Source organism: Tasmannia lanceolata, unplaced genomic scaffold (genome assembly GCF_043159265.1).
Source record: "Tasmannia lanceolata isolate RefF3 unplaced genomic scaffold, GAP_Taslan_0.1 ptg000019l, whole genome shotgun sequence".
Classification (NCBI taxonomy): Eukaryota; Viridiplantae; Streptophyta; class Magnoliopsida; order Canellales; family Winteraceae; genus Tasmannia; species Tasmannia lanceolata.
Window position 1 is genome coordinate 20,435,324 of NW_027518696.1, and position 144,179 is coordinate 20,579,502.

At 38.7% G+C, this 144,179-nt stretch overlaps 3 protein-coding genes and 1 long non-coding RNA gene across 6 annotated transcripts in view; 3 read left to right on the top strand and 1 right to left on the bottom strand.

The window, feature by feature from the left end:
* Positions 1–11,693: 11,693 nt before the first annotated feature.
* On the top strand, positions 11,694–67,837 carry LOC143853386 (crossover junction endonuclease MUS81-like). 3 transcript variants are annotated; one of them, XM_077363138.1, is made up of 15 exons: positions 11,694–11,994; positions 12,217–12,305; positions 17,423–17,501; positions 17,647–17,733; positions 17,820–17,945; positions 19,620–19,785; positions 24,831–25,038; positions 25,173–25,285; positions 25,422–25,579; positions 31,414–31,471; positions 37,796–37,954; positions 47,476–47,555; positions 66,534–66,771; positions 66,983–67,069; positions 67,469–67,837. In XM_077363138.1, exons 1-15 carry the CDS (start codon positions 11,804–11,806, stop codon positions 67,565–67,567), a joined length of 1,938 nt encoding a protein of 645 aa, XP_077219253.1. In that variant the 5' UTR covers positions 11,694–11,803; the 3' UTR covers positions 67,568–67,837. The 3 variants fall into 3 exon arrangements, with proteins under 3 accessions (XP_077219253.1, XP_077219254.1, XP_077219255.1); XM_077363139.1 differs by having other exon boundaries at positions 67,473–67,837; XM_077363140.1 differs by lacking the exons at positions 11,694–11,994; positions 12,217–12,305 and adding an exon at positions 17,286–17,322.
* A 4,808-nt stretch (positions 67,838–72,645) lies between these two features.
* LOC143853503 (PHD-finger and DNA binding domain-containing protein) lies at positions 72,646–108,829 on the top strand. The gene is made up of 9 exons (XM_077363294.1): positions 72,646–74,503; positions 74,591–75,205; positions 77,302–78,601; positions 78,726–79,020; positions 79,130–79,254; positions 79,725–80,182; positions 87,632–87,660; positions 106,095–106,751; positions 106,997–108,829. The coding sequence occupies exons 1-9, from the start codon at positions 72,816–72,818 to the stop codon at positions 107,947–107,949; spliced, it is 6,120 nt and encodes a 2,039-aa protein (XP_077219409.1). The 5' UTR covers positions 72,646–72,815; the 3' UTR covers positions 107,950–108,829.
* Positions 108,830–125,209: 16,380 nt separating this feature from the next.
* LOC143852914 (uncharacterized) lies at positions 125,210–126,456 on the top strand. The gene is made up of 2 exons (XR_013236892.1): positions 125,210–125,463; positions 126,165–126,456. It is a non-coding gene; the product is annotated as an uncharacterized LOC143852914 (long non-coding RNA).
* A 4,258-nt stretch (positions 126,457–130,714) lies between these two features.
* LOC143852758 (acyl carrier protein 2, mitochondrial-like) overlaps positions 130,715–144,179 on the bottom strand; it is a 15,264-nt gene continuing 1,799 nt past the window's right edge. Inside the window, exon 2 of the mRNA XM_077362348.1 lies at positions 130,715–131,279. Coding sequence (XP_077218463.1) covers positions 131,103–131,279 — 177 coding nt within the window. The 3' untranslated portion in view covers positions 130,715–131,102. The remainder of the gene's footprint in view (positions 131,280–144,179) is intronic.

Consider the following 144,179-nt stretch of genomic DNA (forward strand, 5'->3'; position numbering starts at 1 on the left):
TTGAAATATAAACTCCTATTTTTCGTCTTCTCAAACTTATCTCTTATATTTGATTTAGTTATTTCTATCTACACTAATATCATACACTACAAGATACTATATTAAGGTTTGGAGATCTTTCGAGATCTCAAAATAAATTTCAAGTGGACCCACACCATATGCACGTGTAAGCCCAAGAGTTTCCATGGGTTAATCATTCACCTTACCTTCTTGTTTTGATGCTAGCAAACCAAATTGATTAGCATTTATGGACTAATCTGTTACTTTGAGGTGTTGTGTTGTATACAGGATTTTCATGTCATAATCGCCATTACACAACTCTTCACAACACATGGCTTGTGGATCAATGATCAAAGGAACCAAGAGCTTGCACCTACATTGGAGTCATCCTCATTTGAAGATCCTCAAGTAAAGAAGCTCAATATGAAGATCCCACAAGGTCCTAAGCAAGTGTCAAGAAGGAGCTTGGAGCTGAACATGCCATTGGTGACACTTCAAGCACCTCACAACATGCAGTGAAGATTGGAGGATGTCATAAGAGCCAAGACAAGGTCAAGATGTTCACCCAAGCCGAAGAAGTCCAAGAAAGTGCAAAGGAGCCAAGACATTCCAAGAAGACTCAAGGTTCTTATTTTTTAGAATGCATTTGGAATCCTCTTTATTTTATGTTTAAATGCACTTTCAAAAGGTTTTCAAATGGTTTTCATACTTAACTTTTTACATCTTTGAAAGCCATACATACACCCTAAAATGTGGTTGAAAACTTAGGACTTAAGCCCAAAAGCCCCTGATTTTTAAAGTTAAAGTGGAATTTTTACCAGGGTCGGTCGACCGCGCTAGGCCGGGCCACCGCGGGATGGAACGTGGAAATCCAGGCCATCTCAAATTTTATTGGGCCGGTCGAACGGGTCAAGCCGGGCGACCGCAGATATGTATCTGTTTCAAACAGAACAATCCTTCATGGGTTTGGGCGGGCGACCGCTGTGGGTCGGTCGACCGGCATAGGTTTTATGAGCCAAATTTTTGTGCAAACAGTTAGCCCTCGTCGGGCGACCTCCATGTGGCCGGTCGACCGCGACAGTAAGAAATTTGAAAATAGAATAGGGCGTCCGATAGGGGCGGGCTACCGCCGTAGCCTAGTCGACCGCCGCAGTCGAGCAAACTAGCCGTTGGGGTATTTTCTACTTGACTTTTTCAAGCCAAATATTTACAGTTTTACGCCAAACGGTCATATTTTCAAATACACTATATATACATCATTAAAACCTATCTCCATAAGCTTTTGAACATTTGTGAAAGATCAAATCACATTTCTCTTTGAGCTTAAACATTTTATTTCAAAAGCTAAAAACCTCCCATTTCTACATGTTATCAAGAGGCACTCCATAGGGCTTTTATTTGTTTATTTCTTGGAGCGAATGTGAGCTTACAAAGTTGTAATCCGCCTATTAAGAAGCATTGGGAGTTTTTCATTTTATTTGCTCTTCATGTGAGGGTCTTCTCTTCGGCCCGGAAAGAATTGTGAAGAAGAGGGTCTTCTCTTCGGCCTGTGAACAAAGGTGAAGACGAGGGTCTCCTCTTCGACCCAAGAAAGGTGAAGAAGGCTTCATGCGACAGGCTTCGCTTTGGCCCTTGAGAATGGAAAAGCTTGAAATCTCACCATAGTGGATTACCCAAGGAGCCAAACTTGGAAGAGTGGAGTAGGTCAAGTCGTGATCGAACCACTATAAATCTTGGTGTCATCATCCTGGTGTGCATTCTCTCTCTCTCTCTCTTCCTTTCATTCTCTTGCACGTGTGGTGATTGGTAATCTCCAACCTTACTTATGTTTATGCTTTAATTGAACAAGGGTTAGTAAATGCACGTGTTTAAGTTATAAAGCCTAATCGCATTGTGATATCTATTTGAACAAGGGTTACCTAAATGTGCATGATTAGAATGTCTAAACCTTAGCTTCTATTGATAAATCTATTTGAACAAGGGTTAGATTAATTAGTGCTTAATTAAATAGATTAATTTTTTATTTTCCTTAATTAAGCCTAAAATTTCTACTTGACCAATTCACCCCCCCTCTTGGATTGTCACACCTGTATTTCATTTGGTATCAAAGCTCAAGCTGTTAAGCTCAGGCTCTTAAAGAGATTTTTAAATCTTAAAAATCTACAAGAGAAAAGATCTGTGACAATCCATATGGATTTTGAGAAAGGCGGATCCACCCTAATTCCTCCATTCTTTGATGGAACGAATTATGGGGCTAGGAAAGCACAAATGCAAGCTTATCTCAAATCCATAGATAATGACATTTTAGATGTCATTAAAGAGAAAATTTCTTTTTCAAGAAAATGCACTGAAGGTGATATGAAATTATTTTCCTTGAACTCAAAGGCTATGATTTTACTGTGTTGTGGTTTAACTCCAAACATTTTTAACAATATTTCAAATTGCATCAATGCAAAAGATATTTGGACTTAATTAGAAAATATTTTTGAGAAAAACATTTGTCTCTCTTCAAATGATAAACCTTCTTGTCAAAAGGAGACTTTACAAAAATCTTTTGCAAATGAAGTTTCTTTCAAACATTTAATTTCTGATTTGAAAATTCAAATTGAAAATTTGAAATTGAAAATAAATGAAAGTTTGAAAAGAAATAAAAAATTAAGTCAATTGAGCATATTTTTAATAAATAAAAATGTTGACTTATTTCAAAGATGCAATGCCTTTGAGAAAGAAATTAAAAGTCTTGAAATCACAAACATTGAACTTGTTGAAAAATATAAACATGTTTGTGAAAATGAAGAACAAATGAATGAAGAACTCTCTATTAAGAATCAAAGACTTCAAGAAGAAAAAGATAAACACACTTCTATGTCTTGTGATTCTAATTGCTCATCGTCTACCAATCATAATTATTGTGGTAGAGTTGAGCATCACAACTCTGAGTATAAGCTTTGAATTGTGAAATCTAACAAGTTTGTTTGGATAAGAAAAGGTACACTCCCACAAACAAACTTGGATGGAACCAAAGGGATTTGGGTTCCAAAAGAGTCCCTCTGATCTAATTTGTGAATGAGTTAGTTTAGGGGCTATATTAAACTGTTATATCATTCACATTCATGCTAGATACTTTAAATTCATTGAATATATTTTGTATCTAGTTTTCTTGAGCTTAATGATATATCCTTTTATCCATGAATATAGATCTCATATGTGTGATGCTTTTAACTTGCGATGTATCTATATTTATTTGAGCTTAAATGATCACATCTTTTTATTTTTATAATCTAAGTATAATTCAATGATATATTTTATCCTAGATTATAGTTTCGTGCTTATTGAATATCTTTTTAAAAAGCTTATCTAAGTGCAAATCACATCACTTGTGCACTTAGCATCCACATAGTAAATCCACAATAGAAAATTCAATGTGAAAACCATATGTGTGCTTCCATGAAAATTAACCATTATTTTTTTTCTTTAGTTCAAATTGATCCTTCAAGTTCATTTCTTTCATTCTTGAACTCTATTTAGGACAATTTTGGCATTTACTAAATCTTTGTATATTCAACGTAGGAAGAATATCATTTCTAGCAAAATTGAGTATTAAAAGCCATGTCTAAGAAAATCCACTCAAATCCTTTCTTAGACATCTCTTGCCCTAGGTGAGTAAGTATATTTATTACTATGCACCTAGTTGTCATTTAAACCCCTTCTTATGTGCTTAATGATTATCATTAAATGCATAAGAAATCTTGATGGGTTAAATTGATGTATTCCAAAATTGCTTAAAATAAATATCCTCTCATGACTAAGATAAAACTATCTAGTCATAGTAGTTAATTTTGGAATGCATGTGTCCAAGGTGGTTATCACTTGATATTCTTTTGCATTCCTTGGATTATTCTCTATAGTCCTGCATGAATATTTTTGTTTGTGTAGAGAATTGAAAATGTGTCTAGATTCAATGTATGAAACTCAATTGAGTAAAATTGAAAATGTCTTAGGGATGTAGTACCATTATTGGGCAGTTTCTCATTGTTATGGCTATCATGTAACACATTGTGTTGGGAACACTTGTTTCCCACACATCTTGGCTTTCCATGGGCCTTGTGCACTTTGTGCTTAAATGCCATATTTTTATATGGTGGTTTGTGGATATAGGTATAGATGTTTGGACCATGATTCGTGTGTCCAAACCAAGGTTTAAAATTTCGGTTTCGATACCGGTTTCGGACCTTGAAATTTTGAAATTTCTGTGAAATATTAAATTAATATTTAAAAAATAGATTTTTTGTGTCAAATTCGGAAAAATCGAAATTTTGGCCGAAATAAATGACCATTTCGGTTTTATGTGGTTTCGGTGTCGGTCTCCGAAATTTTGGATTTCGGTCGAAATTTAAAACCATGGTCCAAACATGGTAGACTATCCATGAAAGCTCTCACTTGTATGAGCCATGGATGTCTTTCTTAGACATTGGATTCTATTAATCCCTCTTATAATGTCCAAGTTCTATAAATTTAAGCTTAATTGATAATCTATATAATCTATAGTTATTTCCCCTTGTATGCTATTAGGTACATGATAAAGATGGTAAACTTAAATTTAAAAGCTACTCAATTGGTACTCTTAGTCCTCTTACCTAGTAAGTTGGAGAGTGTACACTCATATTTAATTAAAACATTTAATTACTTTGGCTTTTAGCCGGCATCTTAACCATAAAAAGCCATATGTACCTTGTGTGTTATATATACATATATATATTATTTACACATATTTATGGGGAGCATGGTTTGCTAGGTTGTCACCTCTTTTGGTATCATATGACTACCTATAATAATCTTGCTTTAGTGGCCCAAGGGTGGTTTGAAAATCATTCAATGTTAAATCCCTTAGTGTTTATGTGGTTGGACAGCCCTTTGGATTCATACATTGTATGAGTCACTTACAAAGGGGGAGTTATACGTGCTCAATATCTGTCCATCCACCTTATCATATGATGTGTGATGTGCATCACATATGATAAGTACACTCATGTGAAACCACATTGCTCCATGTGTTTTGTAGTTGGGTCTTGTCCTATTCTTTAAATTTGAGATCATCTCTCATCTTTTGACAAGATCCCTTTGCCTGTGCTTCAGTGCCATATCATTTTTGGCCTTATACTTATCTTGGATAGACTTATATGTTTCTATCTCTGCCAATGATAAGTATCTTGTTCTAGAGTTTCAAAAATCTCTAGAACCCTTCTTCATTGGACAATGCTTGAGATGATCATCTCATTTTCTATGAAGTAATCTCTTATCATGTATTTTTAAATGAAAATATGATATCATGATAAATTCCAATGGTTGTGCTTTTACATTCTTATCTCTAGCCATTGTGTATTGTCAGGCCTTGCATTATAAGAATTATCAAAGGCCAATGACAATTTCTTGGAAGAGGGATGATTTAAAAATATTTTTGAGTTTGTCATGTCCCATCATCTCTTCCAAGATTCTAGCTTCGGAAGACCCCACTCAGATCATATGTCCTTCGCAGCTTGTTTATGGTACTTGTCTCCTTCCATCGTGCCATATGTAATAAGATGGTAGATGTACTCAATTTTTCTCTGTCCATCTCTACATTCTTCCACAGTGAAGGATGAACAGAGACTAAGGAAATTGAAGACTCTGTCTAAAGGCTAGCATGTGCACTTCATGATCAACCTCTCAAGGATGACCTTTTGATGAAGGAGAAGAGTTAAAACAAGTACCCACTCTCATCCGGAATGATTTGTCAAAAGATGCTCCCTTACATGGAAGAAAGGGTCAAGCATTGATCTAAACTCTTCTAAACATTCATCAGTAAAAGAGAGCCGCATAGAAGAAAAGAAGTTCAGTTTTACTTTTTTCGAGAGATTTCCAAATACCACTTTTATCATTTCTTGAAGTGATAAAAGAAATGTGGTATTAATCTTCCATTTTGATCATGTATATTGAGCTTTATAGTTCCTATATATGTATACATGATCTTTTGATTGCTATGGATATGTCCCTCATTGATTTCATTCTCTTATCCATGTGTTTATTAGACCATCTTCTTAAACTCATATCCTCAGTCTAATAATTATCCATTCATATTCAAAGTGCGATTGGTTTATGAATGGAGCAATCTGAATGGTTAAAGGTGATTAATTAAATCACGGGTTCTATGTGCCTTGATCTATTACATTTAAATTAGATGCACATAGTCAAAGGGAGCTTTCACGTTGATTATGTGTAAATCTCTATAAGCAAGAAACAAGTAATATCAAAAAGTTATATTATAGCTCAGAGCATATCAATGCTCTGTAAGAGACTTGTCTGCTTATTGTCAAGAGATTCCCTACATGATGCAACCTGTGAACTTGAAAGGTTAAGTCATAGATTTGAGCATATCCTTGCTCAGATAGATACTTATCTACTTCAAGTGTTGCAAATGAAGCCCAAGTATTAAAATCATTCACCTGCTTAACCATTTTGTCTGTCATGCACTTTCACATTAGTTTCACCTAGGGCCAATGACAAATAAATAGGGGGAGAGCCAAATGGTTACATACTCATGTTTATATAGACCATTGTGATGTGCTCACATGGTTTATTACCCCCTTAGTTGTGCTTAACTTGCATATCTTTTGAAGAAAAAAAATTTACTTATCATGCATGTTACTTTGTTTTATATTTTGATAAGCATTCTATGAGCTTCATTGTCAAATCATATACACTTTGAATAACTCTTATGAGTTATTCTTCATCTTGACACCCCACTTGCACTGTCACTTGCATATCCCTACCTTTTTGTTGTTGCCAAAAAGGGGGAGAATTTTGGGAATTGATTAGGTAGTCTATTTGTATATGCACCATATGCTTTATATTATCATTTGATACTTGTGCATATAGTGAGGGGAACATTGCTTAATTGTTTATAGTGTTTAAATGCTTATTCATATATTTGTTTAATATCTCCTGCCTCCCTAATCAATTTGTTTGCCATCATAAAAAATGGGGAGAATGTAAGCCCAAAGGTTTCCATGGGTTAATCATCACCTTACCTTCTTGTTTTGATGCTAGCAAACCAAAAGTGATTAGCATTTATGGATTGATGTGTTGCTTTGAGGTGTTGTGTGGTATACAAGATTTTCATGTCATAATCGCCATTATACAACTCTTCACAGCACATGGCTTGTGGATCAAGGATCAAAGGAACCAAGAGCTTGCACCTGCAATGAAGTCATCCTCATTTGAAGATGCTCAAGTAAAGAAGCTCATCATGAAAATCCCACAAGTTCCTAAGCAAGTGTCAAGAAGGAGCTTTGAGTTGAACATGCCATTGGTGACACCTCATTCACCCCACAACAATGCAATGAAGATTGGAGGATGTCACAAGAGCCAAGACAATGTCAAGATGTTCACCCAGGCCGAAGAAGTCCAAGAAAGTGCAAAGGAGCCAAGACATTCCAAGAAGACTCGAGGTTCTTATTTTTTAAAATGTATTTGGAGTCCTCTTTATTTTATGTTTAAATGCACTTTCAAAAGGTTTTCAAATGGTTTTCATACTTAACTTTTTACATCTTTGAAAGCCATACACACACCCTAAAATGTGTTTGAAAACCTAGGACTTAAGCCCAAAAGCCCCTGCTCTTTAAAGTTAAAATGGAAGTTTTACCAGGGCCGGTCGACCAGGCTAGGCCGGGCCACCGCGGGATGGAACTTAGAAATCCAGGCCATCTCGAATTTTATTGGGCCGGTCGACCGGGTCAAGCCGGGCGACCGCAGATATGTGTCTATTTCAAACAGAACAATCATTCATGAGTTTGGCGGGCGACCATCGTGGGTCGGTCGACCGGGATAGGTTTTATGAGCCAAAATTTTGAGCAAACAGTTAGCCCTCGCCGGGCGACCGCCATGTGGCCGGTCGACCGCGACAGTAAGAAATTTGAAAATAGAATAGGGCGCCCGATAGGGGCGGGCGACCGCCGCAGTCGAGCAAACTAGCCGTTGGGGTGTTTTCTGCTTGACTTTTTCAAGCCAAATATTTACAGTTTTACCCCAAACGGTCATATTTTCAAATACACTATATATACATCATTAAAACCTATCTCCACAAGCTTTTGAACATTTGAGAAAGATCAAATCCCATTTCTCTTTGAGCTTAAACATTTTATTTTAAAAGCTAAAAATCTCTTTGATCTTCCATTTCTACATGTTATCAAGAAGCACTCCATAGAGCTTTTATTTGTTTATTTCTTGGAGTGAATGTGAGCTTACAAAGTTGTAATCCGCCTATTAAGAGGCATTGAGTGATTTTCATTTTATTTGTTCTTCATGTGAGGGTCTTCTCTTCGGCCCGGAAAGAATTGTAAAGAAGAGGGTCTTCTCTTCGGCCCGTGAACAAAGGTGAAGACGAGGGTCTCCTCTTCAGCCCAAGAAAGGTGAAGAAGGCTTCGTGCGACAGGCTTCGCTTTGGCCCTTGAGAATGAAAAAGCTTATTGTAAGAGCTTCGAGATTAGGCCTGAAATCTCACCATAGTGATTACCCAAGGAGCCAAACTTGGAAGAGTGGAGTAGGTCAAGTCATGACCTAACCACTATAAATCTTGGTGTTCTCATTGTGGTGTGCATTGTCTCTCTCTCTCTTCCTTTTCTTCTCTTGCACGTGTGGTGATTGGTAATCTCTAACCTTACTTATATTTATGCTTTAATTGAATAAGGGTTAGTAAATGCACGTGTGTTAAAAGTTATAAACCCTAATCGCATTGTGATATCTATTTGAACAAGGGTTAGCTAAATGTGCATGATTAGAATGTCGAAACCTTAGCTTCTATTAATAAATCTATTTGAACAAGGGTTAGATTAATTAGTGCTTAATTAAATAGCCTAATTTTTTATTTCCCTTAATTAAGCCTAAAATTTCTAATTGACCAATTCACCCCCTCTTGGATTGTCACACCTGTATTTCAGCATGTTTTCCCATACAAGGGAAAACGTGGGTTTCTTCCCATAATTTAAATTTTTTTTGCTTTTTCACGTTTTAAGTGATTTTTTCCGCGGAAATTATTTTTTCAACGAGACTTATATTCTTCTCTTATTTAGGGAATTTAGTTATAACTTTCAATAGTCATAGATTCTAAGATCAATGGATCAAAGCAAATCAAAGGGAAAAGAGTGATTAAGATCTAAGATCAAGGGTTGATCAACGATGGATCATTGATCCCCACCCTCGAAGATAGATCTACTGATCCAATAGCCTAAATCTTAGGGTTTTGAAAGAAAAAGTTAATCACAGTCATTACACAAGTCGATAGAGTAAAAAGAGGTAGGGGCAGACTGAAAACCACTTGGGTAGAAACGCTGAGGAAAGACTTGATGGGTAGGAACGTAACAGATAACATGACCTTGGATAGGGGAGAATGGAAAAAAAATGATCCCTGTAGACGATTAAACTTAGTCAATTTGAGCTGGGTAGACTTTTTCACCTTCTTCATGAAAAATTTCTAAATGATTCCTTGGCCGATCCCAACTAGTTTGGGACAAAGGCTTAGTTGAGTTGAGGAATTGTTTTGGATTTCTTCTTTTCTTTTCTGCACTCGTACTTGGCCATTTTTTTAAAAGTACGTGCCCAAATAGTTCAATGATCCAAACCATTCATTTTTATTTGTTGAATATGCAATGTGGTAAACAAATTTTAAAAACAACAAGAAGAATAAGAACAAGAGGAAGAAACAGTAAAATCGTAGAAATGTAAAACAAGGGAAGAATAAGAAGAAAAAATAAATAAAATAGGACAAAAGAAGACGGAAATGAATCCAAATAAGCGAGTAAGAAGGAAATTATCAAAAGCTTATTGGTTTCTGCATTGGAACGAGCAGGAGAGAGGGAGATAGAAAAAGAGAAAAAGGGAGAGTATAGCTAGAGACAAAGAAAAGTAAGAAAGAAAATAAAGGGAAATGATGAAAAGGAGAGAATAAATAAGTTATTGTCACAAGAGACGAGCAACCACATCCTCCGATTTAACTTAATCAGGGAAAATCACCAAAAAGTGTTATTACTTTTGTTGTACACATGTCACACGTTGTTTGTTAGGTATTGAGTTAGTTACATGCTCAATTCTAGTATCATTATTTTTTCAAAATAAAAAATGGTTTCGAAGAGTAGTTCTATATTTTTCCTAGTATGACAAATCTCCAGTCTCCTTTGGTAAGTAAAAAAAATGCGTACGTAGTTGGAAGTTTCAGAATATTTTTGTGTTTAAGGCCATGTTAGCAATCATGAAAAATTATTCCACGAAATATTCTTGGGCCCAATTGTGTGAGAGGAGCGGATAAGAATGGGAAAAGGACAGATTTTTTTTTTTCATGGTTTTAGGAGCGTGAAAGCTCCTAAAATCAAGTTTCTCCCTCTCCAGTCTATCTCTCACAACTAGCCCCACAAATATTACATGGCATAATTTTTTCAAGTTTGCCAAACATGGCCTAAGTGATACAATTTTCTTTCCTTCAATGTTATTATCCAATCTACAAGGGTTTGCTTGGCTGTACATAAAAAGCACAAGAAAAGAAAAGTAGATTCCCAATTCTTTACTTTCATTTCCTTCGGGGTCCATTTGGTTGTATCAAATATTGAAACAATCAAAGTAAAATAACATGTTTTCTTTTTCTCAGTATTGTTTGGTTCCCACTTACTATTCACGTTATAGTGCTAGAGGAATGTAAATTTTTCAGACGCAAGCAAAATGACTTAGGTTTTAGAGGAAAGTCAAACAGTTAAAAAATTGCTTACGATTGAAAATTTTACAAATGACAGGATTATAATGTGAATAGTAAAAGACAACCAAACAAGAAAATATTTGATTTTTCACTAATGATATTGGCACTACCATGTTTTTATAATTGCATTTACTCATCTCGTCTTTTACTATATATACTGATATGAAAGGTTCTAACTGTTCCCCAAAAAGCTGTCCGCACCCAGTTAAAAAAGAAAAGACAAGTTGAGTTTGTGCAATTCATTAAACATTCTTGATTTTCCTATAAAAAATACGATTTTTAGTAGGGGTGCAACTCGGGTCGGGCAGGTCATGTTTTTCAAACCCGAGGACTATCTCAGGTCGGGTTGGGTCTAAAAAAATTAGAAGAAAACCCGAGATTCGTAAACCCGGCCCTACCCAGGATAGTTTCTCGGGTTGGGTTAGGTTTTCATTTTTTAGCATAAAATGGTGACTAATTTTAAATATTTTAGAAAAAAAACAAATCTTCACACCAAATATCTCTAAATTCATGTCATCAAGTGTATAAATTTAAGGAGGTCACTATATTTTCACATAACAGATATGATTACTTCAATGAAAACAATTGTATCAATATATTGGAAAATACATTTTTATGTTATTCAAGAGAATATGTAAGAAAGTCACACTATACTCATATGAGTCCGGTCAGATTTCGAGTTTTGGTTTGGATTTCTTTAAACCCGGCCCTACCTAAGATTGAGTCGGATTTTCCAATTTAAAACCCAACCCTACCCAAAGACCCATGATTTCTAAACCCGATAGATGTTATTTTCGGGCCCGACCCAAGTTGCAGCCCTAATTTTTAGTATACGGGGACTACATACTTTTGTAGTCCGAGGACTACAGTAACCAGCATTTAATTTCGAAACCATAGAATCCGATATGAGAAAAGGCGCGCGATTTTGCTATTAAAAAGAAACGAAACAAAACCCTAGAATGCTTCTTCATCAAACTAAACCCTAGAAATTTCTGCTCCTTGAATCTTTTATTCCTTTTGCCAATGGATAATCAGAGACCTGTCCAGTGTCCAGAAAACGAAGATCTCGCCTCATTTATCTGGAAAAAGCGGCAAGAAATGGCCGACAAGAACGGAATTTCGGACCAAGTTGATTCGACGATTTACAGAGCTTATTCTAATGTATGCAGCTCCAAAAATCCTATCAAAACCCTAAAGGAACTCTCTCAAGTCAAGTATGCTTTATTTTGAAAACATTTGTATACTATTTTCTTTTTATTTATCTACAGTTTGTTTGAATTATAATTTCTTTGTTGGAGTTTTCTATTCTTTGTTAGTGTGTAAACGTCTGTATATTCTTTTCCTATTGTTTTTGTATATTTTGATTGAAATATCATTACATTGTTGGAGATTTATATTCTTTGTTTTATGTTGTAATTTGGTTTGAATTTTGTTAGAGGTGTGGGTAAATGGACTCTGAGGCTTATGCAAGGGTTCTTCCCCAAGGATCCGGACACTACAACATCCGAAGTGCCAATGCAAAAGGGTATTTCACTTACTTTTTTCATTTCATATGTATAGTCTCGTCATGATGTTACGAACCCAAATCAGTTTGTAACGTGATTGATCTTTCTTGGAGGTAAGATCAGCCTCTTGATCCACTTCGAGGGAAGGGTTAGTCCTCCTTTGTGTGCGAGGACACAATTTACAAGATAAATTTCTTCATTCATTTGAAAAAGACTACTTACATGTTATTTATAGAAAACCCACTTTACCACTTCCTCTCTCCCAAGCCAATCTAGATAGCCCTTATCTCTAAGACTCCTATCCATACCAAACAACCAGATAGAAAATTCCTCCAAATCTAAACTAATTTATTCTACTCTAAGTGGGGACCCATCTAGGTGTTAAGGATAAGAACAACTTCCTAACTACATCAATTTCCATATGACGCTGGGATTCTGTTTGAGCCATCTCTAGAGCCAAGTGTTTTGGCCATCTACTTGGATGACCTAGCTTTTAGGAAACCTTATGAGTTGTTTGTAACAGATATCATCTATCCGAGATCTCAACTGTTGTAATCTTCATCCTTGTACTTATCACATTTACTTTATATATTTACATCCTCACATGCAAATAGCATTGAGGAATTCAGCCAATTCAGTCTTTACATGGTATCTGACTTTTAGGTTACTTCAAATCATTCGATCTAGTCATCTTCTCCATTGTTTGGCATGGCATCCTCCCCATCCAACACTTCTTCTTCTTCACCCTCCAACACTTCAACTCCTGCACGTGCCGTCCAAGATGCATCCACACTCACCCTTCCTGCCTTGCCTTCATTATCTCATGTCAATCATGCGATCTCATTAAAGCTTGATCGCACAAACTACCCCCCTTTGGCGTTCGCAGTTCATCCCAATCCTTCGAGCCCATGACCTTCTTGGTTTTATTAACGGCAAAACGCCGTGCCTGCCAACATATTTACCACGAGAAACCCCAGATGCACATCTCGTTCTCAACCCCGACTTCAAGACATGGCATTGTCTTGATCAACTCATACTGAGCTGGCTCATTTTGTCTCTGACGGAAGCCCCTCTCGCTCAGGTAGTCATCTTACATCCTCCATGGCCGTTTGGACAGCCTTAGAAAGGATGTTTGCTTCTGCGTCTCGGGCTTGGTTGATGCAACTTCGTCTCCAGTTGCAGTCATTGAAGAAGGGAAATCTTTCTGTTGCAGATTTCCTCCAGAAAGCAAAGACACTCGCCGACGCCCTTGCATCGGCCGCGGTCATCGTTTCTGATACCGACCTTGTCTTATGGTCGGTTTGGGACCCGCATATGATAACTTTGTTACCACCGTGACGAATCGTTCTGACGATATTTCACTGGATGATCTCAATGGCCTACTATATGGCCATGAAGTTCGCCTTGAACTCCAAGCACTCTCCATTGCAGGCGCTACACTTCCTAAGGCTAACGTAACTTCCAAGTTGCCATCCTCCTTTACTCCAAACCGTCGCAACAATCGGAATACCAACCCTCGCAATGGTCGAGGTGGCGGTCATGTTTGTTGTCAGAATACTCAGTACCAGTTTCAACCTCGACAAGGTTCCCCTCCTCCGCTACCACCGCCCAACAGTCATGGCCGTACGTTGCCAACTTTGTGGACGCTTCGATCATGCCGCCATCACTTGCTACAAGTATACAAATACTTCTTCTAGTGACTATGCCCATCCACCGTATTCTGCCATGTACGCAAGTCAGCCGGCATACTTTGATCTCGGGTGGTGTCTTGACTCGGGTTCTACAAATCATCTAATGCCGGACCTTGCGCATTTGCAATCCGTATCTGAGTATTAGGTTAGTGATCAGATTCGAGTGGGTAACGGCCAAGGTTTGCACATTCACCATATTGGGTCCCCCATTATTCCTTCTTCCTCTCATAATTTTCACCTACGTAATATTTTGCATGTTCCTCATATCACTCGTAATTTGCTTTCCGTACATCATTTTTGTACTGATAATGCCGTTTCAATTGAATTTACCCCTGTGGATTGCTCGGTTAAGGACCTTCGAATGGGGATCGTTCTGCTCCGCTCACCGATTAGTGGAGGACTCTACTCTCTTCCAGTTCATGTTTCGTTGTCTAATAAAGTGGCGGATCGTTGTGCGTTAGTTGGCGAACGGGTTCCTGCTTCCTGCTGGCATCCATGTTTTGGCCACCCATCCTCCCGCATGGTTCGTAGTCTCTGCACCTCTTGCCAACTCGGAAAAAGCCATCGTCTTCTCTTAAGGTCTACGGGCCATCGATCTACTTCTCCCCTCGAGTTAATTTATTCTGATGTTTGGGGCCCTGCCCCGGTTGACTCTATTAATGGCTTTCGTTATTATGTCCATTTCATTGATGATTTTAGTAAGTTTACTTGGATTTATCCAGTTATTAAAAAATCTGATGTGTATGCACCATTCATTCAATTTAAATATCATGTTGAAAACATATTTAATTGCAAAATTAAATTTCTATAGACTGGTGGTGGAGGCGAATTTCGTCGTCTCACCTCATTTTTATGTATATCCGGCATTGGACACCGTTTTTCCTGTCCACATACACACGAGGAAAATGGATCATCCGAGCGTAAACATTGTCACATAGTTGAAATAGGCCTCACACTTCTTGCTCATTCATTTGTCCCACTACACTATTGGGATGACGCTTTCCGCACAACAGTTTATCTAATTAATCGGCTACCTACATCCACTCGTAGCCATCTAGAAATTCTTTTCTCGTGCCCGCGGGACTATCGCTTCTTAAAGGTTTTTGGTTGTACTTGCTATCCCTACCTTCGTCCCTATAACCAACACAAAGTACTTTTTCGATCTGTCAAATGTGTCTTCCTCGGTTATAGTCTTAATCATCATGGTTATAGATGTGTCCACATACCATCAGGTCGTGTTTATGTTGCTCGCAATGTTGTCTTTGATGAAAGTGACTTTCCCTTTGCATCACTTGCCCCTTCCAATCCTGTTCGGCCTCCTCCCTCTCCTCCTGTGCAGATATCGGCGCCATGGCCTCTCGGATCTCCTGTGGTACTACCTCCTCAGCAGTCACTCTCTTTGAGCGTACCTTCTAATTTAGGAACGCCACTTCCTCCTGCTTCTCCTACTGATCCACCCCTATATCTTGCGGTGGGTCCTGACCCAATTCTTTCTACCGACCCACCCACTAGTGCCAACTTCCATCCTATGGTCACCAGCTCCAAAGCTGGGATACGAAAGTCCAAAGCCTTACTAGCTACTAGCTACCCTTTGACTCTGCTTGCAAAATCTAATTCTATCTAGGAACCGACCAGCTTCGCTCAAGCGTCAAAAGTTCCAGAGTGGCGCTTTGCACTGGCAGATGAATTCAATGCCCTGCTACGGAACGGCACATGGACCCTCGTTCCACCACACCCTCACCAAAACATTGTTGGATCCAAATGGGTTTACAAGGTTAAAAGACGAGCTGATGGCACTATTGACAGGTTTAAGCCCCGCCTTGTGCCCAAGGGCTTTACACAAGAGGCTGGGTTAGACTATGGTGAAACTTTCAGCCCTGTGGTCAAGCCTACTACAATACGTATTATCTTCTCTCTTGCGTTCTCCGTTGGTTGGCCGCTCCAACAATTGGATGTGCACAACGCCTTTCAACATGGCACGCACTCAGAAGAAGTTTATGTGTCCCAAACCCCAGGTTTTGTTGATCCTCGTGCACCTTTGCATGTGTGTCTCCTTCAAAAAGCTATTTATGGCCTTAAGCAAGCCCTCCGTGCATGGTACACACGACTCAATAATTTTTTATTTGGCTTAGGCTTTCATGGCTCACGGTCAGATTCGTCCCTCTTTATGTATCGTCATAACAACATCATTATTCTTCTACTGGTTTATGTTGATGACATTATCCTTACGGGTAATAGTAGTGGAGCCCTCAATCGCCTTCTTACTCGGCTTAGTCGTGAATTTTCTATCAAGAACCTTGGTAAACCACGGTACTTTCTTGGCATTGAGGTCCAGGATGTCTGTGGTGGCATTCTATTATCCCAGAGCAAATACATTGCAGACATTCTCTCTCGAACAAAGATGGATGGTGCAAAGCCTTGCATCACACCAATGGCTTCCTCACCAGTACTCTCCAAATTCTCTGGCACTCCACTGAAGGATCCTGCTGATTATCGTAGTACTGTTGGTGCTCTCCAATATTTATCACTTACTCGACCAGACATTTCGTTTGCTGTGAACAACGTGTGCCAATTCCTTCATCGTCCTACGACGAAGCATTGGTCTGCGGTCAAATGAATCCTCAGGTACTTAAAGGCCACGATCACCTCTGGCCTCTTTCTACGGCATTCCGCTTCTATGGCTATAAGTGCCTTCTTTGACGCTGATTGGGCCAGTTGCCCAGATGACTGCAAATAAACTAGTGGCTATTGTGTCTTCCTTGGTCCAAATTTAATCTCATGGAGTTCACGGAAGCAGCCTACAGTAGCTCGCTCTAGTACTGAAAGTGAGTATAAAGGACTGGCCAATGCAGCCGCTGAAGTCACATGGCTTCATTTCCTCGCACTAAGCATGTGGAAGTTGATTATCACTTTGTACATGACAAGGTCGGACGCAAAGAACTGGATGTGCATTTTATTCCAAGCATGGATCAGATTGCAGATATTCTTACGAAGCCCCTGAGCTCATCTTGATTTCACTTATTGCGTTCCAAGCTCACGGTCTGTTCACGACCGTTTCACTTGCGGGGGAGTGTTAAGGATAAGAACAACTTCCTAACTACACCAAGTTCCATATGACACTGGGATTCCATTTGAGCTATCTCTTGAGCCACGTGTTTTGGCCATCTACTTGGATGACCTAGTTTCTAGGAAACCTTATGAGTTGTTTGTAACAGATATCATCTATCCGAGATCTCAAATGTTGTAATCTTTATCCTTGTAATACTTGTCACATTTACTTTATATATTTACATCCTCACATGCAAACAGCACTGAGGACTTTCAGCCAATTCAGTCTTTACCCTAGGTACGTAACACATGACAAAGGAAAATGCTGTAATTATGTCAATTTCATCTTCTTTCCTTTTCTTTATTTTCCTGAATCTGTATATTTTTTAATTTATCAGGGAAGGGGAAGAAAGGATCCAAACGCTATGTTCCTCAAAAGAATTCTGTGTCATATGCACTATTGATTACTCTTTATAGGTATTCACTACATTTGTTTTTTTTTTGTTTTCCTTTTTTTTTTCACTCTTGTTGAAAATTCCTTCAGTTAAATACATTTGTTTCATCTTCTTTTGTTATATGTCATCTTTCTGTGCTAGATGAGTTGTAAATTGTGAGTTTTCAGGGGGACTTCAAATGAGGCAAGTTTTATGCGAAAACAGGAGCTTATTGATGCAGCTGAAGCAAGTGGGCTTGCACGGGTGCCAATTGCGTAAGTTATTTCATATTATCTGAGCAGTGCCACCTAGAAGAGGAGGGGTGAGATATGGTGTCTAAGCTAACATCTAATCTTAACAGGCCAGAAAAGGGGAAAGGAATACCTGGGCAGTTCATGAGTTCTGGTAGGGAGTGGTACAGTGGATGGAGCTGCATGAAGACATTGGTAGCAAAAGGTTTAATTTTGAAATCAAGCTGCCCGGCAAAGTACGACAATGTTTATAGACACATTTTATTATGTTGTTGGATACTGGCTTGTCCCTTTTGTTGTGGCTAACTTTATCACGTAGTTGCGTATGCTTTTTTTTTAATCAGTAGTTGCGTATGTACTGCTTAAATTGAAATGTTCATAACTTCATATTGGTTTACTTGATGGTTTATGCCCCACTTTTATAACATCATGAGACCTTGTAGAACTTATTCCGATATTCATACTTTTTCACCTCATCTCAGTGTCACTATGCAATTTTCCTACCTTGGAGCGCTATATAAAAGAATATAAATATCACATGACTTATTGACTTATTCTGAGTTCTTGAATTTTCTTAAAAAGCAATACTTTATTAAATGGAATTTTCTTCATCCGAGTATAACATCTTTATGTTCATTGTGCTGTGGTGCGAAGTTTGTGCACTTTGTGGTTTATTGTGGTATATGTTTTGGTAAATATTTAAGCCATGATTTTCTCCTATTGGTCATTGGTAATGTTCTCTAGAGGTTGCATTGACATTGGTATATGCCTCGTAGTTGAGAATGTAAGGTTTTACATCCAATTAAAGGGCATGGCTTTATGTTTGGCCCTTTGAGAATGTAAAGTTTTACATCCAATTAAAGGGCATGGCTTTATGTTTGGCCCTTGCTAGGCATGATTCCCATACGGTGGTTTCTTGTTCTTCCGTGCAACGAGAGAATCAACAGGAATGAATGACAATAACTAGTGGTAGCGAAATAATCTAACAGACCTAACTTTATTAGAATAAGATTTAATGCTTATATCCAATGGAAGAGTAGAGGACTTGAAGAGGGCATGGTTGACAGTGGCCTAGATGTTGCCATTGATTTCATGACTGGCTAGCACATTGTAGATCAACCGTGAATTGAATGATTGATCACGCTATGTTGATTACTTCACATACAACTCCTGGTGGATGTTTTCCATTTTTTTTTTCATGTGATTAACATGCCATGCCAAGATCATGCATATACAAGATCATCATTAGTAGTATGAGAAACTTGTTGTACAGACATGGGTTATCATGGGAGTGTGTTGCTATTGTCAAACTAGCATGTTATGATTTTCTATAGTGGTAAATTTCTTCAAGCATTGCCTTTATGGAGATGAGATTCATGCAAGCATTTCACGGGGCATTTTGTGGAGTAGAGGCCATAGGCCATATTAACACCACGTTTTCAATAAAGTAATAACAAAAAGCATGGGGGCTTCTATAGGAGTCTGCATATCAGTATTGTAGTGTTTCTCAGCATATCAGTAATATGCTTTGGATGAAAAATGAATATATTTTAACATATATACATGCATTCACTTCTTTTTTGGATTCCATTAAACTAGTGGTATTCTGAAGTTAGCTGTTACTTCTATATTGTAAATGACAAGTTTATGGAAATGAAAAAAGAATGGCTGAGGTAGCCAAAAACAAGGAGAAACACAGGGAGAAAGTGACTAAACAAAGGGCAAGAAATATTTAATTCACGAAAGGTGCCTTGAAATTCCTATCTAATCCATCCACTATTTTACTTGCTTCACTCGTAATTATTTAATACCATATCCCATCCACTTGTAATGCCTTCGAATATATTTATATAATCCCGAACAAGGTTTTGATATATGTACATAGTGATTTTATTACTTTGTTTTGGCAGGTATATGCTAACTCAAGAAGGGCAAGAAGTTGCTCGTGAATCCCTCTTGAGGTCTGGTTTAGTTGATTCTGTAGATCATTTGACAACACAGGATACATCCCCAAGTTGTGTAGTGCCTCGAAATGCATCAAAACCAATTGCTACTCCTACTGACATAGTCGAGAGGGTAACATCTTTCTCACAGTCATTTAGTATGTATTGATGTAATGCTTTTTGATGTAGCATGTTCTCTTTTTTACTGTGTCTATGAATGTATATGAACAATTGCACACGCACATATATAATGGGAACTAATATTTCGACCACTTGCACCTGCTTCTTTTGTCATTTTTTCTAAAATGACAAATAAAGTAGGGCCCACCTGTTCAAAGATCTAAAACATTCAATTGGTGGGCCCCACCAAAGAGTTGTGTTGAGAGAGAGAAAGTTGTAAGGGGTGTGTACGGTTTGTGAGATGAGAGAGAATGAGGGAGAGTGAAAAAGTAGTGAGGATGTATACGGTTTGTGGGAGAGAGAGAGAGAGAAAGTGAGAGGGAGAGATGTATCGTCTGTACCGGTTGTAGCTTCACATCCCGGTAAAAAGAGGTGAATTTCTCTTGGGAGGGGGTGAATTTATCACCGCATTAAGTTTATTTATAAACTTTTGATGACCAATCCTAGTCTAACCCAAACTTCCTAATTCTTCTGAAACTAAAACGCAAAAGCAAAACACTCCTACTAAGACTAGGACTTTTAATGGACAATAGGAAATTTAAAAATTTTCAACAAAAGAAATAAAAAAGAAACTCTAATAAATCAAATACTCTTAAGCACTATGATCAACGTGGGTCGTTGATCTGTACGACGTTTGAATCACTTGGTCTTTTGATGATCGACCTTCAGATGGAACTCCTACGATAATCTTGTGATTGATTGATGATAGAGATCGCTTGATTGTTGATCTGAGGGCCCCGGGCAACCCGATCAAGGTTCTGACGATCTTGATCGTTGATGTTTGGGATCTAGTGAGATGCACCTGCATCACATTGCTTCCGTTGTATATTGTCTCATTGCGGAAGCTTTTGACATAGAGCAATGCCTGATCTGGAGTGATGCCGTACATCGCCCTTGCCTCTTTTGTTTTTTTATCCTGGTTTGTCAATGTAAGTAAGTTTTCTGAGATCAATGAGGTCCAACCACATTTACCTTCAACAAAAGGGGTTGTGAGGGGATATCTTGGGACTGGATCAAGGAAGCAGGAATCGTATGGCAAAAGTGGGAATCACGATTCCCCAATACGCAATTTCGAATCGTGAATAGTGACGCTTCCCCAAAAAGTGGGAATCATGTTTCTGAGTCGGGGAAACACGCTTCCCCAAAATGGGAACACGCTTCCCCGTCGCTTCCCATCATTTTAATTTTATGGGAATCACAAATATGGGAAACACGCTTCTCCATCGCCCCCCTTCGCGCTTCCCCGCTGCTTCCCCAACTCTTCCCGCTTCCCACCATCCCAGGAGCCTCCTTTTCCCGCTTCCAGCTTCCAACTTCCCGCTTTCGCTTCCCGCTCTAGCAATCTTGGACTGGAAATCTTGGACTGGATTCAAGTGCAGGGAGTCTTAGAAATTGTTCTTGGGGTATTAGTCACATCCCTTCCATTGATGCTACCTCTACTTTGGTTCGCATGAACTGCAAATTTGCTTACCATGCAACAAAAGAATTGTCTTGTAAAGATTGTTTTAGTTTGTGCGATGATTGCAGTGCTTGGTGTCCTAGATTTGTTTCACTATAAAAACAAAGCAATCTCTCTTTGAGGGTGGATAGGGTGGAAGAAGGCAAACTGAATGCAATGACATTAAGAGAAACAAAATTGTTTGCATCAGTTGAGAAGACTACCCTTATATCAAAAGAGTGTTTCTTGGTTTCTTTTACTTGTGTTTGAACTGTTCTAGATAAGGCATTTGTTCAATGTCATTTTTTTCTTGATTATAGACCTTTTGACTTTCTCTATTTTTTTGCTCTATATATCCAGTTTCAGGGCAAACTTTCCCAAGAAACAACATTAGGCAGAAAGGAGAACAAAATCGCTGAAATTGGAACACATAAATCATAAAAGCCCTTGCATGCATTCAGAACACTAGGTTTTCTCCTTCAAATTTCCCTAAGAAACAACAACGGGTGTAAAAGAGAACAAAGGGGCTGAAATTGGAACACATAAATCATAAGAACCCTTGCATTCATTCAAAACACTAAGGGGCCGTTTGGATATGCGGATTTTAGAATCCGGGATTTCTTCAAAATTGTAGCTAAGAGACAATAGAAGAAGCGGACCAGCCGTCGTTTTTGACTTCTCGTCCTTCTTTCCGACAGCAAGAGAGTAGCAGATCCTCCCATATTTTCAGGTTTTAGAAATCTTAGGATGCAGGAGAGATTTTTAAAACCTGATTTTCTCACTTAAAATTCAAGAAACGCTGCTAGGACAGCATACCAGCAGCTTGATCATGACACTCTTTTACACTGTTTTCAAACTAAAACCTGGATTCTAAAATCCGCGTATCCAAACGGCCCGTAATTTTTCTCCTTCAAATATCTCTTAGAAACAAACAACAGATGTAAAAGAGAACAAACTCAACTCAACTCAACAAAGCCTTTGTCCCAAACTAGTTGGGGTCGGCTAAATGAATCCTTTAGAAAAATTTCATGAAGAAGGTGAAATTAATCTACCCGGCTCTAGTTGGGTTCTTCTACGTGGATCATTTTCTTCCATTCTATCCTATCCAAGGTCATATTCTTTGTTATGTTCCTAGCAAGGTTTTAAATTTCAACCGAAATTTCGGGTTTCGGTCAGACCGAAACTGAAATTGGGTAAAGTCGAAACGTTACGAAATTTCGATCGGAATTTCGTTTCCCCCGAAATTTAAGGAATATCTCCAAAAAAATCAGCCTTTTATTTATTATTTAATATTATCCCGAAATTTCAGCTGAAATTACTGAAATTTCGGGAATTTTGTCGAAATTTGTTACCGGATAAAATTTTACTTATTTAATTTCGATCAATTTCGCCGAAATTTCGGAAATTTCGGTTTCGGTGAGGACCTAAACGCATTCCGAAACCGAAATTTAAAACCTTGGTTCCTAGCTATCTAGTCTTTCCTCAATGTTTCTATCCAAGTTGTTTTCGGTCTGCCCCTACCTCTTTTTACTCCATCATTTTGGCACGAGTCGCCTCTTCTCACCGGAGCATCAAAAGGCCTACGTTGGATATGTCCAAACCATCTTAAGCGGTGCTCTCTCATCTTCTCCTCAATTGATGCCCCCCCTCCCCCCCCCCCCACACCACCACCACCTTTTTATGAATGTTTTCACTTTTAATTCTATCTAACCTTGTGTGGCCGCACATCCATCTAAGCATTCGCATCTCCGCTACACTCATCTTATGCACATGTTGCTTCTTGGTGTCCCAACATTCTGAGCCGTACAACATGACTGGCCTCACAACTGTCTTCTAAAACTTTCCCTTCAATTTTGTAGGGATTTTACGGTCGCACAGAACTCCTGAGGCAAGCTTCTACTTCAACCAACTTGCTCTTATTCTATGGTTAACATCCTCTTCAATCCCTCCTTCCTTATGTAGAATTGAGCTAAGATAGCGAAAGATATCCCTCTTAGGTACCTCCTGTCCAGTCATATTTACTACATCCTCGTCCCGCCTCCTTACATTACTAAAGTTGCACTCCATATACTCTGTCTTAGTCCTACTCACTCTAAAACCTTTGGATTCCAAAGTAGTTCTCCATAACTCTAACTTAGCATTCTCTCCTGCTTTGGTTTCGTCGATTAAAAGAGAACGAAGGGGCTGAAATTGGAACACATAATTCTTAAGAACCCTTGCAGGCATTCAAAACCCAAATATTTCTCTTTCAAATTGCCCCACGAAACAATAGTAGGTGGAAAAGAGAACAAAGGGGCGGAAATTGGAACACATAAATCATAAAAACCCTGCGTGCATTCAAAATACTAAGATATCTCCTTCGTATTTTCTTAAGAAACATATTTTCAAAATAAAATAAAATAATAATATCCTTAAGAAACAACACTGGGCAGAAAAGAGAACTAAGGGGCCAAAATTGGAACACATAAATCATAAGAGCCCTTGCATGCATTCAAAACCCTAAGATTTCTCTTTCAAATTTGCCAAAGAAAAAACAATAGGTAGAAAAGAGAACAAGGGTTGGAACACATAAATCATAAGAACCCTTGCATGAATTCAAAACCCTAAGATTTCTCCTTCAAATATCCCCAAGAAACAACAATAGGTGGAAAAGAAAACTAAGGGGCTGAAATTGGAAGGGTCAGCCTTGTCTCCAATGCTTGGGTGGATGAAGAAGAAGGGAACAGCCCTCTCTCTCGAATGCATAACCAAGAGAGAACCATTCCTAAGAGTCGCAACGGGGACACCCCACTACCATAGCCCATATCTTACCCGACTTCAAAGAGGGGACATTAACGCAGCACGTACTGTAGGTTAGAAGCACCATATACATATACTAGTAATAATAATGACGATACTGATACCAGAATTCTTTTTGATAAAAAGGCTGTCTCATCATGATTCAATGATCTTATGCCATTGATCAACGCCTTGATAAGAAAGACTCCGCTTATTTTTTTGTTTTTTCACAAATCCTAAAATGACTCTTTTTTTAATCAGGTGTTAATCATGGCTTAGGATCATCTGATCGTGCTAAGACTGGAGGCAATGGGTCGAACTATTGGTGACTCAGATAGTCAAAGCCGATCACCACAACATCCATGTAATTCTCCCTCTTTATATCACCATATTCTCTATGTATGTTCTTTCTTATATAATTTTTATTGCTCAATGGTTTCAACTTACCAACAAAAAAGACACCATCATATTATTTTTTTAGTGAATTAGATAGATAGATAACTCCTCGAAGCAGATACACAAATTTCTTCAATGAAGTGTTTTTTCATGAGATTTTGGTGAGTGCGCAAGGTTTGTATAGGCAATATGTGTGAACATTCAAAATAGTCAAACACTAATAGACATGACACAAATGCCTTTTTAGCGTAGTATACAGAGAAATGGAATTATTATAATGGAAACATTTGCAGGTTGAAGTTTATTTGGTCTTTTTGGTCACTGTAGGATTGCGTTTAGCAACTTGTTTGGGTTTTTCCCTCTGACTTGTCTTTTACTTTCTCTAGTTTACAGGTATGGGGCATTTCGAGGAACAAATTCATCTTCCTTTTGTGAAAGTTTTCGAAGGTTCCCAGAATAAGGAGTCTTGTTCCGTTTCGTTTGACATTTCTGCTCATCTCCAAAAAGATCCAGCTGATTCATCGCAGTCAAATACCATGCAATTTCATGGACATCGTTCTGGGATATCGAACTCCTTCACCCCCATTGATATCGGTACCTTTTCTTGACACTTGTAATGAAAGCAGCTAACATGATCCATACAAGATGTTACTAGCAATAGAATATTTTAAATCTGCCGACTTTTTTTCTGAAACCTCACAAATAATGTGTGGCATATTTGATTACAGAAGAGGATGATATGGCAGAGCTTACTTCTGGTGGTTCACAACGTGGTCTATATCTTCCATGTTCTGCTGAATCAACGTTGGGCTCTTGTAGATTGAGGGCTTGCACATCATCTGTATGTTTGCATTGGATAGATAGGACAAATCTATGGTTCTTTTTAGCATTATAAGGGATAAGAATTGACTAATACTGATAGCAACATGTTGTACATGTTCATTATTGTTATGCTCATTTTCTGTCCTACTTTTTAGGATTTTCCCGTGCGCAAGTCACTGGGTGCCGATCGTCCGGAAGGCGTCATCAATTGTTTAGCGATGCCACCTCGTGGGCCTGGGGAGAAATTTGAAGATGCCTATGATGTCATCTTGATATTGGATGACCGGGAGCAATTTGCGAAGAATAGTCGCGGGTATCTTCTTATCGGCTTTGCTATTAGCTTGCGTTAAAATTTCAATTAATGGTGATCTACGTGGGTTTGTTTGCAATTCAGATTACATTTTTCTAATTAATTCTTCCCTTTTATTGCTATTTATGCCCGCCTTCTTATTGGGCTTTTCCATGAGCTTGCATTGGAATTTCAATTAATGGTGATCGCAGTGTGTTTGTGTGCAACTCAGTTCCCATTCTTTTTATTTATTCCCCACCCTTTTATTGTTATTTATTGCCATGTGTTTTTCATTGTCTGGTAATGAAAATATATATTGATTCATGGATGCTTAATGCAACTCTGGGTTTTTTTTCTTTTTCTTTTTTGTGAAGTCCAATTGTCAAAGTTGTTGGCTAATTTTGGGTGTCTGTTATTTTTCTGCACGTTTGTTCTAGCATTTCCCAAAGGTTTATCGTAAAATTCATCATTTGCATATGTTTCCTTACGTTTCTGTGATTTTACAAGATTTCCACCGAAGCCCAAATGTTTCCGTTTCCGTGCCAACCGAAACTAAAAACCAAAGCCGAAATTTAAAACCTTGGTGTAGGGATCAATATGTAAGTAATGTGAATTTTCACTTGATACATTTTGTTAACAAATTTGGAATCCTCTAATCGAAAATGTTTGAACTCCTTTTCAGCGATCCACTTGTGAACGCACGTGACATCCATGGCTTGGATAGAGGGGTTTGCTTGTGGGTTGTCCAATCACCTCTTTTAAAAGGCATTGTGTGCCCCATTGAATTTGAGGACGTATACAAAACCCAGCATGTGTTTATGGCTTCACATTAAGGTGGAGCAGAACTAAACAAATCAAATAGATAAGAAACAATGGAAAAATAGGCTTCCAGCATGTATGCATTTTGAGTCGTTTAGTCGAAGGGAATTTCGAGAAATTGCAAGCAGAGAGAAATACTTGGGTAGACTTTCTACTACTGGGTTTCTGATAAAATAAGGTCATAAATTGAATTTTTACTGATTGGTGCTTAAGGTGCATATTTTGGAAAAAAAGCAGGGAAACCAAGTTTTTCTTTTTCTTTGCTTATGGTTCTTTGTAAAACCATGATCTTACTCTAGGTGGCAGAATTCTTAGGACATTTTCATGACACAACCTTTGATTATTTTGGGGTAACATTCTTTGAGAATTAGAAAAATGGTTTTTTCAAATGTTTATTCCCTGCTTTATGCTATGACATATTTGTTATGCCGTGTTAGAGGAGTTCCACTAGTGTACTGGTTTGTGATTCCCTCTTCCTACGTGCTGTAATTTAATAATGATTTTAATTGGAAGAATGACCCACTTTTGTTTCCTTATATGCAAATTTATTTTATCAAGTTACTGTTCATGTGTATGGGATCATAAGAGAATTGGATATTTTCTATAAGAGTTACAGTGTTTAGGGTATTGTTATAATGTATAGGGGCAAATGGTTGTAAAATTATTCTCATTACATTGTAGTAGTCATATTTCCTTGAATTATCTGTATATTTAACTTTTTCCATCAGTGTAGTTAGTTGCATTTATGCATGGTCCCCTCCAAATTCATGGTTTTCAACATCGATTTTGGTATGTATGTCAGTCACGACAAAAACCGAAACATGTCGTTATTGGTCATAACCATGCATCGGACAACTAGAAACTCCTTGTGATGATTGTGATGATTGTGATGATAGAGTCAGAGGAAGAACCGGCCTTGAAACTGTGAGGCCATGCTTCAGCATGGTGAGATCAGCTGACTGTTTTCAGACAATGAAGGTTAAATTCAAAAATTTAGGATGGGAAGAAGAAGCTGCGGAAAAATTTCCTTACTTTTAATTACTCACAAGCTAATGTATCAATGAATGCAAAACCCGAAGCAAGGCAGCAGGTCTGATAGTGATTATACATAGGAATTCGATCAGCTGATTTCCTGGAATGACTTTTCGTCGGCAAAGAGAAGCAAGACATAGACACTATATTGGAGGCCTTGGGCAGTCCCTACAAAATGTGTTGAATTTACACACCGCAACGAGTACACGCAAAGGATTACAGTGGGAATTGGTGGCAGAAAAATAGCAAAGTAGGATTGGAAATAGAGCTGGATATACTTAGGAGATGAGATTCAGGCCGATGAATAGAAGTGGACAAAATCAGGGGGCAATAGCTAATACTTGTGTGGCTTTAGCTAGGCAGCAAAGGGTCAGCAATAGAACACCTGCAAACGGAAAAAACAGATCTGCCTATTGCCAAAATCAAAATGGAAGAGAATGGAGTCAATTTTTGAAAGAGATTGCTGAAGAGGTTGAATCCAACCTGGGCGCTGAACCTGAATATGATGATTATGGTGAGGCTGTATTACATGATCATGAGGGGATATCTCTTGTAATGTGAGAAAGTCCTATAGCCCCCAAGTACGATGGTAAGAAATATTGGTCGCGTCAAATTATTTTTCATACAACTTGCACGATGGTGGATCCCCAACTAGTTTGGAACAAAGGCTTTGTTGAGTTGACTTGGGTTTTGCACGATGGGTGGATGCGTGTCCAAGCTCACCATTGACTGTTGTAGCTTTCAGAACATGATTTCTCAAGAGGTTGTGACCAAGCTGAACTTGACACTAGAAAAGCATCCACAGCCATCCAAGTTCTTGTCATTGCAAAAGAGAAATTAGGTGTCTGTTACTAAACGTATCTTAGTAAAAACTTTCTATATGTAATAGGTATTTTGATCGGATATGGTGTGATGTGGTGACTATAGATGTGTGTCATGTTTTATTGGATAGGCCATAGCAGCATGATTGTAGGGTGATGTGTGATGGTTGCAAGAACACCTATGCCTTCAAGAACGACAATAACAAAATAATTTTGGCACAATCAAAACAAGAGATTACACCTAAACCTAAGCAAGCTTCTCTTTACGGCTAAGATTATAGAGGCGACAAAGGAAACTAGAGGCGTATATGCTTTGGTGGGTAAGGAGTTAACGGTATAGGAAAATATGTCAGAAGAGGTGCAACCAATCCTTGAGGAATTCAAGGATACATACCTATGAAGTTGCCTTTAGGGCTACTTCCTTTGAAAGATATGCAACATCATATCTGTTGGAGATTAGTTATTTTATGCATATTTGTCATATTTTCACTTGTTTTTATTTCTATGTATATTTGTCATATTTTCCCTTGTCAAGGTTATCTTTGTAATTTCTTTCTCATTTAGGTTTAGTTGAGTTAAGAAAAGGGAGGTTCTCCAGGGTAATGCTCACCTTTTCTCTCTATCTCCATCTTACGATCTCTCTCTCTCTCCTCTCTTTTTTCTTGTATTTTCTTCTTCTAGCTGTTGGGACCTGGGTAGAACTCACCCCTAAAAGGTAGCCATTAAAGGGAGGGTGCCCAAGTCCTTTTAAGCCCATCCACATCTCGTCACTTTTCTGATGTGGGAACTTGCTTTTGCGTGGAATCCCCAACACTATTGATTCACAGAGTATCAGAGCATTGACGCACGTTGTAGATCCAGATTCATGCCCAGATCTGATCCATGATTGGCTGATCAATAGGGATTGAAGAAGGAAATCCCAAGCATTGTTGCAAGGGGAGTTCCGTCTTCTCCCACTCTATATGACCAAGGTTTTGGTTTCAGCCTCCATGGAGACGCAAATGTTTTTGGTTTCGGTAGAAATCCTGTAAAATCACGTAAGCATATCGAAACTCATGCAAACGATAAAATTTGAAGATGAAAATTCAGGAAATGCTAGAGTAAACGCAAATACGCACACTTAGGAACGATCACATAAGCAAGACAACCATCCATTATTGTTTATAAACATTGAACACCTAGTGACATGCATTGTCACACTTGTCTATATACCAAATTTCACATGTAATTAATATAAATATTTATACATGTTAAAGTATAAAAGATAAATAACGCCTTTCTCCAACAGCTTAAGCTTTTGGAGAAGTTGACAAGTTAACATGGTATCAGAGCCAAAGGTCTCGAGTTCAAACCTCCCAGATAGCAAAAATCCACATGTGATGGTCGGCCCAAAGTGGGACCACATGTGTCACTTGTTTGCCAAATGGGCCACACGTGTGGGGGAGTGTTAAAGTATAAAAGATAAACAATGCCTTTCTCCAGCAGCTTAAGCTTTTGGAGAAGTTGGCAAGTTAACAATACATAATACACTCGCCACATTTCGCATGGAATTAATATAAATATAATGTGCTGATGTATTTGACCCTTTTTATTAGTTGGGACACCCTCTTTGTCTTGTTGACACCGGCTAAGGTAGGTAGCCAATAGCCTTTCTAGAAATTGTGAAAACCCCCACATTATTAACACAACTACTATCCATTTCTCTGTCAGTCGCCCAAATCTAACCTTTCCCTTATCTATCTCTTCCTCGGCTCTCACACCCAAACATGGCTCACCCAAATCCAACACTTGCAAGGTCTCTCTCCACCTCTCTCTAAGATGAGATTAGTACGGAGTGAAACGAATGAAATGCTAGCGGCTCTATCAATCGGAGGCAGCCATAGCATCCTCTATCATAAGCTGTGCGGCTCATCAAACCCCATCTGGAATCTTCTGCTCTCTAAATGGCATAGAGATTTTCTGTGTTGAGTTGCCTTTTTAGGATCTAGGGATTTATGGGATTTGATCAAGTGCATCTGTGTGGGTTTTGAAATTTTCTTTCTTTTAGAAATCCCGACTTCAAAATGACTAAAATTCGATGTCCATGAGGTGTTTTTATTGTTCTTTATTCTCTCACCATCTATCGTCAGACGACTCGGAGCCATAGCCATCACCATCTGTTGCAGGGAAGAAAATCAGCAACATCAAACCCACCAATCCAATTCCCATTTCATGTCATTGCTGCTGATGCATCCAAACATGAGATTTGGAATTAAGATTCTGTTTACATGGTTAATTGGAATAGGAATGGCATCTCATGTCGATTCCAATTCTTGATCCTGGCAATCCAAACACACCCTTTTGGGTAGAACATTTGTATATCTTGCTGTATTTTTAGGCTTTGAATTATCTTCTCTACTTGCAATTGTGTCAGAAGATCTTTGTCTCTTATGTGGTCTTAAATCTATGTTTAAAACTCGAACATGGACAAGAAATGACCATAAGGTAAATTTGATAAGAACTGGTCCTAACGTAAAGCTGAGTTGACTCAGACGAGTCAATGATTGCATGAGAACTTTCCATTGACTCTGACGAGTCAAAGAAGTTTTTTATTGGCAAGGTAGGGCTAAAATCTAGTTGTCTATGTGAGTAAATCGTTGACTTGATGTTTTTAAAAGTTGGTTTTAATTGCAAATGGGTAACATGTTCATGAAAGCCATCGGTAGATCACATTTTCTGACAAGAGATTGGGATGATGATTCAAGCACCAGCTATTGGTAGACACATCTGCACCTTCCTCGTGAAACTTTGGTCTTCTTTGTGCTTTTGTCTTTGACTCTTTGTTATCTTGGCTCTTTTCATTTTTACCCTTTGTAAGTAAGTTATTTAGGTGTAATTGGTGTAATTTTATTAATTTCCTAGGTAAATAATAGGTTTTGACGGGTTGATGGCGTAATTTTATTAATTTCCTTATAAATTATAGGTTTGACGGGTTGATTTTATCTCATGCCTTTCTCTGTTTGGTTCATCTTCCTGCTCTTATAAATGCATATTCTCACATGGGAACTTCCTCTCTTACAGGCTTGTCTTCTCTAGCTTCTTTAAGTCTTCTGCTTTTATATAACAAAGATAGTCTTGACATCCTAATCTTAACGACCTATGCAAGTGAACATGTGACTTTGATGAACTTTGCCTTGTGTTTTGCAGGTCACGCTCTAGAAAAGTTATTGATAGTATATGCACCCAGTTCAAAATTGAAGTAGAGGTCAGTTTTTTGAGAAGTTTGTCAATAATTCTCCCCAAGAATCATTTATTGTCCCTATGAGGTTGAGTTTTGGTCTTGCTTTCTTGGTTAGTTCACTAGTTATCATCTGGAACCACTATTTAGCAAATGCCCTCAAATTAGAAATCATATAAAGGTTTGGCAAGTCAATTCAACTGAATGGATGTACAAGTTATCCTTCGAAAAAAAAACTCAATACATTATTCAAGAACAAGAAAAAAATAAAGGGAAGTGATATATCCGCCCCTTTTGATTACTTGAGACACCCAGCAGCAGTGTATCAATGACTGCAGAGGGGCTGGTGTACTTCATGTCAGAAGGATTCAATGGGCCTGATTGCCACGTACACTGCTGCTGGGTGTCCCAAGTAATCAGAAGGGGCGGATATATCACTTCCCAAAATAAATTACATAGATATAGGGTTTCTGTGAGCAAGAAGGTTTAAATTCGTATGTCCTTGTGAAAGAGGACTCACCTTTACATTTTGATTTGTTAGATAATGTATTATATGGGTTACGACTTGGGTAGAAATAGTGAGGAAAGACTTGAAGGCTAGGAACATAACAGAGAACGTGACCTTGGATAGGATAAAATGGAAGAAAATGACCCATGTAGACGAACCCAACTAGTGTCAGGATTAGACCTAGTCAATTTGAGCCGGGTATATCCTTTCGCCTTCTTCAAGAAAATTTTCTGAAGGATTCATTAGCCGACCTCAACTAGTTTGGGACAAAGGCTTAGTTGAATTGAGTTGAGTTGTATTGTGAACCATTCATGAACATCACAATAAATATGATTACTACATTTAGAGCGTCCACGCAAATATTGAGTTGTGAAGCAGTTACAAAATTGGAGTCAGACCATGAAATATGGATATACGAATCAGTGAGGACTACTCCCCCTCCGAACTTCTCGCCCTCTGTTCTGCTGGTTGATTTTTGGGCTCCCCTAATGTTGGATACTTGATGGTAAATTTTGATTGAAGCAGCAAGCTCTCTAATGGAAACATTGCCGTGATCCCCTCAGTAGAGGGTGTGGGGTGGGTTTCTCCGAATCTAATTCTTAGGTTACCAATTCATTTGCAGGCCCTTGTGGGAAGCTTAGCTCCATGCGACAATTTTCTCATTCATAGCGGGTCCATATTATTGGGTGACCTAAACCATTCAAAAGTTGGGCCCCAAAGTAGATACGATGTTCCCCAAATCTTCTCCATTTAAACCTCCACAGATAAAAGGGCTAGAATCATCGTAGGAGATGATTTTGGGGGCACAGACTATCTACGCCGGGGCCCAACTTTTGAATGGTTTAGATCACTCAATAATGTGCCCCCCACTAGCTTTTCTCTACACACATGTATGTGAATTCACCATATAAAAACTCAAATTTATATATGTGTGTGTAAGCAATATACATTGAGATAAAATTACAAAAATACCCCTACATGAGTTTATTCTAACACAGAATCCCCTTATACCAAATGAGATACCGCCATCCTATCCTTGCCTCTACCAGTCCAACAACCAAATTGGCGAGCATCCTTGTATGCTCAAAAGGAGTAATTGTACGTCCTAGCAATGGATTTAAGTGTCAATTTTGGTATGTGTTTCGGTCATCATGGGAACAAAAACATTTCAGTTTTGGTTGGAAATTTTGGTGGAAATACTATAAAATTGTGGAAACATATAGAAACCTATGTAAATAATGGAAATTTAAGATGAAACTTCAGAAAATGCTAGAATAAGTGCAGGTACACTCTTAGAATAATATGGCGCATTATCAAAATATGATAGTGCTAAATAAATATACAGTTTACTCTATAAAAAGGGACTGATTGATATTTCTTTTCATTTCACCACATTTTGATAATGACACCACTTCATTTTACAGCCTTTGATGGTCAGTTGAAAAAAGAGTAAAATGCAGAGAGTTGTTATTATCAAAATAGGGTAGTGCTGATATTAGGCCCTTCTATAAAGCCTTTTTTTAATGGTACTTTAAAAAAAAAAAGCCTGAGAGATAGGAATTACGGTTTAGGTTTTCTTTCCTCTCCCATTTACCAACCAAGCGAGGATGAATTTATGATCAAAGAAGAAGAAAAGGTTACCTTGCTAGTTTTTTGCAACGGTTATAGAAGCTTGATGGCGAGCTTTGGAATGTGGAGCGAAATGATGACGCTCGCAATAGTAGGAGATCCTATGAATAGCAAATATGCAAAGAAAAACGATTAATGCAAGGCAATGACCTATAGGCATAATTTGTGTTTCTACTGTTTCGGTGGAAATATGTATGTTTCGACAGACATACAGTGCTCAAATGGATCCATTTAGAGTTTCGTGTTGGTGCACATGGAAACTTGAATCCGTGGTCATGTCTTCTATGAATATCTTCAACACCCCCCCAACCCCAACCCCCTCTTGGATTTATGGATACTGGCAGTTATTCAATTGTTTTTTCCTAAAACTTCACTTAGGTTTTCAAGTAGTTCGTTAGATAATTTCTTTACTCTTATGATATTGATAGACATGACATAATTTTGTTTGTCATGTCGATATGTTATTAGTTTTGCCTATTATCTTATTTTCTGTAACGACTCGGATTTTTGGATAACTCTAAACCTGGACCGTTAACAAAAGACGATATTTTTTTTCTTTTAACAAATTTGAAAACTCAATTAAAAGTTTACTAAAGAGTCTAACCAGAGGATTTGACATAATTACCAAAAACAGAAACAAACTAAGAATAAAATGGATAGCTGCTAAGGCCACACCAATTACTCTATCCTTGCTCTTGCACACCCCTTTTTATTCTAGCTTTCCTCATTAGCATGTCATCCAATATTGTGAAACCTGTAGCAAAACTTGTGTGGGATTTTTTTTAGGGGTTAGTTCAACGAACTAAGTAGACTCATGCGGTACCTAAACAAATACAATTAAACAACTATTGAATTTAAAGCACAGAAATCAATTCAATAGTGAACATGTGATAACAGTTATTTCAAATTAAAACATGGATTATTAATAAAGGAACATGCCATAATATCCATTAACGCGAATCAATTGATCTCATAAAACATTCGAAATTTTACATTTAAGAGGCTTATGTTTATTATTAATTTAATGCATGAGACGACTCCCCAAGGCAATCCAGCTCCCCATAGCTTGTTACCTTGCCTCCAATATGTTTTACTACCCTCGTCTACATGTAGTGGGCATGAATGACTTTTTACGAAGTGCTTAATGGCCATTCCATTTCTTGACATCATGGTCTAAGAGAATGCATTTACTGCTAAGGGGGTGCGCTAAAATCTAAGGCCGGCGCAAAATTTCATTATTCTTTAACAACTCACACCTCCGCCCAATCCACCAAATTATTTGCACAATGCCTTTGTTTCTTACCAATTTTTCTGGCGTATCATCCATTTCTTTTTTTCCAATATCTTAAAGTTATCATTTAGCAATTTTCTTGCTTCCTATAATTTCTTTTTACTTTAACAAGGCATCATAAAATTCCATCATTTGTATACTACTAACATAGCATCAAAAATTTCAACATTTGTATACTACTAATCGTAGCAAAAACGTGGAAGTGACTTGCATATTAATAAGAAACAAATATTTTCACAGCATCGCTATCATGAATAGTTATATGCTTACTAAGAATTTTTATTATATGAAATTAAACCAATCATTGCTCAAGAATATAAATTTAGGGTACCGTCACCTACGTCAGTGATTTATGATGTGAAAAGGTAAGGAATCATCTAGGTCTGGATATGGTTCTCTACTGAATCTGTAACACAATGATAGATAAGTTCTCAAGTCATATTTTAAACGACACACCCCCCTAACTGAGGCTTGTGTGAGATCATATCTTTTTAGGATTCTTACTAATCTTTGTTTATAATTATGTGTGGGTGATATCAATAGTTTATGGGCTTTTTTCTTGAAGAGAGTCATCAATAACTCTTTAATCATTGTTTTTGAGGGCTGATTTTCACAAAGTTTATTCTTGTGGGCTGTTTTTCTAGGAAACATTTATCTAAGATACATATATAGAATGCCTACGTGAGTATTTTCTTGGGAAAAACAAAGTTTGTGATGGTATTCATCATATACTTACAAATCTGAAATTTTTCAAGGGAATATACAACTTGATTATAGTCTAAACATGCTGATTCTTACAAAAATCAGCCACTTAGGGCCTTTGATTTCACATGTATGGGCTGATTTCTAATGAAATATGATATTACAGATTAGCTTCATCATTCGAATGAATTTAATAGAAGAAAACAAATTTCTTTTACCATAGAAATCATCAGGAAATCTTGTTTTTAAAAGAAAAACAATATTCGTAACGTATATCATATTCTTGATTTAATTCAAAAGAAAATAACTACTCTTATGATCTATTCGAAAATCAAAGGCATGCCCTAGAACTTCATGAAAAACAAGAATATTATATGTATCTATTTTATTTGTTTTTAAAAAAAAAACCCGAATTCATTATTTATTTAGAAAAGCCCAAACTTACTATTTATAGTAAATTCGATGCCTACTATTTATAGTAAACATATTATAAATAGTAAATCTGAAAATTTACTATAAATAGTATTGTGAAAATTACTATAAATAGTAAATCCAAAAATCATATATTTAATTAATCTCGAAAATTTCCACTTTACCTATACGGAAAATCATGAATTTCGTATGTTAAACATACATGTTAACGAATATATTTAATATACTTAGATTTATGGAAAATTTGTATGTATGCCTTAGATTTAATGGAAATCGTGAAGATTATTATCACAAACCCTATGTTGTTAAATTTGTATAGATTAAAAGCCCTAAACATGAATAGATTACTCTTTAAAAGAAAAGAAGAACGATTTGGGTACTTGTATAAGATTTCGAACAACGAAACCTTTCTCTTCTACTTCTACTTCTTCTTTCTCTTTTTTTTCTTTTTCGTTTCTTTCTTCCTTTCATTCTCTCAGACAATTTTGAGTTCTTATTTGTGCGAAGGGAGAAAACGTGAGATATATGTATTTAAGTATTTGTTTCCTTCTATATTTCTACCTTCTTTTATTTGTTTAAATCTCTTTCCTGGCTTGCGTGTTCCAATTGGTTGATAAAAGAAAGTTTTAATGTGGTAGGGGTTCTTCTAAAAGAAGGAATACTAATCTAAATCAATTTGGCGTTTTCAAGTAATTTAGTGGCCCCACCTTTCTCATGGGAGATTGCGCCCAACCCAACTTGGGTTTATGCGCATGTTTTCCCACGGAAGGGGAAACGTTAATTCCCTAAGAACTTGCTAGAAAGACTCTTAAAATGGAAATCCCGTAATAAACCCATATCCCTACAGTAAATGGGTCATAACTTCCTCAGATCTTGTCCAAATCGCGAAATCTTCCCGTTGGATTGGTAATCGGAAAACCCATCTAATGAGACAAAATCAAGTCAAACGGACAAGATTTGAGCCCTCAAAATTAAGTTACAATTAAAACGACAAAAATAAGAGTAAAAATAGAATAATATTTCCTGCTACTTTTTCTCATGGTCATATCGCATCTCCTATTGTTCGAAATCTCTTAGATTTTTTGTCAATTAAAGCTATATAAAAAATAAATTAAACACAGATGAAATACGGGCCATTAATTTCCATCTCACCCGCTAATTAGATAATTAAGGCATGATCGACGCTCGGATGATACAATCTTGCTTCCATTTGAGCGTTATCGAAGATCCAAGGGGCCCAATGGTTGATCCGACGGTCCGAAAGACTCCGATTTCAATTCTAACTCATGTGACCATCGATCAAGAGGGATCTATAGACAAGATTTGTTAACAATTAAACACTTAACGGACCCTCGTAGGGTCGGTCTTTACATTTTCTTTCTCATTTTTATAAGACAGCCTCTCAGTAGAACTTCTGCATCTATTCTTTTAATTTGTCTACAACTTTTGGTTGCTCATGTTTCTCAATTATTTTATGGATGTTTCTTTTAGGAACAAATTAAATTGTGCTCCTGAAAATTAAAATAACGGCACGTTCTTTTCAAGCATTTAAGCTCCTTGGTATCTGAGTTGAATCCCTGAGTTTTATTGATTCTGTTCAACAGTTTTGAGGGGTACAATTTAATTATTATTTGGATCTCTTTTATTTTTTCTGGAAATTAATTTTTCAGTCATTGTTATCTCAAATTATACACTGAAAATGTCCAGCTGTGTAAGTTTCTTTTTTGTTTTTTTAGTTGATGTCCAGTTTGTAATTGGTAACAATTTCACATCTTCCATTTTGCCCCAGGTGAGGCGCTTACCTGTTGGAGATGGGATCTGGATAGCTCGGCATAAACATCTCGATCGTGAATATGTACTTGATTTTATTGTTGAAAGGAAGCAAATTGATGATTTCTGTGACTCAATCAAGGATAACCGTTATAGAGATCAGAAACTGAGGCTCTTGGTATTTCCCCCTTTACAAAAATGGTTTTGTAATATTTAAAAATTTTACTATGTGATGATCACCTTTTCTGAAACTTTTTGAAACATGAAAATTGAGAATTCTTTGATTAAATTGGTTTGCAAATTCTTTGAATAGCTAATACTCGTTCAACTGTAAAAATCCATGTAGTGATGGCTGGATAGCTCCCAATGTCTTCATCAGAGCTCTTTTGCTATAGTGATGAGGATAAAGTTGTTGCAATAGACTAGCTGATATTATGATTTTGCTCAAACGTAAGGTAGTGTGTCTTGTGTGTGGAATCAAGCTTTCTGAGGCTCACCAGAGAGGGCTGTAGAAGTTGTTCCTTGGCGTTTTACATCTAAATTTGAGGAGATAGGATACTCTTAATTCGTCTTCACTCAGTCGCATCACATTTTTCTATAGAGTAGACAACTGTAAGGGGACAAGGATGAATGAGGTGGAACATTCCAGATGCATGGTCTGAAATTGATGTGTCATTTCTGGAGAAAATAGAGGGAAGGAGAGGGAGGGGAGGGAGGGTAAGGGGACAATTACTTGTGCAAGAGGAAGATAGAGTGGCCAAACAAAATTATTATTGATTTTGGCATTTAGTTAATAGTGTTGCTGAAGTCAGAGTGGTGTCAAGTTGAATTTTTCAAGTTTGAACACTTCAGGATCAGCCCTGTGTGGTCACCATATAAAAACTTTCGGCCGATAACGAAACCGAAATCGATGAAACCAGAAATTGTAGTTTATTTCGTTCGAAATTTCGGTCAAAATTTCGTTTTTCCCGAAATTTCGTCTGAAATTTTAGGGATTTCACCCCAAAAATTGGATTTTTTATAATTATTTAATCTTATCCCGAAATTTCAGCTGAAATTACCGAAATTTCGATCTAAATAAAGTAAGAGAAAAAATTGGCTTCGAATAGATTTTGACGGATTTCGTTCTAAATTTCGAAATTTTGTTTGAAATTTCGGTTTCAGCGAGGACCGAAACACATTCCGAAACCGAAATTTGAAACCTTGCTAACAGGATGCGATTGTGATTGTCAATCTCTCCAATCACTTGCGACGATTGTGTTCAGTTATTTTCATCATGAGGTCAGTGTTAGTGAAGGTGACAACAGGCGCAGTGAGGGACCGAACGCAATGACTAAACCTATATGGGCACGTCCGTCCGGAGTATGCAAACAAACCTCTCCCTGCGAGCTTGAGGTGAGGGTGAAAGAAGTTCTATCCATCTTAAGAAGCGAGGCAACCGGAGGGAGGAAATTGATTCCGGTGCAGTAGATATACATTGCCAGATCCAGTTTCTCCATGTCTGGTTGAATCCATACAGACTGAGCACTTTCTCCAGGAAGCCCCATTCTAGCCCTATATAAGTAAGTCATACACAATTGTAACCAAAACCTCCTAAAGGAGCCTTACCTCCCAGTTCGGCAGAGGGAATTCGTCCTTTGGGCAGGCCTTGTTGAGGTTTCGGTAGTCGACGCAGATCTTTCTCTTGCCATTTTTCTTTTTTACTATAATTGTACATTGATGGCGGATTTTGTGATTGCATTACTTCAAACCGAGAACACAATTGCCCAAAAATTCTTGTGCCTTGGAATTATCTAGTTCGTTGGAAGGGCCAATCGTTTACAAATTGTGCGAGGATCGGAGCTGATAAACTCCCATCCGTCATGCTAATCATTGTATTGACGGAGTTGAATCTTTTCAAGCTGGGAAGTATGATGGGGACTACCCTAAGGCTCATCTTCGTGTGACTTGTTATGATAAATTTTATGCTTGGATAGATTTAACATCAAAACTCTGTAAAGACTAACGGCGAAGTAAAACCCTAAAGGCAAATTAACTAACTTTTCGAACACTTGCTTGAATTTGGGACTGGTTGTGCTATTTTATGTGAAGATTAACCCATCAAGCTCCAAAAGTTCTCCGAAATAAACTGCGAACCCCCGGGTGGGTATTTTAATAAAAAAGTGAGGTTTTTGTTTAGGGTTTTAGAACTAGCTATTTCTCTTTATTTTTGTTTTTTGGCAGGTAAGCTTGGATTGAACCTCCAACCTCTAGATGGAATAGTTAAGACTTGACTATTGAGCTAAAGGCTCGATCCTGTTCTCTTTCTTTTCTTATACATATGTAGCCTTATGGCACTTTTCTTGTTCTGTTTCTTTTCTTTCATATGTAGCCTTATGGCACTTTTCTCGGTCTTGATTCGCTTTTCTTGATCTTGATTTCCTATTTCCTTTGTTTCTCTTGATTTTCATGAATTCACATCAGAAGGAGAAGATAAAGGAGAGAAATATGAGTGTAGGGATAGAAAACTGACCTAATATGAAGCATCACACTTCGAAAGGCATAACTTCCACACGAGAGAGAGAGAGAGAGAGAGAGAGAGAGAGAGAGAGAGAGAGACTTTAAATCTTTTTTCATTCCATCGCATAGCTTCAAAGAAAAGTGCCCTAAGGCTACATATAAATAAGAACAGAAATTTTTGTAAACAAAAAGCTCACTTTTTCTAAAACCCTAAACAAAAAGCTCACTTTTGGGCTAAAACACCCTCTAATAGCTTAATGACTTAATTTTTTTTCTAATGCATGTGTGGAGCCTATTTAAAATACTCATAACTCAAAGAACTTAAGTGATTTTGATAGGAAAAGACCGTAGTACCCCTCCTATAACTTAAAGGACCTAAAAGAGACTTAAAAATTAGAATATGGGCCCAAGGATTGTCCCCATCATAGTCCCTGCTTGAAAAGTTTCGACCACGTTGAATATAATGAATGGCATGATGGATGGGAGTCATCGGCTCTGATCCTCATATAATTTGCAAACGGTTGGCCCTTCCTGCGAAGTAAGTATTTCCAACGCACAAGAAGCTTTGGGCAATTGTGTTGTCGGTTTGAAGTAATGTGATCACAAGGTTCGCCTTCGATAGACTCCTTGTATTGGGACAAATTATGCAGAAAAATCCTAGCTCTTTTGTTTTCTTAGATCTGTAGGTTCTCACTCGTGCGCTCCCAATTAAGTAGTAAAGGTTTGGTAGGGATCCAAATACTACGACCGGTGATTTTATTGTTGCGATCTGAAGCTTCTGCTGACTATGTCGAACCATACGCATCCTCCAGGCGTGTTGAATGTCACTTGTTGCAATTTTAATCATCAGTGTTTGTGAGCTAGCTTTTGACGGGACCAGCTCTGAAGGATGACTGCCGCTTTCTGAATCCGTAAGTAATGTAAGCGACCAGATATTGTCAGAATTGTCGTTGGATGAAGAGTGCTCCCCTTGCCTGCTTCTTGACGTCGAATGCTTTCCTCACTATCAATCCTCACACACGAGCCTTGATCTAGATCTCTAAAACAACTTGTCTCTTATATACTTGCTTGGCCAGGTACATTAGCCAAGTTTTCTTGATCTTCAAGCAAGTAGATAATTTTATCGCATGACCTTTGGCTTTCTTCTCTCGACATTCTAGCTCGTAGTATTTTGCATTCCTAAAAAATCTTCAAGCGAACTTTTCCAAAAGCGAACTTCAAAGCGACATTCTAGCTCCTAGTATCACACCAACAAATAGCAATTGGTTTTCCCATTTTGGGTCGTTTCTTCTTCAATGTCAGCCAACACTCCAAAGCATGCCCGACCAAAGTTGTTGTGGTAATGTAAATCATTTAATCATTGCCAAGATTATGCGCGCTTCTACCAAATCAAGACATTCTCATTCATTAACTCCATAGAATCTTGGTATCTCTCTAATTTCCGGATCCATGAGTTGGGATCTTCTCGTTATATTCATGTTATCCTAAGTAGCCATTCGAACCTAGTGTCACGGACCTTTGGTTTGGGAGCGAAGTCCGTGCGACACTTGCGTTGTCTCACAACAAGCAAGTAAGCCTGTCAAGGTTGTGGGGTTAGACCTACAAAACAAGCAGAATAAGAAAAGCTCAGTTTTCAAGCGGGCACAAAGTAATGGGGCACACGAGTAGGCAAATGTTAATCTTTATTGTTGTTTCTTGAACAAGTTACAATAGGACCATGACAAAGGGACTGCAACTCCTAAGGGGCCCCGATCAGCCGTTGACTAGAATGGAATCCCTGCTAGGATATGCACCAACAATGCACCACTCGATGGCCAAGCAAGCACTCAAGGTAAAGAGCTTTAGCAACCTGCTCACTTAGCCAAGAGTGCCCACCAAAGGTACTCTTAGCGACTACTTCACAAGCTGCAACGAGATGAGGAGGGTTTGGGTTTTAATACCGACTACGTCCCTACTAAAACATATACATTGGCATGGCTATTACTTATTACATTGATAGACCAAGTCACGGACCATGCGAACAGTGCTAGACGAAATGGCCCCATGACATTCCCCCACCCAATTACGTCGACACCCTCGTCGACATTGCATCCATGTAGGCGCGTGCTTGATCTTCCGTTAGGAGTAGCTTTTCCTTGGGTTCCCAGCTGGCTTCTGATTTTGGTAGACCTTTCCACTTATCGAGGTACTCCATTGTTGGCCTTCGAGAACTCTCCCGCGGCACTATGCGTTCAGCCATGATACTCTCAACTTCATGTGTGAAGGAAGTTGCATGCGGTTCCTCGCGAACTGATGTGTTCCTGCTGCTATCTTCGTTATCGGCTCGATATGACTCCAAGCAACTTGCATGGAAGACAGGATGGATCTTCATCCAGGAAGGGAGTTGGACCCGAAAGGATACTTTTCCAACTCTTTCAAGGATAGGTAGGGGACCCTCATATTTGCGACTAGCCTTTGTGTACTTTGCGTGTGAATTTGAGTTGGCTTGGGTTGAGCTTGGGCAACACTAAGTCTCCAACTTTGAAGTTCTCTGGCCTTCTATTTTGATTTGTCCACTTCTTCATCTTTCTAGATGCTTTCTCCAAGTAAGCTCTAGCAATATCTGCATTTGTGTGCCACTCTTTGGTCATATAATAGGCAGGGGGACTGCTCCCTATATAGCCGGGGGAATAAAATAGAGATTGCCTCTCGGAGCCGCTTCAATGGGATCTTTTCTCCTAGTCGGAGGAGAAATTACCAAACGTCTATCGCGATGGAATGAGGCATAGAAGGTTGTCGACCGGTAGTCAGCTCGAATGGGCTCTAGTTAGATGCAAAACTCAATTGTAGCAAAACTGGGCCACATCGAGCAAATGGACTCAATTCCTTTGATTGGCAGAAACAAAGTGTCTCAGATACTCTTCAAGAAGGGCATTGATTCTTTTTGTCTGTCCATCGGCTTGAGGGTATAGACTGGTAGAGAAGTTCAGTTTCGTCCTCAGCAACTTAAAAACTTCAGTCCATAAGCGGCCTATAAACCTCGAGTCTCTATCACTGACAATGTTTTGAGGCACTCCCCAATACTTCACAACATGACTGAAGAAATATGACCGAGAAACATGACTCGTTCTTGAGCAAAGGAACACTTCTCCAGTTTCAGATAGATCCGGTTGCTTCGGAGTACATCAAGAACTTTTTTCAAGTGTTCAACATGTTCTTCAAAGGTGTTGTACACCACAATGTCATCAAGATACACTACCAAAAACTTGTCAAGAAAGTCATGGAACAGCCAGTTCATCAAGGTGCAAAAAGTTGCAGGGGCATTTGTAAGGAAGAACGGCATCACCAGGAATTCAAAGGCGCCATATCTTGTCACACAGGTTGTTTTAGGCTCGTCACCCTCAGCGATCCGTAATAATAGCCATACCGTAGGGTCTAGCTTAGAAAACTACCTTTGCTCCTCCCAATTGATCGAACAGATTTGCAATCAGGGGGATGGGATATTTGTTCTTAGTAGTTACCTTGTTGAGAGTTCGGGAGTCGATGCATAGCCTGAGACTATCGTCGTGCTTCTTCTGAAATAGCACAGGGGCACCATAGGGTCCTTTTGAGGGTCGAAGAAATCCTGCTTCCAGAAGTTCGTCCAGTCGCCTCTTGAGTTCTGTTAGCTCGGGAGGAGCCATTCTATAAGGGGCAAGGGCTGGTGTATGCTACTAGGTTCCAACTCAATCTTGTGGTCCACTGCCCTCCTCGGCGGCAATGTTTTGGTAAGTTTCTTGGGCATGACATCTGCATATTCATCCAAGACTTGTTGAATGCTGCTCAGGATGGGACTCCCCCCCACCAATGTCTCTCCCATATTCAAGGTTACCAAGAAAGTGACTGACCCTCTCTTAAGGCCCCTCTTTAGCTGAAGGGCTGATAAGTGCTCAATGCCTTGCTTCTCATGTCTAGTCGCGGAAACCATGCAAGGGGCCTTCTCTCCAAACATGCACTAAGAATTGACGTAGAGCATTGGGGCCGCCTAGGCCTAATTTAGGAATTCTATTCCCAATATAAAATGAAAGTCATCCAATGGTGCTGCTATGAGATTGGTCATTCCGGACCATGCCCCAATCTTGATAGGTACGTCCTTCGCCGAACCAGGGATGTGACGTGCTGCAGAGTCTACCACCTTCCACTTCCTGCTATCTTTCTCAAGCTTTAACTCCAAATGTCTTGCCGCCCTTTCAGAGACAAAGTTGTGAGTGGCACCTGTGTCGTTACCGAGGGTCCTCATGACTAGATTCACTTGCCCAGTGAGATTCTCAGCCTGCGCCTTTAAACTCTCTATTGTGCCTCTGCTCATTTCACCGATGCTTTCAGCCATCTCGGCGTAGTTGAGCTGTTATTGCTCTACCTCTGTTAACCTTTCTTCGATTCTTGTAAGTCGCTCCTTAGTGGAGGGTACTGGTGTCGATTCTTCGACAGGGTCAGGTTCTACATGAACTCGACTTGACTCTGCAGGAAGTGGCTGGGTACTGCGTCCCCCAGTTTCCCCCATCACGTTGGTGGCTTGCTTCTGCTGCAAACAGGAGCTGCGGCTCTGTTACCAATTGTCACGGACCTTTGGTTTGGGAGCGAAGTCCGTGCGGCACCTGCGTTGTCTCACAACAAGCAAGTAAGCCTAGCAAGGTTGTGGGGTCAAACCTACAAAACAAGCAGAATAAGATAAGCTAAGTTTGCAAGCAGACACAAAGTAATGGGGCACACGAGTAGGTAAATGTTAATCTTTATTGTTGATTCCTGAACAAGTTACAATAGGACTATGCCAAAGGGACTACAACTCCTAAGGGGCCCCTATCACCGTCGACTAGAATGGAATCCCTGCTAGGATATGCACTAGCAATGCACCACTCGATGGCCAAGCAAGCTCTCAGGGTAAAGAGCTTTAGCAACCTACTCACTTAGCCAAGAGTGCCCACCAAAGGTGCTCTTAGCGACTACTTCACAAGACGCAACAAGACGAGGTGGGTTCGGGTTTTAATATTGACTACGACCCTACTACAACATATACATTGGCATGACTATTACATGTTACATCGATAAACCAAGTCACGGGCCATAGGCCATGCGAACAGTGCTGGACGAAATGGCCCCGTGACACTAGGCTCCGATACCATATTGTTTCCTCAGGTCACTTTCTTCAGAATTAAAATTACCTATTCATTCTAGCTCGTCCTATTTTGCATTCTTAAAAAGTCTTTGGACTAAATGTTTCCAAAAATAGATCCCTCCTTTCACGCCAACAAATGGCATGCAGTCATCCTTCAGAGTTGGTTCTGTCAAAAGCTACCTCACATACACTATCTGATGGTTAAAAGGGCAATAAACGATATTAAACACGCCCGGAAGAGGCGTATGGTTCGGCATAGTCAATAGAAGCTTCAGATCGCAACTACAAATTCACCGATCATAGTATTTGGATAAGGTATATGCAAAGTTAACAGTCCTAATGATTGGTTTGTTAGGTAATTTTCCAATTGTAGTATATAGATCCCTACCAAACTTTACTACTTAATTGGAGGCGCATGAGCGAGGATCTAGAGATCTAAGGAAACAAAACAACTAGGGTCTTTACTCTAAATTGCCGTGGTACAAGGAGTCTATCGAAGGCAAACCTTGTGATCACATTACTTCAAACCGTCAACACAATTGCCCAAAGCTTCTTGTGCATTGGAAATACTTAGTCCTGTAGAAAATACGAGAAATACTTCTCAACACGGATCGAACACGATGTGCAACAAAATACCAAAAGAGCGATGCAAAGAAACACAATCATACAAGAAACACAAGATTTTACGTGGTTCGGCACTGCCTACGTCCACGGGGGAAGATTTTCACTATTTCGGTCTAGGGTTACAAAGTCTCTTCTTCTTGGCCAAGAAAACACAAAAGAATAAAAACCTCATCGCCAACCCTAACATGTGGCCTATATATCAACGCCACTACATGGGGAAATTTACTGAAATACCCTTAAGAGAAAATACAAAACTTAAATTTAGCTTCCGGCGCGCTGCCCGTGTGTGCGTCGTGCACATTAGTTCGTCAGGGTCCTGTATAAATGCCAGAATACAAGACATCTACACAACAAGTCCACTGGAAGGGCCAACCGTTTTATGATTATTCCAGGATGCGAACCGAGAAACTCTCACCTATCATGCCAATCATTATGTTCAACGTGGTCGAATCTTTTCAAGCGGAGGAGTTTGATGGGGACCATCCTTGGGCCCATATTCTAATTTTAAGTTTCTTTTAGGTGTTTTCAAGTCCTTAAAGTTATAGGAGGGGTACTACTGTCTTTTCCCATCAAAATCACTTAAGTTCTTTGAGTTATTACGTTTTGGAAGGGAAGTGACCCCATTTATGGAGATTCGCACATTGGTTTGACGAGATTTAGGAGCGCGTGGCGAGTTCATCCATTTCCTATCAACATGTTAGGAGTGCGGCAAATAGTGAGGCGGATAGGCTAGCTAGAGCCAGAGTAGCCAAGGACACCCTGGAGATGTTTGACTCTCTTCCTCCTTGAGGGCTTTCGATTTTTGTACACCTTTTCTTTTATTTCCTTTTTTCTTGTAGTGACCATCTCATCTCAGTCGTCACGGTGTTTTATCCCCTTTTGCTTAATTCAATTTTCATCATTAAAAAAAAAACACTTTCAACTACTAGCAAAACATCTCAAGTTCTTTTACTAGATAAAGATAATGCTCAATTACGATCTGTCTGATCCCCAGGCCACCATAGTTATTCCATGTAAGATTCTTGGTTGTAGTTTTGCTAGGGTATTTTGTAACATTTTATAAGACTTCGCTGACAGTTATGATTATACACAAGTTCGCCAAACTCTTCCAGCAATTGAAAAAGATCCTGAACATATTGATACATTAGTTCATAGTAACATATTGATACATTAGTTCATAGTCATGCAAAAAAGGAAACTTCTTGTTAAAGCCTCTAGATTCAATTATAGGCTCTCTTATCATGGAAAAGAACTGGGTGCTTGGGACTTTTCAAAAGTAACACGGTTTTAGTTTGGTGAAGGGAATTCGTGATTTCATTCTATTTACTTTATATTTTCCTTTTCTATTCTTTGCATCTTTAAGGGTGAATGTCATCAGCTTATCCAAGTAAATGTCAAACTCTGATATTATAATTTCTGGACTTATAAATGTTGTTTTATAGAGGTGCGGGCTTCAGAAGCTGATTTATCTGGTGGAAGGTGACCCAAATGCTTGCGAAGCAGCTGAAAGAATCAAAACAGCGTAAGCATTTCTGTATGATAATTTAGGCCCTGTTTTTTTGAGATTTTGATAACAGATGGTGATCTCCCGAACCATTATTGCAGTCAAAATTAATGTGATTTGAGTCCAATAATCAGTTTGGGGGCTCACCATCGGTTGTCATAATCTCAAACGAACAATGCCTTAATGTTCTGTACTTCTATGGCAAACTAAGGGTTTTGTGATTTTTAGATTCCCTTTAGCAAAACTGCATAATATCTGCAATGTGCTTGTGGCCTATGTGCCCTGTATCACTTATGATTTTACTTGTACTAATGTATTTTCGAAGTAATCTGTAATATGTGGTGACCATAGAGAGGTATCGAAAGAACGCAATGAACGCAAGGAGAATCCCAGCCGGAGCATGGAGTAGTCCAACTGGAGCGAATCGGGTGCCTCTTGGTGAAGGGAGGTACTTTAACAAGGGGACAGGAGGGCTGCATTCTATCGCGGGGAGGGGCATAAGACCTATTGGAGATGTGAAACTTGTGGATACCTCAATTTCAAATGGAGGGCAAGCTGTAGATGGTGTGTAAATGTTCAGGAAAGGAAAAAACGCGTACGGGCGAAACTGGCAATGGATGGTCAGGATAATAAAAAAGGTGAGTGGCCGGACTCGGGGGTGATTTCAACTCGCTTGGAGAACGGATTCCCTCTTCTGTCAATCTCGGGGAAGGAAATAGAGGCGAGGAGAAAATGTTTGAAAGCTTGCTTGATAGGGAAAACAAAGAAGAAGGATTGGAGTGTTGTGGATCTCTGTAATTGGTCTAAGAAGCATTGGGGCATTCCATCCCTGTCGAGCCCTAGCATTCTGGCCAGTAATGAATTTCTTTTTATGTTTGTTAGCGATGAACTTGCTCAAAAAGTTCTTGAAAAGGGGTCTGATGCATGTGGTGATTACCTTTCAACCATAAAACATTGGGAACCGGAATATCAACAGGGAGAGAATGAGTTCTGGGTTAATTTTTATGGTATTCCCCTTCACGTTTGGGCAACCTCCACCGTTGAGGCTTTGGGGCAATGCCTCGGTTCGGTTTTGGAAGTCAAAATGGAGCAAAATGATGGCCAAAGCATGGAATTTGCGTCCTCTCGAATTCTGTCACCGGAATGGAAATTGCGAGTTCCCTTTCTTCTTCTTAAAGTCCTAAATTCTGTTTTCAGAATTGGAGTGGAGGTTCAGAAAGTTCGATACTCGTCAATAGAAGGGATGAACGAAGAACCACAAACATCACCGATGACGAGTACAGGATCCCGGCGGGAAGATTTTCATGGATGTCCAAAGGAAAACCCAACGGTCAATTTTGAACAGAGAGATGTCAGTGTAGGGCCCAGCATTGGTGAAAGAGAAAACAAGGAACGGCAAGTTGGGGGTTGGTCTAATTTCAAATTTCAAATTCAAAAACAAAACTCAGTCAAACATTCAAACCAATTGACAGCTGGAGAGAGGCGAAGGACAAATGGCCCACGGGGTTTGGCAGAGAAGGTCAGCAAGGCTCTTTCTATTCTAAGAAGCAGCACAGGTGGGCCCGGGTTTAAGAGTCTGGAAGGCAAAGTCATACACCAGACGCGAATGGAAACAGAAAGGTGAGTCATCCACTCCCACCTTCCCTCCTACGAAGCCCATTCAGGTGAAAGGAACAAATAATTTGAACTTCAAGAATTCATGGCAAAGACCATTTCAGTACAAAGATCCATTCGAGAAATCTTCCATCCAGCCCTGGGGAAAGGTTCCATCTTCGAACCTTTCCTCGAGGCCTTTTGTTTTCTTATAATAGATTAATCTCTACCATCGGGAGTTCAATCCTCGCTCCCGATGAGGATGGGTTTCTAGAATATAAGAGGATTGGCAGAAGATAGAAAGGTACGTCTTATTCGAGATTTTGTTTATCAAAGGAAACTAGATTTGGTGGCGATCACTGAATCGAAAATAATGGGGGTTACCGATCAGCTAGTCAACCTTTTGTGGGGACGGAATCACAGGGAGTGCGTTGCGCTGCCATCTGTGGGGACTAGTGGGGGTATCATTGTGATATGGAAGGAAGGAAAATTTGCTAATATGGGACACACACTTGGTAAGTTTTCAATCAGTATCCTTTTTGCTTTAGCAGAATGGGAAGGGCCATCGTTATTTACAGTAGTTTGTGGCTCAGTAAGAGCCAGGGAAAGGGAGAATCTATGGAAGGAATTGTGTCGAATTCAGGATAATCATTAAGGAGAATGGATCATTGGAGGGGATTTCAATACAGTGAGGTTTCCTTCGGAAAAGACTACTCCAACCTCAATATCTACCAGCATGCGGAAATTCTCTACGTTTATCCAGAAGATGGAGCTGGTCGATTTGCCCTGGAAGGTGCACTCTACACATGGTTGAATAAGCAGGAGCGATTGGTTATGTGTAGAATCGATCAGGTTCTCCTAACCTCTAATTGGGAGGACCGATTCCCGTTGATTTCCCAGAAGGCCTTTCCCAAATATCTTTCTGACCATAACTCAATTGTTCTGGAGGTTTCGGATTTCTCTGGAGGGCCTCGCCCGTTCCGATTCAATCTTGATATTTGGGGATGCTTGGAATAGATGAAATGATTAAGCAATGGTGGGAAGAGATTTCGATAGAGGGATGGAAGGGCTATATCCTGTGTAAGAAACTCTAAACCTTGAAACACAAAATAAAAGAATGGCAAAAAACGACTGACGAAGAAACCAATCGATCCAAGGTGGAATTGATGTCAGCCTTGGAAGCCCCCTTGGAAACCCTGGACTACAAAGAAGGCCATGGTCCCCTTTCGTCTGCCAAAAAATTGGAAAGATTAATACTCTTGGAGCAATACGAAGAAATTTTAAGAAGAGAAGAGATTTGGTGACGACAAAAATCAAGGGTTAACTGGCTGAAAAAGGGAGATAGAAACACAAAATTCTTTCACAAAATGGCAAATACAAGAAGACGAATCAACACCATTTTGTTCTTGATGGAAGGGAACTTGTTAATTAAGGACATGGGAGCAATCAAGAAGGCAATAGTGGAATTTTATCAGTCTCTCTATTTGAACTCGATTCAGTGGCGTCCGAAGTTAGAAGGGATCTAGTTCAGAAATATTACTCTTGGTCAGTGCATTTCGTTGGAGCGTAATTTCACTGAGAAGGAAGTCGAGGAGACGACATTCTCAATGGCAAGCGACAAAGTACCGGGGCCGGATGGTTTTCCAATGGCTTTCTTCCAAAGATTTTGGGGTATCATGAAGAAAGATATTATGGCATTTTTTATGGAATTCCAGGAAAAAGGAATTATCAGCAAAATGGCCAGAGCAACATTCATAGCATTGATTCCGAAAAAAGAAGGGGTGTTAGGGACAAAGGATTTTAGACTAATTAGTCTAATTCATAGTATCCCGAAGATTGTATCGAAATTACTTGCCCGCAGGGTGAAAAGCTACATGGGGAACATAATCTCACAATTCCAGGGAGCCTTTGTGAACTCTAGACAAATTCTGGACGGGGTTCTAATTGCAAATGAGATAATTGATTCTGTGAGGAGTGGTAAAGTTGGGCTTCTTCTTAAGGTGGATATAGAAAAAGCTTATGACCATATTGACTGGCCGGCTGTGGACTTTATTCAAGAATGAATGAGTTTTGGCAATAAATGGCGGATGTTGACGCGTTCGTTAATTTCAAACAATAGTTTCTCCATTCTTATTAACGGTTTTGTAGAAGGATTCTTTAAGAGTTCGAGGGGGTTACGGCACGGTGATCCGCTTGCCCCTTATCTCTTTATCATCGTGGTGGAGGCCCTCGGCCTAATATTAACTAAAGCTGAGGCATCCAGTCTTTTTCATGGCTTATCAATTGAGCCGCGTGCTGGTTTGATCTTTCATTTGCAATTTGCAGATGATGCTCTCATATTTTCGGAAGCTACCCCTCAAGCAATACGCAGTATCATAAAAGTTTTCAAATGGTTCGAGGCTGTCTTGGGATTGAAAATTAATCTGGCGAAAAGCATGCTCCTGGGCATTAATTTGGAACAGCAGCAAGTCCAGACCTTGGCAAGGTCGGTGGGTTGTATGGCGGGAATCTTTCCAGTAACAAACCTTGGACATCCCCTGGGTTTTGGAATTCCATCTGCATCTCAATGGGATCCGGTTGTTGAAAATGTAGAATGAAAGCTGGCGACATGGAAGAAGTACATATCTCTGGGGGTAGAATAACATTGATAAAGGCGGCTTTAAGCAACATGCCAGTATACTTCATGTCGCTTTTCAAAATTCCGGTGAAGGTGGCTTTGCGAATCAAGAAGTTATAAAGAGATTTCCTTTGGGATGGTAGAGGGGAATCGAAGAAACTACGTCATCTGATCAACTGGGATACTGTGACAAAATCCAAGAGAGATGGTGGTTTGGGAATAGGGAAGCTTCGACTACGTAACAAATCACTATTAGGAAAATGGCTTTGGCGATATGGAAATGAAAAGAAGGCTCTCTTGCGTACGGTGGTAGATTCCAAATATGGGATGAACAAAGAAGATTGGACAATCAAAAGCTTGAATAATGGGAAGGGATCGGGGTCATGGCGGTCGGTTGCCACGGTCTCTGATGAGTTCAATCAGAGGATCAGGTTCAAGACCGAGAGGGGTAATAGGGTCAGATTCTGTAAAGATTTGTGGTGTGAGAAATCGCCCCTCATGATTGAGTGATTAAGATTATATAGGGTAGCTGTAAATCCATAAGCGTTGGTGGCAGACTACCTTAATCGAGAAGGAGACTCTGGAAGAGGTTCTTGGGACATACGCCTGCGAAGAAATTTAAAAGATGAGGAAATTCAAGACTTGGAACAAATACTCAGGAAACTATAATTGATGTATTGTTCCACTTCAGTAGATGATCAATTAGTATGGGCACCGGCAAAGGATGGGACCTTCTTGGCCAAATCTTTCTTTGCAGAGTTAAACTCAGGGCAACAATCAGACAAGAGGCGTATTTGGAATTCAGTGGCCCCGCCATGGGTGGTCGCTTTTGGATGGATGTTGATCCACAGAAAAATCAATACCTGCAATCGTTTGAAAAAGAGATACTTTAGTCTCGCTAGTATTTGTGTTCTTTGCCGTCAGAATGAGGAGACCTTGGATCACCTAATGTTACATTGTCCTTATACTTATCAAATTTGAGGGCGTGCTATTGGAGCTTTTAGGATGTACTGGGTGTGCCCACAATCAATTTCTTGGTTATTAATTAACTAGGCGTGAGGACCGTTTGGAGAGATCGGAAAGTTACTCTGGATCACCTTTCCTTACGCTATTGTATGGAACATCTGGAAAGAGCGGAATAGGCAAATTTTTGGAGATCAGCAGAGATTGGTGGGGAGGCTTGCGATGGATATCAAGGTGGAGTTGATTTCTTGGGCGAGAAACAAAAGGAAGCAACCATATAGGGTGGATGATCTGGTAAGGAACTGATGGGCAATAATTTGGGAAAGGACAATCCGAACTAAACCTAAACCGAAGTGGATGGCTCCGCCGGTAGGGTGGCTGAAACTCAATTTTGATGGAAGCTCTATGGGTAACCCTGCTAGGAGAGGGATCAGAGGACTGATTAGAGACAACAACAAATTGACCATCGTGTCCTATTCAGGTCCAGCGGGTCAATGTGATGCGAACGAGGTAGAAATCAAGGCTCTACTATTCGGATTAAGGTTGGCTTATGAGAAACAACTAAAGCCCCTGATAGTGGAGGGAGATTCAACGAATGCTGTTGGATGGGCCTTCGGTACTTCGCCAGGACCATGGCACCTTCAAAATATAATAGCAGAAGTGCTAGATCTCATAAAAGTTTTGCAACCAAGAATTGAACACCGGAGAAGAACAGCTAATGAGGCGGATGTCCTTGCCAAAGCAGGAGTGCTACGGGTGGAGACAAGAGTTATCACAAATATAGTTCGTAGTTCCTGTTGAGAATTATATTGTGCTTATGTGTATAATCTTTCCATGGTGTACTTGGATTTATCCGTTTCCTTTTGTATATTGGCGTGGACAACTTGTCCCAACCACTATTCAATAAAATTGTCAATTTTAAAAAAAAAAATGTGGTGACCATAGAGGTGTCCATTTTACACTCTAACTTAACCTCAAATTCAAGCTGACTTCTCTATTTTATTTTCTGTTCAATTCCTTTCATTTTAAATGGACATCTTATATTGCTTGTTTAACATTTGAGGAAAGAACATACACACATAATGCTATAAGGATGGAAATAGAGATTATGCATTCTTGTTGAATGCATTAGTTGCCATTTTTAATTTGACATACCTGGTCCTCTATTATAGAAACTGGGAAATAAAATTGTAGATACTTATTTGATGTCACTCCTTAAAAATACGATTTTTTTTCAAAATTCTAGGCGCGACAATCATAGATCATACATATGTTTATTGTGAAAAAAATCAATTTTCTAGAATAAACCATGCATATATACAATTTGTGTCAACTCCATATATATATATATATATATATATATATATATATATATATATATTTGTATATATATATATATATATATATACACACAACAAATTATAAAAATCTATACACTGATTTGCGCAGCAACTCAAAAGGGGGACAACAACTTCCTCCACCAAGCTGTTTCTAAAACATCAACCAAAAAAGGAACTATGCTTTAGCTCCCTCGATTACTCTATAACATTAATGATAACTGGAAATGAGCTAATAGCCAGGTGACAAGTAACTATGAACATATGTAGTTCAATGTATAATCAAAATAAATGCCAAACTAAAGAAGATAAGTGATACGCATTTCCAAACCAAAATTTCTTAGGGATTACATAGGGATTTCAAAAGGTATGCTAAGATTTCAATTTCATTATGAAAATCAGCGGTCATTTATTTATTAATAAACACATAATCCTTCCTAATAATTCAGAAGAGGTCCAGATTATAACATAAAACCCACTCTGATAATTCAGAATGGAATAGATTTCATCCATAACCAACTCACTATAAAAATTCAGAAGTGGTCCAAACTACTTTTATAATCCATTCTGATAATTCGGAAATACTCGAGATTATATATAGAGGAAAGTGTTCCTACGCTGCAGCTTAGATAAGCTATCTGCGTTGTAGTGAATCTGTTGTTGCAATTGGTTCTTATAGCGGGTCCCACTTTTACAATTTACCTTTTACAAGTTCTTTAAAAAGGCAGTCGAGCCCCCCTATATTTCACTAACCTTAAAAAGATGACATACGTATCCTTTTTAAAACGTATCTTCTCTCTCTCTCTCTCTCTCTCTCTCTCTCTCTCTGTACCATTAGTAAACCCAGAAAGCTAGGGCTTTTTTTTTTTTGGGGTTTCTCTGGTTCTCCTCTCACACTCCCTCTCTCTGGTTTGTCTCTCTCACACCCCAAAGACTATGGGAGCTACCAATCGTCAATTGGATTTTCTTCTCCTCGTCGAAGCTTTTTTACTTCGTCTCCTCCACTCGCGAAGCTCCAAACTAGGTAAGTTCATCTTCTTCTTTTTTCCATTTTTTCTGTGATTAGGACTTGATAATATGTTGTGATTAGGGTTGTTATTTTTCAGGGTTTTTAAGAAGATTCGTTTTTTCCCTTTAAAACCCTAATTTGAGGGAGTTCTTCAGGGTTTTTTACTTGAGGGTTGCTGTTTTCAGGGTTTTTTCAGTTTTTTGAGCGGTTTTTTATATATAATCCATTGTATTTTCATTGCTTCGTCTTTCAAATGATTCTATACACAATTGTTAGCATTCTGTTTTTATTCAATCATTCCAAATTTACTGGATAATCCGTTAATTTACGGTAACTATAAGATTTGAAATTGATGTGCATTCAAATTTTGGTAATAATGGTGCCATTGGCTATGCTATTGTATTTTAATGCATCTGCACTGCTTTAATTACATCATAGCTATAATGTATGTGTTTTGTGACTGATGATGGGGTTTCAACTGTTTTGTATCACAAGCATCAACACTTGGCTCTTGCTATTTATGAATAAAAAACCTGAGCCACTTCTTTTGTTAGAGAACGTTGATGCAATGAGCTCGATATGCAAGTTGAACATCTGAATTTGTTGGTGAGATTATAACGTCAAATATGGAGTTGTTTTGTTCTTTATGATATATTTTTTCCTTATGGAATTGTTATTTTCCTGTTGATTAGGAGGTGTGGAATTGCTAGTTAGGGTTAATTTTTTGAATAGTTGCTTCCATTCTTTGCTTATTAACTTCTTCTTTTTTCTGACATATTTCAACTTTTATGGTTGGTTTGGTGGTGGTTTATGGCTGGTTGGTGGTGGTTTATGGCTGGTTGGTGGTGGTTTATGGATGGTTTGGTGGTGGTTTATGGCTGGTTTGTGGTTGTTTATGGCTGATTTGTGGTGGTTGGCTGGTTTGTTATCTAGCAGCGTGCCCTAGTAAAATGGATGATTCTTCGTTGGTCGCTGCTGTGTTTGCTGTTGACGAAGTATGTGGCACATCCTCAGGGTTTGTTGAGGACGTTGTGTCGCAAGCAGGCAGTTTACCAATAAATGATATTGATGAATACGCCTTATTTTTAGGTGATCAGGGGAAGATTTAAATGAAGGTCACCAAGTAAAAGATCAAGGGGAAGATTTAAATGAAGGCAACCAAGTAGAAGATCAAGGGGAATATTTCAATGAAGGTAACCAAGTAGAAGATGTTGAGGATATGAATGGCGAGGAGAGTGTAGACAACAGGCCGTTTGTTGGCCAGGAGTTTGATAGCTTTGACGATGCATACGCATGTTATAATACCTATGCCTTGAATAAAGGTTTTGGAGTGCGAATGTCTAGTACAAACAAGTCGACGAAGACAAATGAAGTGATATTCAGAAAGTATGTGTGTGACATGGAGAGGAAGAAATACCCAAATGGCAAGAGATAGGCTGGTAGGGAAGTGATTCCGCGTCGCACTCTTAGGTTTGGTTATGAGGCCAAGATGGTGATAAGATTGAGAGACAATAAGTGGATATTGGCCGTCTTTGGAGACGAACATTCGCATGAACTCACATCTCCATTTAGAAGACGCATGCATTGTTCACATAACCGACTCTATAAGACTGAAAGTTGTAAAAATTTGATGGATAGTGTCCATGGAATTGGGTTGCAGGCTGCTAGAATTGCAAAAGTCATTAATGTCAAATCTGATGTAGGAAATGGTGTTCTCTCACCAAATCAAGTGAAGTCCCATTTGAGATTGAAGAAAAAGAACAATATGGGGCTAGACGCTAGGATAGTGGCCGACTGTCTCCAACGGAAACAAGCTTACTTCTTTTTTTCTATTGAGTTGGACTCAGAGTGTACATTAAGATCTATGTTCTGGGCTGATTCGAGGGATAAAATAAAAAATTGAAAATTTTTCCCTGTCGTCCGACAGAAAGCTAGTGCTTTGTGTAATGTTTGGAGCCTAGCCTTATAGTGGCCTTTAAGGCTAATGTCACTAGGGAGACAGAAATGAGCTGACTTCTTTTTTCTATTGAATTGGACTCAGAGTGTACATTGAGATCTATGTTCTTGGCTGATTCGAGGGATAAAATAAAAAATTGAAAAGTTCTCCCTGTCGTCAGACAGAAAGCTAGTGACATTAGCCTTAAAGGCCACTATAAGGCTAGGCTCCAAACATTACAGAAAGCACTAACTTCTGTCCGACGACAGGGAGAAGTTTTCAATTTTTTATTTTATCCCTCGAATCAGCCAAGAACATAGATCTCAATGTACACTCTGAGTCCAACTCAAAAGAAAAAAAGAAGTAAGCTTGTTTCCGTTGGAGACAGTCGGCCACTATCCTAGCGTCTAGCCCCATATTGTTCTTTTTCTTCAATCTCAAATGGGACTTCACTTGATTTGGTGAGAGAACACCATTTCCTACATCAGATTGGACATTAATGACTTTTGCAATTCTAGCAGCCTGCAACCCAATTCCATGGAAACTATTCATCAAATTTTTACGACTTTCAGTCTTATAGAGTCGGTTATGTGAACGATGCATGCGTCTTCTAAATAGAGATGTGAGTTCATGCGAATGTTCGTCTTCAAAGACGGCCACTATCCACTTGTTGTCTCTCAATCTTATCACCATCTTCGCCTCACAACCAAACCTAAGAGTGCAACGCGGAATCACTTCCATACCAGCCTGTCTCTTGTCATTTGGATATTTCTTCCCCTCCATGTCACGCACATACTTTCTAGATATCACTTCATTTGTCTTCGTCGACTTGTTTGTACTAGATATTCGCATTCCAAAACCTTTATTCAAGGCATGGGTATTAAAACATACGAAGGCATCGTCAAAGCTATCAAACTCCTGGCCAACAAACGGCCTGTTGTCTACACTCTCCTCGCCATTCCTATCCTCAACATCTTCTACTTGGTTACCTTCAATGAAATATTCCCCTTGATCTTCTACTTGGTTAGCTTCATTTAAATCTTCCCCTTGATCTTCTACTTGGTGATCTTCATTTAAATCTTCCCCTTGATCACCTAATATTAAGGCGTGTTCATCAATATCATTTATTGGTAAATTGCCTGCTTGCGACACAACGTCCTCAACAAATCCTGAGGATGTGCCACATATTTCGTCAACAGCAAACACAGCAACGAAGAATCATCCATTTTACTAGGGCACGATGCTAGATAACAAACCATCCATAAACCACGACTAAACCAGCCATAAACCACCACCAAACCAACCATAAACCACCACAAATCAGCCATAAACCACCACCAAAGCAGTCATAAAAGTTGAAATATGTCAGAAAAAACAAAACAGAAGTTAATAAGCAAAGAATGGAAGTAACTATTCAAAAAATTAACCCTAACTAGCAATTCCACACCTCCTAATCAACCGGAAAACCACAATTCCATAAGGAAAAAAAATATCATTAGAGAACAAAACAACTCCATATTTGGCGTTATAATGTCACCAACAAATTCAGATGTTCAACTTGCATATCTTGCTCATTGCATCAACATTCTCCGACAAAAGAAGTGGCTCAGGTTTTTTGATTCATAAATAGCAAGAGCCAAGTGTTGAAGCTTGTGATACAAAACACTTGAAACCCCATCATCAGTCACAAAACACGTACATTATAGCTATAATGTAATGCAAGCAGTGCAGATGTGTTAAAGTACAATAGCACAGCTAATGTCACCATTATTTCCAAAATTTGGATGCACAACAATTTTAGAATCTTATAGTTATTGTAAATTAACGGATTATCCAGTAAATTTGGAACGATTGAATAAAAAGAGAACGCTAACAATTGTGTATAGAATCATTTGAAAGACAAAGCAATGAAAATACAATGGATTTTATATATAAAAAACCTGGAAAAAAACCTTGAAAACAGCAACCATAAAACTTGAAAATAGCAACCCTCAAGTTAAAAACCCTGAAGAACTCCCTCAAATTAGGGTTTTAAAGGAAAAAAATGAATCTTCTTAGAAACCCTGAAAAATAACAACCCTAATCACAACAAATTATGAAGCCCTAATCATAGAAAAAAATGGAAACAAAATAAAATAGATGAACTTACCTGATTTGGAGCTTCGCTAGTGGAGGAGACAAAGTAGAAAAGCTTCGGCGAGGAGAAGAAAATCCAAATGACGATTGGTAGCTCCCCTAATCTTTGGGGTGTGAGAGAGACGAACGAGAGAGAGTGTGTGTGTGAGAGGAGAACCAGAGAAACCCAAAAAAAAACCCTAGCTTTCTGGGTTTACTAAGCTCCAGAGAGAGAGAGAGACAATACGTTTTAAAAAGGATACGTATGTCATTTTTTTAAGGTTAGTGAAATATAGGGGGGCTCGACTGTCTTTTTAAAGAACTTGTAAATGTTAAATTGAAACAAAAGATTCACTACAGCGCAGATAGCTTATCTAAGCTGCAGCGTAGGAGCACTTTCCTCTCTCTCTCTCTCTCTCTCTCTCTCTCTCTCTCTCTCTCTCTCTATATATATATATATATATATATATATATATATATATATATATATATATAGAGGAATATGTTCGTGCGCTCAAGCTCTAATAGGAAATGGTGCGCTTGAGTACACCAATCACATGGGTCCCACAATTTCTGTGAGGATCCAAACCATTCATTTGCAAGGCCCTATGATAGATAGGGTGTGTACCAAAAATCAGCTCCATTGAATCATCCTAACCCCTCCAAAAGTGGAGGGCAAAAATGGGCAGATTTGTGGTCTCTCCATTTTGACCTCCACAAATGGATGGGTTAGGATGATCCTATGGAGCTGATTTTTTGTACACACCCTATCTATGTAAGGCTCTTTCTAGTGAATGCTTTGGATCATCCTAACAATGTGGGCCTCATTGGTTTGAGAGCTCAAGCTCACCATAAGGTTCCAACGCTCAAGCTCACAATCCTTTTCCTCATATATATATATATATATATATATATATATATATATATATATATATATATATATATATATATATGAGAAAACGGTTTCTACACACTAGAGTAGATAAGTTATCTACACACTAGCTTAAAATACAGAGGAGGGCATATTGATCCAAACCATTCATTTGATTGGCCCTCACATAGATAGGGTGTCCACAAAAAATCAGCTCCCTAGGATTTGTGGAGGTAAAATGGGCGTGTATAAACCTTCACAAATCTGTCCATTTTTTGCCTCTACGGTTCGAAGGGTTAGGATGATCATATGGAGCTGATTTTTTGTGGACACCCTATCTATGTGAGGGCCAATCAAATGAATGGTTTGGATCACCCAAACAATGTGGGCCTCCACTATATATATATATTTTTTTTACTTTTTCAACCAATTTTAAATTGTAATTGAAAATGACGTGGATCCAATCCAGAACCCTTTTTTTTGCTCTTTATGCAAGGGCTCCCTTGTATCTATCATTGCTCATATATATATATATATATATATATATATATAGAGAGAGAGAGAGAGAGAGAGAGGAAAAGGATTGTGAGCTTGAGCGTTCCAATCAAATGGTGCGCTTGAGCTCTCAAACCCATGTGGCCCACATTGTTAGGATGATCCAAAGCATTCATTTGAAAGGCCCTTACATAGATAGGGTGTGTACAAAAAATCAGCTCCATAGGATCATCCTAACCCATCCATTTGTGGAGGTCAAAATGGACACACCACAAATCTGCCCATTTTTGCCCTCCACTTTTGGAGGGGTTAGGATGATTCAATGGAGCTGATTTTTGGTACACACCCTATCTATGATAGGACCTTGCAAATGAATGGTTTGGATCCTCACAGAAATTGTGGCACCCATGTGATTGGTGCACTCAAGCGCACCATTTGATGTTAGAGCTCAAGAGCACGAACACATTCCTCATATATATATATATATATATATATATATATATATATATATACAACGCACTCTGAAGTGGTCCATATTATAATCCGTCAATTATAATTCAAATGAGGTCCAGATATACCACCTGGCCAAATTTCCAAATAATAGAGCATCATTATATGGAAGGGTCCACATAATAAATATTTCATATTTAGGATTTGCTAGCGACTTTCGCAGAAAGGCATTTCGTGCTGGCTGTTGCACAAATGAGCAGCCAGCTCGGATGAATTAAATGAATGAGACAAATTGTGTAAATATTTCTAGTTCTTAATAGTACGGAGGCAGAATTTTCTAAGTACGTGTCGGTTCCTTGTAGATGATGTGTAGACAAATTGAGTCAATACGACTTGATAACAAGTGCAGACTGACGTGTCCTTTTGCACTAAGTATGATGTGGTCGGGGGTGATTTTTGTATCCCAGTCAACCAGGCATCTTCATCACCTTGATTGAAAGCAACAAATGCCCCTCTTTCACAAATTTAAGGTGATGGTCCTTCATCCTCTCTGGGGGTGTTTTGCTATTTTGGGTTTCTGCACATGATTATTCTTTTTCTAATTAGTTGAAACCTAGCATAGAGAGTTTTATATTGTTTTATACCCTTTGAGTGCATAGGGGCATAGTTTCTGGACATAGGGGCATAGTTATGTAGAATTTGGACATTTTTATTGCATGTAATATGTGTTCCAGTGCAAAACCGACTCTAAACTGTTCCAAAGTGACTTTCCAACTTAGATCCTTATCCGACTTACCAAGTAGCACCATAATTTCCCTTTTTTTCAAGTATAGCGACATTCTAAGTTGGAAAGATTCGAACTTTTTCTCCACTTGTTACTTAGGATTTTTATGCAGTGTCATTTCACAACCCTTGAGAGAGAGAGAGAGAGAGAGAGAGAGAGAGAGAGATGCAGATTGTAGGCCCAATAAGAGGCATATTGGCCCATTAGGTCTTATTTCCATGTTATTTAGTTTCTATGATTTTATTTTCCATTTTATTTTAAGGGCTTCTATTTTTCATGGAATTTTAATTCCATCGCCTATATATAGGCCTCATGTATTGGGGATTTTAAGTTTGGATGATTAATTGATTGATTGGCTTCTCCCCTCCGCAAGTTTCTTCTCATTCCTCTATTCCTCCTCTTCTTCTCCTATTCTTCTCCTCCTCTTCTCTTCATCTTCTTCTTCTTCTATTTTCTCCTCTTTCTTCTTCTTCTTCTTCTATTTTCTCCTCTTTCTTCTATTTCTCTTCCCGGTCCTACATCAATTTGGTATTAGAGAAGCCCAACGACTCTGAATTGAGGAGAAAATAGAAGACAATTTGGTATTAGAGCTGATACCAAATTGATGTAGGTCTGGAAAGAGAAATAGAAGAAAGAGGAAGAGGAAGAAGAGAAGAGGAGGAGGAGAAGAAGAGAAGAGGAAGGAGAAGAAACTTGTGGAGGGGAGAAGCCAATCAATCAATTAATCATCCAAACTTAAAATCCCTAATACATGAGATCTATATATTGGCGATGGAACTAAAATTCCATGAAAAATAGAAGCCCTTAAAATAACATGGAAAATAAAATCATAGAAACTAAATAACATCACATGTAGATTAGAGGTATTGTAGTCATTGGATGCCCTATTTGGGCCTATATATACATTATTTACAGGAGGATCTCCCTAGTGGAGACCCCATTCCTCTTCTTCTTTCTCTCTCTAACCCTAGCACCATTCCTAACAGTTTCCACTTACATACAGAAGATTAATGGGGATAGATGTAGACGCGGTGAAAAATGAGTTACAGAATTCGCTGCCTGAACCTGCCATTCAGTTTGTCACAGTTTCATCCGTGGTGGGGGAAGAAGCAATTCCAACATATTCTGTTGCCACCTCCCAATCCTTTCGGAGAGAGTTGTAGATGGCTGAAACGCGCTTCTCCTTAAGAGAGAGACTTTCTTTAGGTGCAGCAACGACAGATAGTGCGATCGAAACATTGCCAATACGTTCCCACTTACATACAAAAGATTTTGGTCCAATTTGTTTCTTGGGGATTGAAATTGCAAGGCGCAAAGAAAGGTATCAATTTATCTAAATGAAATTATATAATTGATTTACTTAAGGAAACAAGGTTGTTTGGATCAAAACCAATAGCTATGCCTATGAAAATTAATAGTAAGTTGCACATGGAGGTTGGAGAACCTTTTGAAGATCTAGGCATACAGCAGAGATTAGTTGGTAAGCTAATCTACTCTATCACGCAACCAGATATCTTCTTTGTTGTGTGGTTATCCAATTTGTGCAGTCCCCTAGAGTTCTGCATTGGGTTGTTGTCGTTTGCATTTTTAGGTGCCTCAAGGGAAGGCTTGATGAATAGATTTTGTACAAGTTTCATGGTAATATGGATGTTGAAGGGGTGTAATTGCATTTTTCATGAGAGGATGAAATACAGAAATTGATTGCCATTTTGTTCCTGATAAAGTGGTTAACAAGAAAGTCTCTACTCCATTTGTTCCATCTTAAAACCAGTTAACGGATGTTTTTTACTGATGTTATAGCCATTATTAGGCTGGATTTTATTTGCAGCAAGCTGGGCATTCATGACATCTATGCTTTGCTTGAGGGCGAGTGTTGAAAGCTTAGTATTATTTTGTATAATACATAACCATGATAGACATCATTTATGTCACTTACAACTGACATACTTATAATTTCTTTAATTTAGTATTACTATTATATATAATAGAGTGAAGTCAATTTGTTTATTCTTCAACCCACATGAACTTATTTCCCCCTTCTCTCTTTATCTTTCTCTCATCTCTGATTTATACAACAACCAATAATGCATCTGCATATGAACATCAACTCAACTCAAGTCAACAAAGCCTTTGTCCCAGACTAGTTGGGGTCGGCTAAATGAATCCTTTAGAAAAATTTCATGACGTCTGCATATGAACATGTTGGAAGAAAACTGATGGCTAAGCAACACCTTTATATGGTGTCCATGTAGTGCACATCGCATCAACCTAATGCTAGAGAACATTGGAAAAATGAAAACAATTCAAAAGGTCAAGAAGGGGAGGAAATAGCTAGGTTCATCTACAATTCTATGTGGCTGATGTGCTTGATCAAGTTCACCGATGGTATAAAGCTATTGCAGCATGGCATCACGAGATATGCCACCATCTATATTGCTTTGGAGAGTCTTTTCAAGCATAAGGAGGAACCAGGGTGGATGCACATATCATATGAGTATACTGCAAGATAAGGTTATTGTTGAGGCGATTCAATAAAATTTAAAAGACACTAATAGATAGTCAGCTCTCGGAAAAAGTAAGAGCTAACTAAATCATGTTCACAGCGCAGTTGTCATTGATCAAGAAGGAAACAAAAAAGAACTCAAGTTTTTAGTGTGATCGCTCGGGAATTGAGGCAGTTTAGTTTCACTAAATTAGTCTCATTCACTCCTGAGGTATTATGAAGACTAGTAGATGAGACCATTATATTATATAGTAGCGTATCTGAAGTAGATCAAATCCTGACTTCAGAATTCGTGAGGGTTCAAGTCCCTTTTTCCCCCAATGAAAAAGGACCTATTTTATTCAATAATCCATTTATCCTTTTTCGTCAGTGCTTCTAAATTAGCTTAGCTATGTTTCTCACTCACTCTTTTGCAAAATGGATTTGATGTATTTAAAAATAAGGTTCTACCATTTAGAAGACCCATTGCCCACCGCGCAGTGCACAACTAGCCACAGTTAAGAATAAGAGTCTCAATATATGACACTAGGCCATAGCATTTAGATCAATCTCTACCTCATGATCTGAATACTTGACATCTATGTCACAAATATCATTCTCGGGAATTTCTCGGCATAGGAAAATCCAAGGTTGCCAAGGCGGGAATCGAAAGCGGGATTCGATTCGGGATTCGAAAGCTCCTGGGATGGTTGGAAGCGGGAATCGTCGGTTTGCCAGAGAGTCGACAGAGATTCGCCGGGGAATCGCTGGGGAGTTGGGATTCATAGGGAATCGCCTGGGAATCGGGGTTTTCATAAATTGGGAATCGAGGTTCCCAAAATTGGGAATCAGGGTTCCAACGGAATCGATTCGAGATTCCCCAGAATCGGGGAATTGCGAATCCCCACCCTCAGGTACGAATCCTGCTTCCCTGGGAAAATCTCCGGATATATTAAATTTTTTTTATTTTTTTCAGGTTTACATCAGGAAAAAACGATAAAAATAAAATTATTTAAAAATGTAAATAATAAAATAAGGTGTTAGTATCATTATAAAAATATCGGGATAATAGTGATATTATCACAATATTTTATGACAAAAATGAAAATTTCTCTATGTTTCTAAAATCTCGGGATTATTTCGGGATTTTGTCGTTTTATCAAGAAGTAACGATAAAAACGCGATATTTTGTAAATATCGGAGATATTTGTTACATAGCTTGACATTGAACTCCATTGGCGTTTCAACAGTGTCAGTATCACACAGAACGGCCTGTGAAATAAGGTGCATAGAATGCATGAGATGGTCGGGAAAATATCTTGAGGAGGTCTGCGTGACCTCAATATGCAAAAGCACTTCTAACTCACCCAAATCCTTCATCTTGAATTGTTTCTTTGGTTCAAGCTTCAAAGGAGAGATGGTACTCATCATGTCCTGTTTTAACATGTCATCTGTGTATCTACATATGTTGATAATACCACTGTCAGATCTAAATATCTCCGATGAAATCGAGCACCTATCACTGAAACACTGAATTAATCAAACCAGGCATGTGGCACCTCTTTAAGACCATATGCAGCATATTTTTTCCAGACGACATATGATACTAGAGGGCAAATAACCTGATGGAGGCTTCAAATAAACTTCTTTTTTTTTTAAATGGTCTTCAAAATAAACTTCAAATAACCAGAAGGAGGCTTCTTCTTCCTGCTTTTATTCATATCTGAATCCTGATACATTTTTAAGAGGGCCCACAGATCCCACCTGCTAGACCACTAAAAACCCTGCTACCGTGAAGGTTTTCAACTGAAGAAAAAGAAAAAGAAAAACAGCAGCTACCGAAGCCGTACTGATGATGTCTGCAAGGCGTTATTTTGACATCAGAACTGTAGTCTACAGGTGTCTGTTCAGTCCAAAATTCTGGAAAACCTGCCGTTATTATCTAGTGAAAGTTATCATGGATTTTTTTGGAATAATAAATGATCTTTAATTCGGAATTGGTTTGGATTTAAACTAGGATTCGTTTAATTTAAAGATTGGGTTAGTTTAAAGTTCATGTTTGAGTCTGAATAGGAGTATTCTTTGAGTTTAAGAGGGTTATCGGAAGCTCTATAAGAAGGTTGTAAGGGGTCGAATTGTTTATATTTATGAATAAAGTTTTGTCCATCGCTGTTCACAGTGTCGCATCTTCAGTTAAAATTTGAGTTAGTTTCAAGTTTTTTTTCTCTCTTTCCATTTTTTTATATAAAATGCTCTTCATATTTGCAGTTGCTTCAGAACAGTGATTTTGGAATTTTTTTTTCTCTTTTTCATTTTTTATATAAAATGCTCTTCATATTTGCAGTTGTTTCACAACAGAGATTTTGGAAGGGTTTGATGTACAGAGAACAAATGGCTTGACGGATACCCTGAGGAAATATGGTCATCTTACACAAGCAATAAGTCATTATTACATAACACAGTTCTCCAATGACACATACAAAAGCAGTGGAACCTGCTTGTCCTTTGATGAATTTATTAGGAAGTGTCAAGATCTCGACAAAATGACGATAAGTGATTTATTTGCTGCCCAAATCATGCAGGTAATGATCCTTTTTTTTTCAAGAAAACAAGCCTACTGTATTTCGGAAAAAGAATTTGAAGGGTCCATGGATGTGTGACACATCACATATTTTTCAAAGTAGATATGTTCTACATGTAGAATTCAACTAGACATTATTTAACACCATTAAAAAAAAACTAGATACTGTTTAATACTATCAAACAATGCATTTCTCGTGATGGCAAATACAGGTCCCACAGGTTACAGAGGAGGTCACATTTGCAGTTCTAGACCTGTATCCAACATTGATATCTCTTGCTCGTGCATATTCTATTCTTGTGAGTCATCTATCTTGGTTTTAGTCTTGGTCGCTTATGTGAATAAACACATTTATTTGTTGACATAATAAGCTTTTCCCTTGCAAAGCTAAGGGTTTCTGAATAGTTATGATCTGTTGTACCAATGAAAATACTTATTTCACCCAGAGCCTAGTTCATCTTAACCTTGCTTCTTTTTATATAAATGATAAATATTGTAACTCTTGGAAAATAGTGAAGATCAATAATGGTTAAACCATTGGACGTTCATAAGTTTCATTAATATGGCTAGTGGAAACAGTAGTAAACTTTCAACTACCGACGGAATTTATTTTCTTTGATTAAAAGTTTAACAGTTGGTTTCTTCTCTCTAGTTAGTTTATTCTCTCTAATTAACCCTGGTTGGTTGCCTTGTAAAAGGAAGGTGATATTCGGGCTCAGGAGGAGATGTTGAAGAATCAGTGTATGATCAGTGCTGCTGCGAGCAAGAACATCTTCAAACTAGTTTGGGGTCATTGATGGATTTCATCACGATCAGATAATTTATTTTGATTCGACGCTAAGAAATGGTATTTTCTGAAGCTTCAAGACGCCACTGACCCATTTACCGAATGGCTTTTGTGCCCTCTTTCACTAACACTGATACCTCAATTCTCATGTAAAAGGGCTGCCTTTTGGCATTTTTAAAATTTGAGGTCTCATGCTGAGAAAGATGTATATTTAAAATTCAGCAGTTTCAATTCAAGTTCTCATATATTTTGCAATGAATCCAGAATCACTGTTTTGATGGCTCTTAACTGTAAAAACTATAGAACTAGGGTTCTGATATTTATGCCTCCTAAAGTTGCTTCGTGCACCTGCTTGCATTGGTCATCTCCTCAAGAACATGTCAGATGTGAAGAGAATAAATCAGAGCCTAGCAGGGAATTCAAGTGTTCTGCTACCAGGCAGCACTGATCATGGCATAGTTACAAAGTTCTGATTCTCTGCAATAATTTGACGAGGTAAATGTTCAGTAAATATGAAAGAGTTTGCGAAATGTTTGGAAAAATGCTGTGTTTTTCTGTGTACAACTTATCAAATTGCATGGAGGGATGGTTAAGTTCATTTGTTTGCTAGATTAGGGATTGAGTTCAATTTTCAGTACAAAGAATATTTCATTAATTTTAAAATTTTCACAAGGTTTATTGAGAACTTGATGAATTATTTGTCAAATCAGTGTTTAGTTGAAAAAACTGGGTTTACTTTGGAAAATTTGCACTCTACTCAATAAATACTAGATTTTTTGAATTACTCTATTTTTTAAGGTTTGAATCAAGGAAAGAAAATTTTGGGATTTTCCCAATTGCTTTTTAGTTATTCAGAATTTTATAACTATGGATTATAGTCATCTGATCAGGGCCATTGATATGGTAATCAATAATTTCATCAATTGGGCTACAAAAATTCAATTGCTAAAACACATTCCAAACGTCTATGTATCCATACAACTATAAACTGCGACTGAAGGAGGTGAAGCTTTTGTGAAGTACTTATGGATTAATATGTTCATTGATTTTGATGTTAATCTTTGTAAAGTACTGATGAAAGTAAGGCTCCTTTTTTTAATACTTTACATTTATAATTATAGAATGCCTTTACCCTCATTTGTTTTCACTTTTAATATTTATCAATGGATTAAGTACTAGTAGTTTTTCAATGTTTTCTAATTCCACATTACTGGAGTTGGTTAGGTACGTGAAGTAGTTTTTTTTCTGCAGGAGTCTATAAATATTACTCTTTTAGCATTAGTGAATTTTTGTTCATTTTAATCCGCAGAGGAACTGTACATTATAGAAACCTCTATAAGTAGGAGGCTTAGGATCATCCTATCGAGATGATCTATGGGTACAGCCTGTTTGCATTGTGGCCCAAGAAATGAACGGTTTGGATCATCCTATGAAGTGGGCCCCACTTACTTTTTGAAAAATACCTGACTTCATGCTGCATAGTGCATATAAAAACTCTTCTATACACTTCATTTACATAAACCGATCACATCATATCTTAGGCCCTAGGGGACACCATTAGAATTACCATTTAATTTTGAGTCCAATAATTAGTTTTGGACTCACAATCGGTTCTCAAATCCAAAACAAAACAGGGCTTTATTATCCCAGCCAAGAAGGCAAATTCTTGATTTAAGCTTATTTTTATCTTACGAGTGAGATGTCCTTTTGAGATGGTACCAACATGACCGTGCGGATCAAGCATCACAACTACACTTGCAAAATTTATCCTAAAGGTGACAGTATGCCTAATAATACCAATATAAATAAAAGAGATGGTGTAAAGTACCAAAACATGTGGGTGGTAATGGAAGCTCGGCGAAGAAAAGGGCAGTGATAAATTCACCCCCTTGAAAGAAAAATACACCCCCTTTAATAGAAATTGTTAGGATATATTCACCCCCTTGAAAGAAAAATACACCCCCTTTAATAGAAATTGTTAGGATATCTTGAAGGGCTGGAGGAGCAAGCGTTAACTCCTAGTTTACAATATAAGATAAGGGGATAAGGGGAATGATATTTTCCCCATCTCTGACGGATTAAAAATGCCCATACACCGCCCAGTTATCTGTTAAGTTTTAAAGGCAAAGAAAAACGCAAAAAGGGGTGAATTTATCCGTGAACCAATCTCACATAAACCGTTACACTCTGTTTGGTTGCTTGTAGATGGCTGGGAGAATAGGAGAAAAATAAGTCAAAGAGAATTAGACAAGAATGGAAGATGGGGAGAATATTAGGAGAGAGATTTGCGAGTAGTGTTTGGTTGCGTGAGGAAATTAGCGGAAGATGTAGGGTGTCATTATCAAAATATAGGTGGAAGAGAGAGAAAACCAAGAGAGAGAGAGAGAAAAAGAATAAGATAAGAATTTCTCCTAATTCTCCCAACAAATTTCTCCATTTTGGTGAAAAAATGGAAGAAGATTATGGGGGGAACATCTCAAATGAAGGATTTGGATCATCCTAACAATATGGGCCCACATGTATCACGCAGAAAACATTTCTCATATATATATATATATATATATGAGAAAATGGTTCCTACACATATGTGTAGAGAGTTCTCTACACACTAGCTTAAAAAACGGTGGGGGCCCACATTGTTTGGGTGATCCAAGCCATCCATTTTAAAGGCCTTCACATAGATAGGGTGTCTACAAAAAATCAGATTCATAGGATCATCCCAACCCTACGATTTGTTGAGGTAAAATGGATGTCTTTAAACCTTCACAAATTAGTCCATTTTTTGTCTCCACAGTTCGAATGGTTAGGATGATCCTATGGATCTGATTTTTTGTGGACACCCTATCTATGTGAGGGCCTTTAAAATGGATGGCTTGGATCACCCAAACAATGTGGGCCCCCACTGTTTTTTAAGCTAGTGTGTAGAGAACTTATCTACACATATGTGTAGGAACCGTTTTCTCTCTCTCTCTCTCTCTCTCTCTCTCTCTCTCTCTCTCTATATATATATATATATATATATATATATATATATTCAAATATTATCGATGCAACAAGACCAATATATATATAGAAACTGCTAGCGTTGATCACAAAAGACATTTCGCGGATGGTCGGTTGCATGTGACAGCAACCACACAGGCTAACTTTTCAGTAGACTTTGTCTTCTTTCACGAGGTGGCTGCTGTCACATGCAATAGACCATCCGCAAAATGCCTTTTGCAATGGACGCTAGCAATTCCCTATATATATATATATATATATATATATATATATATATATATATATATATATATATATATATATATATATGAGGAAAATGATTGTACGCTCGAGTGTACCTAACCTTAGGTACGCTCGAGCGTACCTAACCTTAGGTACGCTCGCTCGAGTGCCAAATCACATGGGTCCCACATTTTTTTTGGTCATCTAAACCATTCATTTGCAAGGCCTCATCATAGATAGGGTGTGTACCAAAAATCAGCACCATTGAATCATCCTAACCACTCCAAAACTGGAGTGCAAAATGGGCAGATTTGTGGACACACAACGTCTGTCCATTTTGACCTCCACAAATGGATGGGTTAGGATGATCCTATGGAGCTAGTTTTTGGTATGCACCCTATCTATGATGGGGCCTTGCAAATGAATGGTTTAGATGACCAAAAAAATGTGGGACCCATGTGATTTGGCACTCGAGCGTACAATCCTTTTCCTCTATATATATATATATATATATATATATATATATATTATATGGCAAATGATAGAATGAAGGTTACCCTTGTAAAATCAGCTCCAAGGGCGCCCCATCGGTTGATTTTTGCAAAGTCAACACTTTTTCTACTTTTTTTTTGTGCTTCACATTACAAAATGCCACCAATAGGGACGCCCTTGGAGCTAATTTTTGCAACGGCGCCCTTCATTCTATCATTCCTCATATTATATAACAATATTTAGTAGAATCATAATTATGGTTCCGAATCTGATATTTCCTAATCGGAGGTTATCCGGGCTTACTTGGGTTAATTCTAAGGCTGCAACTCGGGTCGGGCGGGTCGGGTTTTGGAGAATCCAACCCTACCCGAGAAATATCTCGGGTAGGGTCGGGTCAGGTTTTTTTTCGAAAAACCCACGATTCCCAAACCCGGCCCTACCCATGATAAATCTCGGGTCAGTTCGGGTCGGGTCGGGTTTTTTCACCTTGACGCAATTTTTTAAGGAAAATTCTTATTTGGCAAGGCAACTCAGCTCATAGAAGCAGAAATTACACTCACATTACACTTGAATCAAACAATGATGTCATTTCACTCATATTACACTTGAATCAAATAATGCTGTAATCAAACAATGTTATAATTACAATCAAACAATGCTGAATCAAACACTTGAATCAACTCAACTCATAGAAGCAAAAATTACACTCACATACAATAACAGTGGGTGCGTGGGTTTTAACTTTTAACTTTTAACTAACAATAGAAAAAAATGTACATACTATAACTTATGTAACTCGGGTCGGGCCCCGTCAAACCCGGCTCGACTCGAGATTCATGCGGGCTTTTGAATGCTCAACCCGGCTCGACCCAAAACCCATGAAACCTTAACCCAACCCAGGCTATTTTCGGGTCGGGTCGATGCGGGTCGGGTAAAACCCGGCTCGAGTTGCAGCCCTAGTTAATTCCAGCCCGGTCCATTGACGCCCTCATTTAACTCCCGCCCTCATTTAACCACAATCAAATCAAACGGTAAAAGTTGTGAAACCGATAATTGTTTTTTCCCGCACTCAAAATCCAAAACAAGATAAAATAAGATTTTCTTACCCTACGCAGTCTTCTCATTTCTCACCTGGCTGTTATCGGCACGACCATGTTTTGATAACTACACTAACTCATCTTTTCTCTCACCATTTAAACAGCTCTCAAAAGTAATTACCGTTCACAAAAAGCTATCAAAAGCCCATTAAATAAAAAAGACAAGTTGAATTCGTTCAATTATTAAAACATAATAGTGCCAATATCAACACCTTTTCTTATCCTGCGCACCCCACTAGTTTTACCCCATTTACACACCAAAAAAATCAGCTTCTGTACTCTCTCCCTCTCATCCCTCTCTAATGCTCGCATTTCCCTCATGAAAATCAAACCCGTTTTTATCGGCAGAAACCCACTTTCCATTTCAATGTTGCCAGCTTTTTACACCCTCTTTCTTTCCTATATTTATTCTTCCCAGCATTTTCTCCAAACACCATTAGGGTTATGGAGGAGCTTCTGGGTAGGGTTGTGAAGAAATCTTTTGAGGGATTTGGGGTTTTTTCAGGGGTTGTGCAATCTTATGATCCGGATTCTGGGTTCTTCAAGATAGTTTACGAGGACGGAGATTCGGAGGAAATGGAATCTCATGAAGTTGGTTCGATTTTGCAGAAAAAGCGTGGGCGAAAAGCGAAGAAACGAGGTCAATTAGGGCTTGGAATGGAGGTAAGTAATTCTACTAGTAGTTTTATAGATGTCCAGATGAGAGATAGTGGGTTAGGAGAGGGGTTAGAAGAAACCCTAGAGAGGGATGGTAGTTTTAATGGGGGGTTTTGTGAAACCCTAGAGAGGGAGGTTAGGGTTGGTGGGAATTTGGTGGGATGTGGTTCTGTTGATCCGGATTTGAAGGGGGATAGTTTATCTGTTGGGGCTGTTGAAGAAAGTCATGTGGTGGGTTTTTCTACGGATGCCCAGATGAGAGAGAGAGGGTTGGGAGAGGGATTTGAAGAAACTTTAGAGAGAGGTGGTAGTTTTAATGGGGGGTTTTCTGAAACCCTAGAGAGGGAGGTTGGGGTTGGTGGGAATTTGGAGGAATGTGGTTCTGTTGATCAGGATTTGAAGGGGAATTATGTATCTGTTGGGTCTGTTGAAGAAAGTCATATGAATGATTGTTTTGTTGGAGAGGGGGGTTTGAAGGAAAATGCTTTTTGTAGGCCTTTTGAGGGAACCCAGATGAAGGATTTTGGTTTTGGAGGAGATTGTAACGGAAGTGATTCTGGTTTTGATGGGAATTTGAAGGAAATGACCTCTAATGGGGATGTTGAAGAAACCCGTATGGATGGAACTGTTTTTGGTGGGGATTTGAAGCCAAATGTTTCTCCAAACAATGCTGAAGAAACCCAAATGAAGGATTTTGGTTTTGGAGAAGGTTCTAAGGGAAGTGATTCTGGTGGTGATGTTGATGAGAATTCGAAGGAAATGCCCTCATATGGGGATCATGGAGAAACCTGTCTGGATGGAAGTGTTTTTGGTGAAGATTTGAAGGCCAATGCTTCTCCAAAGAATGCCAAAGAAACCCTGGAGAAAACGAATGGTTTCGGTGGAGATTTAAATGAAAATGCTTCTCTGGTAGCTCTTGAAGATAACCAGATGAAGGCTAGTGGGTTTGCTGAATTTCAATTGAAGGAGGGTCGTTATGATGGTGGCAGCCCCATTAAGCATGGGCACTGTCATAGGAAAAGAAGAAAATTGGAATCTACACCGGTGGTAGCTTTAAGGAGGAGTGCTCGCCGAGCAACTGCCGATGTCACGTCTTCTCCAAATCATATTTTGGTTATGGAGAAACATAGTGCAGTGGATGCTGTATTAATTGGAGAATGTTTTGGCATGGGAGGTGAAGAATCCAAGGAGTTGAGTAGTCTTTCTTCAAAGCTGGCATTGCCTCCTCCATCCAACGATCCGAATGTAGATGAGATTCCTGTCCTTGACCTTTTTTCAGTTTATGCTTGTCTAAGATCATTCAGCACTTTACTATTCCTGAGTCCCTTTACTTTGGAAGCTTTTGTGGAAGCACTAAAATGCAAATTTGCTAGTCCTTTACTAGATTCCATACACTTCTGTATCTTACAAGCTCTGAAATTGCATTTGGAGTTTCATTCTGGTGATGGTTTTCAGCCAGCTTCTGATTGCCTTAGGTATTCTATTTCTTTTTCAATCTTTATTTTTTTTGGACTTTCAGCTTTTTTGGTGTTTGGATTTATTGTTATTTGTTTTTTTTATAGGAATCTTAACTGGGATTTCCTCGATTTAATCACATGGCCTGTTTATCTAGTTGAGTACCTACTGGTTCATGGTTTTGTATTCAAATCGGGTTTCAAGCTTTTACGTTTGAAGCTCTTGAATGGTGAATACTATAAACAGTCGGCAATGGTAAAGCTTGAGATCCTTCAGCGTCTATGTGATGATGTCATTGAAGCAGAAGCCATAAGGTTGGAGCTTGATAGGAGAACACGTGCCTCTGAGCTTGAGATGGATACGGATCAGATTACAAATGTTGAGAGTTACTCCAAAATAAAGGACTCATTGGAGGATTTGGGTGGTTCTTGTTTGACTCAGGAAGGTGTTGACAAGGTAGCTGACTTGAACAGTGATGAATGCTGTCTCTGTAAGATGGAAGGGAGCTTAATATGCTGTGATGGTTGCCCTGCGGCTTATCATTCGAGGTGTGTTGGGATGGTGAAGGATCTTTTGCCAGAGGGTGATTGGTTCTGCCTTGAGTGCGTGATCGCGAAACGTGATGGCTGGAAGAAGTCATTAGATAATCTGCGAGGAGCAGAGCTTTTGGGCATTGATCCTGATGGACGGCTATATTTTGGTTGCTATGGCTATCTCTTGGTGTAAGCATTTTCTTATTTCAGTTTTGGAAGTTCTACAAACTCAAATTACATGTTTATCTCCCTGCATTGGCTGGTGCTACAAATGGTAGTGCCAACATCTGTAGCGTATATATACATATATAATATTTATATATATTATCCAAAACCTTCCGAAAGTAAGGGCTTCGAATCAGTGGCACTTTTCAACTTTAAAACAGACCCAAAAGACTTCCATTTTAATTCATATTTTATTTACACTTATCATAGAAACTTCAGACCTAAAACAATAAACAAGTTAAGCGTAGACTTTACAAAAGCCACACAAAATCCATTCGAACGTTCAAATGCAATTCAGAAATAAACTAATCTAATTACACTTATCATAGAAACTTCGGACTTAAAATAATAAACAAGTTAAGCTTAGACGTTCCGAAAGCCACATAAAATCCATTCAAACATTCGAATAAAATTCAGAAATGACCCTGTTCATGTTGACATTAATGAGGTGTTGTGCTGATGTTATCATGACAGCATCAAGGTCAAGTTGGACCATTATTATTCCCCTTCTTTCTTGGATAAGACTTCCCCTTCCCGACTATTAGGTTGGATTAAAAATGATGTGGATCTATTCAAGGGCCCTTCTTTGGCCCTCGCATAAAGTTGGCTCTTGCATCTATGATTCCTCATATGTATATATATATATATATATATATATATATATATATATATATATATATATATATAGAGAGAGAGAGAGAGAGAGAGAGAGAGAGAGAGAGAGAGAGAGAGAGAAGTAAGCGCACCATTTTTTTGGTGCGTTTAAGTTGTTATAACGCTTCCCATTGGTACGCTCGAGTGCCTAATCACATGGGTCCCACATTTTTTATGGTGATCCAAAGCATTCATTTGCAAGGCCCTATCATAGATAGGGTGTGTACCAAAAATTAGCTCCATTGAATCATCCTAACCCCTCCAAAAGTAGAGGGCAAAAATGGACAGATTTGTAGACAAACAGTGTTTGTCCATTTGACCTCCACAAATGGATGGGTTAGGATGATCCTATGGAGCTGATTTTTGGTACACATCCCATCTATGTAAAGGACCTTTCAAATGAATGCTTTGGATCATCCTAATAAAGTGGGCCCACATGTGATTGGGCACTCGAGCGTACCATAAGCTTGGTACACTCGAGCGTACAATCCTTTTCCTCATATATATAAAGGGTATGATATCTGCACTACCAGGCGACCCTAATCACTTTTTTATGCTCTTTCTTCAATTAGCTTTCCACGACCGTGACAATACTCAAGATCCTATCAAGCATGGTTTTGAATTTCCACCAAAACCGACATGAAATGACCGAAATGTTTCCATTTCTATCTCCATTGAAACTGAAACTGAAATGGATGAACCAATATTTATATGAAGTATATGTGAAATTTGGTATGCACTAAATTAGCGAACATGCACAACAGAGCATGTTACTAGGTGTTCGATGTTTTTAAACCATTATGGATGGTTGTCTTGCTCATGTGATGGTTTCTAAGTGTGTGTTTGTGCTTATTCTAGCATTTCCTCAAGTTTTATCTTTGAATTATATCATTTGCATATGTTTCCTTGATTTTACAGGATTTTTACTGAAATTTCCAACCGAAAACGAAACATTTCTGTTTCCGTGACAACTGAAACCGAAATTTAAAACCTTGCTATCAAGATCCAATCCGAAAAGTGTAAATAAAAGTGGGTAGTGCCATTATCAAAATATGGTAGTGCTGATATCAGTCCCCAATATAACACACGCACGCACACTCAACTATAAAAGCCTAATCCCATATTATGTGCTAATGCTTATAACGATTTTAAGTTATTATTAATCCTGTTCACCATATATTGTTATCTGATATTCTTTTGTATTTCCCTGTTATTTATTCTTTATGTACGGCTCATTATTTGTCATTTTAGTGTGTTACAATATTATTCCCAATAAATTCCATAGGAATGTATTTTAAGTTATTTTGTTGCGGTGACCTTTCCTTTTGCCTTTTTTGATTGATATTTCAATCTTTTTTCTTGATCTAGATATGACTGGGGGTATTCACATGTTTGTCAATATGCAGGTCAGATTCATGTGGCAGTGGCACAGAATCATTCTGTTATTACAAAAAGAATGATTTGTATGCTGTCATTAAATTCTTACAGTCGTCAGATATATCTTACAGTGACATAATAAGTGCGATTTCCATGCACTGGGACATTCCTGTTCTCCCCATTGGAGAAAAAAGTCATATTGACCTTGACACTCAAACAGTTTCCACTGACTTGGATATGGACAATGAAATCCGTGCCGCTCATTTGTCTTCTTCATTCCTCCCAGTTTCAATGAAAAATGGAATTAAAGGAGAGCCCATTGATGAAACAAAACCCATTGAAAATTCATCAATTAATGGAGAGCCCGTTGATGAAACAAAACCCATTGAAAATTCATCAATTAATGGAGAGCCCATTGATGAAACAAAGCCCATTGAAAATTCTTCAATTAAAGGAGAGCCCATTGATGAAACAAAACCCAGTGAAAATTCCTTTATTTCTGTGGATGATGGCCATCAAAGATGTAATATTTCAGAGTCCGAGACCATATGTCAGTCTATAGAGATGGCAAGTACATTTGCTAGCTCTGGAGATTCTGCGGCAACTATGTTCATTCAAAATTCTCATAAAGCAGGAACAGATTGTTCCATGAAATCTGATTCTTCACTTGAGCTTAAAATCCAACCAAAAATAAATTCATTTAATGAAGAGTTTGTACAGGAACCTACAGATCTTGATATTGTAGAACGCAACCAGAGAGGGTTCAAGGTTCCTGAACCCACATTATTTCCAACAAAATTGCGGAAAGAGGTGGCATCTCAAACACTGTTTGAACTTGGTTATTATGTTAACTACTACAGTTTTGGTCAAATGGCACATTCTGTTGCTGAAGAGTTAGTACGTAAATCATCTGAAAAAGTAAAGGACTCCAAAATATCTGAAGAGGAGATAATTTCGGCACAGCTAAAAGCTATCTCCAAGAAATCAATGAAGTTTTGTTGGTCAAGTATTCAGAGATTGAATGTGGATGCACAAAAGGAAAATTGTGGGTGGTGCTTCTCTTGCAAAACTTCCAGTGACAGAGGTTGTTTGTTTAATGTGGTCGATAAAAGTGTTCCCGATTGTTCGAAAATTAGGGCGGTTGGCCTTCGTTCTAAACGGAACAGGAAAAGCCACCTTAGCTTTGTCATATATCATATTCTCTCCATCGAAGAGTGTTTGCACGGGCTTCTGTCGGGCCCATGGGAGAATCCACATCACAGTAAGCAGTGGCGGAAAAGTGTCCTCAAGGCATCCGATGTTTCCTCAGTAAAGCCTCTACTGCTTATTGTATGTAGTTTCTTTGAATCCATTAACCTAGAAATATTGTTTGCTACCTTTATTTTTAGAGCTTTTCCCCGTTTTCCCTTACTGCTTTCTATGCAATTAATTTATGGCAAGTGAAATTGGACAGTTAGAGTCAAACATACGGCGTATTGCACTCTCAGCGGAGTGGATGAAACAAGTGGATTCTGCTGTTATGGTGGGATCCGCTTCTCATGTCTTGACAACTTCAACTCATGTTTCTTCGAAGCATGGGAGTGGTAAAAAGCTCGCCCGAAAGAATAATTCCGATGCCGGCTCCAATTTTGTTTCTCATGCTAATACTACATCGGGTATCCATTGGTGGAGGGGTGGAAGACTTTCGCGTCAAGTGTTCCGCTGGAAGGTGTTGCCTCAATCATTGGCTTCCATGGGTGGTCGACAAGGTCTGCATTTTCGTCATGTTATGACTTAGCAATTTTTTCAAAAAAATAAAAATAAAAAAATCACTTTGAGTAATTGTTCTGATTGTGTTTCAAGTTTAAAATTCCGCAGCTGGATGTAGAAAGATTCCTGGTATATTATATCCTGATGGTTCAGAGTTTGCCAAGAGAAGCAAATACATTGCCTGGCGAGCTCTGGTTGAGATGTCAACAAGTGTCGCACAGCTTGCTTGCCAGGTAATAAACACCTGATGTCCACCACTTATTTATTTTGAGATTATGGCACTTACATCTCTCACTTATAGTTAGCAAAACGTGTTTCGTCTATAAAGTGGGACGACAAAAATTCGAGTTTAGTACGGTTTTGGTTCAAAAGACGGAGTAAAAAAACGGAAACACAAAAAAATGCATTTACAATTTTGTAATTTACAAAATATAGCAGGGGTAAAGTTGGATAATTTGCCAAAAAACGTGTTTAATACGTTTAAAACTCGTTTTTTTAAACGTGTTTAAAGCGTTTTCCTAAACAATATGGAGTTTTTTTACTGTTAAAGTTTTAAACGAAGTTTTAAACAGCAAACCATTAAAACGAGTTTTAAACGACATTTTTTGAAAAAACACCGATTTTGCTAACTATGCTCTCACTCTATGTGGTCTGTTAGATGCTTTTGAAGTCCTGGATTCATTACCATCTCTTTTGTTATCAGGTTAGAGATCTTTATTCGAATATTAGGTGGGATGATCTTGCAAACACACAACTTTTCCCTCAGTTGGCCAAGGAATCTAAAAAACTAGCGAGGTCATTGAAGAAGGTGACTATCCGCAGGAAGTGTGTAGAGGGAACACAAGTCAACTATCTACTTGATTTTGGAAAGAGAAAAAGTATCCCTCATACTGTTACCAGGCATGGGGTGATGCTTGAAGAACCATTGAATGAAAGGAAGAAATATTGGCTCAATGAATCTTATGTACCTCTACATTTATTGAAGGCTTATGAAGAGAAAAAACTAGCCCGCACAGCTAGTAAGTCAAATTCTGGGCTACTTTATGAGGGAGGCAAAAGAAAGAAGCCCTCAAGACAAAAAGGACTTTCACATATTTTATCAAGAGCAGAGAAATTTGAGACCTATCAATGTGGTCACTGTAACAAAGATGTACTGATCAGGTATTACACCAGTCTCTTGTGCATTGAATTTTTAAACATATATGTATTGGTAATAGGTTCCCATTGATATTTTTAAAACTTCATTTTTGGATATGGTCTTATGTTTAGAACCTAATTTGTAGCCCTTACAAGACGGATAAAACTTCTTGTGTCTTTCGATTGCAAACAAATTTGTTTTTATCGAAAAGGTGAACTTTATACCATAGAAAAGTTATGGAAACACCCCTAAAACAAAGAGGGAGCAGCAACGCAACCCACCATAACACCAAAAACAAAAAGAAACGGTGACCCAGAACTACAACTTAGGCAAACCATGCCAAATCAATAACTTGGGTTAAGAGGCACCAAATTCGCAAGATAATCAACAGATGCGTTTCCTTCTTTGTGAATATGGGAGAAGACACTCTATCTCTCCTCAAATATCAAGAAACTCTATAAAATAATGCCTAAATCTCCAAGGGGAAACAACTTCCCTATGGAGCCATTGAATAGTGTTGAGAGAATCGCCTTCAATCCATAGCTTCAAAACCCTAATGTAATGAATCAATAGAGAATCACCTTCAATCCACAGCTTCAAAACCCCGACGCAACGAATCAATCTGACAGTAGTCCAAACTCCAAACTGCCCGAACTTCTCTAATTCCTCATTGATCCTTGAAGGCCCTACAAAGGAAAGAAAAACGCGGGAGTGAGAGTCAGTGACGACTTCCCCAACCCTATGTGACTAGGTCTCACCAAACCTTCCATTGTGGAGCTTGCTACTACCATCAAAGTTGTCCATAACCCAACAGACATCTGGAAGAGCCTAAACATAGGGTAGGCAACTAGAGTTGTATTTTTTTGGGTTCGGGTGGGGGGGGGGGGGAGCTCCGCACAAATCTATCTTAATTCAGTCAACCGTAATATCTTGAGTGGACGGGCTGGTAAAATAATTTACCTTAGCAACCCTCTCAGAAAATTCAATTGTAATCCAATTTATAATTTTACAATGTAAGTTAATTTTATTGTTAAAAATGCTATCATGTATTCATGTCCATCTTTCCACATGATCCACATACCAGTTGGAAACAAAATTTTCCATAAACAAATGTCTCTTATTGCCAGAAATTTTTGCCATAATTTCCACAATTGTTCATAAGGCCAAGCAGCATTGTCTTCAGTCAGATTGAAAGATATCTTCTTGGATTTTTACCGTAATCTCTTGAGTGGACGGGCTGGTAAAATAATTTACCTTAGCAACCCTCTCAGAAAATTCAATTGTAATCCAATTTATAATTTTACAATGTAAGTTAATTTTATTATTAAAAATGCTATCATGTATTCATGTCCATCTTTCCACGTGATCCACATACCAGTTGGAAACAAAATTTTCCATAAACAAATGTCTATTATTGCCAGAATTTTTTGCCATAATTTCCACAATTGTGCATAAGGCCAAGCAACATTGTCTTCAGTCAGATTGAAAGATATCTTCTTGGATTTTTACCTAGAGTTAAATACCGTTAGTTGTCCGAATGGAGGAACCCTTTAGCAAAACTCAAATTGGTCTATGTAATCCTTAATTAGAGCTCTAGGAATTACAGCCCTTTTAAAAACATAGGTTACTTTTGTAACGACCCGGATTTTTACTGCATGGATCGCTACGGGCAATAAAACATATTTATTCCTGTAATTCTACAGCAGAAGGTTAAAGTGCATCCTGAATTTACAAAAAACCCAAGTATGACATATTTAAAACCTTTTTACATCTGAGGAGATTGACTAAGTTCATCATTTCCGTATTTCCTCACGTTGCTTTCACACTTCTCATAACTAAGGTTCCTCATTGACAAATACTCCCGCATCCAAGTTTTCAAATCCTGGTGGGAAAAAGTGGGTTAGGAGAGCAGGTATATAGAAGCTTCGACAAGTAGCTGAAATAAATAATAAGAGACAGTTCTATAAAAATATGCAGTATTTTGTATAGAACATAATGTGAATTTAAAACTAATACCAATAGTATTTTTTTATAGAAGCAATTTAACCAGATAGTAAAACAAACCATTTACAGCCCAATAGTTTCCGACTATTTCTATTTCCGAAGTTTCCTGTAATGATCCGCCTCACCCTCGTATTGTCCGCTTTGGACTTGGCCCACTTCTGCTTTTGGGTAATTCGACGGCCCAGAGGTACAAACACATCACACGAGAGAGACTATCGTATATTTACCTCTTCCATTTATTTCATTTCTCATTTTCGTTCATATGAAATCCAACATTTCATTTCATTTTTCAGAATGAAACACATTTCATCATTTTGAAACAAATAAGATTTGATATTTTCCAAATGTAAACAATGAATATTTGAAGTAAAACGGATAAGAAATATCTGAATAAAACAACATATAATCATATCCCTATCACTTTCATTGAGAAAAGATATGAGTCGAGTCTAGCTATCACTGAGGGGAATAGTAACATGTGAATAGTTTTTATGCATAATAACTGTTATTTTTTCCTGCTTTTACATTCTACACCCCTTAAAAGAATTTCTTCCCCGAAATTCCTCTCTCCATACTCTCAGGAGAAAAAGGTTCTACCCTAATCGTAACAAGCAATGGTTACATTCTGTATCTGTAAGACGAGCACAAGGAGGATTAGATATATTTCAAGCTCGATTTATTGTCTATGTTTCATCTACCTAACCCCTTTCCTAAGACATACCCAAGACTCGTGCAACCAGGTTCCTCACAGACTAAATCTGGTGGCTCTGATATTGTCTGGTTCTAGACTGCAGCCATCCTGGTTTTGTTTTTCCGCAGAAGACGCCTCTACACAGGGAAGGTGGGGATCTACACAAATAGCCCAAGAACTTTTTCTCTCTGGTTCCAGTGTGGGACCAACACACCCTACTAGAGGGGATGCAACTTTGATACCAACTGTAACGACCCGGATTTTTACTGCACGGATCGCTACGGGCAACAAGACATATTTATTCCTATAATTCCACAGTGGAAGGTTAAAGTACATCCTGAATCTACAAAAAACCCAAGTATGACATATTTAAAACCTTTTTACATCTGAGGAGATTAACTAGGTTCATCATTTCCGTATTTCCTCAAGTTGCTTTAACACTTCTCATAACTAAGGTTCCTCATTGACAAATACTCCCGCATCCAAATTTTTAAATCCTGGTGGGAAAAAGTGGATTAGGAGAGTAGGTATGTAGAAGCTTCGACAAGTAGCTGAAATCAATAATAAGAGACAGTTCTATAAAAATATGCAGTATTTTGTATAGAACATAATGTGAATTTAAAACTAATACTAATAGGATTTTTTATAGAAACAATTTAACCAGATAGTAAAACAAACCATTTAAAGCCCAATAGTTTCCAACTGTTTCTATTTCCTGTAACGATACGCCTCACCCTCGTATTGTCCGCTTTGGACTTGGCCCGCTTCCGCTTTTGGGTAAGTCGACGGCTCAGAGGTACAAACACGTCACACGAGAGAGATTATCTTACATTTACCTTTTCCATTTCTCATTTTCGTTCAAACTTTTCGTTCATATGAAATCCAACATTTCATTTCATTTTTCAGAATGAAACACATTTCATCATTTTGAAACAAATATGATTTGATATTTTCCAAATGTAAACAATGAATATTTGAAGTAAAACGGATAAGAAATATCTGAATAAAACAACATATAATCATATTCCTATCACTTTCATTGAGAAAAGATATCAGTCGAGTCTAGCTATCACCTGCCTTATCAAATCTGAGAAGTGGGAATTTGAAGATGCTTGACCTTGAAGATGATAACGATCATGAAGAATTGATTCTCCTAGGCTTTTCCTTCTTCTCCCTCTCTTCCTCCCTTTTCTTTCTCTTTCTTCCTTTTCTCTTCGCGGCTGCTCTATTTATAGAAAAAACTGAGGGGAATAGTAACATGTGAATAGTTTTTATGCATAATAACTGTTATTTTTACCGGATATTTCAACTTTTGAAGCCATTGTGGAATTTTCGTGCCATTTACCCAGCCATAAGAATGAATTGGGACCATTACCCACAATAAGGTGAATTAACTTTGATATAATGTTTAAATCTGATTTCCAAGAATTTCAAATATGTGATTCCTCTTGCTTTCATTTGCCAAGCCAAAGGCAACTCCCTTTTGAAATTAGTCCACAATGATTATGGGCCAAAGGTCATCCGATATGGAGACTCACCTCCACCAACACTTGGTAAGGAGATCAGGTTTCTGCATTACCCCCATCTTCTTTTCTGGGGTTACATACAGTTCGCCAATTTAGCATTCAGACTTTACAAAACAATGGATCATCACTTCGAAGGAAATTTCTATAAATCCTTCCATTTTTTTTGCCAAAGGAAGAAAAGATGTGGGAATGTTTGAAAGGGATGATTTTAAGAGGATAATCTTTCCTGTGAGAGAGATATTTAACTTTCCAACTCTCTACTCCTCCATATTGATTCTTCAAACGATGACTTATTTCTATTAATTTTTTGACCGAAATTTTTCTTCAATGAATGCCAATAAAATGTTTATAACTTCCTCTTGGGCCAGTGATGCTTTTGCCATTACTGATACTGCGATGCCTTTCAGAAGATACTAAGATGCCTTTGTGTTGCGTTGCATGGATTCTTTGCCTCCCTATGCCAAATCCTTGTCGCCGACATGCGAATCAGACATGGATTCATGTGGGACACAATTGGATTCTTGTCGTAGTCGTGTCCCACATGTATCCTTTTTTCGAGATTCACCCGACACATCGTTTTCTTTTAAAAAGTGAATCCTATATATTTTTCCTTTAAACGCGTTTTTTATAAAAGCACACCCTGTCCTCTCTTAATAAGAATCCTAGCGCCTCGACCCTCCACCCTCGAATGTCGCCCCCTTCTCTCTTCTTTTTTGACTCTTTTAATAAAAACCCTAACGCCTTGAGCCCTCGACCCTCAAAATTTTCATGAATATATATATATATATATATATATATATATATATATATATATATATATATATGAGTTAAGATATATATATGAGTTAAGTGAAGCTACACATACGTGTAACTAACTTAGCTACACCAACAGCTTAAAATACAGTGGGCCCACATTGTTTGGGTGATCCAAACCATTCATTTGATAGACCCTCACATTGATAGGGTGTGCCCAAAAAATCAGCTCCATAGGATCATCCCCACCCTTCAAACTGTGGAGGCAAAAATGGACAGATTTGTGAAGGTTTTTCCGCGTCCATTTTTGCCTCCACAAGTCATAGGGTTGGGATGATCCTATAGAGCTGATCTTTTGGGCACACCCTATCTATATGAGGGCCCATCAAATGAATGGTTTGCATCACCCAAACAATGTGGGGCCCACTGTATTTTAAGCCGTTGGTGTAGCTAAGTTAGCTACACATACAGCTAAGTCGTGTAGCTACACTTTTCTCTCTCTCTCTATATATATATATATTTGAATGGTGAATATATATATATATATATATATATATATATATATATATATATATATATATATATATAGAGAGAGAGAGAGAGAGAGAGAGAGAGAGAGAGAGAGAACGGTTCCTACACATATGTGTAGATAAGTTATCTACACACTAGCTTAAAATACAGTGGGGGCCACATTATTTGGGTGATCCAAACCATTCATTTTTAAGGCCCTCACATAGATAGGGTGTCCATAAAAAATCAGATCCATAGGATCATCCTAACCATTCGAACTGTGGAGGCAAAAAATGGACTAATTTGTGAAGGTTTAAAGACATCCATTTTACCTCCACAAATCGTAGGGTTGGGATGATCCTATGGATCTGATTTTTTGTAGACACCCTATCTATGTGAGGGCCTTTAAAATGGATGGCTTGGATCACCCAAACAATGTGGGCCCCCACTGTATTTTAAGCTAGTGTGTAGAGAACTCTCAACCGTTTTCTCATATATATATATATATACATAATTAAATTTTTAAAATTTTATTTTATGTAATAAAAATTAGTAAATTACCGAATCCATGAATCGTACTTTTTATGGTTTGCCGAATCCGACACCTCGAATCCATGTCAGATCCAACACGAATCCGAACCCTTGTAAAACAGCCTTCATGGCTTTTGTAAAAATATAGCCGATGGACTCGACAGCTAACGTAAGGGATCATCGGAAATGGGATCCCCTTGTCTTATTCTCCCTTATGTGGATGTACAGCCTTTCCCATATTTCCGGACTCTCATTAACCTACATTAGGTTGTCATTTGCTACGCTTTTCTTTTCTGACGTGAGATTGAACACATAAACAATGGCTATCAATATTGTTATCTTCCTCATTATATCACTTCTGCTCTTTGTTTTCATGAACCATTCTTCATTATCTCTTGACATACTAATGGCATAAGAAGTACCCTCATTTATGTCTTTTTATTATGTAGCTATTTGTTGCACTGAGAGAAAAGAACTGTTGTCACTCTCAGCCAATGAGAACACTCCCTCTGTGTTGAAGCTATATGGTGTCATTGTCTTTACAAAAACATGTAGAAATCCTTCCCATTAAAAGTGGGATGGCCCCAGAAGTGCAAACTTCTGAATTATTATTAACCTGCATCATATTATCAATTGGTACTCATTTCTTCTTTCAAGCGAGGTTGCACATAACACCAGATATACGAATCTCATTAAATTTCTCTTTGCTTTTCTCTTTGACCTCTATTTCCCTAACCATCCATTTATTTCTGTCTTACTGAGTTACTGGGGAGCAAGAAAACTCACCACCCCTTTTGCCATTAAATTTCATTCCTTTCGAAAAAGGGATTGGTAGTATCTTTCAAAAAAGAAAAAAGAAAACTCACCAGCCACCTATCTTTTTTCCCTATTGGTTGCACCATGTTACTTATATTTTCCATTGGCCGTTGTTTCTCCAACCAAAACAATTGATAATTGAAATATCTCGATAATTTTTTGTATAAATTTCTAAAGTTACAAATTGTATGCTTAAACTCGAGAAGTTTATGGTTGTATTCATGGTATTATGAACTGGATCCATTTTAAGTTATGTTGGAACATATCTGACCTTTTAAAAATGTTTGCATAAGATATTGATGAATTTTCCCAACTCCATGGGTAATTTGTTGAGTTACTATTCTCTTGACAACTGTTGTAGGTTTCTAAGTATGTATTTCATGTTTAGTGCCTTGGTGGATGCAAATCTCTAGGTCACAGTTGTAGAACATTGATATGCTAATTCTCAAGGGCCTAAGATTTAGTCACAGTAGTTGAATTACTTCGGAGTTTTGAATATCCCAAGGGCATCTGATAATTAGAATCATATATATTTTTTAATATAGTTTATGTTTTTCTCTTGGCCATTTTCTAATTATTTAACCACTTTTATTATTTTGTATTAGGTCCATGGCAGTTTACTTATGTTTTTTACTTTGCAGGGAAGCTGTGAACTGCCAATTTTGTGAAGGTAAGTTGACATTTCCGAGTATTTGGTTGGCCTTTTGTTATTAATTATTCACTCTTTAAATTTATATTTACTTTTTTAATATTTTCATATGTAGTTAAATTTAATTATGAGAGAATCTAGTTAATATGTTAAGAAGCTTGGATGTCACTGTAAATGGATTAGTCAGATATAGAGTAATTTTTATAGTTTTTCTGCCATTCAAAAAAAAATAAAAATTTGGAGTTTTTCTTAGTGATAGGCAATGATGCTAGGGATCAATTTTGGTTAGCATGTTACTCGTGCAGATGTTGATATTATTATTTTTTTGGAATTTGTGTTTATTATTTTTTATGGGGGCAATTAATTCATTTATTGAGGTTTTTATTGTCATTGGTACTAGTACTACTATTACCACCTATTAGATAATAATATTAAGAAGCTGATGTTTGCATCCCCTTCTTTTCGTAACATATAGCTCTATATTTTAGACTCATTCATTGGCTCATACAGCTCATTGGGATTTCTGACTGCCACAAGAAAATTTCAACATAAAGAAGGGATATAATGTTACAAAACTAAGAGGTGTATCTATCTGCTTCCTTATTTTTATTTCTCTCGTATGTAATAGAGGACTTCATGTTAAATTTCCATTGTGTCACATGATGTAATTTAACAACTTTTGATACAACCCAAGAGCGTTAAAATTGCAAAAGAAACTCAACAAACAAATTGATACAATTAACAAATTATATGCTTGGAAGATCAGACTTCAAACATGACCCTAAAATACATTTTTAGTAATCAAATGTCTTATAAACAGAAAATATAAACAAATAGCAAAAGAAATCCTATGCTGTATTTTCACTTTAGCCCATCAGAAATCCCACAAGTTAATGCTAAAGTTCGAGTTAAAGTTCCACATAAATCAAAATAACGCATCTTGTACATGCCAACCCAAATCAAACTGTTTTGGGACTTCTGCTGACATCAGCATGCTGCATGATGATGATGTCAACAGTATCATCACCTGGAAACCCCTCTTTTGTACTCATGTTTTCTCATCCTTTCAGATTTCTGAGGTTGACCAGGGACTTTGACTACATTCCCCTTCAAGAGGACTCATCCTTGAGTTTTTTTTCTTTAGTAGAGCTTGGAAGTATCCTCTATTTGATTACATATTTAGCATAAAGGCCCAGGTGAAATTTTATCCGATAAAAATGAAGAGATCTTTTGTGTTCAGGAGACAAACATGGAAAATTGGAAAGTATAAACAGAGCAGAGCCAAGGGAGATGGGGGTCAATGCATTGTGGGACTATGCCATGATTAGTGCAGTTGGGGCAGTGGGAGGAGTTCTTATTGCTTTGGATTCTGCATCCATGGAGGGAATAGACAATATGGTGGGTCAGTATGTCGTATCAGTAGTGTTGAGAAGGAATGCAGATATGCCAATCTGGGTCTTCTCCGGGGTGTATGGTCCTCAACGAAGATCAGATAAACCACAGTTATGGGCTGAATTAGAGGTGGTTAAGACAAGACGGACTCATCACGCATGTATTAACAAATTCTGTCTGCGCATTAGTTTGAGCGTGCACAGTGCTGGTATATTTTAAGTGAGCGCCCAATTTCCTCCAAAATGTGTGCCATATATGACCTGTGAATTTGACATCACGACCTGAAACAATGGTAGTCGGCGATGACACCCTGTATAGATGCTCAACCTCCCTGAGAAACAATTCAGCAACATGTTGATGCATTGACAGTCCAAGAACATGGTATAAAATGGGCCATCTTGGATAATCGATCCACCACTACAAAGATTTTTTTTTTTGAAATGGTAAGCCAATTGAATTAAAAGAAAGGGAAGACTGAGAAAGTCCCCCTACAAATTACATGGAAAAATAGAAATAAGGATAAAACATTACAGGAACCTCAAGTAGGCAAACAATAAAACCACTCCAAACCCATCCTCTCAATCCTAGATCTAGCCAACGAATCCACCTCACTATTAGCAGTTCGGCGAACATGATTGAATACAATGGAGGATCCCTCAACTAAATAAAAAATTTCATCAAATAATGACCAAAATCTCCATGGTGGTACCACTGATCCACGCAACCATCTGATCACATTTTGTGAACCCCCCTCCACAATAGTAGAGTCAAGAAGCTCTCTGTCAATCCGTTTAATTCCCTGGTATGCCGCTCTAACTTCCGCCACATTTGAATCACACACCCCAATCGGCCCCGAGTAGGCCCAAACGGTCTCCCCTCTATGATCGCGGCTAAGGCCACCAATACCCGCTGGCCCCGGATTTCCCAAGCTCGAACCATCAAAATTGATCTTCATCAAACCAGAAGGAGGAGCTTCCCACTTTTCTACAATCTATGATCGATTCTCTCCACTGGAACATACCTCCCTCCATCCCTCCCACAAATCAAAAGCAGAGACAAAGCGAAAGGTAGGTAAGCTCTTCGCCCAAGAGATGGTAAGAGCTATGGTCTTAATGTATAGTTGATGAGGCGATCTACTGGATCCCTCAAATACCCTTGAATTTCTCTCCTTCCATAACACCCACCATGTAGCAAGAAGGCAAATTTTCCAAAGCATCTTACCCTTTTTCTTTATTGGCACCAACTCCCAACACAGAATCACATCCGGGATAGAGAAGGGGAACACCCAACAAATACCAAATCTCTATAGAATGTTACCCTATACTTCTCTAGCAACTTTGCAATGGATAAAAAGATGGCAAGCCAACTCTCCATCTTCCAGGCATAAGGGGCAATGGTCCACCAAGCACATATCCCGCTTATGAACCTATCCCTGCTTGCCGCCCACCCAAATAAACACACTCTAGGTGGACAATGGAATTTCCACAACTTTGCTGAGATAGAGTGTTCAATACAAGGAACTAAATGCGAATAAAAAGATTCTCGAAAAGAAGCCAGATGAGTCCAATTTCCAAACTCTTTTGTCCGACCCAGTCCGCTTAATGTAACAAGATTCTAGCAACTCGATAAACTGTGAAAATGCTTCCAACTCTCTATCAAAGAAATTTCTCCTGAAAGCCGGCTTCCACACCACACCACCCCCTCACGAACAAAACAATCACGAACCAAGGCTTCCTTCGAAGAAGCAACAACAAATAACTCTAGATATATGTCCCTAAGGGGGGCGGTTGAGCACCAAGCATCATACCAAAATCTAATACGATCCCCCGAGTATACTTTGAATTGGACACCCTCACTAAACACATGAGATAACTTCAATATATCACACCAAACAGTCAAACCTTTCCTACTAAACTGATCATCCGACTCCCAATTGCCTGATTTGGATCCATACTTACTACTCAACACCTTAACCCATAACATATCACGCTCCATCCCATATCTCCATAACCACTTACCTAATAAGGCATGGTTAAATTTTCGAATTCGCCTAATCCCAAGACCGCCATTCTTGATCGATAGACATACCTTCTCCCATTTCACAAGTGAGATACCCTTCTTATGGCTCGACCCCCCCATAAGAAGCTACGTTGAATCTGCTCAATTCTCAACACCACACTAACCGGTCATTTAAATAGAGACAAAAAGAAGATAGGAATGTTCGCCAACACTGCCTTAACTAGAACTAATCTCCCACCTCTAGATACAAGATTTCTATTCCACATTTGAAGCCTTCTTTCAATCCTCTCCACTAAAGGGTCCCACAAAATCTTCTTAGGTATACCCACCCCTAGCTGTAAACCTAAATACGAAGACAGAAGAGAATCCAGTTGGCATCCCACAATCTTAGCAAACTCGAGAGCCCTATGATTCGAAATGTTTAGAGCAAACATTCTAGACTTATGAAAATTGGTTTTCTGCCCCGTTATTAACTCATAGCATCTAAGGGTAGCCTTCAAATTGAGGATATGAGAGGCCTTCAGAGAACAGAATAAAAGAGTATCATCAACAAATTGAAGGTGAGTCACTTCTACCTGATTACGACCGACTATAAAGCCTTGAAATAACTCTTTGCTGCTCCCCCTTACCATCAATCTGCTCAAAGTCTCAGCAACAATAACAAAAAGGAAAGGGGAAAGAGGGTCACCCTGTCTGAGGCCTCTAGATGATTTAAAGAAACCCTTAGGTGCCCCATTTATCAGAATCGAAAATCATGCAGAATCAACACATCTTCTAATCCACTGGTCCCCAAAGTCCCAAACCCCATACGCCCCAATAGATAATCCAAACACCCCCACTCCACTCTGGCTTAGGCTTTTTCCATGTCCAACTTTTTTCCATGTCCAACTTGCACATGATGCCACTTTCTCCTGTCTTTAAGTAGGAATCAATGGCCTCATTTGCAACAAGTGAACAATCCAAAATCTGCCTTGTGTTGACAAAGCTCTCTGACAATCAGAGAAAGTCTATTAGCAAGAACTTTCGCTAATACCTTATAGAGGTACCCTACCAAACTAATAGGTCGGTAATTAGAAACTCTAGATGCACCCTATGTTGAGGGGATGGGTCTAAGATATATGCATAACTGGCTTTGAGGGCAAGTGGGAGACTGTTAGAGTAGGTGCCCTAAAACCCACTATATTTCGCATGTTAATCAATAAAAGTTTCTTTTCATGACAATTAATGAGTAACTATAAGTTAAATATGTGTGACATGCTACTTGTTGTTGACACGTATTTGTCCTTAGGTAGCAAAGTAGGAAACCCATGCTCATGGATTCTCAGATCCTAGGGAGCAAGGAAATATGAGATTCTGGTTCTTTCCAGACCTTAATAGTTCCTAGTTGGGGTTACGGTTGGACACCTCTTTCTGTATACAACTAGCATCTATCTTGCCAACATGCATGAGATGTGGAGTGACTTATCTTAATCACTCGGGTAGTGGACCCTAAGTAATCACTCGGGTAGTGGATCCTAAGCAAGATAGAATGGGTATGACAATGAGGTTGCGTACTGAACAGGATCACATTAGAATCGCTTGTGGAAAGGAGACAGTTGAGCTATTCTACCAAACATGACCCTTTACATGTCTTTTGACCTGAGGGGTCATATTGGTCTGTTGGCGAGTTTCTCATTCTTGGTCTATCTAACCGTGATTCTCTTGGAGTCACTAGAGGGTAGTACTGGAGTGTTGGACAAACCTTTGAGGTCAATAGTGATATCCGACATGGAATTCTCCACCTATTTCATAGGATAACATCTACGGTTTTGGTCAGAGCAGTAGGCCTAGAAAAATACCTGGCCAGGTGGATTTGATAAGGCTTTAAAAACACGAGACAACCTACATGAGTGGCTTGTGCTGCGGTTTGGGCTTTCCAAAATCTTCAACTCATTTATGAGGGGGATGAATCAAGTTCTCCTATCTTTTATTGGGAAGTGCTTTGTGGTTTACTTTGATTATATATATATATATATATTGAAAAATGACATATATATTCATATTGGGTACGATGTACAAAGTGATGGGAACAGGTTGTCCCGCCACATTACATTACATCATAAAATACCATAGGAGAATTCTCCAATGGACCAAAAGGATAAAAAGTCAACAAATAAACCCCATAAACCCCAGAGTAGCCTTCCACCCTACTCTCTGAAAGTGCGAAATACTACCTCTCATAACAAACATTGAAACCAAGACTCTCAACCAGATGAGTCTTCCAACACCTTATCTTCATCCATCCTCATATATGCAAAACCACCAAAGAACACAACACAAGGTTGACCAACTAAGGGACAAAAGAACCTGAGCAACGAAGGACCACTGTCCCTCAAGCCCACTCAAGAATCAAAACTAAACACTCCTTCAGCCTTTCCATCTACACGATCACATGGTACCAAATCAAAGAAAGCACCTTTCCAAACACATCCAAAGAGGCAGCCCATCAAAGCTCCCAAAAAACTATATGTACAGCCATAAAAACCCTCTAATTAACTTAACAAGGATTTAAGCCCCCTGCCTCCTTTACTAGGAGTCTTCCCTTTTTTCCCTTTCACAGCACCACGCCTCTCACTATCAAAGAACATCTTTCTCTCGTCCACTTTCTCCTCCCAACCAATCCCCAAACAACTTCCCATCTTCTTCATCTCCTTAAAATTTTCCAACAGCTCATGTTTTCTTCCTCCACAGTCTTCGAAACTGCCTCCCCTGACTCTTCATCATCCCTTTGAAGACATTCTCTGATCTTGGCACTAAGATCCACGTCCATTGAGTCTCGAGACATCCAAATTTCTCCTTGTAAGACGACCCCATGAGTCGCTTTTGTCTGCACTTGCAAGTCTTCGGTATTCTCTCCTGATTTTCACCTGCCATAGATTCTACATGCAAATTTTGTTGGAAAAGTGGCAGTTCATAGAGCGGAACAGAGGCATCTTTCTGGCTTTTCTTAGCTGACATATCCATTATTTTTTCCTCCTTTCCTTTCGCCTTCACTTGAAGCTTGTTCCATTGGAGTTTAAGGTATTTCTAGCACCACTGCCGCCTTTCTGAAAAGCTCCTGACATTTCATCTTCCTTTCACTACCCTGCCCCAGCCGCTTGAATCTCGATGAAGCACCCACTCCCATCCGATGATTACGATTGGAGGGTTCCTCAAAATTAGGGTTCTGAAACTCATCACCTGAGTTATCCCCAAAGTGGACGAACCTTTTAAGCAGAGCGAGTAAACTCGACACGGACATTTTTCTTTCTCGTCTGAAGAGAGGTCCACTGCTACTGTTGTTTTTATAAGAGAACAAAGTAACAAACCGCCTCTTTTGATCACTGGCTTTATCTTTAATTTATTATTTTCCTTCTTCCCAAAAACTATATGCCTGTTGAAGTCATCCCTTAACCGTTAACCTTTTGAGCCTTGCCTTGGGTCCCACAATAGAGCAAGCACAAACTTGACACGTTTTCCTGCCGGGCGTGTGTCCAGCGCACCATGTTTCTGTTCCCCATGTTTATCTTCATCAATTTGGTTTCTGACCTCATTTTTCTTTGTTCAGGAAGAAAGCATATTTCCATCATTCTTTGTAGGACCTCCCTCCTCTCCCATCAACCGCTTAACCGTTCCCCTCTGGCCACGTGTCTTAGAATTTAATTCAAGGCTCCTCGCCTTCTCATTGAGCCAATCACCTCCACCTGTAGTATTTGCCAGCCTCAATGTACCTGCTAAAGAACACTCCGCCCGATTAGACCCCATTTCAAATTTGAATTTAGGTTTCTCCAACGGTCGACTCCCCCCCTTCTGTGGCCTCAGAAGGACTGGCTTCCCTATCCCCGCCTGATCAGAAACTTTTCCCGTCTCCGGCAACAATTTATCGGCGGCGGAAACCTCAACGATTGAGAACTCGAATCATCCTCAACGTTCTCTGTAGCCGTTTTAGCATGAATTGAACTCGGAAGTCGGAACCCACATATTGGAATGACAATATTTACTAAATCCATAAGGAATTCCTTCCTCTTAAACACTCATCACAGCTATGAAATAGCATTTATTCTCAGTGTTCACTCTAATAAATGGAGTTAGGTATTTCTAGTCTGTCTGAGGTGAGAAACTTCGCCGAGGCAAAAGGCCACTCATTGATCATGATGACCCGATAATTTGACTTAGAGGACCAAGCCAAAACCCTGCGCCTAGTGCCTCAATCCAGATAGCCTTAGCACCAGTATGGAAATTCGGGTTCCATGGATGCAAGAATGAGAGATTATTTCCCAGGGCATCTCCCCCCCTACGCAGAACCCATCTTGCTTGATTCTCCGATTCAAACCTAAATAGAATGTCCTTGTCACTTACTACAAGTGGTTTTGCAAGGCCTGGTATTTTCCATAATTTCTTAGCCCATTCCTAGATTTCCTTAAGTTTCCAGCCTCCCCTTTCCGTGCACCCCATCGGCACATATTAAGCAATTCCTTGCGATCCTCTATCTCTTGCCCAACTAAATTAATCTTCGGGAATCTCCCATCAAGACCTGAATCTCTAAACCAAGGTTGCCAGAGCGGGAGTCGAAAGCGAGAATCGAAGGATCCTGGGCTGGTTGGAAGCGGAAATCGTGAAGTTGCCGGAGAGAAGCTTGAGAATCGCTGGGGAGTTGGGAATTGCTAGGGAATCTCCCGAGAATCGTTGAGGAATTGCATTTCACATAACGTTAAACTGCGGTTCCCAAAAATGGGAATTGTGTTTCCCACAATTCCGAATCAGGATTCCCAATTTTGAGGAATCTAGATGATTCTCGATTCCTAATCGCGAACTAGGGAATATTCCCCTGTCCACGTAAAGATTCCTGCTTCCTTGCTCTAACCTGCTCCCATCTGTTGCCGAGCACCACTTCATTTGAATCACCGAAAGTTATTCCTTTGAATCTGTTTACCCTATACTTCCTTCAACAACTTCTTTTCCTAAAGTTGAAATAACCGCAGTTTATACATTTCGAGTCTCCTTCAAAAACCCTTGACGATCTTTCTGAAGGCTTAATGTTTGGTTTACCACCATCAACCCATCGCCCATTTCTCTTCCTAGTCGGCAAGAATCTTCAATCGAGAGCTGGCCTCTCACCTTCACTCCCCGATCTGTAGGTGGACTCATGGACGCTTCTCATCAAGGAACGTGGAGAAATACTAAGACTCTTCCTGTTACCGATTAAAATGAGATTTTTTCGACAGCAGTCTCTATGAATCTCCAACGCTTGAAGAGCATAAAAAACAGAGTAGCCTCCATCTATGAGATCAAGATAAACCTCTTTCAGGCTCTCAATTTTGTAGCGACACCTACAAACTCTCTTCCGATAGTACTTCCCAGACAGATCACCCCTAGGGATCTCTCCCGCTGGTGGCTAAAAAAATCACGCAGTCATTATCTCCGCGGAGTAGGAACCCATTTTGCTCTACGAAATTCACTACGGGTTGTTGTCTTCCGGAACAACAACACATATTCCATTCTAGAAGAAAAGAAAAAAAAAAAAACGGAGCGCCCCGGAGTAGTAGTGAGTGTGTGTGTGTGTGTGTGTGTGTGTGTGTGTGTGTGTGTGTGTGTATATATATATATATATATATATATATATATATATATATATATATATATATATATATATATATACTAGTAAAAAACCCCGGGCCGACAAAGAACTGTACGGACCACATCATAGGTTGATCCAAACCGTCCATGTGATGGAACACAACAGAAATTGGTTGTTCCTGTAAAATCATTTCCATAGGCTGATCCTAGCCCTCCAATCTATAGAGGTTTCCATAATATGTTGTTCCTCTTAAGGTGCCCGGAATTCGTCAATATTTTGAAAGGCGTCCTGAATCCGTTGTATTATGTAATATGTTTACAAAAATCCGTTTTTTTATTACAAAAGCATAAAGGAGGGGGGTAGGATTGAAATTATGTGGCTTTAATGGGTGCCTTTGTTAAAAAGCATAAAGGGAGGGCGTAGGATTGAAAATATGTGGGTTGAATGGGTGCCTTTGTTAAAAAAAGTCAAAACAAGTGATGTGTAATTCTATTAGAATTTTGGGAGAAATTCAAATAATTCTTTCCTTTTCTCTTCTGCTATATATATATATATGTAGAGAGAGAGAGAGAGAGAGAGAGAGAGAGAGAGAGAGAGAACGGTTTCTACACACAAGTGTAGATAAGTTATCTACACACTAGCTTAAAATGCAGTGGAGGGCATATTGTTTAGGTGATCCAAACCATTCATTTGATTGGCCCTCACATAGATAGGGTGTCCACAAAAAATCAGCTCCATAGGATCATCCCAACCCTATGATTTGTGGAGGTAAAATGGACGTGTATAAACCTTCACAAATCTGTCCATTTTTTCCCTCCACGGTTCGAAGGGTTACGATGATCCTATGAAGCTGATTTTTGGGCCACACCCTATTTATGTGAGGGCCCATCAAATGAATAATTTTGATCACCCAAACAATGTGGGCCCCCACTGTATTTTAAGCTAGTGTGTAGATAACTTATCTACGCTTGTGTGTAGAAACCGTTCTCTCTCTCTCTCTCTCTCTCTCTCACACACACACACACACACACACACACACACACACATATATATATATATATATATATATTGAATGTTATACACACACAGTATCGAGTGTTGAGACTGACTCCCATTTGATGCATTTGCGAGATGGGTTGTTTGCAACCATTAAGAAGTGCATATTGATGGCTGACCATGTGCTCTTTCTTGGGTACATTATTTCTAGCGATGGTATTGCCGTAGACCAATCCAAAGTACAGTCTATAATCGATTGGCCGATCCTGAGGACTTTACATGGGGCCCGGATTTTCCATGGGCTTGCATGCCGCTACAAGAGGTTTATTCCCAACGTCAGCACAACAATGGGCCTGTTCACTGATTGTATGAAAGCAAAGGGCTACTTCACAAGTTCCAATTCACATCATAGGCGGAGAGGAGCCCTTTAGAGATCAAAGCCAGGCTATCTGTGGATCAAGAGAGTGCACGCCTGTTTCGAGATTGGCATGGTTTGAACCTCTATTGGGTAATGCTTGCGTCACTGCATCCAGGTCTGAGCGCGATCACTTCGCGATATTGTGCCAATTCCAGTTTTGAACTACCGCGGATCGGTCTTTTTACCTTTATGGGTTGCATGCCCAGGTCAGTCAATAATCAATGCTTATGCGGAGGCAGTGGAGTCAGTGTTCTATTTCTGCTAAGCAAGTGTGAAATGATTCACCCGGCCCTTCTAAACTATAGTTGCCTAGTCCAAAAATACGGGAGTTTGTTCAAAAGTGAGGAGATTAGATGAATAGCGAGAGCTGACCTGGGCAGACGAGGGTGAAGCATCCCTTACTCTAGCACGCACGCACTGGGAAGGAATGCTGTAGGGAAACTGATTGCAAAAGAGGGTTCATCGGCCACATTAAGATTACCATCTGGGGAACCCTGTGAATCACGTGAAAGTAGGATACTCCAAATTCGGGGTCAAAGAGTTTCATAAAGCGTTCTTGGTGGAAAAAAATGTGAGTGAAAGATCCACTGAATCGATTTTGGTCCATGAATCTAAGAAATAGTGAGAATTCTTGATCTCTCTCAATTCGAAGATCCAGGATTTGAATTGATGTCGTTTCATTGATTCCTGTTCCATCCCCTGCCTTCGTCGGTGAAATCACTTGGCAAACGCCTCTATCCTCTATGGATGATACGAAGGTCAACATTAATCAGGTTGGAGATGGTAAGGCACACTTCCAGCTGCTTAATTTGCAGCGGGGAAAGCTGTTTGAAAGGAACAATGCGTGGATCGATCAATTTCATAGCCTTGCCTAGACTTTGAGCGACCCTTTGAGGTCGAATGTGATACGTCTAAGGTTGGCATCAGAGTCGTGTTGAGCCAAGGTGGGAAGCCTGTAGCGTACTTAAGTGAGAAGCTCAACGGGGCAAAACTCAACTATTCCACTTACGATGTTGAGTTCTATGTTGTGTTTCATACCTCGGGGCATTGGACCCGTTACCTGGTGCACAAAGAGTTCATTTTATTTTCAGATCACAAGGCCCTTAAGCATCTTCGAAACTAGTAAATGTTAAAGAGCCTGACACACCAAGTTGGCTAGTTACCTACAAGAGTTTACCTTCATGCTACGACACAAGTCAGGGACCCAAAACTGAGTTGCAGATGCCCTTACCAGATGAGTATTCCTACTCACTATATTACGTGCTGTGTGGTATGTTTTGACTCCATTAGAGACATTAAGCACGGACCCCATTCTTGGCAGTGTTTTAGAGCTTGGCAGTGTTTTAGAGGAGATCCAATCAGGCCATCGGACTGATTTCCTCATTCACGACTGGTTTCCTTTCAAAGGAAACATGATCTGTGTGCCAAATTGTAGTTGGAGACTGAAGATAACTCAGGAGTTGCATAATGAAGGTTATTTTGGGCGTGGCAAAACATTGGAGTTAGTGGCATGTACCTATTACTAGCCCAAGATCAAAAGGGACATATGGCGATTTGTTGACAGGTGCCATATATGCCAAGTCCCTGAGGTAGAAGCCACTAATGTCGGATTTTTCCTCTCCACTACATGTTTCCGATGGTCCATGGACGAGAGATTTTTTTTTGGGTGCTATTTCCACTTCGTAAGTTCCCAGGTGCTGATTTTTTTTTCTTGCATGGATTATGTTCCTCCACTATTTGTTTACAAATGAAGAGCAATATCTTTTAATTTCACCTTCGAAAAACAGATCATGCTCTTCCGCCAATGGTTTTCATTTGAGATAATTCTTTAAAGACTAGCATGCCTCCCAATCTAGAAACCCCTCGGTGTGCATCATTCGATTAAAATCTGGCACCTCTATTTGAAACCCCATAGATGTTCTTCCACTATTTGTTCACAAATGAAGAGCAATATCTTTTAATTTCACCTTCGAAAAAGCAGATAATGCTCTTCCGCCAATGGTTTTCATTCGAAATAATTCTTTAGACTAGCATGCCTCCCAATCTAGAAACCCCTCGGTGTGCATCATTCCATTGAAATCTGGCACGTCTATTTGAAACCCCATTGGAATTTAAGTTCAACACTCCAGCCAACCATTCTTCAAGGCCCTCGTGCTTGGGATACGCATGATATGCGAGCTTATGAAAGGGGTTTACCTTCGAGTCATGGCTATCCTCTCCATCGCTGCTTTCCGGATGGCCGATGAGATCTACATCTCTGCGTTCACCTTCCAGGATCTCCATTCTGGCTTCTGCTTGCTCCCTATGCCTTTAAGTTCTGCAAATCACATGCCAGATGTGTTACAATTCTCCCCAACTCTTGTATTTCTTCCTGTTGGGCTTGATTTACACAGCCAACTTACAACCATGGATTGTTTTGGCTCTGATACCAATTTGACGCAGCCAAGAAACACAGATTTGGGTAGATCTAATTCAAATAAAGTTAACAAGAGTAATATGCACAGAAAAGACTATTTCATTAAAACTTCACTTTAGTGATAGGCCCTACACCTTTATAACTTAATGATAGCCCCCCTTTTAGTTGCATTCAAAACCCTAAAACTAATCTCAGCCCTTTATTTTCTTCTAATCCCAGCCCTCCAAATAAAAATAAAGACTACCTCACTAAAACTCCACTTAAGTAATAGGCCCCACTCCGTATAACTTAACTCATTTAATTTGTAAAGTGTCACAAGGGTCCCCACCTTTATAACTTAAATGACTTGATTTAGAAAGTGAAATGATGTTCTCCGCCACTTGAGCAACAATTATATATATATATATATATATATATAGAGAGAGAGAGAGAGAGAGAGAGAGAGAGAGAGAGAGAGAGAGAGAGAGAGAGAGAGAGAGGGAAAGGATTGTGAGCTTGAAGCTCATATAGCTTATATGAGCTTGAGGGCCCAAACACATGTGGGCCCACATTGTTAGGATGATCCAAAGCATTCATTTGAAAGGCCCTTACAAAGATAGGGTGTGAACAAAAAATCAGCTCCATAGGATCCCCCTAACCCATCCAAAAGTAGAGGGCAAAATGGACAGACACCGTTTGCCAGAAATCTGCCCATTTTTGCCCTCCGCTTTTGGAGGGGTTAGGATGATCCAATGGAGCTGATTTTTGGTACACACCCTATCTATGATGGGGCCTTGCAAATGAATGGTTTGGATCACCACAAAAATTGTGGGACCCATGTGTTTGGGCCCTCAAGCTCATATAAGCTATATGAGCTTCAAGCTCACAATCCTTTTCCTCATATATATATATATATATATATATATATATATATATATATATATATATATATATATATGAGGAAACAGATTGTAAGCTCGAGCGTACCAACCTTATGGTACGCTCGAGTGCCCAATCACATGGGTCCCACATTTTTTTGTGGTGATCCAAAGCATTCATTTGCAAGGCCCTATCATAGATAGGGTGTGTACCAAAAATCAGCTCCATTGAATCATCCTAACACCTCCAAAGTGGAGGGCAAAAATGGGCAGATTTGTGGACAAACAGTGTCTGTCCATTTTGACCTCCACAAATGGATGGGTTAGGATGATCCTATGGAGCTGATTTTTGGTATACACCCCATCTATATAAGGGCCTTTCAAATGAATGCTTTGGATCATCCTAAAAATGTGGGCCCACATGTGATTGGGCACTCGAGTGAACCATAAGGTTGGTACACTCGAGCGTACAATCCTTTTCCTCTCTCTCTCTCTCTCTATATATATATATATATATATATATATATATATATATGAGGAAAGTGTTTCTAGTCGGCCGACTAGAAAAGTTATTTAATCCGTCGGCCATAAAAACAGTGGGGGCCCACATTGTTTGGGTGATCCAAAGCACATTTGATTGGCCCTGACATGGATAGGTTGTGCCCAAAAAGTCAGCTCGATAAGATCATCCCAACCCTACGATCTGTGGAGGTTAAAATGGATGGTTATAAAACTCCACAAATCTGTCCATTTTTTAGCTCCACAAATCAAAGGGTTGGGATGATCCTATGGAGCTGATTTTTTGGGCACACCCTATCCATGTTAGGGCCTATCAAATGAGTGCTTCGGATCATCCAAACAATGTGGGCCCACTGTGTTTTTAGGTGGCGGACTAGAGAAGATTCTCTAGTCGGCCAACCTCCACAGATCGTATATATATATATATATATATATATATATATATATATATATACTAGTAAAAAACCCCGTGCGATGCACGGGCCGACAAAGAAATATACGGACCATGTCATAGGTTGATCCAAATCCTCCATGTGATGGAACACAACATAAATAGGTTGTGCCCCAAAAATCATTTCAGTAGGCTGATCCTAGCCGTCCAATCTATAGAGGTTTCCATAATTCCTCTTAAATCGGACGGTTAAGATCACCCTATAGATTTTTTATTAAAAAACCATAAAGGAGGGGGTAAGATTGAAATTATGTGGCTTTAATGGGTGCATTTGTTAAAAAGCATAAAGGAGGGGGTAGGATTGAAAATATGTGAGTTGAATGGGTGCATTTGTTAAAAAAGTCAAAAATAGTGATGTGTAATTCTCATAGAATTTTCCAAAAATTCAAAAAATTCTCTTCTTTTCTCTTCTCATATATATATATATATATAGAGAGAGAGAGAGAGGAAAATGATTGTGAGCTTGAAGCTCATATAGCTTATATGAGCTTGAGGGCCCAAACACATGGGTCCCACATTTTTTTTGGTGATCTAAACCATTCATTTGCAAGGCCCCATCATAGATAGGATGTGTACCAAAAATCAGCTCCATTGGATCATCCTAACCCCTCCAAAAGCTAGGGCAAAAATGGGCAGATTTGTGGAAAATGATGTCTGTCCATTTTGCCCTCCACTTTTGGATGGGTTAGGATGATCCTATGGAGCTGATTTTTTGAACACACCCTATCTACGTAAGGACCTTTCAAATGAATGCTTTGGATCATCCTAACAATGTGGGCTCACATGTGTTTGGGCGCTCAAGCTCATATAAGCTATATGAGCTTCAAGCTTACAATCATTTTCCTCATATATATATATATATATATATATATATATATATATATATAGAGAGAGAGAGAGAGAGAGAGAGAGAGAGAGAGAGAGAGAGAGAGAGAAAACTGTTGGTGAGCTTAAGTGCACCATTTTTTTGGTGCGCTTAAGTTGTTATAACGCCTCCCATTGGTGCGATTAAGCGGGACCCAAACATTTAAACGAATGGGAGGCATTATAACAACTCAAGCGCACTAAAAAAATGGTGAGCTTAAGCGCACCAATAGTTTCCTCATATATATATATATATATATATGTATGAGGAAAGTGTTCCTAAGCTATAGCTCAAAAACACATGTGGCCCCACATTTTTTAGGGGATCCAAAGCATTCATTTGGAAGGCCCTTGCATGGATAGGGTGTGTACTAAAAATCTGCCCTATAGGATCATCCTAACCCAATCAAAGGTGGAGTGGAAAATGGACGGACACTGTGTGTCCATGTTTCTACCCATTTTTTCCCTCAACAGATGGCAGGGTTAGGATGATCCTATAGGGCTGGTTTTTGGTACACACCCTATCCATGGAAGGGCCTTCTAAATGAATGCTTTGGATCCCCCAAAAATGTGGGGCCACATGTGTTTTTTGAGCTATAGCTTAGATAAGCTTATCTAAGCTATAGCTTAGGAACACTTTCCTCTCTCTCTCTCTCTCTCTCTCTTTCTCTCTCTCTCTCTCTATATATATATATATATGAGAGAACGGTTTCTACACACAAGTGTAGATAAGTTATCTACACACTAGCTTAAAAGAAGGCTCACATTGTTTGGGTGATCCAAACTATTCATTGATTGGCCCTCACATAGATAGGGTGTCGACAAAAATTCAGCTCCGAAGGATCATCCTAACCCTTCGAACCATGGAGGCAAAAAATGGACAGATTTGTGAAGGTTTGTACACGTCTATTTTACCTCCACAAATCATAGGGTTGGGGTGATCCTATGGAGCTGATTTTTTTGTGGACACCCTATCTATGTGAGGGCCAATCAAATGAATGGTTTGGATCACCCAAACAATATGCCCTCCACTGTATTTTAAGCTAGTGTGTAGATAACTTATCTACACTTGTGTGTAGAAACCGTTCTCTCTCTCTCTCTCTCTCTATATATATATATATATATATATATATATATGAGGAAATGGTTTCTGCGCTCGAGCACAGAAACAAGGGTGGGTCCACATTTTTTATGGGATCCAAAGCATTCATTTGATGGGCCCTTTCATGGATAGGGTGTCCACCAAAAATCAGCTCCATTGGATCACCTTAGGGTGTCCATTTGTAGGGCCAAAAATTGACAGATTTGTGGACAAACAGTATCTGTCCATTTTTGGCCCCACAAATGGACACCCTATGGTGATCCGATGGAGCTGATTTTTGGTAGACCCCCCATCGGTGATGGGGCCCTCCAAATGAATGGTTTGGATCACCCCACCAATGCGCCCGCCCATCCCCCCCCCCCCCCCCGCCCCTGTTTGCCCCACCCCTATTTCTGTGCTCGAGCGCAGAAACCATTCTCTCACATATATATATATATATATATATATATATACCATTCAAAAAATAGTTAACAAAATAGAACCCTGCAAACAAAATTAAAATCCAAGTATCCCCACGACTGAAATAAAAGTAAAAAGAAAATACTTCAGGCGGCCTCCTTCGTGAGGTGAGGTTATACTCCTGCATTAGGTAACCCCTGTTCTTACCATATTGAAGATCTACTATTTGTGGGCCTCCATTCTCTATATTTACACGCCATGCAGCATCACTGTAACCTTCTCGAATGAACGAACCGCCATAGAAGAATAAGTCTTGGGCCATTTTTGATTGAAACACCTTATAAACTTTTGATGACATCTATGTGTGTGCCAAGGTTATAGAAATGTGAATCAGTTTTCAGTATAGCCAGTGGACCTTCATCTTACAAATATTTGACACTTTCCTCCTTTTCTACTTCTTTCGTAGTAGTTAAAATCTAAAAGTTGATATCTGGTTATGGCCCATCAAATCACCTCCATTATAGTGAATGGGTTAAAGTTTTTCCATTTCTATAAAAAGGGCAGCCCAGTGCACGAGGTTCCCGCCATTGCGGGGTCTGGGGAGGGCTAGATGTACGCAGCCTTACCCCTGCTTTGCAGAGAGGCTGTTTCCGTGACTCGAACCCATGACCACGAGGTCACAATGGGGCAACCTTTCCGTTGCGCCTAGGCTCACCCTCTTCTTCCATTTCTATCCCATTGAAAATTTGGAATAGCCAGTTAGATCCAGATGAGTGTCAAGGAAGCTTGCTCATCATATTATGAACAAAAGATATTTTTATTCTTTCATTTTCAAATATAGGTTAAAGAATAAAAAGCTATATCATTTATCTGGGTGTGTAGTGAAAAACAGATAAAATCAAGCAAGAAAAAAAAACAAATAAACAAGCACTTACCTATTGTGACTTGGTTTCCACAATTTATTTTACACTGTGAAAGGCTGTCGTGAACATTGTGGGAATATATTCTTATGGACACATGCACATACACTCGTACATTTGTCGTTACATGCAATATGACTGGATTGTGTAGTACAAATTACAATTTGTTGTGTACATTGAAAAATAATTTAAAACGACTAATGAGATTCTCTTTTCTATCTGTTACAAAGTGATTTCTCAGTAACAGATGTCCTGAGTTTCTTAAACAGCAGATAATCTGTAGTTTGTCCAATCTCTTGTTTTTTCATAATGTTTTTACTGATATTTTGTTTTTTTTCTCTGTACATAAATAAATGAATGGATTAGGTGTGCATCACTTAGATATACTTTTTTTTTAAAAAATTGTCCCTTAAATATCCTTTGTACTCAAAAAGATTATGACGGTTGAGGCATTTCTTATTCATGAGTTAGTCTGATCCCTTGTTTGGATTTTTTTTTCTATTCAGGTTTTTTCCACAAAAGGCATGCTAGAGCTTCTAAAGGGACTAGTACTTCCAAAGGTACATATGCATGCCACAGATGCCAGATGGAGAAAGTACGATCGGGAAAGAGTAAAATCTCAACAGATGGACGGCCACAACGTTTGTTGAAGAAAGCAAGTTCCGTGTCATTCTCGGTGAAACGTAAAAAGCTAGATGGATGCAAGAATTCCTCGTTAATGAAAGTCACGAAACGTAAAAAGCTTGATGGATGCAAGAGTTCTGTCTTAGTGAAACGTAAAAGGGTTGATGGACGTAAGAGTTCCGTCTCAGTGAAACGTAAAAAGGTTGATGGATGCAAAACTTCTTTCTCAGTAAACTGTAAAAAGTTTGATGGGAGCAAGAGAGGCTCTCAGTTTCAATCTAAAAGTGGAACTTTTAAGAAGTCTAAGAATGACATTCGTTGGAAGAGGAGTCATAGAACACCAGTTTTTCATGCTTACTGGCTGAATGGTCTTCTCTGGACTAGAAAACCATATGATGAGCGTGGAGTTCATTTTAGAGAAAGGAAAGTTATTCTACCATTCAAACACAAAAAGAGAATGCTTATTCAACCTATATGCTGTATTTGTTACGAAGGATATGATTCCGGATCTCTCTATGTTGGTTGTGAAAGCTGTGAAGGTATATTAATCTCCAATATTTTCTTTTAGGTTTGCATATTTTTGTGCTTCTAAACACTTATAGCATTCTCCTCGGCAATGTGATGGATTTATGTTTTTGTTTTTGGGTTCTGTAATGATGTGAGGAGAGCATGATATATCATTACACGCACACTTGCGTGACACCTTTCTTTGTTGGAGAGTTCCATAGAGTTTCAAGAGAATGTATTCTAACATGTTTTTTTACTGTCTTCATAAAAAATGCAGACTGGTTCCATGGTGATGCTTATGGGCTTACTGTGGAAAACATCAATAACCTTCTTGGGTTCAAGTGTCACAATTGTCTTAAGAGGAGCTCTCCATCGTGCCAACATTCACAAGATGCAGAGTTGAATGAGGTCCAATTGCACAAGGAGAAAAATAATAAGGCAGAGACTGAGTGTGATCTATCTGGTGATAAAATGCTTCCAAGTGAGATAGATGAAAGAGCAAGCCCAACAAAGGAAGATTGTCACGAATTATGCCATACTGACGAGCCCGAGCATGAGGAGCAGAGAATAGATGTTAGTCCAGATTCAAAAGATGCAGAGGTGAATGAGGTCCAATTGCATCAGACGAAAAATAATGGAGGAGAGACTGAGTGTGATCCATGTGGTGATAACAAACTTCTAAGTGAGACATGTGAAAGACAGAGATCTCCACCAAAGGATGATTGTCTGGGATTGTTACATAGCGATGAGCCTGTGCATAACAAGCAGAGAATAGATGCTATTCCAGAAGCTATTCAGATTCTTATGCTGGAGCAACATATAGACAAATCAGAAAAACAGTCTATTATTGTTGGATCTCTTGAACTTGCTGAGCCAAAGTGTTGTAGATCTGATGAGGATGATAGAATACAAAGTGGAGCGACGTCATTGCAACATAAGACGGAAGATTGTCTGAAAGAGATGTCAACCATCCCAGAGTTGCTGGATGTTCAGGCAACGGGTGACCCTACTGAGCTACATGCCCAGAATGTGGTCCAATTGGATACGAAAAAAACTAATGGAACAGCCACAATGTGTGTTATATCTGATGATAACAAACTTCCAAGCAAGACTTGTGAAAGACTGAGCCTTCCATCAAATGAGGACAGTCTGGGGTTATTTAATACCGATGAAAAGGAGAAGGAGGATGCTATAGCTGATTCTAATCAGTCTTATGATGAATTAGCATAAAACAAAAGGAAGATGGGCTTATTGACTCACTTGAACTTGCCTCGTCTCTGTTGCAAATCTGATGGGGAGGATGTCAATCAAATGGTAGAGGCAACACTGTGAAATAAGGTGGAATATGGATTTAAAGAGATGTCAGCCATCCCACAGGTGTTGTCATGAAATCAATTATTAGATATTGACTGTGACAACGGATGAAATCATTTTATCATTGTCAAAACATACCCTCTAAACCTTTATGGGAGTTCTTTGATTAGGCAAAGCATATGAAATGGTACTGAGAATGCTGACTTATTTAAATTTGCAAACTAGGATGGTTATTTTGGAGATGAGGGGTTTTCTTTCCCAAAGATGATGGCTCTTGTTAAGAGAGAAGAAAGGTTCTTGACGACATAATGAGAAAGTTTTTGCCTCCTCATTTCTGTTGCATTTTATGGAGAAGGAGCAAACAGAATCCTTCATGATTTCAACACTATTGAATGGCCGTTGGTATTATATTATTAAGGGGTTGCCATTGCAGGTCCTTTTCCTTTACCACTGCTACACCCTCCTTGGTACTCTCAACTCTCAGTTTTCATAAGGCTAACCATTCCTTAGAGACCTTTTTGCTGTAAACATTTAATGTGATATTAAATGCTTCATGAAGTCATTACTGTCGTGGCATGTACTGGAAACAGGCTATCTAACTTTAACGACTGTCAGAAGTAGAAGATCATCTTAATATGGCCCAAGTAAGCGCTGCTTGTTTTATGTGCTCCTTTATTAAGTAGTCTTATGTATGTGATCTGTTTTCCCTTTTTTGAGAAATAGGAGGTTGCCGATTTTGTCTATAATTCTGTTTAAATTGTTGAACTTTTATAATTCATGTTCATGTATTCCTCTACATAGTTGCTAGTTGTTTAATTATGTACATGATAATCTTTACATGTGTTGTAGTACTGATTCTGTACACTCATACAACAAATGTTATCGATATTCTGTACGCAAAATAAATTGTTTAAATCATTTTGTGGTTTGATAATTGATTCAAAAGGTTCTATCTTGTAGTGATCAGACACTTGTATATGTCACCATAGCCATGTTTGGATATAAGGAAGATTTATCTTAGAAAATGCTTTCCATGGAAAATGAGTTTTCTAGCATTTGGCTAATCATTTACCATGTTTTTCTTTTTTTGCAAAATATAAAATTTCACTTGCTTTTTAGGGATACTGCAAGCCTGCTAGATCTTGAAAAATTTCCCTAATTCCAAATGTCCCTGTAGTGGATTTTTCAACCAGTCTTATATGCTCTCCGTCTTTGGGTTTATTTGTAGGAATGACATGGTTGGAAAACATATGTGTTGATGGTATCTCTGCCACTTCCTTCCCGACTTGATTCTTGGAAGAGGAACCTGGTGAATATCCCAATTTACCGGTTATCAATCTTCAAATGTCCATTGAGCATCGTGTTAAGAATTGATTGAGCATCGTGTTAAGAATTGAAAAGATTCAAAGACGATTCCTGTGGGGAGGGGCAAATGATAAAAAAGGAATTCCTCTGGTTAGTTGGGAGGAAGTATGCAAACCCATTAAGCCCGGGGGGAGGTGGGGGGGGGGTGGCTTGGCATTAGTTGGGAGGAAGTTTTGCCACTGTGTTCCTGGGATTAGCATGTTCATCCGTTTAGCTCCGCATTAATCTTAGAAATTGTTTAGTCTTGAAAGCCTGTTCAAAAACCTCGGTGACAATAGTGTTAATTGGCTAACCATTTTCTTTCTAGATGATACAGTTAGCTGGCTAACGCTCCACGCATTGCCTTCAATCCAAAAATTTTCTTGGTTTTTTCTACCTTATAAAGAGGAAAAAAGACTTTATTGCATTTTCAAATGGCATTATAATAATTTGAAACTAAAGGGATATATCATTTACTCCAATATTAACAAGTTTCCGATTCACTTTATTGCATTCTCAAATGCCATTATAATAATTTGAAACTACAGGGATATATCCTTTACTCCAATATTAACAAGTTTCTGATCCCTAGACAGAGGGATGGAGGAAGGGGTAGATTTTTAATACCCTTTATAACATACTTTTAGATAATGTGGGGTGAAGATGACAACCCTAGTTTTCACATTATATACAATATAGACACTTAAAAATAACATGGGGAGATGGCAATCCCAGTTTTCATGTTTTATTTAGTATAGATAACTATGTAAACATTGAGAATAAAGCTCACCTTTTAGCTTGTATATTGCTCCAATCCTCAAATTCAAGCCTTTTACATTAGTCTTTAAATATGCTTCTCCATAGTTTTGCAAGCGAGTTATGGTCCCCCACAATTTTACTTTTAACAACTGTAGATAATATGAAAATGTAAATATAATTCCCTAAGATATTGGCTTAAGATGGTAACTACCTATTTTCTTGATATGCAAATATAGAATTTTATTTCTCTCCTAATATTGGGTATACAAAATTTTTCATTATTTTGGTGAGTTGTGAAAAACTAATAGATATCTATCATACCTCCATATGTTTGCCACTGTGTTCCTGGGATTAGCATGTTCATCCGTGTAGCTCCGCATTAATCTTAGAAATTGTTTAGTCTTGGAAGCCTGTTCAAAAACCTCGATGACAATAGTGTTAATTGGCTAACCATTTTCTTTCTAGATGATACAGTTAACTGGCTAACGCTCCACGCATTGCCTTCAATCCAAAAATTTTCTTGGTTTTTTCTACCTTATAAAGAGGAAAAAAGACTTTATTGCATTTTCAAATGGCATCATAATAATTTGAAACTAAAGGGATATATCCTTTACTCCAATATTAACAAGTTTCCGATTCACTTTATTGCATTCTCAAACTACAGGGATATATCCTTTACTCCAATATTAACAAGTTTCTGATCCCTAGACAGAGGGATGGAGGAAGGGGTAGATTTTTAATACCCTTTATAACGCACTTTTAGATAATGTGGGGTGAAGATGACAACCCTAGTTTTCACATTATATACAATATAGACACTTAAAAATAACATGGGGAGATGGCAATCCCAGTTTTCATGTTTTATTTAGTATAGATAACTATGTAAACATTGAGAATAAAGCTCACCTTTTAGGTTGTATATTGCTCCAATCCTCAAATTCAAGCCTTTTACATTAGTTTTTAAATATGCTTCTCCATAGTTTTGCAAGCAAGTTATGGTCCCCCACAATTTTACTTTTAACAACTGTAGATAATATGAAAATGTAAATATAATTCCCTAAGATATTGGCTTAAGATGGTAACTACCTATTTTCTTGATATGCAAATATAGAATTTTATTTCTCTCCTAATATTGGGTATACAAATTTTTTCATTATTTTGGTGATTTGTGGAAAACTAATAGATATCTATCATACCTCCATACATTTAGAGGCCCAACGCACCGTGTCCAACACGACAGCATGCCTGGATACTTTGTGGATAATTATGTTTTTTTAAAGCCTTGTTTCAAACATATGCCTCTATTTGAATTAACTATCATGTTTTATGCGTGTTCATATCTTATATTTTTTTATTCTAACTTTGTATGTGTGTCTTACAAATGCTATTTTAAATTTTTTATTAATTCCATAGTCTAAGTTAACTGTGGTTAAGCTTTATGATAATTTATTTATGTCTTGTGTCCGTATTTGTATCCTTGTCCTACATTTTGGAAAATGTTGAGTAGAATCTCCGTTCTCATGTCCATGTTCGTTTTTGTTTATGTATTTGTATTTAGGTATCAGGAGGTATGTGCGACCGTAAAATACCTACCAAGTTGAAGGGAAAGTTACGGCGCAGAATGTTGGGCCACCAAGAAGCAGCATGTGCATAAGATGAGTGTAGCGGAGATGCGAATGCTTAGATGGATGTGCGGCCACACTAGGTTAGATAGAATTGAAAATGAAGACATCCGTAAAAAGGTGGGGGTGGCACCAATTGAGGAGAAGATGAGAGAGCACTGCTGAAGATGGTTTGGGCATATCTAACGTAGGCCTTTGGATGCTCTTGTGAGAAGAAGTGACTTGTGCCAGGTTGATGGAGTAAAAAGAGGTAGGGGCAGACAGAAAACAACTTGGATAGAAACAGTGAGGAAAGACTTGATGGCTAGGAACATAATAGAGAACATGACGCTGGATAGGAGAGAATGGAAGAAAATGATCCATTTAGACGAACCAAACTAGTGTAAGGATTAAACTTAGTCATTTTGAGGCGGGTAGATCCTTTCACCTTCATGAAAATTTTCTAAAGGATACATTAGCCGACCCCAACTAGTTTAGGACAAAGGCTTAGTTGAGTTGAGTTGTTGTATTTAGGTATCAAAGTTGCTTATTCAAAATATTGAGAATATTTTGAATTTCCTAATTATTTAATTTGGCCATAGTGGTAGATGTATTAAGATTTATATTGGGTGTATTCTATATTAGCTAATGTGTGATAGCTGGTTAAATTTATGCTTCATAGTTGTTAAGGAATTTCAATGCCTCACCAATGGTGTGTTTCGGCCCATACACCCTCCATGGTGCGCCCCATATAAATGTTTGTCTTGCACATGCTAAGCATGTGTCACTTGCACTATGTGTCATATATAGTGGTGTGGATGGTCCCATGGTTTTAAATTTCGGCCGAAACATTTCGTTTCGGCCGAAATATTTCAGTTTCAGCCACGACCGAAATGAAATTGACATGAAGTCGTTTCTTTACAAGATTTCGGAAAAAATTTCACCGAAATTCTGAAATTTCGTTGAAATTTAACCGAAATTTCGTTTTTGGCCTTTTTTTTCCACCGAAATTTTAAATAGATCTGGCGAAATTTTTAAAAAGTCCACCGAAATTTATGAAATATTCACCGAAATAGCCAAAATTTCCACTGAAATTTACACCAAAATTTTAGACATTTCGGTCGGAAAAAAAAAACGAAATCATAATTTTACATGATTCCGGCCGAAATTTCGGCCCGAACCCGAAACCGAAATCTAAAACCTTGGATGGTCCATGGTCCAAAACATCTCATCGGTGAGATGACGCGGGTTCGATCAAGGGAATTGAGTTCCGATTGTTGACAATTGTTAGCCTCTTATCACAAAACTACGATCTCATTGATGTGGGAGAATCTTGCATTAGGTGCCATCCATGGCAGGCCTAATCAAGTGGGTCTGCACATACAAATATATATAGGTAGGAAGAAGAATCAATTACACCTAGGGCCACTGAGGTTATGCATTTGGATTTAATCTCTCTCCCTCTCTCTCTTATGGTAGAGAAAGAAAGAGGATGTGGGGAATGTTAGATTACAAACATCTTTCTTCTTGCAGATAGTAACGAAGAAGAGAAGACTGAATATTTCTCTGTGGCTAAAAAAAGAATGAGGGCAAAGTGAAGGGCAACCTTTCGATTGTATTTTTAGGTCATGGCCATGGTTTTAACTATCGACAAAAGCAATTCGTTTCGGCTGAAATATTTCGATTTCGGCACCTACCGAAATGAAATCCACTTGGATTCTGTAAATTACCAGATTCGCTCGAAATTTCAGGATTTTGTTGATGTTTTGGTTGAAATTTGCGAAACATGCAATTTTTAGATTAAAAAACAATGACATTTCTACAGAAACTTTGACAAAAATCAAAGTCTACTCGCATGACAGAGAAGAACAGTGAGATTCCTTTAAGATATTTCTAAAAAACGACAAAAAATAAATAAAAAAACCGGTGGTGAAGAATCTTCTGGATTTTGACTGTGATTTCGTACCAAAATGTTTCCGTGATTTTACAAGATTTGAGCCGTAATTTGATACCGAAACCGAAACCGAAACATTTCCATTTTGCTGATAACCGATACTGAAACCAAAAATTAAAACCTTGCTTAAGACTGTCAAAGAATCATGAAGTCACTGAATATCATTGCTCCCCTGGCACGCCGTAGCTGTGCGGTTCTCATCGGTGAGATGATCAAGGGAATTGGGTTCCAATGGTTGACAATTGTTAACCTCTGATTACACGACTATGATCTCATTGATGTGGGAGAATCTTGCATTGGGTGCCATCCATGGCATGCCTAATCAAGTGGGTTCGCACTTACAAATATATATTGGTAGGAAGAATAATCAATTACACCTGTGGGCCATTGAGGTTATGCATTTGGATTTAAGTTCTCTCTCTCTCTCTCTTTGGTAGAGAAAGAAAGAGGAAGTGGGGAATTTTAGATTACAAACGTGTTTCTTCTTGTAGATAGTAACAAAGTAGAGAAGACTGAATATCTCCCTGTGGCTAAAAAAAGAACGAGGGCAAAGCGAAGGGCAACCCTTCGATTGGCTTTTTAGGTTATGGCCATGGTTTTAACTTTCAGCAAAAGCAATTCGTTTCGGCTGAAATATTTGATTTCGGCACCTACCGAAACGAAATCCACTTGGATTCGGAAATTTACCAGATTTGCCCGAAATTTCAGGATTTTGTTAATGTTTTGGTTGAAATTTGCGAAACATGCAACTTTTCAGATTAAGAAACAAAGATATTTCAATAGAAACTTTGACAAAAATCAACTCTACTACAGAACAGAGAAGAACAGTGAGATTCTTTAAGATATTTCTAAAAAACGACAAAAAGTAAATAAAAAAACCAGTGGTGAAGAATCTTTCCTGGATTTTGGCTGTGATTTCGTACCAAAATTTTTCCGTGATTTTACAAGACTTCATCCGAAATTTGATACCGAAACCGAAACATTTCCATTTCGCTGATAACCGAAACCAAAATTTAAAACCTTGCTTAAGGCTGTCGAAGAATCATGAAGTCAATGAATAGCATTGCTCCCCTGGCACTCCCTAGCTGTGCGGTCCTCATCGGTGAGATGACACGGGTTCGATCAAGGGAATTGAGTTCCAATGGTTGACAATTGTTAGCCTTTGATCACACGACTACGATCTCATTGATGTGGGAGAATCTTGCATTGGGTGCCATACATGGCAGGCCTAATCAAGTGGGTTCGCACACATAAATATATGGGAAAATGACCAGATAGAAGGGGTTTCTACTGACTATGACATTTCAAGAGGGATGTTTTCTAAATTACCAATCAAGAGTGCATATGACTAAAATGCCCTTGACTCTCTCTCTCTCTCCCCCTATCAAATCACCTTTTTGAAATGATTACATTTAGAGAAAAACAAATCCCAAAACCCACCTTTTTCCCTCTTCTTCTTCTTCCTCCCACCTACCAAAAAAACGTACGTATGAAAAACCCAAAAACCTCCATTTTTGAAACCCAAAAACCTCCATTGTTAGATGCCAAAAGCTCCATTCTATTGCTGAAAACCTCATTTTTAGATGTGAAAGCCTTCCTAACCCTTCATTGCATTGCACAACGCCTCCATTTTCAACAAATATTGGAAAAAACGTTATTGGATTTGGAAATCTTAAAAATCTTCACTAGAAACCACCATTCCATTGCAGAAAGCTTCCATTTAATGGAAAGGTGTGTATTTTTACCCCTCTCCCCTCTCTTTCCATTATAAGGCATGTTTATAAACTTGAATGAAAGTTTTCCATGTTAAACTACTGTCTTCCATTGCAGAAAGCCTTCAATCACTATTTAATCTTATTTAAATTACTTTAAACACTTTATAATCATTGTTATTTTTCTGTAAACTACTAATTTCTTAAGTTTAACCAGTATTTCACTACCATAAACCGGTACTGAAGTGGGTGTTTATAAGTGGTTTATATAGCTTCTTTGGTTAAGAATCCTCCGTAGTGGTTTATAATCGTAATTAGTGGTTTATTAAGGCTTACCAGTGGTTTAGAGTGTTTATAATTGGTTTATAAGGATTTATAAATGATTTATACAGGGTGAGCAGTAGTTTATAGTGTTTATAAGTGGTTTATATAGGCTTATAAGTGGTTTAGAGTGTTTACAACGGGTTTATATAGGGTAAACAGTGGTTTATATAAGCCTATCAGTGATTTAGAGTGTTTATAAGTGGTTTATGTAGGCTTATTAGTGGTTTAAAGTGTTTATCATTGGTTTATACAAGGTAAGAAGTAGTTTATAGTGTTTATAAGTGGTTTATATAAGCTTATCAGTGGTTTAGAGTGTTTACAACTGGTTTATATAGGGTAAACAATGGCTTATATAAGCCTATCAGTGGTTTAGACTGTTTATGAGTGGTTTATGTAGGCTTATCAGTGGTTTAGAGTGTTTATACATGGTTTATACAGGGTAAGAAGTAGTTTATAGTGTTTGTAAGTGGTTTATATAGGTTTATCAGTGGTTTAGAGTTTTTACAACTGGTTTATATAAGCCTATCAGTGGTTTAGACTGTTTATAAGTGGTTTATGTAGGCTTATCAGTGGTTTAGAGTGTTTATACATGGTTTATACAGGGTAAGAAGTGGTTTATATAGACTTACCAGTGGTTTTAGAGTAGCTTATCAGTGGTTTATAGTGTTTATAAGTGGTTTATATAACCCTATCAGTGGTTTAGAGTGTTTATAAGTGGTTTATATAGACTTACCAGTGGTTTTAGAGTGTTTATAAGTTGTTTATTTAGGATTACCAATGGTTTAGAGTGTTTATAAGTGGTTTATATTGGCTTAACAGCGGTTTATAGAATTTATAAGTGGTTTATATAGGGTAAGCAGTGGTTCATATTTCCTTTTCATGACTTAGTAGTGGTCTAGAGTGTTTAAAAGTGGCCTGAATTGTCTTAGTAGTGGTTTATGTTGTTTTATGGAGATTTAGTAGTGGTTGAAGTTGTGCATAATTCTAAAATGGCTGCTTTACTTGTTAATTGGAATGATTTTTTTTCAATTGGTTATTTTGATAATGGTTTAATTTTGTGTAAACAGAAGAACGGTAGAACGAAGAGCTTCTTTTATCTTACACGTCGACGGCTTTGTAAAGGATGCGGTATCATTTGGATACATCGGCGGGAAGAAGTTGCCCGTAATTGTGGGTTGAAAAAAATTTGTGAAAAAATTGGAAGCAATTAGGGGTTTAAACCAAACTTTAGGGCTCTAAACCATACAATTCTAAGATATTAGGGGTTCAAACAAAACTTTACGACTTTAAACCATATATTTCTAAAAAACATAACCAAACTTTAGGGTTTCTAAAAAAAATTAGGGTTTTAGTTGCTGATTTTCCAAACTGAAAGAGAGAGAGTACCAACCCTAACTTATTGGTTTGAGTCTAAACTGATTTGGGAAAATTATAGAGTTTTCTAAACTGATTTTCCAAAATATACGGTTTTCTCAACTAATTTGGGAAAATATAGGGTTTTCTAAACTAAATTTCTAAACCAAACTTGGAGGTTTAAACCAATAGTCTGTGAAAAATTTGGGGAAAATTAGGGGTTTAAACCAAACTTTAAGGCTTTAAACCATAGATTTCTAAAAAACTTAGGGGTTTAAACAACTGAAAGGGAGAGACTACCAACCTGTGAGAGGAGGTTCACTCAGAATAAGATGATACCGGAGAGAGGTGCACGAACCTGAGGGGCATTGTGACCCTCTAATGGACGGTTGGGATCATCCCATGAGAGAAAGAGGGCATTGTGGCCCTCTAATGGACGGTTGGGATCATCCCATGAGAGAGAGAGAGGGGCATTGTGACCCTCTAATAGACGGTTGTGATCATCCCATGAGAGAGAGGGGGGCATTGTGGCCCTTTAATGGACGGTTGGGATCATCCCATGAGAGAGAGAGGAGGGCATTGGGGCCCTCTAATGGACGGTTGGGATCATCCCACGAGAGAGAGAGAGAGAGGGGGGGCATTGTGGCCCTCTAATGGACTGTTGGGATCATCCCATGAGAGAGAAAGAGAGAGGAATTGTGGCCCTCTAATAGACGGTTGGGATCATCCCATGAGAGAGAGGGGGGCATTGTGGCCCTTTAATGGACGGTTGGGATCATCCCATGAGAGAGAGGGGGGCATTGGGGCCCTCTAATGGACGGTTGGGATCATCCCACGAGAGAGAGAGAGAGAGAGAGAGAGAGAGAGAGAGAGAGAGAGCCCTCTAATGGACTGTTGGGATCATCCCATGAGAGAGAAAGAGAGAGGAATTGTGACTCTAATTGATGGTTGGGATCATCCCATGAGAGAGAGAGAGAGAGAGGGGGGGGCATTGGGGCCCTCTAATGGACGGTTGTGATCATCCCACGAGAGAGAGAGAGAGAGAGAGAGAGAGAGAGAGAGAGAGAGAGAGAGAGAGCCCTCTAATGGACTGTTGGGATCATCCCATGAGAGAGAAAGAGAGAGGAATTGTGACTCTAATTGATGGTTGGGATCATCCCATGAGAGAGAGAGAGAGAGAGAGGTGACGGTATTTTAAAAATGAGGGTATTTTTGTCCTACACCCTTGCAAACCAGTCACCATCATGATAGATTGGTTATTTCCAAGTCTCCCCTCTTCATATGTCATAGTCAGTAGAAAGTCCTTTCATTTGGTCATTTTCCCTAAATATATATAGGTAGGAAGAATAATCGATTACACCTAGGACCATTGAAAATATGCATTTGGATTTAAGCTCTCTCTCTCTGTTATGGTAAAGAAAGAAGAAGAAGTGGGGAATGTTAGATTACAAACATCTTTCTTCTTGCAGATAGTAACAAAGAAGAGAAGGCTGAATAACTCTCTATGGCTAAAAAAAGAATGAGGGCAAAGCCAAGGGCAGACCATCAATTGGCTTTTTAGGTTATGGCCATGGTTTTAACTTTCGGCAAAAGCAATTCGTTTCGACTGAAATATTTTGATTTCGGCGCCTGCCAAAACTAAATCCACTTAGATTCGAAAAATTACCAGATACGCCTGAAATTTCAGGATTTTGTTTATGTTTTGGTTGAAATTTGCGAAACATGCAACTTTTTAGATTAAAAAATAGACATTTCGACAGAAACTTTGATAAAAATCAACTCTACTCGCAGAATAAAGAAGAACAATGAGATTCCTTTAAGATATTTCTAAAAAAAGATGAAATATAAAAAAAAAACCAGCGGTGAAGAATCTCACCTGGATTTTGGCTGTGGTTTCGTACCAAAATTTTCATTGATTTTACAAGACTTCATCCGAAATTTGATACCGAAACCGAAACATTTCCATTTTGCTGATAACCGAAACCGAAACCAAAATTTAAAACCTTGCTTAAGGCTGTCGAAGAATCATGAAGTCAATGAATATCATTGCTCCCCTGGCACTCCCTAGCTCTGCGGTCCTCATCGGTGAGATGACACGGGTCCGATCAAGGGAATTGAGTTCCAATTGTTGACAATTGTTAGCCTCTGATCACACGACTACGATCTCATTGATGTGGGAGAATCTTGCATTGGGTGCCATCCATGGCAGGCCTAATCAAATGGGTTCGCACACATAAATATATATAGGTAGGAAGAATAATCGATTACGCCTAGGACCATTGAGGATGTGCATTTGGATTTAAGCTCTCTCTCTCTTATGGTAGAGAAAGAAAGAAGAAGTGGGGAATGTTAGATTACAAACGTCTTTCTTCTTGCAGATAGTAACAAAGAAGAGAAGGCTGAATAACTCTCTATGGCTAAAAAAAGAATGAGGGCAAAGCCAAGGGCAGACCTTCAATTGGCTTTTTAGGTTATGGCCATGGTTTTAACTTTCGGCAAAAGCAATTCATTTCGACTGAAATATTTGATTTCGGCGCCTGCCAAAACTAAATCCACTTAGATTCGAAAAATTACCATATACGCCTGAAATTTCAGGATTTTGTTTATGTTTTTGTTGAAATTTGCGAAACATGCAACTTTTTAGATTAAAAAATAGACATTTCGACAGAAACTTTGATAAAAATCAACTCTACTCACAGAACAAAGAAGAAGAATGAGATTCCTTTATGATATTTCTAAAAAAAGACGAAATATATAAAAAAAACAGCGGTGAAGAATCTCACCTGGATTCTGGCTGTGGTTTCGTACCAAAAATTTTCAGTGATTTTACAAGATTTCAGCCGAAATTTGATACCGAAATCGAAACATTTCCATTTCGCTGATAACTGAAACCGAAAGCAAAATTTAGAACCATGAAGTCAATGAATATCGTTGCTCGCCTAGCATGCCCTAGCTGTGCGATCCTTGCCTACACAAGCAAGCAGATTAGCTTCCCCATTCTCTTATTGTGTGCCGACAGGCTTGGGTGATTGGGGTTATGCTGAAGAAAAGAGATATTCATTGAAGTATGTCTTTGCTATTAGGTTTTTCTTCATATCATATGTTTTGGATTGTAGTTTTGGATTTAGTTTTTTGTCATTTCTTATGTTTTTTATTCCAGTTTGGGATTCCTCTACTAAAAAATATTGAGCATCTTTGCTGTCTTTTCTTTAGTTCTCTCTGTTTTGAAAATCTTGTCATTAATTTGTGTTTCGGAAGTCATAACTCCGAACACATCTGTTGCCCTAATGGTCTCTGTCGTGGATCATATAAAAACACTCTGGAGAGAAGCAAACACGCATTGCAACCCAAAACTAGGTATACAAGTATACAACTGTATACTCCGCACCATATATGCAACCCACTGTCAATCACAGACAAATGAATGTCATCCCAGTTGTCTATACCTAGCTAACTCAGGCTAAATGATCTTACACAATTAGGTGACCGAGTTGGCATCACAAACAAAATCACAATTCCATCTTGAATGGCAAATATTCAATGAAATTGCACTGTTCAAGTATCAGACATTGGGCTGGTGTTATATCCCGCATCCACACAACATGAAATGATGGATGCATTTTAATATCCTTCTTCAATTGTCTTTCCACATGCATGCACGATTAAATAAATTACATTCGTGAGTATGAACAAATTCAACTAGAAGGTAATTAGATCTCTCAGGGGGACAAACTTCTCCAGAATGCTTTGGCTATAGTAGCTGATATTCATATAGCTTTGTAGTCGGGACTGCAACCCACCTCAAGAGTCCGAGCTTATGTCCTTGTATTTTATTTCCTACATAATAAGTTTCAAGTATATGCACAATATTTCTTTGGGAGGTGATAGGTACACCACCTTGTTTCGGTACCATAAAACACTTTCTTGATTTTAGACTGTCATTGGCTCGTACAGCTCATTGAGAATTGTAAGAACCAAGGAAAAAGTTGTAAGCAAATGGAGAGGGTGTCTATTAACACAACAAGGAGCCTAAATATGAGCTCCCTATCGTGACCCATGGGGGATACATGGTTTGGTCATTTTAGCCATCAGCTCAAGTATCAAATTAGGCCACACGGATCAATGAGTTGCATGTACAATTTTAGCTTAAACTCTCTAGTCTTTTAGATTTAATGGTCTTCACCTAATACCTAATCCTCCGTAGTCTAAGTTGGTCTCCCTCATTATTTGTAGTTAGTAAATGACGCCAGTGTAATCTAGAGATGGAGAGTATATTAAGGAAGAATTCAAAATTTCTATCGATATTAAAATGTACTTGTAGTTGCCTAAATCATTGATTTAGGATGACACCAAATGTATGGGCTATATCCCCAAGCCACGACGATTAGATGATCATGGTGACTTTTGCTTGTTGATTGGAAACTCATTTTTACTGTCTATTTTGTATCTTTTTCTACAAATTTAAGGTGCTGGTATTGAGAAAGGTGACTCTCAAAATGCAGGGCCTTGGCTCTTGAGGAATTTGATTAATGAAATTGTCAACCTAATCAGAGGGAGGGATCTTTCTTTTTGTCTTGTGTTGAGTATAACAATTATATTGCAGATTTGGCAGATCCAAAAAAAAAAAAGGGTCAGAATGATATTGCTGATTCGTTGGCGAAGGAGCGGATTGATAGGGATTATTTAGTGGAGGGAATAACCTCTTCTCCCTCTATAATTATAGTTTCACTGTATATTTTATCTTGGTTTTAATGAAGTGTTTTATCTTCCTCAAACTGTCTACTTTGCAGTTAAAAAGAACTTCTCTACTCAATCATTTCCCAACCACCCTTGCTAATATAACCCCCTGTATCTTTGTCTTATCGTATTTTGTTGGATAATTTACATTGCAATTTAGCATCAATAGAAGAGCATAAATTAGGTTTACAAATAGGGAAATGATATCAGCACAACCGTGTTTTAATAATTGCACAGATCCAGCTTGTCTTTTCTGCTTTAATTGTCTTCTGAGAGCTTTTTAGGAACCGTAATAACCTTTTGACAAGTCTTTTAATAGTAAAAGACAGGATGAGTTAGTAAAAACATCAAAACATGGTTGTGCTGATATCATTTCCTAGGAAAAATTTATGCTTTTAATGTGTTATTTGAGCTTCAATGTGTTTTTTTCCTCTTCTTTTCCTCCATATAAATTTTTATTGTTAAATAAATAAATTAATGTATGAAAAAATTTATTTGCAAGAAAATTTTCATTGGACTTGTATTTAGGTTTGCCGTCACTTTTTCCCAGGTCTAATAGTCTAATAGGGAGGTAGTTCTTGTTTCAGCAGTTATTTTACATCAAGCAATAGATCAAGAGATGAAGTTAATCATAGCTATACTAGGTCCAAATTCGATTACAAATCACCCTACAAGTTAAATCAATTCTAGATTAATAATTTTTATTAATTACACAATTTTCAGGGTGTAGTTATATCCAAAAAACCAAAACCAAAACTCAATTAGCGGCCCGAACCAATCAGGACCATCATCCAGGGGAAGTCGACCGCACCCCACTCGGTCGACCGAGCGTTGCCCCCCTGGATTTTTTGTGTGTGGTGTGCTCGGTTTTTGACCGGTTTCCTTGGTTTTTCTTCTCTAAAATTTATGTTCACTGATATAAATTATCTTAACATGTTTAAGCATCTCTTAATTCATCCTAATGTCAATTTTTTGTCATTAAAAGTAAAGAAGATCTTAATTCATCCTAATGACAATTTTTAGGAAATAACGATTTCCACAATTCGGATTCTCCAAAACGTATTCCATCAGGTGCATATCTCTTCAAAATTTATTTCTCCTTTTTTAATTAGCTTAAGCTGATAAAGTATCCTCTTTGGATTTTTTATTTCTAATATTTAACACCAATCCGAACCAAAGAATTTTAAAGAACTCACCCAATGATTCAAAAAATTCATAAAGATCTCACAATTTCCATATCAGATCTTGTTTCTTACTACAACATTAGTAACTGGAGATTTAGGGAGGATTTTTCAAGATCAAATAAGAAACCTAATTTAAAGCTAACACATACTTTCTAGCAACACGATTTTTCTCCCCCAAAACTCCAAAGTTCCACATGATTTCTCCTAGGGTACACATTGTGCACTCATATCAATTTTTTTTTTTAACTAGAGACCTCTCCAAATTAGGATTTAATTTATTTGGGACAAAAATACCCATACCCCTGGATGAATTTCATTTGTCGAAAATACTTGGGGTATTTAAATTATCACGTGAAGTCATTCGTTTGCGTAAGGCCCAAATGAGAGTTCTTGCCCGTAGGGGTGGACATGGTTGGGTTGGGTTGGGTTCGGTTCTGGGGTATACCCAGAACCGAACCATATATAATCGGTTCCCAGAAATTGGAACCAGAACCGAACCGTTTATCTTAGGAACCGAACCGAACCAGAACCGAACCGATCAAGTTCGGTTCTGGGTTTACCCAACCTTTGACCAAATGGAGATATTTTGCCTAATCTTATATTTTTTCTAATCTTCTCAATAGAGAAAATTTTCGTGTGGTTTTCTGCTCCATGATTACAAACAGTTATATTGATTTTCTATCAAATATTCATCATTGCGTTCACATCAAATTGGCATAAGAGCCTCTACCATCTATGATTTTAACAGGATTTATCATGGCTAGCCGTGGGAGAAGATCGGATCTAGATTATGTTTTGGGACATTTGGAGGGTGCAAATTATCAAGGGTTCATGGGAAAGGGGGAGTTGCTCCAATTTTGGTCAAGACACTGAGCAGGTATTCCTAAACTTGTAAAAGTGGAACAATTTTCAGGCTAATTGTACAAGACTTAGAGATTAACACAACAGTACAATGTCTGAACCCCCCTAATATCCAATGCAAAAATCAAATCAAACCAATTCCTCAACCTGCATATATAATTGGTTCTCGGTTCCAGAAACCGAAACCCAGAACCAAACCATATATAATCGGTTCCCAAAAATTTGAACCGGATCTGAACCATTTAAAATTGGAACCGAACCGAACCAAAGTGACCGGTTCGGTTCGGTTCCTCGGGTTGGACTTGAACCATGTCCACCCCTACTTGCCTGACACAAAATACCCACATTTGTTTAGGGTATTTCATTTTCTTAATGCAAGTGGGGTTTTCCCCGACAAAGTAGTCGTTCCCTTTATTGGGGTTCTCTCCCATTAGGCAAACAAGACAGGATTTCCACTAGAGGAAATTTCTCTTGCTCACGTCTATGTTTGGTTGCGCGTTGGTGGCTCTGAGAGCAGTGGAATAGGAAGCCAAATGGGGGAGACAAGCATTTTGATATCCTTGGATTTCCTCATAGAATTGTGTACGCAGTGTTTGGTTGCGTGCATATACTCTGAAAGCAAGAGAATAAGTAGGGGGTGTCATTACCAATTAAGGAGAGAGAGAGAGAGAGAGAGAGAGAGAGAGAGAGAGAGAGAGAGAGAGAGAGAGCATCATTTCCTAGAAAATTCAACCAAAATTCTTAACTTATGGAAGAAAATTTGGTTTGGAAGTCATGAGGGGACAAGGAATCCATGTTACCAGACAAGCAATTAGTACATGTGAAACTTCAAAGGGAGTCAAAGGGAGGCCAATGCTATTTTGGCAACCACACGTGGAATGGCATGCCAAATCCAAGCCAAATTCCTACGGCTGCCGAGCTTTTATGCATCCAAATGAAGCCGAGTGTTATCAAAACCAAGAGAGGTGGCGTTATCAAAATCGAGTTAAGTGCAGAAAACAGTTCCAATTGTAGAATGATGGTTGCGAGTGGTAGTTAAGAAAAAAATATATAAAACATGTTGGTCACTTTGAAATGGTTACAAAGTAAGTTCTATTATAAATTATGAGCACTGACGAACTCCAAATGACGTTAGTGTGGAAATATCTTTGCCACGTAATCAAAAACAATATTTCTATGGCTAGAAAACAGGTAGTGATAAATCGACTCCCAAATATCTTAAATCGACTCCCATGTGTCTCTCTCCTCTCTCTTAACTCGATTTATCACTCCCACTCAAAATAATGTGCACAATGTCTAGAAATAATATTTCCAAGAGATAAGGTTGCATCCATTATGCATTCATTGGACATTAACCCACCCCATTCATTGAAAAATGTCCATCAATCAATCTCTCTCTCTCTCTCTCTCTCTCTCTCTCTCTACGTTATAAATAGCGCCAAGGGAGCATTTCCAATTCCAAGTCCCCCACGGTATCTTTTTAAAAGAAATGGCTTTAAAGACTGCTTTTGTATTGGGTGTTTTCTTGGCTGCTTTCCTGCTCATCTCCTCGGAGGTGGCTGCTAGAGGACTTGCTGAGGAGACTAAGGCAGAGAGAAAGGGCACGTTTATGAATCCTTGTTCTCTCTTCCCCTCTTTTTAGATTTTTTATATTAGTTTTACCTTCAGTTTTTTCAAATAGAAGTTACTACTTGGTTATGTTTTATTCTCTTTAAAAATTCTGAAATAGATCCCTCCTTTGAGAGAGAGAGAGAGAGAGAGAGAGAGATTCATGGACATTTTCCTCATTTTGTAGTAAATCTTAGAAGTTGTTTGTTTTTCAAGAGTTTTTATATGGTGTAAGCCCTTATAGTTCCACATTTTTCAGAAAGTAGTGTACGGACCACACAAGAGGATGATCCAAACTGTCCATGTGAGGGGCCATAACTTAAATAGGTTGTGCCCCGAAAATCATATCCATAGGTTGATCCTTGCCCTCCGATCTATAGAGGTTTTCATAATATGCAGTTCCTCTATAGGTCAGGGAAATGATTTTTGGGCACCACTTGAATGGATGATCCTAGCCCTCCAACCTATAGAGGAACTGCATATTATGTAAACCTCTATAGTTCGAAGGGCTAGTTTCATCCTATGGAAATGATTTTTGGGGCACAACCTATTTACATTGTTCGGAGGGCTAGTTCCGTCCATTCTATGATGTGGTCAGTACATCACTTTTTGAAAAATACGGGACTATAAGGGCTTACACCATATAAAATTTCATTTTTCGATATATGATAGCCTGTTTTGCTTTCACAATCAGTTGCTGTTATCACGTATCCCCCGCTGAAGCCCGGTGGGCCTTATAAAAGAGGTTGCAGTTCTACCTATTCTTGCCGGCGCGTGCCGCCCTCCGGGGAAGTTACCACCAAGGAAGCTGAAGCCAAGCCACACAACTGATCAGACCCTTGCATTTCTACACCTACATACGGAAATAAGACGTAAGGCATGAATTCGTGAAGCACATCTGCTTCTTTCCATAACTTGCTGGTTTGATATTCTACAAATAATGTAATGGCTTTTTTCTCATAAATAATGTAGTCTCGTTCCCTCCCTCTCTCAGTCTATCTCATTCATTTTTCATTTTTCATTTTAAAGGGGGTGGTGATGCATTAAAATAGAAATATATTTACCGAAATTGAAGGTAATGAGGCGGCTGACAAAGAAATAGAAATTTACCAGAAATGCACAAAATCCTCTCATCCCCAAAAATCTTTCTTTTTTCCCAAAAATTTCTCACCTAATTGAAAGTTTGTGGGAGAGAGAGAGAGCACCATTACGGAGCCAAAATATTCGCTATGCATTTTGCAAGGATTAGAAAATATCTAATAACCATTGCCTCCTGAGGAAAAAAACTGAAAATTAAAGAGGGGCAACAGGACAATTTTGGAAATGTAACACGCCACCTCAGATACCATACTGATCTTTATTTATTTATTTATTTTTTTAGAAGGGCAACCCCCACGGACCTTCCGTGCCTCCGTCCTTGGCGTTGCCAACATGTGTGACTACTGGGAAGAGATACAAGAATATGCATATTCAGAAACTTAGAGAGGAAAAGATCCAAATGGTAGCCTCTCCCGCAAGCAGAGAAATTAAGTGAACTCAAAAATAAAGGGAGATGATTTTTTTCACCCCCCTTCCCCATTGTAGAATTATGCGCCTAGGGCTGGCAACGGGGCGGGGCGGGGCTGGATGTTGCATTCCCTGTCCCCGCCCGAAGGAAAATTCCCCGTCCCCGCTTCGGGGATGGCGGGGAATCCCCATCCCTGCCCCATCCCCATCCTGCACAAAAAATCCTCACCTCAAAAAAGCATTTTAACTCCCATAAAAAGAAAAGGACAAGCCGTGTTTGTGCACTTATCAAAATAAAGCTAATCCATGAAAATTAACCACTGAAATTTGCCGATAGACCATGAAAATTGATAGGTGAAAGAACGCACGAAAATTACCCGCTAAAATTTGCAAATAACCTATGACGTTGAGAACTGAGAAGTGCAGAAATGTCTCGGATTTCATAGAGAAAGATTGAGCAAGATGAACAAAGAGCTTAGACTAGGGCTAACTGTTGGGGTTCCACGCAAAAGCAAATAGTCCCACTTCGGATAAGTGAAATGGATGGAGATGGATTATAAGGAATGAGCACCCTCCATCTAATGGCTAGCTTTTAGGGGCAAGTTCTACCTGGTTAAATTCCCAACAAATGGTATCAGAGCTCAGGACATGGTAACACCGGTTTGCCTCCAAGGGTGCGAATGTCCCTCAAGGAAGATCTCGGAAACCCCGGTGTAGTATCTCAGAGGGGTGAGATTGTCCATGCTGCTTCCACGGATAAGTGACATGGATGGGGATTGGTTTTAAGGGAATGGTTACAAGGGAATGAACACCCTCTCTCTCTCTCTCTCTCTCTCTCTCTCTCTCTCTCTCTCTCTCTCTCATGGCTAGCTTTTAGGGGTGAGTTCTACACGGTTAAATTCCAAACACCAAACACTAAAGCTACCATAAATATATAAGTATATTAATAAACTATATATTATAGACTATAAACAATAAAAATGGAAATAAAGCTCAGCTCGATTATTTCCCTTTAAACCCAAACCAAACTGAGAAAAGGTCCAGTTTTTTATTCTAAAACCTGACCCAGCCCAAATCCCACTGTTTCTTGAACCCGACCCATCCATGGTTTTTCAGGTTAATTCGATGTGGGTCCAGTGAAACCAGACCCAAGTTGCAACCGTATCTGAAAGGGAGATGATAAGTTTTCCCCCCTTTTGTCCCTTTGTTATCTGAGATCGTGACAGTGGACCAGACACCACACCTCCACCAGACATCTTCCGCGAGAAGAAGCTCCGCAGACATCTCCTACATCATCTAAACTTCTGCAACAAAATTTTGACAATGGAGACCATTTCCTAAATATAGGGGTGTCATTGCATCCAGACAGTCCGGACGATCCGAATCCGAAGTTAAAAGTTACTAGGATCCATGGACAGATTTCGGATCCCGATCATAGGATCCGAAATAATTACCGATCGGATCCAGGCAACTAATAAAAGCCCGCGCGGAATAATCCTAAATCCGATATTATTATATTATTTTATGGAAATACCCTTCAATTTTTATAACTTAAGTATTATTTCAAGGGCATTTTAGTAAAAATAAGTCATATCTAATTTTCAAGTGATTTCTATTTTCAGTATTTTGTCATTCGTCCGTCTCAAGTCTTGACTCAGCCTCTTCTTTTCCTTCTCTAACCAGCTTTAAGTCTTTAATCCAATGCGTCATCGCTGCTGCAACTCGCCTCTCTCCCTCTTTTGAGAATTTTAATCATGCACAACGTAAGTAGGACCTACTAGGACACTCCGATGGACGGTCCGATTTGAAATGGATCGTGACCAAGACATGGGAAGTAGGATCCGAAGGACACTCTGAATCCGATCAAACCGATAAGGGATTTGAATGTATAGTGACTGAGACATAGGTGGATCCGATCCGAAGTGGATCCATTGACACCCCTACCTAAATAGAGCAAGTGATCCAATTCCCGCCGTGGAGGCCCCATTTTATGCCTCATTTCAAACTTTGATATCCCTCCATGACTATGACTAGAACCGTAAAGAACTGCTAGAAAAGTAACATAATTTGCCCAGAAACTTTCCTCTACCATGTAATCAAAGAGCCCCAAAACCTCTACTACTCTTTCGTTCTGGCAGAAATTACAGATCAAAGCAGTCCACACAACGACATTCCTCTCAGATGAGTCATCAAAACCTTAACAATCATCATGTAGATCGCTGCATTTTAAGTGCATATCTATGAGAGTAACATGAACTTGTTTTAATCATAATCCCGTGGACCTGTTTCCTCAACTCCAGCGATACCAAACTGCTTATTCCCAAAAGACCGAACCGAATGTGAAATGATCCAGACCAGCCCGTCGCATTCCATAGTAAAAATCCAACCCCATCACATTTGCGCCTTTTTTCCCACATTCTACTAAAAAATCATTGCATTACACCCTTTGGCATGTACCCAGTAATCATCCCATTCCCAACGAAAAACCTTCTTGGAGAAGAGAGTCCAATGGAGGAAATGGGCAAATGGCATGTCCATCGCCCTTACGATCTCGGATGCCGTTACAAATCTCTCTGATAGTAAGGAAAAAAAGAAAGAAAAACACACACACAAGCAACCAAAGTCACCTTTTAGCAACCCGTTGTGAAGTTCTTTCAGTAAAAGGAGTGAAGTTATCATCTCCCTATTTTAATCATTAAGGCTGTTACAGTTCCAAAAAAAAACTATCAACAGCCCGAAAAAATAGTGACTAAATAATAGAACAAACATACGAAGAAAGTTCCCTTTACGATCCATGGTAAAAGTCAATTTTTGTTTAACCTACAAGGGAGCACGGGGGGCATGTATGTGAAATCAAAGCCATTGATCTCGTAAAACATCACGAGACAACCCACATAGTCTAAGTCTATTCCTGACGAGACATCCCAGGCGTAAGATAAAGTACTAAATCAACAGTTATAACCCTGAAGGAGACCTTTTGGATCAAGGTCCAAAAAAGCCAAACTTTTTAGAGAGACGAGCACTGATATTGGATGGGCATGAATGCACCGTACAGTTGATACATGTAATTAGTTATTATGTAATTGCTTTTGAAACAATCAATGGCATAATGTTTTCTACTAACCCTAAAAAATCACCTTTTAATAAGCTTGATCAAGAGCCTAGGAATTGTTTTGACACCCCCTAAAAAATCACCTTTTTAATCAGCTTGATCAAGAGCCTAGGATCACCAGATCAGGGTAGGACCAACAGCAATAGAAAAAAATCTTATTCGTCAACCAAATCAATGGCCCTAATCACCTGCCACATGGTTCGGGGTTGGCCATGCCACCGCCCCCTTATATTTATTCTAAAGTTTTCAAAACAGTAGCAATTGTACTGAGAATCTTCTAGGTTGACATACAGCACCTATGAACCTCAAACAAAGCTTTAAATTGCCACCGAAACCGAAACCCATTTTTATTTTTATTTTTTTGAATGGTAACCGAAACCGAAATTTTAATCCTTGAGTGCATCACACATGCAGGGCTACCAGTATCTATCCAAATATACAAAGATCTGACTAAATTTAAATGTACTCACCGAATCTAGATTGGTGCCCAAAAATAACATCAGTCAGTCAATATAAATGTTAGTTCCATGCAAACAGATGGTTGAAACAACAAAATAGACAGTGGTTCACATTCAGTAGGCAAGAGTCATAAAGTGGATGGGTGGATGTCCACAGCATGGCATATCTACTACGGGGCAATACAGATGAGAAGTTCAGATAACTGTCGCCAATAGATGTATCCAAAAATATTATAGAACTACAATTACTCCTTTTAAATGGGGTACTTTGCAATTGTCCAGCTAACGGTTGGCGTTAACTCTTATTCCGAATTTGTGGCCATGGGGAAACCAGTTTAGCATTGGCAAACATAAGCAAAGGACAAAGATAGCAAACAAATACAAAAATTCTATTTTTCCTATTCAACTACAACTCCGAACATAAAATGAGAGACAAAGGGACGTCCACAGAAACAAAATAAGGTACCAAGTTTCCATGTTCCTGTTCAGCCAGAAACTCTAAGATTAAAAACCTCAGGACTAAATAACAGAAAGGAACACAAACCCTTCACTTGTTTCATTTGGCCTGAGGATGCGAGGCGATGAAGTCAACAGCAAGGTTGATGGAGTTGATCTTGTCGGCTTCATTATCAGGGATCTCGAACCCAAACTCTTCTTCTAGAGCCATGACAATTTCTACAGTGTCTAAACTGTCGAGTCCAAGGTCATTCTGGAAATGAGCACTTGGTGTAACCTGAATAGGAAAATAAATCCAGCATTAATTGGTTGAAATTTTCACAGAAAAATTCTGGTTAACCAGGCAGCTACTCATCAAAATTTTATTTGCGGTAATGCATTTATGTGATGAAAATACTGCCTAAGATAACATCACCACTAAACTATAATTTAACAGGCAAGGTTAGAATTGGCAGAGTCAAGACAACTCTATTAGGATGATAAATCACAATTTCATCATACAAATATTCAGGATAATCAACCCGTCATTATGTCTTAGTTTGAAATTTGATTATACTCAGGTCCATTAGTGTTTCTTTGTTAAAAACACAACAATATCTTCCCAAAAGTAAGACCATCAAAGAGACGGTCATTCACAATTGCAAGTGGTAAAAATATTTTAAAATGAACACCGTTTTCACCTACTGAATGGGCCTAACACCATGTTAGTGTCGTTGGGTCCATATATCTTACACTGAAGGGCTAAACTCAGATGGACCTGTGTCGGTTCTCCTGGACCTACTTGCACAGTTGCACTGAAGGGATTATTTTTTATTGCAAGGTCTGGCTCATGTGTTTTAATCCCAACATGGCATTAGGTAGAAGTTTCAACAAATAGCTATTGGGACTCTTGGAGGTCTAGGCTGGCCCGTGAGGGTGTATGACTTCCAATCTTCCGAAGAGAGTGATTCTTGCTAGGCAATTTCGCAGAAAGCCATTTTGAGGCTCACTTTTTCAGGACAGAACAGCCACCTCATAGTAGATAATGTCTTATTCATTTAATTCATCTGAGGTGGTTGCTCTCTCCTGAAAAAGTTGCTCTCTCCTGAAAAAGTGAACCGTGAAATGGCTTTCTGGGTAATTTCCTAGCAAGTCCTATATAAATATTTATACATATGTACATTATATGTATATGTTCTTGGAGATTGGGAGCTTCATCCAAACCTAGGACATTGCTCCAAACCATTTGCAAGTCTACATATCATGTTTCCACCAAGGTAATGTAGTTCCGGATGGTCACATGGATTTTATCGCTCTTTATCACCAAGGGATGCAAGGGTCATCTTGTATTCCCTTGATTCCAGTGTTCCAAAATGCAGATGTAGGTCAAAACGGGCCAAAGAAAACCTTAGTCGACTCGGCATGACGTGGTCGTGTACTCAGTTGACGCGGTCATGATTCGGGAGACTCGAAGGGGTTTTGATTGAATTCGTAGGGCAAAATGCGGACTTGGACAATAACACGGCCAAGGAAAAAAGGAGTCTACTCGGGGGAGTCCATGATGACACAGGGCAGTAGACACTAACATATGTCAAATATAGGCAACCAACTGGCTGACACACCAATTTCAGTGTCTTTCCTTTTTTGGAAGATATCATTATAGGATATCTTTCGCTATCTTGGTTCAATTCTACATAAGGAAGGAGAGATTGAAGATGATGTTAACCATAGAATAAGAGCAGGTTGGTTGAAGTGGAAGCTTGCCTCAGGCGTTCTGTACGACCGTAAAATCCCTACCAAGTTGAAGGAAAAGTTTTATAAGACAGCTATGAGGCCAGCCATGCTGTACGGCCTAGAATGTTGGGCCACCAAGAAGCAGCATATGCATAAGATGAGTGTAGCAAAGATGCGAATGCTTAGATGGATGTGTGGCCACACAAGGTTAGATAGAATTAAAAATGAAGACATTCGTAAAAAGGTGGGGGTGGGACCAATTGAGGAGAAGATGAGAGAGCACCGGTTAAGATGGTTTGGAAATATCCAACGTAAGCCTTTGGATGCTCCGGTGAGAAGAAGCAACTCGTGCCCAATTGATGGAGTAAAAAGAGGTAGGGGCAGACCGAAAACAACTTGGGTAGAAACAGTGAGGAAAGACTTGATAGCTAGGAACATAATAGAGAACATGACCTTGGATAGGATAGAATGGAAGAAAATGATACACGTAGAAGAACCCAACTAGAGCCATGATTAGAGCAGGGTAGATTCCTTTCACCTTCTTCCTGAAATTTTTCTAAAGGATTCATTTAGCCGACCCCAACTAGTTTTGGACAAAGGCTTTGTTGAGTTGAGTTGAGCTGAGAATCATTATAGAATACATACTTATGTATGTGTGTGTGTGTGTGCGCGCATATCTATATGTATATATACATCAAATGAATGATTTGGATCACCCAACAATATGGGCCCCACTGTGTTTCTGGTCAACGGACCAGATAAGTTATCTGATCCGACGGATCAGAAAAACACTTTCACACACACACACACACATATAGGGACACCTGATGTCAGCACCTTAAATATAAACAAAACTAAATGGGGCACAAAAATCAAATGTGAAGCCGACCAACCTCTTAAGTTTCTAACTGTTAATGTGAAGCCTACCAACCTCTAATCATATGTTTCTAACTCCTATTTTGGTCTTACTTTCTGGTTTCTTCAAACAGATGAGAGAAGCACAACCTACAAAATCCCTAAAACATTATTTTGACAGGGAAAGAAATAGAGGAAGTGGGGAAATGAGAAATGAGAGAATGAACATGAATAAAGAAGAAAAGAAATATATGCTTTCTAAATATTGCAGCCATGAGGAAAGACCTTGTCCATTCTATTAGTAATAAGCCAACAAAAGAATGCCTCTCACCCTCATTGACAACTTTCATGTATGTTCAGAAAGATGGTTTAATCAAAAACATTTGTTGAGTGCCAATTCTCATGAAGAAAATTAGCCGGTTGACCATCTAGTTAAGTCCAGTGCATCTTACAACAATGTAATTGCTTGGCTGGACATGCCTAGATTATAGTTTTTATTATGGTCGGGGCCCTCTCTTTGGGCATTGTAAAGTCCAAGGAAGCAGAAATTGCACCCTGCATTGGGGAATCACGATTCCCCGGAACACGATTCCGAATCGGGAATCTCGATGCTTCCCCAAAAAGTGGGAATCATGCTTCCCCCAAAATGCGAATCACGCTTCCCTGTCGTTTCCCATTGCTTTAATTTTATGGGAATCACAAAAATGGGAAACACGCTTCCCCGTCATTTCCCCATTATGCTTCCCCAACGCTTACCCCTGCGTCATCTCCAGTCTCTCTAAGCGGAGTAAGCTCCCCTCTCCTTCTCTTCTTCGATTTGGTCGCTACGCTTTGCTTTCGTTGGTGCCTTGGTGCTGGAAAGGGGGCCAAAGAGGAGAAAGCTTGCTGACTCAAGAACTCATTCGTCCTTGAGCTTCGACTTGCTGACTTGGTTCCTTAAAACCTATTTCTCCAACTTGGTCTACTCTCCTTGCCTTGAAGTAGGTGTTTCGCTTTGCTTTGGTGCTATCCTTCCCTTTTATTTCGATCTCCTCTTTACTGCTCCACACAGATTAGGTTTTGAGGGCGAAGCTTCAACGAGTTAGGAGGCTGCCTTTAAGGGATAGGGGTCCCCTCACTTCACTGGCTCGGGCTTAGGGATTTGTTTCCTACTCAACTCCGGTCCCCCGGACCGCGTCCCTATCGGTTTAGTCATTCCGTCCGGTCCGCGGGCCCTCACTTTACTGCTCCAGACGCACGCACGCAAGAACGCACGGAAGGGAGGCTTTCCCGACTGCTCTTTTAACAAACACATGTAACCTAAACCTCTCAAAGAGAAGTGAGGTGAGGGCCCTCGGGTGAGGGACGACCTAGACCTAGCAAAAAGTGACCCGGACCCGCGGGTACACTTGGCCCGTACAGATCCTGTCAAAATTGGGCTTAGCCGGGTGGACACGCGGGTGCCCGTATAAACCAAAATGATTGAGATTTTATATGGTGTAAGCCCTTATAGTCTCGTATTTTTCAGGAAGCACTGTACGAACCACATCATAGGATGATCTAAACCGTCCATGTGATGGAACACAATGTAAATAGATTGTGCCCCAAAAATCATTTCCATTGGATGATCCTACCCGTCTGATCTATAGTGGTCTCCAAAAATAATAATATGCAATTCCTCCATAGATGAGAGGGCTATGACTATCATATGGAAATGCAACCTATTTACGTTATGGCCCATCACATGGACGGTTTGGATCATCCTATTATAGTGTGGGAATAAAAACAGCAAAAAAAAAAAAAACAAACAGGGTGACCCGCGGATCCACCGGCCCGTACAGGTGGGGTCTGTCGGTCTGGGTTCACCAAATTGTGACCCATAAAATTCCGGGTCATTTATGACCCGGCCCGTACCACCCGTTTGCCAGGTCTACCCTGACCCTTCATGCTTCCCGCTTCCCACCATCCCGGGAGCCTTCGCTTCCCGCCTCCCGCTCTGGCAACCTTGGTAAATTCCCCATGCATTTGCTTTCTTTCTTAACAAAGTTTATTTTATCAATCAAAAAAATAAAGCAAATAAGGCTTTTGCAGATTCCCAATCCGTATCCAGCTACCAACATAAATGACTATATTTTAAAGAGACCCTGTAGAAAAAAAGGCTAAAATATACCGCTTGATAAACTTAAATTTGTAAAAAACGAAATCTGACAAGTTCGATCGTCATTGATGCATGTACTGTTGTTTCAGTCATCTTCCATGGTGTCCTTACACAGAAATTGTTGTCAACTCTACCCGACTAGTGGCTCGTTAAGAGTTTTTGACAAGAACATACATTTAGTTCAAACAAATATAACTATATATATCAAAAGATGAAGCATGTAAAAAACATATAACCCAATATCACATAGATAAAGCACTAAGCCAAAAATATAAATAATAGGGGTTCAACTTGGATCGGGCCGGGTTGAGTTTTTGCTAAAAAATGAATAGGACCCGACCTGATTTTAAGGTAAAAGCTTAACCCGTATTCCAAAAAATCAACCCGAGTTGCACCCCTAATAAATAACTATATGCTTGCAACTTGCATGCACAAAAATAATTAAGTTCTAAGTTCCAACTTTCAAGTTTTCAACCATCAAAACAAGAAAGCCCATGCCCGACGACTCAACTCGTAAGTATTTTTTCAAGTCAGCTCCTAGAGACCCGTTCGAGTTACCAGATGAGTCAGAAGAGTATTCAACAGAGGTGAGTCACCCATGCAACTCGCCTCGAAAGCCCAGCGACTCGACGCGGGAGTTGGCTCGTACAAGTCATAAGAGTTTGACAACTACACTGGCCTTTGATCCCGAAAACCTACTCCGTGTACGCTCAAGCTCAGCCATGCTAACAAGCACAGTCATCTTGATTGCAAGTTTTGGGCAAGATCCACACCCCTCCCCCTCGCAATGCAAAGATATTGATGTAAGCAATGACCAGATTTCAGCATTGTTTCCGATAGTTGAAGATGTTATTGCCCAGAGCATTCATTCCTCAACTGATTTGGGTTTTCCTTTCACATTTGATTCATGGATGGTCTTCCACTTAATCAAGATTGTAATATGCAAAGGTGTGTGCTCTACAAATTCTTTCTTTTGAATCGAGGGATTTGAAAATGGTTTTTAATGGCAGCTAGAGGTAAGAACAATTGAAAACATTCACCTAAGGAAGTCAGAGATGGCTCATTATTCCCATGCTTGTATTGACTGACCAAGTTCATACTCTTCTCTTTCCACAGCTTTACTTTTTGCCTCCTTTCGTTGATAAAATGAGAAAAAATTGAATAAAAAACTTTCTCTTCTATCAGGTGGATATGAAACCTTGGAAGGCTTAAGGAATTCATCACCTGGGCTCGGTTCGATCCCCTGAAAACCAGTACGTATTCTCTCCATTCCTTTTCAATAAAATCACAGCCCCACCTCAAACATAAAATCTAACCCAAAAGGAGAAAACTTATTCAGGTGGGCCTTCATAATGAAGAGGGATACTAAAACTCTCTCCTCACGTTCATCGACAAAGCATAAATGAAGGCTTCATCAAAGGCTCACAATGATGTATAATTCACCCTCTCCAACGCCAAAGAACTAGTTTTGAAACTAGAGGATGGTTTTCTTGCTTTTTATCTGAAGGGCTTATGAATATTATCCTATTTTTGTTTTAGATGAATAAGGTTTTATCCTCTTCCTTGATTTTTTTGATGATGTCGTTTTTCTTCTAACAAGATATTATGATTATACAGGATGAAGTCACATAACACTGAGGTGGCAGATGGAGCAAGTTGATTACAATGCTTCCTTACAAGCTTATTAGCAGAGATTAGTTGGTAGCATACTAGCAGGAGAGGTGGTGACAGGGGCTTTTTTTGTCCAAAAGCAAACAAGAAGAAATAGAAAAACATGTTGTCTTTCTCTCCTCTCTATCATACAAGGTCTGATTTTCTAATTTTTATAAATTTTATAAAGGATTAACAAGAGCAACAAACAAAGGTAGTGTAGTCTTTTTACAACATAAATAAGTCATTAGCTGTTCTTTTAGAGTTTAACCAGTGTTTAAAAAAGAAGATGGGGCGTGGAATGCGGCCGAAGAAAATCCTAACACGGTCGAGTACTCAGTTGACACGGTTGAGTACTCGGTTGACGTGGTCATAACTCGGAAGAGTCAAGGAGTTTTTATTGACTCTGTAAGGCAAAACGTGGAACACGGCGGCAAAACACAGAACAAGGCCAAAGTAAAAGGGAGTCGACTCGGGGATATGATTATACAGGATGAAGTCACATAACACTGAGGTGGCAGATGGAGCAAGTTGATTACAATGCTTCCTTACAAGCTTATTAGCAGAGATTAGTTGGTAGCATACTAGCAGGAGAGGTGGTGACAGGGGCTTTTTTTGTCCAAAAGCAAACAAGAAGAAAAAGAAAAACATGTTGTCTTTCTCTCCTCTCTATCATACAAGGTCTGATTTTCTAATTTTGGTAAATTTTATAAAGGATTAACAAGAGCAACAAACAAAGGTAGTGTAGTCTTTTTACAACATAAATAAGTCATTAGCTGTTCTTTTAGAGTTTAACCAGTATTTAAAAAAGATGGGGCGTGGAATGCGGCCGAAGAAAATCCTAACACGGTCGAGTACTCAGTTGACACGGTTGAGTACTCGGTTGACGTGGTCATAACTCGAAAGAGTCAAGGAGTTTTTATTGACTCTGTAAGGCAAAACGTGGAACACGGCGGCAAAACACAGAACAAGGCCAAAGTAAAAGGGAGTCGACTCGGGGGAGTCCACGATGACGCGGGGGAGTTTTAAAACTATAGTTTTAATGATAGATAGTTCTTTGCAAAACATCCCCAAACTTTAGGTGGGCATTTGCAAAAACCAATACTATATGTGGCATTTTGTAGAAGCGAAATACCATGGTGCCTATAAAATCCATAAAAGAATAAGCCCATTACCACCTTCCCTCTTTGGGGAACAAATGGAGCAAAGCCCTTTTACATCTCCAATTCCTGCTATTTCAAAACCCTAAACCATCAAACCTTAAGATTTTCAAGCGAAAGTATAAGAGCATACTTCATTATTTCCTATTCCCCGCAAATCTCAACTAGAGCACAATCAACAATGTATGTCTTAACTCACTTGTTTATCTAAACAAATGTTCTTAATTGTTTATTTCTGCTCTAAGATCCAAGCGAAGAAAAGAAGTAACTAGGGTAAAAAAGGATTTACTGATCTAAATTTCTAATCATTAAGAAACGTAACCAACGCCTAGGAGAGAATTTCAGGCAAAGGTAAAAAGAGTTGGGGGCATATGATCTCATTTCTCTTGACAAGTTGGATGACAATAGTGAGTAGTTGGTCAAAGGGGCTGGTATTTGAAAGTAACGACCACTCTTGGCCAGACGGTGGCACTTATAGCTAGAGGTTGGGAAAGGCCAAGAAGGAAAGCAATTATAACCCACCCACCAAGGGGTAGTCGAGACGAGGAAGAGGATGTCAATGTAGAGGAAACCGAGGCAGGAGCTAGAGGAATAAGGTCAAATACATTGTGTTTTAAAGGATCATTTTAGAACATTAAATTAAGGACATTATATCCTTCTTTCCTCCTAGACACTGGTGATTAGTTGTTTTAAGAATGTTTGGAGCATGGTGAGTTAGTTCTATCCTTGGTTTCATAGATACTAATCTGGTTCTCATAACATAATCATAGTCACAAGGTTCCCGATACATTGTGATATGGTTCTACTCCAACAAAAAGGTGGAGTTATCGCAATATTTATCATATCAGATAGATACAGCAATATATCACCATTATATCCTGATGTATCATCAATTGTATGTTACTAATTACAATGCTAATAAATATATTTTCCTTTCAAAAAAATCCAAGAGTAAGTATTTGAAACGAATTTCAAATCTAAGAAGAAAAGAAAAAATACAGATAGATCACACATGCCATTGACCTGCCACTTTTTTCTAACACTGTATAAGAAAAGTTACCACAGTATCCTCCTAAAATAATAGATATCAATGTATACTCAATAGGTCAAATTTTCTAGGCATCACACACTTAAAGGGTTGTTACTTTATCCTTCTCAGATACTGATAAGTCGATAAGATCATCAAGGCACTAGGTCCCTAAAAGCATGGCTCCTCACAAGTCACAAATAAACAGAAATACAGATTGATCCTGTCATTGATAGGTGTGAAAATTTCAAGACACATCGCATAGCACAATGGGGATAAAGTTGCAGATGACAATCCACAAAAATAGGAACTTTGTCTTACTTCCCACACCGTGAATTCAGGTCTCACTCATTCACTCCCGAAGTCCCAATCAAATCAGCTAGGACCCGGGCTCACATAAAGATAGGCCTCATCTTTGAAAAGACAATTCGATCTCAGATCAACACCATCATGATTGAAAGAACGAACAAGGTGATGACTACACCTTATTGTGCATGTCTCATCCTCCACATCCCAAATGCACACAAAAGAATGATGTTACATGCCTAATTGGCCGTAACACAAATAAACAAAGAATAAAAGATAGAGAACAAACAGGGAAGGGTTGAGGGTTGATTCGAGGCCACCAGACCTCCTAGAGGTTCAATTCGACAGAACCATAACTCTCCTAAGCAAGGTTTCTTTCTTGGTTGTAAACTTCTCTCCTATGTTGCATGGATTCAGATTCGCGTTTCGGGAGAGGTGTCGGATTTTGCAAACCCCAAAAATTGGGATTCGTGGATTCAGTAATTTTTAAATTAAATAAGATTTTAAAAATTAAAAAATTGATATATATATATATATATATATATATAGAGAGAGAGAGAGAGAGAGAGAGAGTAGAGTTCCTAAGGTGTCACCTCATATAGCTTATATGAGGTGGCGCTCACAAAACATAAGGGGCCCACATTTTTGGGGTGATCCAAACCACTCATTTGAAAGGCCCTTAGATGGATATGGTGCCTACATAAAATCAGGTCCATAGGATCATTCTAACCCTTCCATTTATGGAGGTTAAAAATGAGCAGATTTATGGAGGTTTATACCCATCCATTTCAACCTCCACAAATGGAAGGGTTAGGATGATCCTATGAAGTTAATTTTTTGGCCATACCCTATCTATGTGAGGGCCTATCAAATGAATGCTTTGGATCATCCAAACAAAGTGGGCCCCTTATGTTTTTAAGCGCCACCTCATATAAGCTATATGAGGTGACACCTTAGGAACTCTCTCTCTCTCTCTCTCTCTCTCTCTCTCTCTCTCTCTCTCTATATATATATATATATATATATATATATATATATATATATATATATGAGGTTGAAGGATCAGGGCATTTGAGGTTTTTACTAAGAGAGTTTAAGAATGAGGAGGAAGGGGGGTCGAAGTTCCAGGGTCGAGAGTCGAGGCACTAGCACTAGGGTTTTTATTAAAAGAGGACAGGTTGTGCGTTCATATTAAAAAAAAAAGTTGAAGAAAACACCTTTAAAGGGAAAATATACAGGATTCGCATTTTAAAAGATAATCTGATGAGTCAGATTCGTCCGATAAAACAGGATTCGTGCGGGACATGGCTATGACAAGAATCCGGGTGTGTCCCATGCGAATCCATGTTCCATTCGCGTGTGGAGGCGTGTCGACACAGATTCGCCATTGGGGGCAAAGAATCCATCCAACATAGCTTCTCTCCCTTTTCATTAAGATGCAGCTCCTTAAATACAAACACAAAGGTATGTCATATCACAAACCCATTTACCCACTTACATGCATGGTTTTAAATTTCGACCGAAATTTCGGATTTCGTTGGAGACCGATACCGAAATCAATGAAATCTGAAACAATATTTTATTTCGGTCGAAATTTCGGAATTTTCAGAAATTTCACCCAAAAATCTTTTTTTTTAATTAATTTAATATTTTACTGAAATTTCGACCGAAATTACGGTAATTTCAACTTCGGCCGAAATTTATATCCAATAAAATAGTAGTTTCCTTGTTTGACCGGATTTCGGCCGAAATTTCGAAATTTTGGTTTCGGCTAGGTCCGAAACTGAAATTTCAAACCATGCTTACATGACACATTACTAATACCCACAAATCTAAAATGCATAGCCCTACAATAAATACTTTGTAACTACATCATATACACCATAAAATGTACGTATCATTCCTTACCCCTTTCAAACAACCTTGTCCTCAAGGTCAAATTATTGGAGAAAAACTATATTCCACCAGGGTCCCAAATCTTAATGGCCGCGATCATTCAAACCTCGCCTTCAAAATCCACTGTGAACAAAGTTGGAAAGAAATACAATTTTTCACGAAGCCACAACAAAATTGTGAAATAGTCAAATGGTTGAATAAAATCAATACGATCCTTGGCTTGTTTAACTTCATCTTTGTCGTCATCAATTCTTGCATTTTTCTCTACTCGAACATCAACATTTTCAAGATTTAACTTTTCTTCGCTGCTCATTTACTCGATCACTATGCTAATTTTGTTCAATCCATCAGCAAATGGTCGTTGTTCTTCTATCATTTTCGAAACAAGTGCTTTAATCTTCTGAAAATCGTCACGTAGGGAATCCATAATCTCCCAAGACACGGTCATGGTGCACGGACTACTCTAATACTACTTTTTTTTGTTTCTTGAATGGTAAATTATCATTGATAAAAGAGAATATACAAGGCAGCCCGAGTAGGGCAGTACAAAGAGAGGGCTCTGATACCACTTTTTACGTGCCTAATTGGTTGTAACACAAATAAACAAAGAAAAAATAAGAAGAGGATGGGGAGAGAGGTTGATTCAAGGCAGCCAAACCTCCTAACGGTTCAATTCGAGAGGAACCATGACTTTGCTAAAACATAAGTTTCTGTTTTGGTTGCAAATTCTCTACATTTTCATTACGATACAACTCTTTAAATACAAACAAAAAGGTGTGCCACATCACCAACACATTTACCCACTGACATGACACAAAGTGCGCAATAAACACCCACAAATCTAAAATTAATAATCCTACAATAACTACTTTGTAACTACATCATTTTTTTGAAAAAGGCAGCCAAATTTATTAAGAAAAACAACGTGGACAGAGACGGTCAATTCAAAGGTTGGGGGAACAATTATAAAAGCAAATAGAAAGCTAGGATAAGTCAAGGGGGAAGAGAATCATAAAGATGCAAAGACTCCTTGGAAACTCCAATTTTAGCAGGACTATCCACGACCTCATTGGCGGAATGACGCACATGCTGGAAAACTATTGAAGATTATTTGACCCAATCAAGCATTTCGTCAAACAAGCAGCCGAATCTCCAAGGCGGATTTTGACGACCATTGAGCCACCGAATCACATTCAATGAGTCTCCTTCCACCACCATGTTAGTAATGGCATCTCTTGCTATGAGCCTCAATCCTTGGTGCACTACACACACCTCAGCTTTCGTTGCATCCGCTACTCCAATGGGACCCACAAAAGCCCATATTATCTCCCCTTTCTCATTTCTTAGAACTCCCCCAATCCTAGTCGGGCCAAGATTCCCCAAGCTGAATCAGTCGAAGTTGAGTTTCACAAAACCCGTCGCCGGGGGATCCCAAACCTGGACAATCATTTGCTTGACATCCACGCTACTACAAACTTCTCCCCATCTTTCCCACAGGTCATAGGCTCAAACAAATTTGAAGAGATGAAGAGATTTGACCCATGAAAGCGTCAATGCAATCACTTTGATAAATAGGATAGCTAAGCATTTAGAGACTCCTTTAATTACTCTAGCATTTCTTTCCTTCCATAACACCCGAATGATACACCTTACCTTTTCTCTTCCATGGCGCCGCTAACCATTCTATAAGAAGGTTCAAGAGATTATCAGGGACAACCCAACTTATGCCAAATCGACTTAGCACTTTGCTCCAAATCTCCCTTGCCATTTTAACAATGGATGAGAAGGTGATCTAAAGATTTCCCCGCTTCAAGGCAAAGTGCACAATGATCAACAATGAGGATCTTTCTTTTGCGAACGAAATCCACTATTTGAATTCTCTTTCTTAGTGCCGCCCACCCAAAAGTGCATACTCGGGGGGAGGGTGGGGACTTGAATTGCCCACACTCTTGCTACCTTGGAGGACACCAGGCTAGTCACTAGGCTATGGTAGAATGATTTTACAGAGAACTCCCCAGATGTGTTCCAAATGCAAACCCGTTTATCTTTCGCATCCTATTTTTTATAGCCCCCTTCAAGCACCTCCAGCAACCTATCAATGAATGCAAGCTCTCTATCAAAGGAATTTCTTCTGAATTGGGGTTTCCAAACTATTCTTTCCTTCTCTTCGTATTATCTTTGACAAAGCTTTCCTTAAACACTGCAATAACAAACAATCTTGAGAACATTTCTTTGAGCGAGCGATCACAACACCAGTTTTTGAAGAATTTCAAAGCAACCATGTACGTATCTTGATTTTGTCAAACCATTCAATTATTCCATCATAGCAACGAGCCTTCATCAAATATCATATTTTCATCCAACTTTGATAGCAACTGATTATGAAAGCATGGTTCCATAGATCATGATCGTTGTTTTTAAAGAAAACCAAGG

Coding starts and splice junctions, on each gene's coding strand:
- LOC143853503 (XM_077363294.1), top strand. CDS start 72,816: ATGGAGGAGCTTCTGGGTAGGGTTGTGAAGAAATCTTTTGAGGGATTT. Junction 74,504..74,590: donor CCAGCTTCTGATTGCCTTAG/GTATTCTATTTC, acceptor TTTTTTTTATAG/GAATCTTAACTGGGATTTCC. Junction 75,206..77,301: donor TGCTATGGCTATCTCTTGGT/GTAAGCATTTTC, acceptor GTCAATATGCAG/GTCAGATTCATGTGGCAGTG.
- LOC143853386 (XM_077363138.1), top strand. CDS start 11,804: ATGGATAATCAGAGACCTGTCCAGTGTCCAGAAAACGAAGATCTCGCC. Junction 19,786..24,830: donor CTACTGACATAGTCGAGAGG/GTAACATCTTTC, acceptor TACTTTCTCTAG/TTTACAGGTATGGGGCATTT. Junction 67,070..67,468: donor CTCGTGCATATTCTATTCTT/GTGAGTCATCTA, acceptor GCCTTGTAAAAG/GAAGGTGATATTCGGGCTCA.